Source organism: Elaeis guineensis, chromosome 11 (genome assembly GCF_000442705.2).
Source record: "Elaeis guineensis isolate ETL-2024a chromosome 11, EG11, whole genome shotgun sequence".
NCBI classification, from domain to species: Eukaryota; Viridiplantae; Streptophyta; class Magnoliopsida; order Arecales; family Arecaceae; genus Elaeis; species Elaeis guineensis.
The window spans coordinates 93,373,910-93,512,755 of record NC_026003.2 but is presented as its reverse complement, the minus strand read 5'-3'; the positions used below and the strand labels follow the sequence as shown (position 1 = coordinate 93,512,755).

The window sequence follows — 138,846 nt, the reverse complement described above, 5'->3', positions numbered from 1 at the left end:
TTTTAATGTTGTATTACTATTGAGTATTTTAACCCCTTAAGCTTTCTGTTTGATCCATGTAGCGAGTTTTCAGTCAATGACTCCCAAACCAGATGGCTTTAGGGCACTAGGTATAAAATACCCCTCGAACCTACTTGCTCGAATCAAACAGACTACGAGATAAAACTAGCTTTACAATAAAGCTTCTTTGCCCTACATACCTTTTGATGCGAAACTCAATGCTTGCTTAGACAAAGAGGTCCGGTTACTCAGCATGAAGTACTTGAAAATTTTTTTTTATTTTTTTTAAATATATGAAGAAATGTATAGTTACCTTACACAAGCCCATAAGAAGTAAGCTCTTCTTTGATGCTGGTAGAAAGATTTAAAAATGCTCAAAAAAATTATTTAAGTTCTAAACTTAACTCTTTATTGAATTTTCTTAATACTTGATCCCTCAATATCTCACAAACTCTCTGATCTGTGCATCAATTTTCTTTTAAAAATGCTTGGTTTAACTTGATTCTTAAGTATAATCAAATGCTTAAATATCAAATAATAACTTACTTGAGGACTTAAAAAAAAAATTTTTATTCTCCCCCCAACTTAATCAACATTGTCCTCAATGGAGTAGGAAAAATGAACGGTGCATATAAAGAGAAAGAAAATGAGAGATATCACATGATCCATAAGTCTTTTCAAAACTGATTCTCCCCCCAACTTAGTCAAGATTATTTTTAGATCTCTACAAAAGACACAAAGCAAGACTCGATTATCCTAAACAAAATGCAAAAGAAAGCAAAGGTAAAAGCAAAAATTGAAAACTTGAAAACTGGATTACCTCCCAGGAAGCGCTAAGTTTACCGTCTTCAGCCAAACCATGCATCGAATATTAGATTGATAAATTTCAATGATTTTGGATTGTCAATCTCAAGAAGATGGCCTTTGATAATTTTTAATATTTTATTATCAATCTTCAAAAAGTATTTCACATCTCCATTTTTAATTGTAGTAAGATAATTCACAAACTCATTCACAGACCTTTGTTTACCAAGAATTTCTCCTATTTGTTCATCAAGAATTTCTCCTATTTGTTCTTCTAAAATACTTATGAATTGAGTTTTTGGGTTAGGAGTTAAGTTCGACGTAATGGATACTGGAAGAGTGTCACTTAATTTTAAACATATATATTCAGATGTGATCAAGGGCAATTTCAATTCTGGAGGGGATGGTGATTCTAAAGAAGAAGAACCGATTTCTAAAGCTGAAGCAAATGAAACTTTTGGTGAATATATTTCAGGTAACTCATCTGCTATCTTCTTAGTATCAATTTTGAGCTAAGGTTCTTCTATCGGATTAGTCTCAATACTAACATGTTCTTTCAAATTTACATTTCGGCTAGCATCAGTACTAGCCTCACTCATCTGGTCTTGGTATGAGTCCTTAAGAATTTTATCTCTTATAAGCTCAGAGATTACTATATCAATTTCAAATTGAGGATTCTTAAGTGGAACATTGGATTGATGACTTGGTCCAGGTAGTTGGTGGATGGGTGGGTCATTTTCAAAATTCGATATTGGTTTGTTTGGCAATTGACCTAGTTCTCTCCTCATGGTAGACTCAGTTAATTGATCTATTTGTGCTTCTAACCTGACGAGAGATTGCTGTTAGGTCATGATCATTTGTTGAAGTTGGCTAAATCTATCGTTGGCTAGATTGGTCTATTGAGGAGATGGGTATAACGGCTGATTGTAATAAGATGACTGAGTAGGCTGACTAGGCTAACCACTATTATAAGCATAGTTTTGATATTGGGGCCTACTTTGAAAGTTTTACAAAGGAAGAATTTGGGTCTGAGCCTAAGTCTATTGGGGTCTCCAAAAAAAATTAAGATGGTACCTCCAGCCTGAATTATATGTATTAGAGAATGGATCATTGACAGGTTTGAAGTAACCTTGAGTAGCTTGAACTTGTTCTTGAGTGAAAGGTGAAAACTGTGCAGCCGTTGGACATTCGCTCACATGATGGGCCGGACTAGCACAGATAGAACAAATCTCCTGATAATTAGGTGGTAGTGTGTATTGTGCAGAAAATTATTGATCTAATGCTAGGAACTGATCAAATTTCTGGACAAGAAGGTCGATTTTATCTAATCTTTGGGCTATTAGGTTCAAATCGGCCTTAGGACTAGAGTCTGTTTGCTTGATCTCAAAAATTCCTATCTGCTTTTGGTGAGGGATTGATCTTTCGTAGGAGAATAATGAAGCATGATTGATTGAATTTTTACTCAAAGTTTCAAATAAAGTGTAGGCTTCATCCTCACTTTTACTCATGAATGCACCCCCACAAGATGCATCTACCATCTATCTGTATTGGTCACCTAAACCCTCATAAAAAGCTTGAATAATTTGCCACTTAGATAGACCATGGTGTAGGCATTTTCTAAGAAGTTCCTTAAGTCTCTCCCATGATTCATGAATTTATTCTCCTGAAAGTTGAGCAAATTCAGTGATGGCTCGCCTCATGATATTGGTTCGACCTATGGGATAGAATTTCTTAAGAAACTCGTGCTGCATTTCAGCCCAAGTTTAGATTGATCTCCCTATTGTGCCTAGCCAGTACTTGGCTTTGTCTTTAAGTGAGAAGAGAAATAAGGTCAATCTAAGTACATCATCAGTAAAATTTTAAATTTTTACCGTGGAATAAATTTCTAAGAACTCATCCAGATACTTGTAAGGATCTTCATTAGTATTCCCATAGAAAGACGGAAGCATCTGGATTGTGGTCGACTTGATCTCATAGTGGCTTGCAGGGATATCAAGTAAGTGGATATAAATCGATGGGTTATAGGTGGAAGGAATAAAATATTCTTTCATCTGCCTAGGTGGTTCTCTAGGATCTCCAGCCATCTGATTTTCAGGTTTAATATGAATCAATCGTTCAATCTCAGGATTGGGTTCAACTAGGTCAGAATAGAGAGATCTTCTACCTTGCATATACCAGTGTAAACCCTAATGTATGATTCAAGTTTTGTTTTTGTTTCATTTTTTTTTAAGAGAAAAAGGAGAGAGAAGAAAGAAAGAGCCCTAGACCTAGATACATAAGGTGGGAAGAATTAGTTGTGGTTTAGTATTAATTACAATCAAGTTAGCAAACAATTAAACCTAGACACCTATGGATTTTTTAGACCTAACAGTTTGATGTAGAGTGGCTTAGTCTAGATACAAATTGGGTTTGTTCTCACTTCTTTCAACTAGCTAGGTAAGAGGAGATCGTGGGGGTCCCCCCGTTGCTTGCCTTAGACATCAATTGAATTGGTCAGATAAGCTAACGAAACTAATTAAATAACCATAAATCCACTTAGGCTGAGTCTTTATAACCTCTAGCCTTAGACACCAGTTTCAGGAGTGAGTTCAGACTTACTTTGCGCTTGACTTGACCACAATACTCAAAACTGAACTCGATTAATACTACGGGCCAATATCTACTTGATTTTAGTTAGGCAAGGGTTAATGTGGGATGCTGATTGGTTGTTTTTGGGCCAAGGGAGGGTGATGAAATCTCTATCTTATCTTGTTATGGGTGTTTCTCTTAAATAGATTTGAGATGAATATACACAACCAATTTCAAACAAGGAGTTCTAAGCAACTAAATTAGATGCATGAAACTAATAAAACTTAAAAGCTTACCTTGTCTCCAGCGATCACCAAAAATAAATCTACAATGATGAATGCTTCTAAAAATTAAGTTTCTACTCTTGTCATACAATTTTTATTAGGTTTATGTGGATGAATTTTAGGTTAATTAAAAAAAATAGTAATTGATACTAAAAAAAATAGTTAAGGCTAGGGTTATGATTGATCTCACCAATTTGGAAGCTTTCTATCTTCCTTTTTTTTTAAATTTCTGAAATTTTTTCTGCAAAAAGATAAAAAAAATTAGTAAGCAATAGTCACAAAAAAATCAAAGAAATCAAATATTAAAATTGATGTCTTCTCCAGCAACGGTGCCAAAAATTGATACGATCGCGATGCTGTCGTTAGGATACCATAATTATCAATCAAATTTCAACTTCAATAAAAATTAAAAACATGTAGAAAGTAGTAAATCGGGTCGAATCCATAGAGAAGACCGGATTTTGATTTGAAATCTTTGATTTTACAAAAACAAAATTAGAGAAAGCAATTTAGGTCAAAAAATAAAAATTAAAAGTGTAAAAAATAAATCGGGTACTAAGATCTACTAACTAGATCTTAGCATCTACTTGTAATAAAAATAAATAATAAAAATTTAAAAAATATAAAAATAAATTGATACTAAGATCTACTAATTAGATCCTAGCATCTATGTGTAAAAAAAAAAAGATAAAAATTTAAAGCGCAGAAAAATAAATTTTGCATTAATTGAAATTAAAATTTAAGTACAAAAAATTTAAAAAAAATAATAAAATAAAATAAAATTAAAATTATAACAAGGATCTGAAGTTGATCAGCCAAGCCTCATTGAGAAGATGGTTGATGATCTCTCCATCTTCTGTCGTACTCCGTAGAGCGAACCGACTTCTCTCTTTCTTTTCTTTGGGTCCCTAAAGTTATTTTATTATTTTTATTTTTTTATATTTTTTACTCAATTTTTCTTCTTTCAAAGCTTATTCCTGGATCTCCTATTTATAGATAAATTTTTTATAATTTTTTGATAGAAAAAGGAGTCCTAAAACCCTTAGAAATCATATTAATCTCCCTAAAAATATTTTTGATCGTCGGATCAGCTTCGGACCACCCAGATCTGATCAAAATCAATAGTTTTAATCCTTATCAAAGTCGGATCGAATGTTAGTCGTTGGATCTGGGTTCTGATGAAGTTCTGACTATCGGATCGCATAATTTAAATTCTTAACACAGTCGGGAGTATTCTCAGCCGTTCGATCGCATGATGGATCACTTCTAGGCCATCGGATCGCGCAAAAACTCCTCTTTATAAACTGACAATGGATGTTGACCGTCGAATCTGGATCGGGATGAATTTCAATCATTGGATCGCATCCAGAATCTTTCTCTCATTGTGAGCCACGCCTGTAGACCATGTGAAATTTTTTGTGGACCGCGCCCTGGCTCTGTGGACCGACCGACCGGTCCATCGTACACTGAAGGCTATTTTCTTTATTTTTTAGAGTATTTTAGCTCTATTTTTGCTCCAATTTTTATCTGAAAAATTGAAAAAAAAATATGTATTAAATTATTCAAAAAATTTTCTTCATTTTGGTGCTTAAATTATTCAATTAAATTAATATCTATTTTTTTATAAATATATCTAATTTTATATTTTTTTAAATTATTTTTTAAGAAAATTCAATAAATTCATGAAATTAAGATTTTTAAGAAGATGTTAACACCATAAATTATCAAAAATACCTTCAATAAATATAAAAATATACCACTTATCAACTGCCGACTTGGCCATATCAATGAGTCAAGGATTAACAAGTTATTCAAAGATAATTTTTTTGATCTTTATGATTATGAATCATATAAAACTTGTGAATCTTGTCTCATAAAAAAAATGACTTAGACTCCATTTACTGGATATGGAGAAAAGGCAAGTGACATTTTGGACCTTGTACATACTAATATATGTCGCCTAATGTCGACTCAAGCCAGAGGTGGATACTCATACTTCATCACATTTACTGATGATAGGTTTAGATTTAGATATGTGTATTTGATAAAATATAAATTTGAAGCCTTAGACAAATTTAAAGAGTATCAAAAATTGATCGAAAAATAAACTAGTAAAAGTATTAAAACTCTTCGATCGGATCGAGGAGGAAAATATTTGTCTAGTGAGTTTCTCGATTATTTGAAACAAAATAGAATACTCTCTCAATAGATACCTCCTTATACTCCACAATTAAATGGAATTATGAAAAAAAAAAGAATCATATCTTATTAAATATGGTGCGATCCATGATGTGTTTCACGGATCTTTCGATATCCTTTTGGAGATATGCCCTCAAGGCTGCAACGTATATCTTAAATAAGGTACCTTCCAAATCTGTTTCTAACACTCTATATGAAATATGGAAAGAAAAAAGATCAAATCTTTAGCATCTTAAGATTTAGGGTTGCCCAGCTTGTATGAAAAATGTTGATGGACATAAGCTGGATGCTAGATCAAAAAAATACAGGTTTGTAAGTTATCCCAAGGAGAGTATAGGATACTACTTTTATAATCCTACTCAACAAAAGGTGTTTGTTGGTAAGCACGTCATTTTTTTGGAGAAAGAGTTTATCCAAGAAGGAAGCAGTGGGAGATCTGTTGAACTTGAGGAAGTTCAAAACCTACAACCCATTCAGGATTCACCAAATAATTTTCAACCAGTTGTGTCCATTGTTGAGACAGTCACTTCACACATCTCCTCTCCGAAGGTCAAGTAGAGTGCATAGTGTACCACTCAGGTATAGATTTGTCATTGATAATGACAATACAATCCACATCATTGAGAATGACGATCCCACGATCTATTCGAAAACTGTTATGAGTAGTGACTCTAACAAGTGGCTAAATACTATGAAATCTGAAATGGACTCCATGTATGTCAACCAAGTATGAACTTTGGTGGATGTGCCTGAGGGTGTGACCCCAATAGGCTACAAATGGATCTTCAAAAAGAAGATTGGAGCAGATGATTAGGTAGAAACCTATAAGGCCAGGCTGGTGGCAAAAGGTTTCAGACAAAAATAAGGTGTTGATTATGAAGAAACTTTTTCGTCGGTAGCGATGCTCAAATCTATTCAGATAATGCTTGCTATTGCAGCATACCATGACTATGAAATCTGACAGATGGACGTCAAGACTGCCTTCTTTAATGGAAACCTTGAGGAAGAAGTCTATATGACTCAGTCAGAGGGATTTGAATCTAGTGGGAGAGCAAATCAGGTATGCAAGCTAAATAGATCTATTTATAGATTGAAGCAAGCATCGAGGAGCTGGAACATCCATTTTGATGAGACAGTCAAATCATTTGGCTTTATCAAAAATATGGATGAACCTTGTATGTATAAGAAGACTAGTGAGAGTGTTATTATTTTTCTAGTCTTGTATGTGGATGACATACTGCTCATTGAGAATAATATCCCGATGTTGCAATCGATCAAGACTTAGCTATCACAAAAGTTTTTCATAAAAAACTTGGGTGAGGTGTCCTATATACTTGGTATTAAGATCTATAGGGATGGATCGAATAGGATGCTAGGCTTGTCTCAGTCTAGGTACATTGACCTTGTGTTGAAGAGGTTCTACATGAAGAAAAGTAAAAGAGGTTACTTGCCCATAGGTCATGGCATACAACTCTCTAAGAAGATGTCTCCTAAGACATCTGAAGAGAGAAATAGAATAAGTTCTATTCCTTATGCTTCGACAGTAGGAGCAATAATGTATGCTGTGTTATGTACCAGACCTGATGTTGCTTATACCTTGGGCATTATAAGTAGATTTCAGACTTATCTCGAGAAGAATCATTGTAAAGCTATGAAAAACATACTCAAGTACTTAAGAAGGACAAGAGATATTTTTCTGATATATGATGGATCTGATTTAAAATTGAAAAGTTATACTGATTCTAGTTTTTAATCTGATCTGGATGATAGCAAATCTATATTTGGATATGTGTTCACCTTATATGGTGGCATAGTAAGTTGAAAAAGCTCCAAATAGCAAACTATTGTTGACTCGGTCACTGAGGCTGAGTATATTACTGCAAGTGAGGCTGCTAAGGAGGTCGTCTAGATGAAAAAATTCATCACAGAGTTGGGTGTTGTTTCAGATATTGAACAATCAGTACCTCTTTATTGTGATAATACTGGGATAGTTGCTCAAGCCAAAGAACTAAGGTCTCACCATAAATTCAAGCACATCCTAAGATAGTTCAACCTCATTCGAAAGATTGTCAAAAGATGCGATGTGATTATGGAGCGAGTTGACACCAAAAATAATATAGCAGACCTGTTCACTAAGACCTTGTCAATGCAACAGTTTGACTGTCATCTTGATAGAATGGGTATCAAGTATAGGGACGATTGACTTTCAGTATAAATGGAAGATTGAAAGAATAATACTCTACAAGCTAATCGTATATGGGATGCGATAGGACATTTATTATAATTTATCTTTTAAATTTATATAAATTGATATTTATATTAATAAAATAGATATTTTTGATTCATTATATGCTGCATCTTATTAGTTTTAAAATTATAATGAACCCCATAGGTCTGGACAATGATTTTAGGATCGTGATGTGATCACACTAGTGAGATTTAATTCATCAATAGTTTTGATCTAAAATATTTCTAATCATTGGTATATTGAGTTAGGGATCAATGATATTGGTAAGACTGGCATGTCCTATGTATGCTCAGAAATGAGAGTAGTTGATCTCACAATCACTTGTGTGGTGACATTATTACAAGGATATAGATCCTCATTAGAGAATGAGTTCATTGAATTAACCTATGAGAGAATATCAGATAGAGTCTTGTTTACATATCAACTGATGATTCTCTAGTGGGAGTCGTGTAAGTGATCCTAAGATCTGAGGTCACAATGGTACCTTATGTATATGGATCCATATTTTGGTTCACTACCTAACTTGATTCTTTGATCCTTGTGTGGGATGTTCTAGATATGGTGAAGTGTGCATAGAGGTTGTGAGTGATCAATAAGAGATCAGTCACTCCTAATAAGGAGATCGAACATCTTATGTGATCTCATAAGATGGTGATTCTAAAAGTCTTTGGCCAAAGCAGGGTGATAATTAGAAAAAAATTTCTAATGTATCATCAACTGAATCATTACCTTCAGATCGAGATACATAATGATAAGTGATTAGGTTTGATATATTTTTATACTCACAGCTCATCTGGGATGTTATTTGACTGAAGGATTGAATTACACGAAAACTTTACCACTGAAAGATATTTTGATAATTTTTTATCAAAATTTTAAATCCTTCGGATAGTCATGACACGTTGCTAGAGTCAATCTTGACTTATGGATTTATCAAAATTAAAAGAGTTTAATTCTAGAGTCAATTTGGAAGAGTTCAAGTTGATTGGGACTCTTCGGGTGACCTAATTTCATTGGATTAGGATTACGTCGAAAGTCTTGGTCTACTCCTGGCTAGATTTAGAATCCAATAGATCACACACTTTAGGATTTGGTCTTGGTCTAATATAATTAGAGTTTAACATAAATTCTATGGATTAATTTGACATGCTAGTACATTGTATTAACCCAAGTTCCCAAATTGATTTAGATCAAAGTGTTTGAGCTAACCTAGACCAGTTGGCTTTGACCTAATGGAATTGGGTCAATTTAATTTGGAACCTTATCCAACTTGACCTAGTTTTAAATGGAGAAGGACTCCTCTGTGCCTACTAAAAGTTATGATAAAAAATAAATGCCACCCACCACTTTATGGCATGTGAAGTGGAGAGTCCTTCTTAATGAAGGCTCTTAACTAATATGTGTTGCCTTAAATTCTCGATCAAAAATCCTATGTTTTGATGTCAAGATTTATTAATTTTTTTATGACATATAGAAGACTAAGAGTCCTTCTAGTCTAACTATTTGGATTATCAAAAATTTATTCGATAAATTTATTTGGCACGTGAAAAGTTGGAGCGCCAAAGGTTGGCGCCCCTTCATCCCATGTGACGTCCCCTGGTCCTCTATTTATAAAAGATGCCTCAAATGATTTCTTACTATGATCTTTTGGTGAAATTAGAGAGAAGGGATGTGATAAATATAAAAAAAATTAGAAAAATTTTGAGGAAAAAAAAAGAATTTTGAGTGGCAAAAGTTGCTACAAGGGTAGTGAGATTTTCAGCAAGTGTTGCTTGAGTGCCCTAGGATTTGATTTTTTATATGTTGGAGCTAAAAATCAAATTCTAAGTTATGTGACATCTGAAGAGTATCTTTCTGGTATTGTTCTGGTGATAAGATCAAAAGCAACTGAACTTTGATGCGATCGTGATACAAGTTCGAAGCTGGTAGTATTTTTGAAAAGACAAGGCTATAGCAGCGCATCGATTGGGAAGGATCTTGGCCAACTTTCGTGTGGATCATCATTGGAGGACTTCTACCTTGGGGTCTTATGGAGAACACCAACATACCACTTTTTTATTTTGATGAAAGTATAAAATTCTATTCCTATGCATGCTTGTTTTTGCTTTGATCGATATCGGCAAGGTGATTCTAGGGTTTGGATTCCGACTTGATAGTTTTATATGATAGAACTACTGATTTGTTTGATTTTAAAATTTTTGAAAATCACTTTCTGCTGCATGGCTGAAACCCAATAAAAGGCACCATAGCCCTTGCTAAGGAGCTTAGGTCTCACCAGATATCCAAACACATAGAGCAGCAGAACACGCGACTACCTCAAGTAGAAATACATAGAGGTGCAGAGAACAATCTCTACATGAGATGTGGATGACCCACTGATAAGTCACTTAGCTAACCTAAGACTAAAACCTGTTTTGTAAAGATAGGACTTGATATATGTTAGATTGACTTTAGTGCAAGCGGAAGATTATTGGATGTATGCCCTAGAAGCCAACCTTGACTGATGCATATCATATCTTTAGGATATGATTTTATACTTTATGGATATTTATATTACTATTTATGTTTATGCATCCATGAATCATCCAAGGGATTAATAGGATGATGACACATATTCTCAAAGAGTTGAGAATTTGAAACATGTGTCATTGATGGTTAACTCCTAAATTGCTCCTGATCATAGGATCATCATGGAGATGGTGATTGATCCAAATAGATCAGTACATGGATCACTTCTTTCGGACAGATGGATCTCAAATTTTTAGTGTAAAGATATTGGAGCGAGAGTGCAGGTGGTTGTTAGTGTTGGATTTGTGCCTTAGAAGTCAATTATTGGTTGACACATTGTGTAATTCTTAAGCCTATACTTGTACTTATAATTTTTATTATCAATAAAGAACTTTTTCAATCCAATCATGTTTATGTATCCATGGTTTGTCCTAGAAATTAACAAAGATAATTTTTTGATATTCTTAAAGAGTTAAGAATTTGAGACATACATTAATTAGTAGTTAATTTCTAAATACTTCCGATCAAAGGATCATCACGGAGGACAGTGATCAATCCATTTGAGATCGGTGCACAGTTCACCTTCTTTGTAGATAGATAAGTCTCAGGTCTGCGGTGTAGAGATATTGGGGTGAAGGTGCAGGTGATTGTTAGAGAATAACTTGCACTAAACGTAACCAACATGAGAACCACATGGATGTCTACTCACTCGTCAATGATCTTCTCGATACTACAGTGGTGTAAGTGGTTCTTTGACCTATGATGTCATTGGCTATTCGTAGCGAGGCTACTGGGTTTGACAGCATATTCCTTTGATCCCTAGCCATTTGGGTCTTTGCTGTGTATGTTGGCTTCAGTAGGTTCAGATTTGCTGTTTGAAGTAGGATGCACCTAGATGAGATCTATCGATCTTGATAGAAAAAGAGAAGTCCTATGCGATTTGTGAGATTGAGTTCAGAAAGTCTTTGACCAAAGTAAGTGTGAATATTGAAAAAATATTTCTATGAAATTCATAAATGAACTTGAGTAGAGCCAATCTAGCATATGACTGATGATTAGATCTGACGAGCTCTCCATGACCTCCATCAAGTCAGGACTCACAATAGAAGGACTGAATTATACGATAACTGCACCTAAAGGTTTATACTTTTATTTTACTAGGTTATCACTATATACTACTAGGTGTCACTGGTGGATTGTGAAATTCATCGGACATTATCTTGATGATCGATGGCCCTCAAAGGGTAGAATTGAAAATATTCTAATCCATCGAAAAGAGTTTCAATGATATTGTGATAGAGATCATAATATATCTCACTACCAGATAGAATGAAACCTATGAGGTCACACATTAAGGGATTTAATCTCGAATTTATCAATTGGGCTTATGAAGTTTTAATTGGGTTAGAATTTATTGAAATCCTATTAGGTTTATGAGAACCATGCTAGTACATGATTAAACCTAATTCTTCTCGAAACTTCGATTTGATCAAATCCATAGCCTTGAACCTAATCTAAATTTATTTAGATTTAATTAGACTCTTAATTGTGAGCCCAAGAAGATTTGATTAAGTCAATTAGTTGCATAATTATCCTAACATTATCTCTTCTTTATCTCCTGATTATCTCTAAGTGTGCATGTGGAATAGATGAAAGATTGGGTGGCGCATCCTTTTCTTTTTGAAATTTTTTGAATGCCAAATCCTTAAGGGGTCACCCCCTCTTATGTGTCATGGTGTGGAGGAAAGAGAGTGGGGTCTATGCCCTACCTCTTTTTGGCTAGAGATCCCTTTGTGGGGCACCAAATCTACCTGACATATATTTTCATAATGCTACTTGTACATGCTTAAAGGGGCTGATTAATTATCATTTATATCTAATTTTATTTGACATAAATCAGATTAAAAAAGTAGAAGATTCTTATGAGATAAGAATCTATCTTTTTAAGATAATTGGGTTCCTAATATGTGTCAGAGCAGTGTCTATATATAAAAGGTGGTCTCTAGGGTTTCACAGAATAAATTTTTGATCAACAAAACTATCTCTCTCTCTCCATCTCTATGCCTCCTCTCATCATTTTCTTCCTTTTCATTCCCAAAAGTTGGGTGTTCTCTCTTCCACATGCCAAGAAGAAGTATTGGTGACTTAGAGATCAAGGATCGAGAAGAAGAAGAAGAAGGCTGCAGATCAAGGAGTTGATCTCGCAGTTAAGATCAAAGGAGTTGATCAGAGTTTTCAAGATCAAAGTTTTTTTTGAGAAGAAGAATCTTCTATGAGAAAAAAAAATTCGAGATAGATCTCGATGGATATCCATAGAGATCGGACACGTGTGTGGCTCAATCTTCTACGAATCCGAGATCATCAGAAGTGGTGAATATCTACCCATACCAAGGTAATGAGTCTGATCTCATAAATTTTTTTAAATTTTAGATTGATGATATGTGCTTTCTCTTGGGCTTGAGTAGGTTTAGATTTGATCTCTAGCATGTGGGATTAAAGAGTTTAACCCATTTTATTTTTTGCTGTCTATTTTTAAAGTTTTGAAATCTATACATGCTGCCTATCCGATTTTCTAACAGTGGTATCAGAGCCATAGATTTTGAAAACATATATGATCTAATTTTTAGATTAGATTTGAAAGTTTTAATGATTTAAAATCAATTTTATGCTAATATAAGGTTATCCTGGTATAGGGTTTACCCTTTATATTGCAAAGGTTATCCTAGCACAAGATTGATCGATTTTAAAAACTATTTTTAAAATAATTAAATCAAATCTTTTAGATCTAAAAATTATAATATATGATATTTTTAATTTATATTTAGATCTGAAATTAGAATGATTAAAAATTCACATCAAACTGATATAAGGTTATCCTGATATAGGGTTTATCCCCTATATTATAAAGATTGTTTTAGTTTGATGTGAATCAGTTTTTGAAATGATATTTTTGAAATAGTTTGATCATTATTTTAGATTTTGTTTTATACATATTTGATATATATAAATTTAGTTTTAGATCTGAAATTAATGTATATGTGATGCATATTTGATTTAAATCAGAAACTACATATATTCGATATATGAAACTAGGTTTAGATCTAAAATAGTTTCAAGATCATAAGTCATTAATTGTATGCAATGAAACATAATCTAAAAATTATTTTTAGATCTGAAATTATATTGTTGCATGTAAAAATGGGTTGAACAAATTAGGTCTAAGTGAACAAACTACAATTAGAGTCTAATTGATTAGATCAGGCTGGAATCCATCTTCGATTTTGAGTAGTTGATTGAACCTAATCGATAGATGATTAGAATTAGATCAAAAGGGCTCAAAGTCGACTTTAGTTGTAGTTGGTCTCATCGATTCATATTTTGATGTGAGTTGATTGATTTAAGATTGAATTTAGCTCAATGGTTCGGACCCATCTCAATAGGTTAATCTAATCGATTTTAATCGATCAATTTGGTGTCTAAGATAAGTATTTAGATGGTGGTTATTTAATTGATTCGGTTGTTTGATCTGATCAATTTTGATTGGTGTTTAAGGAAAGCAACGGGGGGACCCCCACGCATCTTAACTTACTTGACCATTTTGGGAGATTCAATTTTGTATTCGGTTACTTGTTAACTCGAGTTCACCCATGCCAACTAGGATGGTTAGACATATTGATGTGCTGACCTGATTTAATCAATCGGATATTAGATCAGCTAATTTAGAAGAGATCTAAACTCAAATCTTCTCATTAAATATTAAGTCTAGAGGTCTTCCATCGTTGTAGAGATACGGGTGTCTTTCTGGCGTTGATCGTTCTCAACTGGTTACAGTGGTTCGGTTGTATCGAAAAGGTACAACTACTCTATTGACATTTGATGTCCTGACTAGAGATGGAGTTGAGCCTAATAACTGTTAGGTGAGGATCCCAATGATGACTTTACGCCTGCTGGTGAACGATAGGTCTGACTTAACTAAAGAATGTGTCAATAACTGTTAGGTGAGGCCACAGGACTTAGAGACCAAGCCCACTGCATCTTACTTAGTAAAGTAATAGATAAAGTGTTGTCCGCTCATCGATCTGTACTCACCAATAACTGTTAGGTGAGATGTGTATAGATTAATGAGACTGCAGTATCTACTTAAAATCGATCACGTATAGGTTTTCGTTTCTCCACCCAAAGAGTGTGGGAGATTCGAGGAAATAGTGAGAGCCTTTATTTATTTTTAAAGTCTCTAAAATAAATATTTTTATAAATATAAAATCTAATTAGAAACTATTCTCTCTGTAGATAATCATGTGTCGAGTTTAAATCCTTTAACCTGAATTTTTGATATAAATAGGCTAACCGATACCAATTACAAAGACTGGCTCCAAAATTTGAGAATTATTCTCAATTCTAAAAAATTCATCCATGTCTTCGACCAAAAAGTGCCTGCGTTACCTGCTCGCCCATCCACTGAACAACGAGCTGCACTTAAGAAATGGATGGATAAAGATAACAAGGCAAAGTGTTATATCTTAGCGTCCATGTCCAATGATCTTCAGCAATAGCATGAAGATATGAGGACTGTCAGGGAGATGCTGGTTCACCTGTAAGAGTTATATGGTGAATAGAGTCACACGGCTCGCTTTGAGGTCTCTAGGAGACTTTTCAGAGTGAAGATGCATGATGGGCAGGCCGTCAATAATCATTGTTTAACAATGGTGAAGGACATACAGGAGCTTCAAAAGCTCGGGATGAATATGGACAAGAAATTATAGGTGGATCTGATCCTTCAGTCTCTTTCTGATTCATATGGACAGTTCATCAAGAACTACCATATAAATAAGATTGATGCTACTTTACCAGAGTTATTGAATATGCTGGTGACTGTAGAGGGCACCTTGAAAAGTTCAAGGGCACAGTTCTAGCTGTGGAGCAGGCTTCCTCCAAAATGAAGTCTTCTTTCAAGAAGAAAAAGCTCGCAAAGAAGTAGAAGAATGAGGTCAAGCCTAAGAAACAGGTTTCGAAGAAGGCTGACGATAAAGAAAAATATTTTCATTATAATGTTGAAGGCCACTGGAGAAGGAACTGTTCGGCCTACCTGATGATTGTCAAAAGCAAGAAGAAGGATAGGCCTTTTAAAGGTACGTCTGAGTTGCTCGTTATTGAAACTAATCTAATGGTTTTCTCTTCTTCTAATTGGATTCTTGATTCTAATTCAAGTGCTCATTTATGCACTTCAATGCAGGGTCTTGAAGAAGTTAGGGGGCTGAGGAAAGGTGAAATCACTCTTCGGGTTGGCAATGAAGCAAGGGTTACTATTGGGGCCATTGAGACCTATCCTCTGCGACTATCGTTAGGATTTAGTTTGCTTTTGAAAGACTGTTTCTATATTCCTGTAGCTAGTAGAAATTTGATTTCTATCTCTGTGCTGGCACAGGATAATTACAATTTTCATTTCAATAAAAACATATATTCTATTTATTTTGAAAATAAACTTGTGGCACATGCTTTCTTGATTGACGGTCTTTACCATTTGCATACGGATGCAACTGTAAACATCAACAAGCAAATAGTAAATGCCATAGGATCTAAGAGATCTAGAAATAGGATCAGTCAAAAGTATCTATGGCACCTTAGGCTAGACAATATTGGAGAAGACAGACTCATCAAATTAGAGAAAGATGGTCTTCTTGGACTATTGACTTTCGAGTCTTATCCAGTTTGTAAATCATGTCTTCAAAAAAAAATGACCAAGCTATCCTTTGTGGGATAAGGAGAAAGGGCTACTGAGATATTAGCCCTGATACACACTGACGTGTGCGATCCATTTGATGTACAAGCCAGGGGTGGCTATATCTACTTCATAACCTTTACTGATGATTATTCATGGTATGGGTTCATGTATCTGATACACCAAAAGTCTGAAGCTTTTAAAAGATTCATAGAATTCAGACATGAAGTAGAAAAATAGATCGAAAAACCCATAAAGATTCTTCGATCAGATCGAGGAGGAGAATACTTTAGTGGAGAATTTTGGGCTTATCTCAAAGATAATGGCATAATCTCACAGTGGACACCTCCAGAGACATCTCAGCTCAACGGGATATCTGAAAGGAGGAATCGGATCCTATTAGATAATGTCTGATCCATGATGAGCTTCACAGACCTTTCTGATTTTCTCTGGGGACATGCTTTACTTTCTGTGACTCATCTCTTGAATTGGATTCCTTTTAAATCTGTTCCTATCACATCATATGAATTATGGTATGGTAAGAAGTCAACTCTTGGATATCTCAAGATTTGAGGATGTCTGGCCTATATCAAGCGACAGCAGGCAGACAAGTTAGAAGTTAGATCCTTTAGGACTCGTTTTATAAGGTATCCTAAGAAAATCATGAGATACTACTTCTATCTTCTTGAGGATCACAATGTGATTGTGAGTTGTCACACCGTCTTTTTGAAAAAAAAATTTATCCAAGATGAAGGCAGTGGGAGGAAGATTGAGCTCAAAGAGAAAATCTCTGGAGAGCATCAAGTTCAAGGATCTGAACCCAATAATAAGCTAGTAGATATAATACCTCTTCCATCTCGTAAATCAAGTAGGGTCTCCCATCCTCCTAAAAAATACTTAGGTATTCTTACAGAAAATTTAGAAGAAACGTTCCTTGTGGGAGATAGGGACATTAAGAATGATCCTAAAACCTATGATGAGGCAATGATAGATGTAGACTCTGATAAATGGATGGATGCGATGAAGTCAAAAATTGACTCCATACATTCCAACCAAGTTTGGTCCTTAGTAGATCCATCTGAAGGTATTGTATCTATTGGGTGTAAATGGATTTACAAAAGGAAGATTGGGTCAGATGGTAAGGTAGAGACCTATAAGGCAAGGCTAGTTGCGAAAGGTTATAGTCAATGCGAAGGCATCGACTATCATGAAATCTTTTTGTCCGTAGCCATACTGAAATCCATCCGTACTCTTCTTGCCAGAGCAGCATTTCATGATTATAAAATCTGACAGATGGATGTGAAGACTGCCTTCCTAAATGGATATCTTGAAGAAGATATCTATATGGAGCAGTCTTTGGGTTTCATATCTAGTGATAATGATCACAATGTCTGCAAGCTGCAAAGGTCTATATATGGACTCAAGCAAGCATCTCGAAGTTGGAACACTCACTTCAATGATGTAATCAAATTATTTGATTTTATCAAAAATGAGGAGGAGCCGTGTGTGTAACAAAAAGTCAGTGGGAGTGCTATCACATTCCTCATATTGTACGTGGATGATATTTTTTTGATTGAGAATGATATTTTTATACTGACATCGGTCAAAGTATGATTGTCGAAAGAGTTCACCATGAAAGACCTAGGAGAAGCTACCTATATTTTTGATATAAAGATCTATAGAGATAGATCCAAGAGAATGATAGGACTCTCACAGCATATGTACATAGAGGAGGTGCTGAAGAGGTTCAGCATAGAAAACTCCAAGAGAAATCTTTTATCCCTTAGACATGGCATTCATCTCTCCAAGAAGATGTGCCCTGACACACCTGAGAAGATCCAGTGCATGAGCAAGATCCCTTATGCTTCAGCAATAGGGAGTCTCATATATGCCATGTTATGTACATGCCCTGATATAATACTTTTCATGAGTGTCATGAGGAGAAATCAGGCAAATCTAGATGAAGAATACTGGATTGCTATTAAAAACATCCTTAAATACTTGAGAAGGACTAAGAATTTGATGTTGATCTTTGATGGAGGATCGGAGCTGAAAGTTGATAGATACATCGATTCAGACTTTATGGCTGATGTCGATGATAGAAAGTCTACATCAGGATGTATCTTCTTATGTAATGGTGATACGATTAGCTGAAAGAGTTTCAAGTATCCAATCATTGTAGATTCAACTATGAAAGTCGAGTACATCGCCACCTCTGAAGCTGCTAAGGAAGCCTTTTGGTTCAAAAAGTTCATTGCGGAGCTGGATGTGATGCCATTGCACTGCACTATGACAACAACGGTGCCATAGCTCTCGCTAAGGAGCTCAGGTCTCATCAGAAGTTCAAGAATATAGAGTGACAATTTCACATCATACACGAATACTTCGAGAAGAAGTTCATCGAGGTACAAAGAGTCGACTCCACGTTGAATATGATGGACTTGCTGACCAAGCCTCTCAGCCAGCAGAAGATCAAAGCTCACTTTGAGAAGATGGATCTTAGGTATATGGCCAATTGACTTTAGGTCAAGTGGGAGTTTGTTGGATTTGTGCCCTAGAAGCCAATTGTTGGCTGACACATTATGTAATTCTTGGGCCTATACTTATACTTGTAATTTTTATTATCAATAAATGGCTTTTTCATTCCAATCATGTTTATGTGTCCATAATTTGTTCTAAAAATTAACAAAGATGATTTTTTGTATATCCTTAAAGAGTTAAGAATTTGAGACATATATTAATTAATGATTAATTTCTAAATACTCTCTATCAAAAGATCATCATGGAGGATATTGATCAATCCATTTGAGATTGGTGTACGGTTCACCTCTCTTGTGGGCAGATGAGTCTCAGATCTGTGATGTAGAGACACTGAGGTGAAGGTGCAGGTGGTTGTTAGAGAACAACTTGCACTGAGCATGATCAATATGAGAACCACATAGATATCTACTCACTCATTAGTGATCTTCTCGATGCTGCAGTGGTGTAAGTGGTCCTTTGACTTGCAGTATCATTGGCTATTCACAGCGAGGCTACTGGATTTGACTGCATATTCTCTTGATCCCTAGCCATTCGGATCTTTGCTGTGTATGTTGGCTTCAGTAGGTTCAAGTTCGTTGTTTGGAGTAGGATGCACCTAGATGGGATCTATCGACCTCGATAGAAAAGGAGAAGTCCTATGCGATTTATGAGACTGAGTTCAGAAAGTCTTTGATCAAAATAAGTGTGAATACTGAAAAAAAAAATTTTATGAAATTCATAAATAAATTTGAATCGAGCTAATCTAGCATATGACTAACGATGGGGTCTGACGAGCTCTCCATGACCTCTGTCAAATCAGAACTCACGATAAAAGAACTAAATCATACGATAACTGCACCTAAGAATTTGTACTTTCATTCTACTAGATTGCCACTATATACTGCTCGATATCACTGGTGGATTGTGAGACTCATCGATCGTCATCTTGACGATCGATGGCCCTCGAAGGGTAGAATTAAAAATATTTCAATCCATCAAAAAGAGTTTCGATGATATTGTGATAGAAATCACAATATATCTTACTACCAGATAGAATGAAACCTATGGGATCACATATTAAGTGATTTAATCTCGAATTTGCTAATTGGGCTTATGAAGTTCTAATTGGGTTAGGATTTATTGAAATCCTTTTAGGTTTATGAGAACCATGCTAGCACACGGTTAAACCTAATTCTTCTCGAAACTTCGATTTGATCAAGTCTATAGTCTTGAACCTTATCTAAATCCATTTCGATTTAATTAGATTCTTAATTATGAGCTCAAGAGGATTTGATTAAGTCAATTAGTTGGCATAATTATCCTAACATTATCTCTTCTTTATCTCCTAATTATCTCTAAGTGTGCATGTGGAATAGATGGAAGATTGAGTGGCACATCATTTTCTTTTTGAAATTTTTTGGGTGCCAAATCCTTGAGGGGCTCACCCCCTCTTATGTCTCATGACGTGGAGGAGAGAGAGTGGGGTCCATGCCCCATCTCTTTTTGGCTAGAGATCCCTTTGTGGGGCGCCAAGAGTTGGCTCCCCAACTATCTGACATATATTCTCATGATGCCTCTTGTACATGCTTAAAGGGACTAATTAATTATCATTTATATCTGATTTTATTTGGCATAAATCAGATTAAAAAGATAGAAGATTCTTATGAGATAAGAATTTATCTTTTTAAGATAATTAGGTTCCTAATATGTGTCAGGGCAGTGTCTATATATAAAAGATGGTCTCTAGGATTTCATAGAATGAATTTTTGATCAACAAAACTCTCTCTCTCTCCATCTTTATGCCTCCTCTCATCATTTTCTTTCTTTTCACATCCAAAAGTTGGGTGTTCTCTCTTCTACATGCCAAGAAGAAGTATTAGTGATTTAGAGATCAAGAAACGAGGAGAAGAAGAAGAAGGCTGCAGATCAAGGAGTTGATCTCACAGTTAAGATCAAAGGAGCTGATTAAAGTCTTCAAAGCCAAAGTTTTTCTTGAGAAAAAGAATCTTCTATGAGAAGAAAGAAGTTCAAGATAGATTCTGGTGGATATCCGTAGAGGTCGGACACGTGTGGCGCTCAACCTTCTACGAATCTGAGATCATCAAAAGCGATGAATATCTACCCACGCCAAGATAATGAGATCTAATCTCATAAATTTTTCTAAATTCTAGATTGATGATATGTGCTTTTTTCTGAGTTTGGGTAGGTTTACATTTGATCTCTAGTATGTGGGGTTAAAGAGTTTAATCTATTTTATTTTTCGCTGTCTGTTTTTAAAGTTTTAAAATCTACACATGCTGCCTATCCGATTTTCTAATAGTTAGAGAATAACTAGCACTGAGTATGATCAATACGAGAAGTCACATGGATGTCTGCTCACTCGTTAGTGACTTTCTCGATGCTGCAGTTATATAACTGGTCCTTTGACCTGAGATAGCACTACTACTCACAGTGAGGCTGCTGGAGTTTGACTGACACATCAACATGGGTCTCAATGAGCTCTTGTAGTGGATGTTGGCAACAATTGGTCCACTGTAGGAGTGGGGTGTGCATCAAGATGGGATCTAGCGATCCTAGCAGAAGGGAGTAGTCCTATGAGATTTAAGAGGCTGAGTCCTTAAGTCTATGGCCATAGCAGTGTGATTAATGAAAAAAAAAATTTATAGAATCACATATGGACTCGAGCTGATTAAATCTATCATATGACCGATGATGAGGTTTGATGATTCATCCATGACCTGCCATCCGATCGGGACTCACAATAGAGGGATTGTATCATGTGTTAACTGTACCTAGAGGTTTATCATCTTTTATTCTGCTTGATAGGTACTACATACTGTTAGGTATCACTGATGGATTGTGAGATCCATGAGCATCATCTTAATAATCGATGATCTTTGGTAGGCAGAGTTAAAATTGTTCCAATCCATTAAAAAGAGTTTCAATGATATTGTGATAGGGATCATAATATATCTCACTACCAGACAGAATAGAACCTATGGGGTCATACACAAAAGAGATTTTTGACTGATCAGATGGTTGAATTACGATTATGAATCATAATAGGATTTGATTATCAATTTGATTGATGATTAATCCAATGCAAATATTACATTATGTAACTCGCTAAAGTGTTAGAAAGTTAAAGGAGGATTAATTGACAATTGGATTGCTAAGTGGCTCAATTTGATTGAGCTATGAGATTTGTATCAAGTCTAATTAAATTAAATTTTATTTGACTTGACATGGGTTTGATTTGATCAAATCTGATTGGGTTATAGGATAGCCTAAATTGTATGAAAAAATGATTCCTATTTGAATTAGGATTTGGGTTTGACTCAATTCTTAATTAGACTAGGATGAATGAGTTTCTATTTGGATTAGAAATTCTCATTTTCGTAAGTGCATCAAATCCTAATTGGATTAGGATTAAATTGAGTTTGACTCAAGTACCAAGCAAGAGTCCAAAAAGACTAGGACTCCTTCTCCAATTAAGTGACATCTAATCTAAATAGTTTTAGCTCCAAATCAAATTTAATTTTTTATCTATTTGGGTCTAATCTAATCCTAATATGATTAGGATTGATTGAAGTTTTTATTTGATTTAAAACAGCCACCTAATCTAAGAGTCCCATGAAATTGAAAGACCTCCTTTCTATGCACCATATAAGCACCATGTTGAAACCAGATTGGACGCCACATCCCATCAGATTTTTAATGCCAAATTTTCTCCTCTTCTTAATGTGTAAGAAAGAAATGAAACCCCCTTTCTCCCATGTAAAACCTGGGCGCAAATTTATTTTGGGTGGGCGGCACAAAAAAGATAGAGTCCAAGGCTCTTTGGACTCTTATCTCCTAATCAATTTCTAACTCCTCTTCACCTATTTAAAGAGCACCATATGAGATGGTTTGAGACCAGAGAAGGGATCAGGTTTAACACCCAAAAAGGAGGAGTGTGTGCGTGAAAAATCAAGGGAGAAAAAGGAGGGACGGCGTGAAGATGTGGGCGTGAGGTAATGTAGTCCATATCTCTTCTTTTTTATAACAACCAAGAGTTGGTTGTTAGGACAATCTCCTCTCTCCCTTTTGTCCATGTTTGGACATATATGTCTCCTCTTCTCTTTGTCCAAAAATTAGATAAAATTTTTATATCTCTATTGTAGAAATTTGATGCATGAATTTTAGGAAGAAAAGAGAAGAAAAGATTCTTCTCATGATCTTTAGCATAGAGATCAAGATCCTCCTATGTTCTTCTTCTTCTCTAAGAGTGTCTTGAGAGAAAAAAAGATTTTCAACCATTAAGATGTAATCTCTGCAAGAAAACTAGCATCCCAGTGAAATCAAAAGACTTCTGATCAGATCAAAGTCTCGTGTGGATATCTGTAGAGGTCGAACCTTGTACGACTACAAGAAACCTTTGGAAGACATCCATATTCATCAGTTCGTGATAAAGATTGATCCATACTAAGGTATATTCTTAATTTATTTTTTTCTATTTGATTTCTGTATCTGAATCTTATCTTACATATGATGATCCTGTTTATGATTTTAAGATTTGATCTTATGCATGTTTAGATTAAATTAGATTTAATCTGAAAAATTTTAAAATTTCGCTGCATACTTATTTTAAAAAATTATGCATGTATGAAACCATAAAAATCCAATAGCTCTATGGAAAAAGAGTCCCGATTGGACTTTGATACCTCCTCTAACTCTATTGGAAGGAGTTCTGAGGCTCACCAGACTCTGGTGAGAGCCCTAGGAATCAGCTCATAAAAGGCCTCCAACTCTTCCTTCTATATATTGTCTTAGTCTTCTTCCAGTCCCTTAGCCATTGCTGATGACCAAGTGATCATCAATAAGTCGTCGTATTCAGTTGAAACATAATTTCTCCTTTTTCATTTTTTTTCTTTATTTTATCATGAGTTCAAGTCGAGGCCCTTACTGAAGTTCTAGATGAGTTCCTGATGGGCTCTGCTAGCATAGTTGAGCTTCAGCCATCAGTTAGTATGCCAAAATACATGAAATTCCTTGTTTGGTTGATGACTTAAGGATCCTTATACTTTTCCTTGCTGCCATCCACCATAGTTGATGATGCTGCCATTGGGATATTTGCCAAAGGTCATGCCTAGGTAGATGTCTGCCATTGTTATTGGCCGTCAACCTTGGCCTCTCTGTTGTTGTGTTTGGGAAGAAGAGAAGGGAGTTCTCTTGTTCAAAGAAGAGAAGGAAGTTCTCTCTTCTCTCTCCCTTCTCTCTCCTCTCTCTTTTCTCTCTCTGTTCTCATTCTTGCTCTCTCTCTCTCTTATTTTTTTCTCTCTTTATCTAATTTGGGGGACCTAGTAGTGGGTCATGGATTTGATCTTTGCATATCCTAAGTTAACTCCTAATAGAAGGTTCTAAACTAGGCCCCTTGTGATCAATGTACATATGAGTTCCATCTGATCAGTGCCAAACATCCATGAACCTCATCATTAATGACCACATCTTACCCTTCTTGCTTTGATCTAACTCATTTCATGATCCATTGATTATTCAGATTGAAACCACTTTGGTTATTGGATATTATTGCCTAGTTTACTATGTCCTTGATTTACTTTATAATTAATTCTAATTATTATAAATTCTTGGATCATAATTTGATGTTATAGAAATATGATCAATTGACAAGAGAACCTTGAGAACCTTGAGCAAGGAGATTTATGTTCTAATCTCTAAGTCAAGATAAATTTCTAAATATTTATTTACTAATTAGTCAAGTATTAGATAGGATAGAGAAATTTGAGATTAAAAATAATTCGGATATTAGAGCTTTGAAAATAGAAATTTAATAATAATTTATTATTTTTTGTACTAATAATTGATTGAGGATAAGTTGAATTTATATGGATGGATATGCTAGTCATAAACTAATAGACACTATATTTGGATTTGACTGACTATATAAACAAAAATTTCTAAACATTGATCACCTATTTATATAGAACTTATTTTTATACATCAATAATTTTGCTCTATTTGATTTTTGATAGCTATATATTATATACTTATTTGTTAAGTATATATAGAGGTTATGTATCATATATTAGTGAACCTGATTTAGATAGATACTCATGCATATCAAATGTTTCAAAAGAGTAATATCGAATTATAACTACTCAACAAGCATAAATTTGAATTATGTTACTGAATGATAAGTTGTGGTGCTCAGGACTAGCTATATTGTTGATATCTCATATAGAGCAGAAATATAATTGTGATAGTTCACGGGACTAACCATTTGTATTGATGCCCCACCATGGATTGGAAACATGATTTTGATAGTTTAGGTTGAGCATTTGTAGTCCTCCAAACTAGTCACTTTATTGGTGCTTTATCATAGTTGAAAACATGATCGTGGTATTAGAGTTGAGCACTTATGGTCCTCTAAACTCTACCACGGGCTAAAATATGGTTATGATAGTCTATAAGATTAGCCACTATATTGTTGCCATGCTATGAGTCAGAATGTGATTGTGGTAGTCTAAAGCCAAGCACCTAAATATTATTGGATCCAATATATAATAATTTGAGATAATTATTTGATGTAATTTATTATATAAAAAGATATATTTGCTATGCATACTTTGTGATTATGATATCTTGTGGCATGGGATTCATATGAGTAGCAATTGTTATCGAATATTGGATTCGAGGTATGATACGATTCTTTTTTAAGGATCCTTTCTTTCTTTCTTTTTTTTCCCTTTTTTTTTTTTTTTCTTGTGGGTAGAGACTTGGACTAATTAGTGATGGACTGATTCAATAGACTGGGCCATCATATATATATATATATATATATGTGTGTGTGTGTACATGCGCGCATGTAAAAAAAGTAAATATATAGAATAATTAATATAATCATTCATGTCGATCTTACGTCACAACATAAAATCTTAAAAAACTAGCTGAAAGATATTATTTGAATTCTGTCTAAATACATAAAATTTATTTACTGCATAATCCATATAACATACATCCATATGGGTCATGACATATTTTCCTCAGTTAAAGCTATGACATTTTTACATTACTAGGATCTAAACTCATTCAAATCCAATTACAATTATAGATATAATGGATTGGATTCACTCTAATATTATTTGTCACAATATAAGATCTTATCTAAAATGATTAATCAAAAGATATTATTAAAGATATTTGATCAAATAAAAATATTAAAAATTTATTTATTATATAATCGATATAAAATTAAATATCTATCTATATAAATTCTCGTATATGGTTATCACGCATTGGAGACTCCTAAGCCTCATTAATCCAGTCTCCCATGATGCTGCCCATGCCAGTTAGTTTTTTCAAAGTGGGAACCACTTAGCCAGCATTACTCTTGTGCTCCGGGCGGCTAGTTTCTTCAAAGGGGGAATCACTTAGCCAGCATTACTCTTGTGACCCGGATGGCTCCGGGCGGCTTGGAGGCGGGACAGATGCACATGCTGACGCTCCATTGCAGACCGACTCAGTCATCTGATCCGTGTCAGTCCTCCCAATCTTATCACAACACAAAACGCTAAAAAAAAAAAAAAAAAAAAAAAAAAAAAAAAAAAAAAGAAAAAGAAAAAACATCAGATTTTCCCATTCGCTATGCCCAACGCTCATGGCTATTTTCCTAACATCACTCTATTAACAGCCAACGCGCCTTCCTTCCCGAGATATATAAACCCGGCGTCTTTCTTCTCCCCTGCAGCCCTGCTTCTCTTTGCTAACATAACCCGGTATCGATTCCCCGAGCCAGCGAGAAGAGAGAGGGAGAATCCATCCATGGCAGCCTCGCGATTGAAGGGATTCCGGACCGTTTTGGCCCTCTCAGGGGTGTCGATCGCTGCGGCGGTGACCGTCGTCGGTCCGGCGGCCGCCGCCAACGACCACGGGCCCGCCGGGCTGGAGACTGCGCGGCGGCGGATCGCTGACCCGGCTGCCGCCGTGCCGCCGAGGGAGGTGCAGGAGTCGGCGCTGATGGGCACCAGCCCGATCAGCCCCCTCGACGTCCTAGTGATCGGCGGCGGGGCCACCGGTTGCGGGGTGGCGCTCGACGCCGCGTCCCGTGGGCTTCGGGTAGGGCTTGTCGAGAGGGAGGACTTCTCGTCCGGGACCTCGTCCCGATCCACCAAGTTGATCCATGGAGGTGAGGAAAGTTCTTTTTTGGTTGGGATGGCAAAATTTTTTGTTATCTTTTCCTTAAATGCAATCTTTTTTGGTGGTTTTGTGCTTAAATTCTTGTTTAATATACAAATTCGGTAGTTCGACGTAATGCGGTCTATTTTATGTATGGAGATGCTCATGGATACTCTGTCTTGCCAGTCCATTTTTATTTGGAGTTAGAATTATCTGACATTGTCCAAGTAATTGGATGAGTGGAGCTCTGTATTTTTTGATCTGATCCTTTTGATCTTTCATCTTTCCCATCTTTTATCTCTTGTCTCTAATCAGTATCCCCAGCCCACGGATATCAGATTGCGAACGAATACCCCGAGGATTCTCTGACTGATAGCTTATCCAATCAAACACGTTTTAAGTTTGTAACTTTACCGATGCTTTTGTAATCTTTGGATGCCTTGATATATTATATACAGTGATGGGATACAGTAAGTATATCAGTTATTTAGCTTCAAAGTAACCGTTGCAGAGTTTGGTATGTTTAAGGAGAGGAGATGGAGGATGACTGAAACGGGAATATTGTAGATGGCCGATGATGGAGATTTGTTGTCTCTGAATATTTGGGATATACTAATAGCAATTAAAATCGATTATGTTCTCCTCTATATAAACGGATTTGGAGAGTAAAACTTTAATTGAAAAACTCTGACCCCCTCTTCACCTATTCATCCTTCAACTTGAAAGCAGACACGGTAACATGTTATTGTCCTCAATTCTATTGATTACCTTGATGCATTTGGTTTGTAATGAGTTTCATTATAATGCTAGATAATAGAAGTTACTGACCAAACATCTTAAAAGTTGCTCAACAGTTAAAAAACTCGAGATACATGGCTCTTATATGTACATTGTGTGCCTGCGCACCATAAAATCACTGTGAATGGAGCGTTCATCATCCTTTGACTGAAGTAACCTCCCTACATGCTAAATATTACTTGCCATCTTTTAGACAATGTCTCATGTTGCTTTTTAAATTTGGGAGTCACTTATGCAGTTGGTTCCCTTTTTTTGTCTTAAATAATGGCAGATCTTCATTGATCTGACATTCTGAAGTAGAAAAGATATAGGTTCTTTTGTCCAAGGAGACAAGTAGGAGAGTGAGGTTACTTAGCTTTATAAATTGTTAGAGATATCTTTTATATCTAGTTCATAAATCTTATGCTTCATACATATCCAGCAGTGTATTTTACCTCTAGGACAACAAAGATAATGTATGTAGTATTTTGGACAATGCTCTTATCTGTTATTATGTAGCAATCTCATCTCATGATCCAAGTTCTATAAACAAATTTTATTTCTTGGAATTGAAACCGCCTTGTACTTCACCTACAAAGACTAGCCAAAAGTTGTAATTTGAGATCCTTGACCTTGCTTAAGTATCTATGGTCTCTCTAGTACACAATTGATATGAGACTAAATACATGCCTATGTGGGTCTTTGCACACTCTCCTTGTTTAAGCCTCGGCATCCTTTCAAGAGAGTATGGTCCAATCATAAATCAATCACAAACAACATAACTGGCTCATGATCAGCCCAAAAGGACTTGTTAAGGCCATGCCCCTTAGTTGCCAGCCAATTCCACTTTGATATCATTTTTATAACAACCTATGACCTCACCTAACAAAACCAGTCGAAAAGTTATTAATTAGGCTCCTTGCTCTTGTTTAAGCATCAAAGGTCTTTTGAATGCGTAACTAATGTGGGACTAAAAATATGCTCGCATAGGTCGTCATTATAACAACTTAGAACCTCATCCAAAAAAAGCTTGATAGAAGTTGTAATTTGGGATCCCTAGCCTATTTAAGTCCAAGATCTTCCTTATTTCCTTCTTTTCTTTCCTTTTTTTCTTATTTGGAACCTGAATTTGATGTTAAGCAAAATGCAAGAAAAATAGTATACAACAAAAGCATACATAAGAATAGATGTTCTATTTTTGAGCATGGTGATGAGTACCTTCTATAGTTCATAAATTAAGCTAGCTCTCAAGATTCGCCATCTTAGTATTGGATCTCGTATCCTATACCAGTACCATCATATCACTATGTCGATAAGCCTGGTGCAAGAACCAATTTGGCATACCAAGACTTGGTACGCCCCCCATACCATATACTGGTTCGGCATCAATATAGCCGGTACACATTGGTACTAATTGGTATGACAAATCTTGCTACCACTATTTATAGAGGAAGCGAGAAAATTGAAAAGAGCATGCAGAGGAGTTATGTGCCATGAATTATAAAAATCTAAAATATATAAAAATACATCATTCCCACAATATTTTTTTCTCTATTTTCTGAAAATCATCATTAGTCTCTTGAATCACCATAATCAGCCTTGTTCCAAATATTTGAGTTTTTCTTTCGGAGGTCTTGTTTTTCGAACACTCTTTTCAATCCTTACAAGCCTCCTCTAGTGTTATTGCAACCTTTTCCTAATCTTTTCTCACAACTTGCATCTATGCTAAATTAAGTCTTCCCCTTCCTTTTCCTTTATTGTTTTGCACATATTGGAGCACCTCTTCTTACAAGGGCTTCTTCAATTTCTTATGTGAATACCATTTTTAGTGCCCTTTCATCTCTTCTCCTGTGCCTCTTCTAATATACTAATTCCTCACCTTATCTTTCCTTGTTTTACTACTCATTGATCTAAATATTTTCATCTTTAACACATTTATCTTGCTTGGTTGGGTTCTTTTTATCATTAAACATTGTAGAATCTAAACCATACATATTGCCTTTTAATATCAATTTTTAATATAGTTTTTACATTAGTTGTTGTCACATGCTAGTCACACGGCATCATAAACAAGTTCTTTTCTTCACTAACCTATCTCTAGTTTTATGTGATATGCCTTTCTGCGTCATTCCATTCTTTGGTATAACAGATTCAAGGAAACTGATCACAAGCTACCATCAGCATAAGAGTCTGTTTGCGTTTGCATGTACGAAGAGAGGCTTATCTTCTAAACTTGAGACATGTGCCCATTGAATGCAGTTTTGTTTGAAATAGACGATGCCACCTAGGCCTTCAACTTGCATGTTATCAATAATAAAGAAATCTTTTGTTCATTCACTCATTTTTACCATTTACAACCTAGAAGACCAAAGTTCTGTCCCAACACATAACACAGCAAAAGCATTGGTACAGAATTATCAACAGTGACCTCTCCAATATGACTTTCTGTGACAAACATTATATTCCTTATCTATGGCAGGAACAACACTTTGGTAAGAGGTTATACATGGTCTCATTGACAGAAATCTTCATTCACCATTCACATAAATCTATTTGTCAATTAATTGACTTTGATGCTTGATGGTCATCTAAACATGAATTGTATAAACTATGTTTCGAAATGAACAAGGAGATCAACGGGACACAATCTGCAACATGAATGATATCAGAAGGAAGTTAGTTTGCTACTCCCTTTACAAACTCTATGTTCAGTGATAAAAGCCAGAAAGCAGATCTAAAGAAAGGCACAAACATATGAATTATCCAGTATGGATATATAATAAATTTGCTATCTCTTACCACAAAAAAGAAAAAAAAAGGAACACCTGGTTAATAGGGCCTTCAAGAAAGAAGAATTTTTCTAAATAACTTCAGGTTAATAGGGCCTTCAAGCTTCCATATCCTGTACAAGTATCAACAACTAAGCACACCTGGTTGTTACTAAAGGGCCTTCTTGAGTGTAGGCGAATGAAAGGAAGCGGAATTTTCTCTGCCTTGAACAATTTTACTCGCAACCAAGTTTTCAAACAATCATAGCAGTTTCTCTAATCATTTAATTGGAGATGCAGGAGAACAAGAAAGGAAGAAAAAGGAAACAGAGAAGTGTGAGAGGAGGACATGCCAAACAAGAGAAAACAAAGGAAATAGATGCCTTTTGGTTTTACCATCCTGTCATTCTCTGTTTTCATTTATTAACTAGAAAAATGATTTTTACATGGTCAAAAAATGAAGACACTACCATTATTGACTGACCACTCCATGTGCTCAGTTATAGGTTTTTATTACAATAAGTCCACAACTGATATAGGGCTTGTAAGAACTTAACAAATATGGGAGTAAAATACGAAACATGGCACCACGAACACATTTTGCACTCATAACTATTATCAAATGTAACCACATTTTACTAAGCCCTAACAAGCTTAGAATATTCTCTTCTCTATGTCTTTCTATCATGGCTAATAAGGAAGCCTTCTTGTTCCTCTATAACAAGCTCCTGATCATCTAGTTGATTAACATACATCCAACTTATTCAAGCAAAACTAATCCCCAGTCCTTTTGTGCACCTTTGATCACTAGAAAAATTCAATCATCTATAATAAGTTAATATCAGTTACAACTCCATTGACAATTCTTGATGAAATAATTCATCTTTTCTGAAAGTTATAGGTAGGACAAAACTTGGAATCTTAGGGCAGTCTGCGACATTAAAGTTCGTGTAACCTACTTTTTGTATAATTCTTGTCAGGCAAGCTGTTTCAATGTCTAATAGTTATTTCGCTCTAATTATGTTGAACTGTTTTTTCAGGGGTCAGGTACTTGGAGAAGGCAGTGTTTAATCTTGATTATGGGCAGTTGAAACTTGTTTTCCATGCACTTAGGGAGCGTAAACAAGTTATTGAGAATGCACCACACTTATGCCATTCTTTGCCATGCATGACACCATGTTTTGATTGGTTTGAGGTTGTGTATTACTGGATGGGACTAAAGTTATATGATCTTGTTGCTGGCCGAAGGATGCTACATTTGTCACGTTATTATTCTGCGAATGAGTCAGTCGAACTTTTTCCTACTCTTGCCAAAAAGGGTCATAAGAGAACCTTGAAAGGAACAGTGGTTTATTATGATGGGCAAATGAATGATTCTCGGCTGAATGTAGGATTGGCTTGCACTGCTTCATTACTAGGTGCAGCAGTGCTTAACCATGCAGAAGTAATCTCCTTCATTAAGGATGAGTTTGGTGAGCGGATAATTGGCACACGCATCCGTGATAACTTATCAGGTAGACACAAGCAAGTTTATACTTTCTTTTCCCAGAAACCAAGTAATTTAGTTGTATAAGCTTTGCATACATGGCATCATGCTTAGTTAATTTCTTGATGGTGTCTCTTCTCTACTGACTAGGTTTGCAAATGAATATTGCCTGTATAAATAATCATCTCATGTATAACACTTCTTTTATTATGTAAGCTTAGCTTGATGACAATCTCCACTTATTATTGTTACATTGCTTCAGAAGAATTTGTGGCAATTTGTGGCTTCTAACATGACCCTTTAATGTTGGTTACACATTACAGGGCAAACACTTAATGGCTTGACATGACAAACACAATTGCTAATACATGAAATCGGGACTATCATATCTCTTTTGTGTGCTTGTACATTTTAATATAAAATGTGCAACCATATTTCAAATCCTATGCCATAATTAAAGGAGGCTTAAGTTGCTAGAATTTTTCCTTTCTACAAGATGTATAATTTCAGTTCTTTTGGTTCTATGAACCTCAACTGAGTCTTCCTACTCTACATTTTCGTAGAGCTGCCAACCATGTTAACCATGTCGCTAGGCAAATGTTTATGCTACATCACTTGTTAGCTTTTCTAACCAGTCATAATTTTCTGATCAATGATCAACTAAGTAGTAGTAAACTTTGTCCCACCAAGCCATAATAACAATTATACACCGTACACTTCCCTTCTGTCTTTCATCTTCCAATTTTCTTTCATCTTCATTTTTTGTTGGACAAAGTTGGGCCTTCATTCCTTTCCCAAGTATACTTTAGCATCACAGTTATGTATTTTGCTTCTTACAAGTTTCATAACTAGTGCTTCCTCTTCTTGATTATCTCAAGGCTGACCTTTTATGGTTTTAAGCACCAGAGAATGATTTTCTTGATCTCATCAATGGCAAACATGTGTTACTCTGATTTCTAATGAAGCAACCACTTCTTGTCAGGCAAATTTCAACTATGATAGACAATGAATTTCATCATTCTCTTCCTTGTTTTTGACTGCTAAACATCAAGAGCACACCATGCAACTTGTTATGAAAGATACAACATATGCATCTAACTTGTTCTAACTTCTTTAAATGTTGATTTACAGTTTAGCAGGTCTGTGCCTTAATATGTGATCCAACTTTATTATATTATACAAGTATTTATTATTACATAAAAATATCCTTTCAGGAAGCTATGCTTATTGTTGGTATTTGACACTGCTTCACACAAGAAGCTATCTGAGTGTTGTATGCCGTTATACATGCTAAAAAATTTTACTATTCTTAAGATTAATGCTGCTCCCTGAGGTTTATACTCCTGTTCACTGTAGTGTTACAGTTTGCCATATTTGCTTAGTGAGATAAGCCAACTATGTCATTTTATCCAAAAAGAACCTTGACGCAGTTATTGTTTTAAAGACCATCGATTTTGAAAATCAAATATCAGCCTTATAGTTCTTCACAATTTAATACTCTAGTTTGCCGTGTTTCCAAGCAAAGAAAATTATCTTGATTTGTCTTTCAGTAATAACAAAGCATGTTTTTGGCAGCCCATTATTTAGAGAGTTTTGTCATTGAATTTATTTTCTTGCTTATACATTATTTGTTTTTCAGTGATAACATGAACATGCTTTTGATGTCCGTTATTTAGAGGAATGTGAAATGGAATTTAATTTATTGCCTTGAACACATGTATGATCTAATCAGACCCCCTGGAAAGCTCTATCTTATGAATGATTGCTGTTGTCATAAAATTAATGAGTATTAAGTGTAGTAAGTGGAGTCAACCATTAAGCTGTTGAGGTTTAGTCTGGAGAATTGCACTTGACCTGGAGCTAGGCTTTGATTGTTAGTTTTTTTCTGGTTGGTATACAACTACCTGGATGTGACATCGATTTTTTTCCTTTTCTTAAGCTGCTATGGATGTTTTCTGGAGAATCCATATATTTCTACATTAACTTGTACCAATGGCCCAGTTTTTCTAATTTTACATACGTGCAAGTTATCTTGCTCAGGAAAGACAACCATCTTCTTTTTGATAAGGGGTCTATTCATCATCACCTTAGACAAAAGTAAACATGTGTAATTGTATACAATGTTTTATTTATCATCAATTTGCTACGGATTATTCTGCTTACCTTTTGCATAAAGTAGCAGCAATACATTCTCTTTTGTCTAGTTAGTGCAACTAAACCATTTTATTCTACTTGTTTTGCTCCTTAACACCTGTAAAGTGATTCAGGAAAAGAATTCGATGCATTTGCTAAAGTGTTGTAAATGCGGCTGGACCCTTTTGCGACTCCATAAGAAAAATGGCTAACAAAGATGCACCACCCATGATCTGTCCAAGTAGTGGTGTGCACATAGTTTTACCTGATTATTATTCTCCTGAGGGAATGGGACTGATTGTTCCCAAAACTAAGGATGGGCGTGTAGCGTTCATGTTGCCCTGGCTGGGAAGGACAGTTGCAGGGACTACAGATTCCAACACTGCAATCACAATGCTCCCAGAACCACATGAAGATGAGATACAATTTATATTGGATGCCATCTGTGATTACCTTAACGTTCAGGTTTATACTTTGGCCACATGTTTCTTCACTTTCTGAGTTAATCAGTTTCTGTTTATCTGTCATTGTTTAGAAGTTGGTATACACCTCTTATATTTACATACATACATACAATATATATATATATTATATATATATATATATATATATATAGAGAGAGAGAGAGAGAGAGAGAGAGATGGCAAGTATTTGTATTCACACTTGGAATCCCTTTGGTTCCCCAATTATAGATAATACATATCTGCTCTTGAGTTGTTTTATTGTGCTAAACATGTGAAGCCTTGTTTGCAAATTTCTAGCTCTAATATTACTTGAGAACTGCATTATGAGGATAGCTTCAATTAAGTACCTTTTTAAAAGCAAGCCATTTAAAATTTGCTCAACCACCTTGAATAACCTAGTTTACTTAAGATAGTCTACTGCTCATTTCCATTGATTATCTTGGCCATCTTATTCTAAAGGATGTGACATCTCAATATACGAATCGGACATGGAAGCAATATAAGGTTGTCTACTTTATAGTGGACCAAAGAGAAAATCAAGGTAATTCATAGGATATAAGATTCCCATGTTGCTAATGATATATGAGCATTCCACAGAACTTTCTGTGTACAAGACCAATAACTGATGTAAATAAGAAATGTAGTTCTGTCATGTTTATTGGTGTTGTAGATTACTTGAGATTATGCAATGTACATGTATCATGACAATAAATACAGATTTCTCGGATTGTTTTTGATTGTAGATATTTTTGTATAAGTTGAGAACTATGTTTATCTGTCTAACCATGCTTGTAGACTGGTATAAACAATTGATGTTAGAGGAAAATCAAATATAGTAGCATATCCGAGTTTGCTTGTTCTGAATACATTTACAAACAAGTGTCTTTTCTGTGCCGATGCATGCCCAGGTGTCAGATGATGTGATAAATTTTGGGTTGGGTAAAATTTATGATGCTTTAGTGAGTTAGTCCATAGACTATATATTAGGATGCCCTTGAGTAGGAAAATGAGTAATATCAACTCATTTTATTTCTACTATCTTCACAATGTTTTTTGGTACGATTTTGCAATCACAGCAATCCACTTGTTTCAAAGTTTTTAGTTATGCAATGTCCTTTAATGTCTTAATCTGTTCTGTTGTATATCATCTCCTGGAAATAGTTTAGTTATAACATCTAATTTATATATCTGGTGAAAATCTCAGGTAAGGCGCTCAGATGTTCTTTCTGCCTGGAGTGGTATTCGTCCATTGGCCATTGATCCGTCAGCAAAGAACACTGAGAGTATTTCTAGAGATCATGTTGTATGTGAAGACTCTCCTGGTCTAATTACAATTACAGGTGGAAAGTGGACCACTTACAGAAGGTAAAGTTCATCGATAAGTTTATTTTGTTTGCTAATGATGATTGTTGTGTAAGAGTTATTGCTTTAAAATAGCATATTTTTGTAACTTTAGAAAAGTGCATTATGCCCTTTGTGTTTCTCATAATGCTATAAGCCTGAATTAGAATAATTGGAATAGGTATTATAACAAGGCAACAACAAATTTCATCCTCATCTATTTTAGAGTTGGCTTTATGCATTCTTGGTTGTTAATTTTTATCCAAGGCCAAGCTGTCTAAAATGTTGGTGTGCATTTCCATGCCAGAATATGCTTACGTGCATATTAATGTTAAAGGTACTCCTATTAGTAATGGATGAAAAGAGGGATAAGCTAAGGATGAGAGATGTGAAGTCTACTTTCTGTCAGCCAGAAGTGTTTGACCCTTTGAATTGTTTGAGGGCATTGTACAATTAAATTTTAACTGAACATTAACATTAGAGGTTGAACACACAATCAAGGCTTCTTTAAATAAGAAAACAGCCTGGCATGAAACCTAAAGTGTTAGACAAATTATTAGCTGGATGCCGAAACTGCTTAACACAAGTCCCTATATGTTACAGGCAATTATCAGTAGCATAGATGTATTCATGTTACTAAATTACCTTCTTGTTTTTTGTTTCTGATGGATGACACCAACGATTCAAAAATTGTGGTATAGGCCCATACTGGTCAGTGGACACTGGCTGGGATGGTATGTACCACACTCTGACCCTGCACTGGTTGGTCTAGGCCGTACCAACCAGTTTTTGAATCTTAGGATTTACCATGTAATTCAATGTTTTATTCATTTAAACTGGTGTCGTTGAACTCATGTACATTTTCTTTTGGGGTGTCATATTGACACATGCAAGCATACAGGTATCATGTCCTGGCCTTAACTGGCTAAGGGTCAGCATGATTTGTGTCCTATGTAGATATTTGGTATGCATCATCATAGATAAATATGCAAGTCTAGAAATGTTTATTTTTAATGGCTAACATCTACTATTATATCTCATAGACCAATTTTGACTGCTTTATACTAATACTAGCTTGCAGACCAAACACAAATTAAAATGGTTTTATTGCATACCTGCAAAAATATAGCTGTGTAAGCTTAAAATTCATCTTATAAACTTCAGTGGACATAAAACCATATTTACTCATTAACAAAGCATTTTTTGAGTGAGGGCAGTCCTTGGTGCAATGGTAAGGCTTCTCCATTGTGACGTGCGTGTCATAGATTCAAAGCATGGAAACAACCTTTGCACATGCAGGTTTAAGCCTGCATCCATCCAACCCTCCCAAGACCCTGTGGCAGGAGCTTTGTGCATAGGGACGTCCTTGAAAAAGCATTTTGATTGTTATATACATATGTTACCACTATTAGAGGTACTGCATATTAGTAGTGGTATTCTGGGAAGCTTCTAGACCATATGTTACTGTTATTCTTGACCTTACCTCTGGTGTACAATGATGACTTTTTGTTATTGTGCCCAACCTGTAAATCTAGCTTTCAAATTCTTAGCAGTGGCAAAAAAAAAAAAAATCAAAAGGGTAGGGTCCTAGGCCATCTCAAATAATTACAGAGTCCTTGGGTTGGAATTGGCATAAGTTAGACTGGAAGGCAGGGTATAACCTTGACCCATACTTATCAGTATATATTGTTGCATGTAACTTCGATAGACATCGGAACGGAATGACTGGCAGTAGTATCTGCAGGCATTGGCAGTATAAACCCGTGCACCTTGTATCTTGCTGATAACCTACTGATATGTGATGTGTTTTTGGGCATTTCAGTTCCTAGGCATATGTTTTCGGATGTTGGAAGCTAAGGTTGCATCGCACATTAAAATATTGTCACATCCAGTAGAAAGGGATTTTTCTCCCCACAGTACCTTAGTTTTTGCAGCAAAGATGACCTTACCTAAGTTTTGGAGATGTATGCATGTCCATAACAGCAAAAATAAGAACCTTGAACAATTGAGTTCACAGTACCAGAGTATTATTAGGTCAGCAGTGGAAATGGACACTGCTTTGGTATCTTGAATGAACTGCTAATGCTGCCAATAAAAAGAGTTTGATATGTGAATGTCAAGAAGTCAGGAAACTATGTTTTGCTTTCTCGTCTTTGTCAAAGACCATCCACCTGTATGCTCATGGTTGTTTAGCATGTGCGTTGCATCATTTCAAGCTAATATTTTATGGCTACGTAATGGTATTCCGTACCGGCCGGTACATCTATACCGTACCGATTCAGTACATCCTATACTGTATCGATGGAGAACCGGTGCAGTTCAGATCGATTTTTCGGTACATGGTCCAAACCAGACCGTACCGGTCGGTTCGGTATGGTACGGACTCGAACCGCACGAAACCAGACAGTTCAGTCCGGTTCGGTGCGGTAAGGGTCCGGTTCGGTACAGTTCAGTGCAGTTTTTTTTTTTTTTAGTGGTGGTGGGTGGGGATTGTTTTTGATTTTTTTTTATGTCAATATGGGTCGGTATGGTATGGTACGGTACCATACCGTACCGAGCAAGAACCGGTACGAATCTTGGTACCAATTCCTAAAACCTTGCTACATATACATATTAACAACATAAATAAGCTTAAAATTCATATTATAAATTAGAGTCGGCATAAAACTATGTTTACATGTTAATGAAAGTTATGAAACATTGTTGAGTGTTGTACACATGTTGCCACTAGGTGCATATGGTAATGGTACTGTGGAAAGCTTCCAGATTATAAGTGCGACAAGTAACAACCCAAGACCTAACTAAAAAGACTAGCTTGAACATATTATTTGTTTCCCTTCGCTCTGTACAAGTGTCTAAGATCTTCCCAGCATACAATTGATGTTGAACCAAACACATGCTAGCATAGATCCTCACATACTACCCGTGTTTAAGCCTTGGTGTCCTCACCATGTTAAGGGTTCAAATCTATTCAAATTCAATTACAAATACCATGATGAGCCCATGGTCAAACCAAAAGGGTCCTTGTTGCAGTCTCCCCCAATCCTCATGGACTATGGGTTGGGTCCTCTCTATACCATTTCTATCATGTCCCAACCTAGATGTCTACACTCCACTCATTTTAGGTTAAGCCTTAGGATACATGAACTTAGGCTTTGATATCATTTATAACAATTTAAGATCTCACCTAACAAGGCTAGCCAGAAAGTATTATTTAGGTTTCTTGGCCTATATAAGCACCCAAGATCTCTCCAACATGAAATAAATGTGGGACTAAACACATGCCTACACATGTCCTTCCTATATGTTACTGTTATTTTAATTTTTCCTCCGATGTAGAAATCATTTTGGTTGTTACAATGCCCAATTTGCAAATCTAGCTTTCAAATTCTTAATAGGGAAAAAGATCTAATTGAAACCACTTTAGAATATCTCAAATAATTACAAAGTCATCAGGTTGGTCTTGCCATATGTTAAAAATTGGAAAGGAGGGAACGAGTATGTACCACTACTTATCAATAGATTGGTGCATATGTTTTTGATAGACATTGAAATAGGATGATATGCAACAGTTTGCACAGGCATGAGCAATAGAAACTCATCATCTTGTATCATACTGATAACCTACTAATATCTGATGTATTTTTCATATGATATTAAACCAAGTGAGCGCTTTACTTCTTGGGCTCATATTTTTGCATTTAGGAAGTTGACGAAAGGTTGCATCACACCCACATACACACACTGAAATCCAGCAGAAGGAAATTTTTTTCCCATAGTACCTTAGACTTTGCTGCTATTATGTATTAAAGATGAACTTACCCGAGCTTTATAGACATATGCATGATTATGTCAGGGTAAAAATAAGACTTAAAGAATTGAGCTCATAGTAGAATGTTACTATTAGGTCAACACTGGAAATTGTTTTGGTGTCTTGAATGAAATGCTCATTCTAGCAACAAAGAAAACAATCAAGCGTCATGCAAAAAAAATTACATACTATGATGTTAGTGAACCATGCTTTGCTTTCCATCATCTTTTATAAGTCCATAAAATTCCCTGATATTATTGGCATCTTGATGAAATCATGATATGAAAATGATTATCTTTGTTGCACCTTATAATTCCTTCTAACTGGTGGTTTCTAGGTCCATGTTAAGGTTTATGATCATTATTGGCTTGCTACACTATGGATATGATCTTCTCCTATTTATACATTCATTGTAATCGGCTTACCATCTGCTTTTCCAGCATGGCTGAAGATGCAGTTGATGCAGCTATAAAGTCAGCCAAGTTGAACCCTACGAATGGCTGTGTGACCGACCACCTGCAAATTGTTGGTGGTTATGGATGGGATCCTGCATCATTCACTGTAATCGCACAGCAATATGTACGCATGAAGAAGACACATGGTGGGAAGGTTATTCCTGGGGTAATGGACAGTGCTATTGCCAAGCATCTATCTCATGCGTATGGTACTATGGCTGAACGTGTGGCTACGATTGCTCAGGTCAGACTTCTTCCCTAGAAATCATTGTTGAGAATCTTCAGATTGCAATAGTCAATGCAAATGTAAAATCTACGTATCATTTGTTTTTACCTGTTAATTATTGAGTTGTATAAAAATAAAAAATAACAACTTTGAGCTTTATCCCTAAATATACAGTAGAAAATTTTAAATTATTGAGTGAAGAACACCTAATTTTGCCTTCAATAGACTTTCAAATGGCCAGTTATAAATTTTCTAATGAAAATTCATTCTCCATGTTGTTTCCTTGGATAATATTAAACTTCAGAGAAGATTCATGACCATTTATCATATGATGGGGGGCTTAAACAACCATTGACGTTTGTTCGGACCAAGGAAAAAATCTTTGATATCTTTGCTCACTCATATCTCATCATAATTCTCAATGTCAGCTAATCTTATGATGGTTGCTTTATTTTAGGTGGGCTAAGAATTGTTTTATAATGTTTGAACATTTATTTTCATGACTTAATGTTCTTTTTCTTTATCTAAATCTATTTTCTTTATTTTAAGATAATAAAACAACAATAAACTCAGGATATTAAATTAGCTTTATGTTTGGAAACTAGCCAATGAAGCCTTTAATTTTGTTGGCAACCGTTGGAAGCATGGAATGGTTTCGAAAGAAGAGAATACTGTATTTGCGATGGAAGTCAGAGAAGGCAGGTCTACCAGTGGTGATAGTGAAAAAGTTAAGATCTGTGTAACAAGCATTCAAGGTTGTTGTAGTGAAACAATTGATTGTCAATTGACATCAAAGTCCACATTCAGTCCACTAGAAGAACCTGCCATAGATGGAGGTGCTATAGTTTCTATCATTTGGGGATGATAAAATTTCTGGTTACTATGATGAGAATAAGTAAATATATAATTGCAATAGTGAAGGAAAATTCTGGAGAAATACCATTATGAAACTAATAGTTGTAAAATAGACATACAATCTTATGTGCATATCTATGTGAATGATGAATGTATGGATGGCGAGAGGGTGGGTATTGGTTGGATAGGCCATTACCTGTACCCACCCTGCAATTGGGAACCACGTATCTATACGACCTCCATACCAGCCTTAGGCAGAGCGAGACGGATGAGTTATATGGGATGGATTTGGATAGGTCAGGGTGGGTAAAGTTGTGAGAAATCATTTTCTTGCATACAAATCAAACAAACAAAAATATAATATAAAAGTAAATCTCACTACTTCACATAATATTAAATAAAATAGGAGTTAAGATGTAGAAATAACAAAACAAATTTTCAACAATAATGAAAATAGCAAACAAAGATATTTTCTTGAGGAAGTCGAATGTCATATAAGCTAAGAAAGGTAATTAAGTAAAAAAGTGAACAACTAAGCATATATCTTGTAACTTTCATATGATTAATCTTTCTCATGATCAATCACAATACTTTTTTCTCCATTATTATTATAAATATCATAATCATTAAGGCTTATATATAAATGGGGTCGGGTTCAAGCGGGCACTTCCATTATCTGTACCCACCTCAGATCTACTGCAAGATTTAGAATAATTAAAACCTACAATAATGAAATACAGGCCCATGGTGGTCGGAGGAAGAGAAAGCTTGCTTTCATGGGGATATGGGCTTTCAATACATATTAGTGGTCAAGCAGTATTCATGATGTTAAACCAGATTGGTGGAACCATTAGTTGGTTAAGATCATAGTTTTGGTTATCTGCATATGCTTCCATTTGTGGATAATCCACATGCTTAAGGTGTGTGAAGTCTCAGAGCAAACTTGTTTGGACTAATGATTTCTTCAAGTAATCTCCCTAATTTTTCTGTTTTTGCAGAATGAGAATCTAGGGAAGCGGCTTGCACATGGATATCTATTTCTGGAGGCTGAGGTTGCATACTGTGCTCGGCATGAGTACTGTGCATCTGCTATTGATTTCCTTGCCAGGAGGTCTCGGCTTGCTTTTCTTGACACTGATGCAGCAGGGCGAGCATTGCCGCGTGTTATCAAGATTTTGGCTGATGAACACAGTGGGACAAGGCTAGACAGAAACTAGAGCTGCAGAAGGCTAAAGAATTCTTAGAAACCTTCAAGTCATCAAAAAACGCACAGTTCCATGATGGAAAACATACAGGTATGCACTATTGTATTTTGTAATTCCTTTTCTTCGTATTATTATCATCAGTACCTCATGGAGTACGGTCTTTTCTTTTGGTAGGGTCATGAGCTGAACAATGTTTGACAGCCAGCAATAACTTGTTAAAAGCCTCCCAGCAGAAATTAATTCCTCATGGAAGAAATTGGTATGAGAATAATCACAACTCATTTTGATATTCGAGAAACTAGAATTTGATTTACCTTTTTTGATGATATTTTCTAAGCATCCATCGGAGTTGTTTTGCTCTGGGCCCTCCCAACATGTCAACCAAATAAAAGCTAATATATTATCATTTTTAGGTGCAAAGTTTCCATATTGATTTGAGCTGAACCTATTTGGTATTTTGTCATCTCACATTAGGAAAATATACATCTAGCATGCTCTTGGCAATCCTGTGTATATTCTCTACCAGAATAATCTCCTTCCTTTCGGTGCCACATGGCATGAAAAAATGGAACTTGGCGAATTGGTACAGTTGCTAATGGCATAGCTAATTCGCTTTTCTTCGAGCCAATCATGATGTAGCTCCTCATTCATTGACTTAGATGAAAGGGAACCAAGTTCACCTTCATGAGATTGAGAGAATCGCAGATATGCTAGTGGACAGTTTGCTTACAAGAATTGCCTACTGTAGATTTAGGTCCAAATTTGAGCCCAACTCTTTTAGGCCAATTTGGTAGCTGGACCAGAATGGAGTTGAGCAATACGGTTGCTACTAATAAAATTTTAAAACATAGACTTCTCGTAGTTATGTACTTTTGTCACCTAACTACTAATAAAATTTTAGAAATTTGGTGTAAGAGCATTATTAAATTACGAGTTACCAATTTCGTGTTGTTCCGAAAAAGCTGACCATCGATTTCTGGCAAACTGATTGTATGGTCACCAAATTTTGTTTCTACTTAAAGTGCCCAGATGATGTTGCTGGTACCAAAACATCCTGTTTTAGTTCTTTAATGCATTGCCATTTGGCTTGTTTGTATGTTGAAAAATAGATTGTTATTATGCTTGATGGAAAAACTAGGTGAAGAATTCACATGACAATATTGTAGGCTTAGGGTTGCCTTGTAAATCATCTGTTCTGTATATTTAAAATCCATAGGATCATTGGTGAAGGAAATTTATTCAACATACCTAAATAAATCCTCTTGATAATCCGTCGTAAATTTATCCATGTCATTAGTTTTCACTATATATCCCTTGCTTCTTGGAGCATGGTGGACAGATTGATGTTCATTCTAAATAATTGGTAATGACTCAACCAAGCACAAATGCCTTTTGTTCTAGAGAGATTAAAATATGTAGATTATAGACCATTTGGCTGGAACTCCTGCACCCAGAAGAGCCGTACTCTCGGGTTAGATTATCCACGCCTGATTCCCTTTTTATCATGTATAGAACATTTTCCAACAAGTCTATACTCACAGATGTCTTCTTTTCTAGAATCCAATACGATCGAAACGAAACAAGTCTCCCATATGAACCCAACACATGTTTATATGAGCCTTCTAGAATCCAATATCTTTTCTGGAGCCTTGTTAAAATGAGGCTTTAATTTCCTCTTTGAAGGTATGTAAAACCAAAAAAAAATGATTGTTTTATCTGTTAATGTTTGAACGTCTCGTTCGTTGCCATAAAAAAATTGAAATAAAAACAAATTAGTGAAAAAAAAAAAAGAACAGAAAAGAAAGTAAAAGGGAAAAAAGTATTTTCTCATGTTTGGTGATATGAGAAAATTTTGAAGAAGGATGTTAAGATATAATTTAGTTATCTGGAACCGATTGCTTTCTTGTTCTTTTTCTCTTAATCGCTTCCATTTGGAAAAATTTGATCCTTTATCTTCTCTTGACTTTCTGTCCTTGAATTTTCTTTTACAATCAAACAAACAGAAAAAAGATTCCTCCCTAACAAATCTTTTTTTGCTTCACTTTCTCATCAACCAAAACAGAGCTTTCTTGCTTCTCCTACATCCATGGTTGTTTATAAAAAACTAAACAGCATTTTTTCTTTTTTAAGAGGACAGATAGCATCTTTCTCAATCTCCCCAAGATCATGTGGACTAGAACCATCACTGGTAGTTTGTATTTTGTGTTACATACCAACCTGCCGAGACGACCCATGGCCCTATCTCCTTCATACAGTATTTAACAAGATTTACGCAATCATCATTCGTTCAGCCTCTTTTAAAAAAAAAAAAAGAAAAAGAAAAAAGAGGGCGTAGCCCAACTATATTTTATTGAAGAATGAAAAAAATAAATAAGAATCTTTTAGAGCCGTCAAAACAGGCTCGCGGATGGCCGGCCTTCACTGGCCGGGCCTATTAGGCCGAGCCAAAAAAGTTGTTTTGATAAACAGGCCATCAAATAGCAATCAATCATAGTCCTTATAAATGAAAGACCTAAACGGATCGGCCCCTATAATCACCAAAAAATTAAAATAATTAAAAAAATTAAAAAACTCTCACATATACTTCATCAAATAAATAAATAAAATCAATCCCTACATCAAATTTTAAAACACCAAAAGTAAATATGAAATAACTAAAAAAAATTGTAATAATATCATAATTTCGATTCTCTATAAAAAAAAAACACCACAAACTAATTAAATTCTATAAAATCAAAAAAATCAACAAATAATAAATATTGTTTAAATAATATTAAGTCCAATCATTGAATTTCAATACATATTTTTAATTAAAATATTTTAGATAATTTTTAATTAGAACATTAAGAAAAAAAAAGTTCAGGAGCTTAACAAAAAGTCAATCAAATGACTGACTTTAATATTAAACTTTCTTTTTAACATTTAACAATTTGTATAATTATATTATTTTTTTTAAATAAACGGGCTGACCTGCGGGCTAGACAGCCCGGTCCTTTACACATGGGGCCATAAACGGGCCAGGCTAAAGAGCCTTTTATTGAATGGGCTGCCAAAATATTAGTCCAGTCCTACCATTTAAGAGTCTAAATGGGCCGGCTCGTGGGCCACGGCCCATTTGGACGGCTATGGATCTCCCTCGGCTGAGAAAGGGGAAAGGACATCAGTTACAGCATAACAAGTTCTCCAACTTATCCCAGCTTACCAACTTGCTGGAATTACAGAACTCTCCATTCCTTTACAAAAGTTACAGCATTCTGTTGAGGAGAATGTTCTTAGTGGTGGCCTTCTTTAGGAATATGCGGTTGTTTTTCTCTTGCCATGGGCACCAACAAGTACTTGCAAGTAGTGCAGGAACCGGCATCTTCATTCAATCCACGGTGATCATAATGATGGTACGCGTGCTCTAATTACAGCTCTAAGCTTCAAATATTTCCAATGGCAGCAGAGGCTTTTGACGTTCTCCGGCTAGCAGCTCCTGCAAAGCAGAATCGAAAGAGCTTCAAAGTCCACACTGATTCAAGAATTTGCACAGCAAACTAACTGAAGACTGCTTAGAAGTTGATGTTTGAGGACGGCGTATCCATACTCATTCAAAGAAAAAACCTACAAAATATCCATCATCTCAGTCCACTTCTACTGCTGTTTCAATGTGATCTTCTTAACCGGATTTTTGATCCTCTGCTCCAACAATCAGCTACAGCTGTCTTCCTAGGCTTCATTTGATATGGGGAAGTGGGATGATGTTCCCCAAAGTGGGGTTTATCCTGCCAAATAGCCAAGAGCACTCGGGAATGGGAAAAACTTATCCTCTCCAATAAATACACCAAAAGTGAAAAGGTAATTTTATAAAATCTAAATTATTACAAAAATAGATGCACTCATTGATTTTCTGTACCTATCCCTCCGATCAAATGCCAAAAAAGATTTGTCTAATTGAATAATTTACCACTTTTATAATGCAAGGGATATCTCTTTAAAACTTATCCTCACTATCAAAAGCTGCCTTTGAAATTGCCAATTCATATAAAGCTAAAACTAGAGAGCAGACCATGGCATCACTGACCAAGGTATCTTCTCAGAACCGTCGTAGATCTTCCATTACCAAGTTGACCTTTTCTACAGTACACCGAATAACATTCAAGTCCTTTTACCTCCTTGTATCCTTGACTATCCAATCTAACATGGATGACTTTGATTTATCCATCTAAATCCATCGATGATGACCGGTTGTAGCTGGTTTTATACATGGCTGGTGCGATAAATATGTTGAACATCAAAAGAGTTTTGAAATGAAGTTGCTCTATAATTACATTGAACTTGAGGGGCATTTTGCAAGCCCCTTCTTTCCCCTTAACTGGTTGTAGCCTCAGGAGCTTGTTCTCTCTCATTCCCTTTCACCGCCATGTCAAAGCTCAAGAATTCCACAACCAGAATCCAGTCCGGCTCAAGGGTGGTACCCAAGTGGGCAAACCTCCACTTGGTCTATGACTACATGCCCAATGGTAACCATTTTTGTAATAAAATAACAAAAGAAGAAGGCTGATAACCTATAGATAATCTACCAGTAACTTACTAGCAATAACTTATTGGACGATCCAGATATCTCCTTGTTTTTTAAAAAATAAAAAATAAGCACCATACCAGTCTCAATTCTGAAAAAAAAGTGAACTTTTGTTATGTGAGTATCTTAACTATTGCCGCAAGGCTCCGGTGAGATGCTGACATGGTTGGAGTTGGTCGTCGATCGGATTTGTGACATCAGAGTCTTATGGCAACAGACTAATACTAGAAGAAGGGTCCAAGCTCCTTTGAGAGAAGGAAAAGCATGGTGCGGACGAGAGCATAAAACTCTGCAGTCTCCCATCAACAATCGATCCATCGCAGCTGAAGTAGTGCCGCCCATGGATTCATTGTAGTGCAACCTCTGACCACAATAAATCCATCACCGTTCGAAGCCCTAGCCCATCAGATCTAGCACTGACGATGCTATACAGTGTTTCAACAAGTGATGAAGCAGCAACAGCAACATGAGGAACCAAATCCTCTAACAATTCTCTCTCATCTTAGTCAGTGATCTTGTTGCTAGAGTCCGAGATCCATGCTCCAGTGGCACTCTCACCACTCCACCATTGTTCCAGTTCATTTGCCTTCAGGTCGAATCCTGAGGGAAGGAGCATAATAGAAAAGCTCTTTCTCCATGATGATTCGGTTCTAGTCTACTCTCCTAAGCCCAAGAGGTCCCGATGGGAGGAGAGCTTAAGAAGAGAGTCCAGAACATTGAGCATCTTCTCGGCAAAGTCCAAATTGGGCCTCACAGGAGCTGTGACGGCTTCGACTTCAACTCTAGACCACCATTCACCTAGGCCATCCTGGAGGAATCGATCCGAGTCAGTTTAAAGTATCTCAACTAGAGCTGTATGTGAAGGGAAGCGTGGATTTTGTACATATTTTTAAAATTTTACAGCAGAACATATATAGATTAAATAATTTAATCTACAATGCATGCATAGATCAAATCTAAAACTATCATACAGGATTATGATATGAACTAATATGCATATATGTAAATCTAAAATCTAATATTCAGCAAGTATAAATCATATCTATATATAATTAGATCATATTTAAATATGAATTGAGTTCAAAATCTATATCTAATACGGATAGCAGATTACCGCATCCCAAATTATATAGTTGGTTCTTCATGATGCTCAGTAGTTGCATACATGTCCGGCTTCTACAGATATCCATACAAACCTTTATGCTGATCGATCTTCTTGGAGTGCTAGCTCATGAAGATACCATGCTGATGGCTGATCTAAGAGGAACATAAAAAAAATAAAATAACAAGATCCTCTCTTTTCTTTCTGAATCATGCATCAAATCTCTATGATAGAAATCAAGAGAAAACCCTTTCTTCTCAATTCTTCATGCACAAGAGAGAACCTTTCTCTCTTTCTTTCATACCTTTAAGAAGAATTTTTCTTCTCTATTTTTCATGATAAAATTATATCTAATATGATTTTTTATGCAAAAATAACATGGATTCATGCTCTAAAAAAATCAAAAGAAAGATCCAAGAGAAGAACCATTCTTCTCTCTTCTTCTCCTTTTTCTCCTTGATCTAGAGCCCAAGAAGCCCCAAACATCCAACCAAATTTTTTGGTATCTCTTCTCTAAATTCTCATGTTAAAAATCAATCCAATCTAATTTTTATATTAAAAAAAAAAAAAAAAATCTGAGAAAAGAACTCTTTTTCTTCAAGCTGCGCACAAGAAAAAAGATATTTCTTCTTCCTTCTCTTCCTCTCGTTGGGAAAAATTTTTTCTCCTATTTCTACTATAAAACAGCAGAGGAGCCTCTCTTTGACGCTAAGAACCAGCAAGCAAGTCTCCCAAAATTCCTTCAAGAAGGGAGGAGAAGAAGGGCTTGACGTGTGGAGCTTTTGGGGCATCCAACTCTTGGACACCCCCTCTTTTCTTTTGGTAACATGAAGAGGGGGACGCCCTCTTATTTCACGCAAAAGAGGAGAGGGCATGGCATATATTGGATGGGGCATGAGATTTTACACTGAGAAGAGTGGGGCGTGGGATCTCTTAAATAGATGGTTTTGGGTTGGTTCAATCTTATTCCAAATAGGATTCATGAATCTTGTTCCAACTCTAACTAATTCTTAGACCCAATCCTAATCAATTTAGAAATTAGTTATAACAAACTAACTAATTAGTCCTACCCAATTATGAAATAAATTAGGCCCCAATCCAATTAGAGAATTAGTTAGATTAAGATCTCATCAATTAGGGATAATTCTTCTATCTTAATAGATATCAAGGAAGATTTTGATAATAGGACTTGACTATCAAACCTATTATCTAATAAAGTTTGATCAAATCAAACCTAAATCAAATTAAATTGAATCTATTCAACTCAAAATTTGATTTGCATCCCTAAGATCAATTGGAACGAGCCCTGTTATCCAATAGGACTCATCCAATCAATCCAAAGCAAATCTAACTGAATCTAATTCAATTAGATTTGATCTAATCCCATTGCTCGATCAAATTAAGTCAATAACAATCATATTATTAATTAATTATTTTTTTAATTTAGCAATCATTAGTAAATAATTTATTGTAGCCTTTGCATAGATTAATTATCCATCATATTGATAATTAAATCCTTCAACGATTCATAATCATCGATCAGCCATTTGATCAGACAGGTACTTCTATATGTATGATCCCATATATTTGAACTTAAGTCAGTAGCACAAAATAATTCTTGTACCAATCGATATAACCATCTAGCAATGGATCCAACTCTGGGTAGGCCGAATGTATGCCAGTAACACTCTAGAACCTACGTGGATATAGTTACTATATAATTCATCCCTTTGACCTCGATGCTCCAGGATGACTTAGGATTAAATTGTCAATCCTGGATAAGTAATCCACATTATGTCGCAACGTCAAAAATCCTGTGACTCTTTACTAGAACTACTTTGATCAAAATTTTGCTAAATTGAAATACAGTGGTGCATCATCTCCAATTTTATTTGAAGCGGATAAATTTCATCTTGACTCGTACTTAGACTTCACAAGTACTTGACTGTACTCAGAAACCTTCTGTCACCGAATTAAAAATTTGGATAGTCTGCACCAAAGCACAATGAGTTGCTTGCAAGTCACCGAGGCAGCCTCCGGTCAGATGGATACTTATACCCATATCCCATCAGAGCAACCCTTGACAGCAGAGTGCTCCAGACGTGGTCACGCTTAGTAAAATGTACTCTTACATTTCATCCGTATGCCATATCCCATGTCTCCACATGCTTGGTTAAGAGGACAACCAAGCTCAACGATTTGACCACATCGACTCTGAGTCTGTTGGTTTGTGTCAGAGTCAGTTCCTCTACCTATCAAGCTTTACCAAGTTTACTCTTAACGGCATCAGTTCCTTCACCAAGAATTTTTTTTCAAAAAGAATACCTTAAAATTCACGAACATCTTATGTCCATTAGGAAGGTAGAAGAAATATCTCTAATATAATATTTATCAGATCAAGATCCAAGCTAGTCGATTTGTGAACATTTCACATAAGTCTACATCCCAAATCCTAAGGTAAGAAAATATTGAATTACCCAAGTCCATATCTCATATGGAGTTTTGGTGACCAATTTGCTCAGAACATTCTTAAGCACATATCAAGTAGTCTCTAATGCATAAGCTCAGACAGACCAGCAAACTCATAGTGGATCGAACCATGTCTCACAAAGTTCGATTTCTCCTTTCAATATTCTTTTAAATAGTAGTATCCGAGGAGAGGTCCATTGAGAGAGAATCTAATTCTCTTAAAGACGTATCAAAAAATTTACTGTAAAGATATTTACTTCATCAGTCTGACCGATGAATTCTAATACTCTTTGCAGTTTATTTTTCTATCTCATTACAAATCGTTTGAACATTTCAATCGATTCTGACTTGTGTTTCATAAGCAAGATGCACCCATATCAAGATAGGTCGTCAGATATTTTAATGAAGTAGTAAAGCCCTCTTCTAGCACTTATGTTCATGAGTGCAAATACATCAATATGTATCAAACTCAGAACATCACTAGCTCATTCATCTTTTTCAATAAAAGGTGACTAAGTCAACTATGCCAAAAGTAGGCTTCAGTAACATTATCTAATCTATGGTGCTAGTTAGACTTGTACTTTACACTAACAGATTATGGTATAAGATTTATGTCCATTTCAATTATCCACTCATTATTGCAATATCATTCACAATGATATGCTAATAATCATTCTTATTGACACCATCAATGAGATTGGACAATAGTGACAATCACTTAAAATGATATCTTTAGGATTAAAACAAGTTCAACGATTCTTAATGTTAGGATGGAACAAACTTCCATCTCTTACATTCAGAGTCTCTCACCATTCTTAAATCTTCTACTATCCTGAAGTCTTTTGCAACTATTTAAAATATGACTTGTACTATCGATATTCTATACCCGGTATAGTATTACCATAAAAAATTTAAAGTTATCATATAATATCTTGACTAGCAACCATTTGCTGATTTCTCTTTAAGCCTGTTTGGATTATCCTTAGATTTTTGATCAATTAGCTCAAAAACTATATTAACTTCTGATACTAGCTATCAAAGTTAGGTCTGATAACGTTGTCACTATCTAACAGTGAATAGAGCAAAATATTTTAGCCATTTCTGAAAAGAAAATAATTAACCTATAAGTATATGAACTATTTTAAGTCTAAAATTGACTTTAGTTTAAAGATTCTCTCACTATTTATACGAATTGGTAGCCTCTACTTCCAATTCAAAAAATTATTTTAATTCTTTAGTGGATATAGAATCCACAAATATATTGGGTCGATGTGGCTCGACCAATCCTAGTCATCCATGGATAGTTCTCAACCAATTATTTCTCCAAATAATTTTTAGTAATCAGATTTGCCTAGATATCTCTTCAACAGGCATGTGACTTCTCCATTGAAAAACTGATTAGTCCAATCATTAACATGACTACATCAAGTGCATCCAGTAAATGAATACCCAAACCCAAGTATGGCTCGTCCAATCTGACCATTCATCTGAAGATACAACAAGATGTCATATAATGAATGATAATTCTAATACCCAATGACACCAGTGTGCGTGCCTCCAATACCTATTTAGAATATTAGACGCATTATCATGCACCTTAATGAAGGCTATGATGCAGTTATCCCTATAACTAGCTCATTTTATGGACTAATAATTTAAAAAATTGATTTAATATATTTAAAAGACATCAGTCAATTGCAAGTCATAAATCCTCCCACTGACTTCTCCAAGTCATGAAAAGGGTGGTCCAATCGCAATCATAAATCTTCAACTGACTTTATCAAGTCATGAAAGAACTAGAACAAATCAGTCCAGGACACCTAAATCATCAACTGATTAACTTTAATGATATGGTCAACTCAAATCATTCAATAATCTAATTAGTTAATGACTTGGGCTCAACTATCGAGTCTCAATAAGGTCCATTTGGTTTAATCAAAGATATGAACTCGATCCAACTAATTATTTGTTTGATCTAGAGTATCTTGACCTAATCTAAATCAACTATTAATTAGATTGATCCACACTCTTTTAGTCATTAAGTCTTTGATCTTACCTTAGGTCTAACCAATTAAAGGATCTGATTTGAGCTAAACCATGCCCCATATTTTATACAATATCATTAGATCTTAATCATAATCTAATCTAAAATATATTCTTAATCTTAATTAAGTATAAATTAACATGATAAGGTTATTAATTAACTATTTTAATTTTTAAAATAATTTTAATCATTTATACAAATTTTTATTCTGAAAACTAGGTCAGCTCACTCTGAACTGAGTTGGCTCACTTCAGTGGATCGACTAAGTCAATACTTGATCGACTAACTGATTATAATAGTAACCATTACTATTTGGTCTAAGACAACTGATCGGGTCCATCAACATTGAGTCGATTAAATCAGGGAGACTGGGTGACTCAGTTCAAAACTGAGTCAGCTCAGTTGGCATGCCAACAGTATCATATAGTTTTAGATTAAAAATTCTTTGCATAAACTGAAATAAAATATCATAATAAATTTTAGATCATATCTAAATATTTTATGATTTAAATTTATTTTTATGATAAAATAATTTAATCATACAGATTAGATGTTCTACTTTTCATACACTCAAACTTGTATTAATACAACAAATCCTAAGATTTCAACATCTAAGATTTGCAGAAAAGTAAGTTCTTCTTTTACTTTCTTTTTCATGGATTAAATCACATGGCACCCTACACCTATAAGAGCACCCTATCGAATAGGAAGAGAGGGCCTTTAAATTTTTTTTACTCCTATGATCGAATGGCTTGATTATCAATCCAATCCAAGTATTGCTAATCGGATATCTAATTACTATATATTATGTATGCAAAATTTAGATCTAATCTAAATTATATTAGATCTGATTTTTATATTAAATCATATCTAAATTAGATCATAACACATCCGTATATACTAAATCTAGATTCAACTCTACATAATATATATTCATGCATAACGAACCTTCGCTCTGATACCAGTTGAAGGAAGCTGGTGGATTTGTGCATGCATTTTAAAATTTTAAGTAAAATATATATAAATAAATATAATCTATAATACATACATAATCAAATCTAAAACTACCATACAGATCTATGATATGAATAATATGCATGTATGTAAATCGAAATCTAAAATTCAGAAGTATAGATCATATCTATATGTAATTAAACTATATCTAAATTATATTTAGATCATATCTAAATATGAATTGAGTTTAAAATATTATACCTAATGTGGATAGCAATCACACATTCAAAATTATGATAGTTGGTTCTTCATGATGCTAACAGCCACATACGTATTCAATCTCTACAATATCCATATGAAGCCCTGTGCTGATCATCTCTTGGGAGTACTACTTGCGAAGACACCATGCTGATGACTGATCTAAGAAGAACATGAAGAAGATGAAGAATAAGGAGACCTCTCTTTTCTTCTTAGATCTACGCATCAAATCTCTACAATAGAGATCAAGAGAAGAACCATTTCTTATCATTCTCCACCGCATAAGAGAGAATATTTCTCTCTTTCTTTCACACCTTTAAGAAGAATTTTTTTCTTTAATTTTTATGATAAAAATCTATCTAATCTGATTTCTCATACAGAAAATAATATAATTTTATGCTCTAAAAAAATCAAAAGAAAGACCAAGAGAAAACCGTTCTTTCTTCTTCTCCATTTTTCTCCTTGATCTAGAGCCGAAGGAAGCCCCAAACATCCAACCAATTTTTTTAATATTTTTTCTCTAAATTATATATTAAAAATTAAATTAATCTAATTTTTATATTAGAAAAAAATTTAAAAAAATCTGAGAGGAGAACTCCTTCTCCAAGGCTGCGCATAAGAAAAGAAGACCTTTCTTCTTCCTTCTCTTCCTCTCGTTGAGAAGAACTTTTCTTCTCTAATTTTTTACTATAAAATTAATAGAGGAGCCTCTCTTTGATGCCTAAGAACCAGCAAACAAGTCTCCCAAAATTTTTTCAAGAAGGGAGGAGAAGAGGGGCTTGGCATGTAGAGCTTTTGGGGTGTCCAACTCTTAGACGCCTCCTCTTTTCTTTTGGTGATATGAAGAGGGGGATGCCCTCTTATTTCACATAAGAGAGGAGAGGGGTGCGGCATAAATTGGATGGGGCATGAGATTTCACGTTGGGAAGAGGTGGTGTGTGGGATCTCTTAAATAGATGGGTTTTGGGTTGGTTCAGTCCTATTCCAAATAGGATTCATGAATCTTATTCCAACTCTAACTAATTCTTGAATCCAATCCTAACCAATTTAAAAATTAGTTATAACAAACTAACTAATTAGGTCCTAGCCTAATTATGAAATCAATTAGGCCCCAATCCAATTAGAGAATTAGTTAGATTAAGATCCTATCAATCCAGAGATTAATTCTTCTCATCTTAATGGATATCAGGGAAGCTTTTGATAATAGGGCTTGACTATCAAACCTATTATCCAATAGGGTTTGATCTAATCAAACTTAAATCAAATTAAATTGAATCCTATTCAACTTAAAATTTAATTTACATCCTAAGATCAGTTAGAACAAATCCTATTATCCAATAAGGCTACATCCAATCAATCCAAAACAAACCTAACTGAATCTAATTCAATTAGACTTGATTTAATCTCCATTGCTCAATCAAATTGAGCCAATAACAATCATATTGTTAATTAATTATTCTTCTAATTTATCAACCATTGATAAATAATTTATTGCAACCTTTGCACAGGATTAATTATCAATCATATTGATAATTAAACCCTTCAACGATTCATAATCATCGATCAGCCATTTGTTCAGATAGTACTTCTATGTGTGTGACCCCATCAGTTTGAATTTAAGTTGGTAGCATAAGAATAATTTCTGTACCAATCGATGTAACCATCTAACAATGAGACCTGATATCTAAATAGGCCGAATATATGTCCAGCAACACTTAGAACCTACATGGATATAATTACTCTATAATCATCCCTTTGACACTCGATGCTCAAGGATGACTTAGAATTAAACTGTCAATCCTGAATAAGTGGTCCATATTGTATCTCAATCTCAAAATTCAGTACTCCTCATTATGACTACTTTGGTCAAAGTTTTGCTGAATTAAAATATAGTAATGCATCATCTTCAATTTTACTTGGATGGTCAATCCATCTTGACTTGCACTTAGACTTCAAAGTACTTGACTATATCCAAAATCTTCCATCATCGAATTAGAAATTTGGATAGTCCGGTACCAAAGTATAGTGAGTTGCTTGCAAAGTCATCGAGCAGTCTCAAGTTAGAGGGATTAGACCCTCTTGATCATCTGCAAGGTTATAGACCATTATGATGCTTCAAGATACTTCAAACGCCCTCCTTGTCTTACCTTTCCACCATCTTTAGAAAATCAGTGCGGACATGGTACTCTGGATCCATTCATTCCCTTCATTCATTCGAGAGCTTGGCAAATTGTTTCATTACCTACTTTAGCAATTGTCAAACCCAATCAAAGAACTCAAATGCCTCTTCTCTCTCTAACAAGAAGAGGATGATCACATGCAACTACTCACGTGCTTCATGCTGCCATACTCGAGATATAGATCTCGACCAATCGTGTGATATCAGTGCTTAACCGAGGCTTATGGAATAAACACTCGCCTTTTCTCTCGATAAGTTTTTGAGGGATTTATACTTACCTACTGGTCTAAGCTCAAAGTAGGCCCAAGTAGAGAAGCTTGGGAGCTTCCTAGATAGGTGGAAGGAATAACAATCTCCGACAAGAAGGAGTTGGGAAAGATCCTTAGATTGGCTCAGATCGAGGGGAAATCATTCTGATTGTGAAAAGCTATCACTGATGAGTGCTTCCTAATGATTCAATAGCTACACTCTTCTATTCGTCTCCTGATCTCAGATTCTGATAGAGATCGAAGGTCAGGATATCTATGACAACTTGGGCCGATGAAGTCTCCTTCAGACAAGAGGAGTAGGAGGAAGTCATTTCCATCACGATCAAGCCACGATACCAAGGAGTGCCACCAGCTCAAAGACGAGATCGAAGCCTTGATCCGTAAAAGCTACCTCATCAAATTGTGTGGGAGTTGCATAATCGAGCCCTCGATAAGAAGAACAACAACAACCGACCAATGGTCAATATCATCGATGCCATCTCCACCCACACTGGAGGCATGGGAGGTAGGAGATAAATTAGGGAGATAAAGGGAACGGCACCCCGAAGGGCATCACTCTTCTTCCTAACCTTTAAGGGAAGTCGCTGGCGCCACCGTCACACTACTGACGAAGCCAACCCTGATGTAAATATACTCTCATTTATAACAAAATATATTTGACATTTTATTTTACAATATTATTTGAAGGATGAAATTACCAGCCGATCTAGAAAGGAGAGCTAAAGCAGAAGCCATGTCGAACATGCATGGCCCCAGCAATAGTAAGCAGTCTTAGAAGACTGACGTGGCGCATGGTGAACTAATCAAATGATCGAATCCTCCACTGGTCTCCATGTGTAGATGAAGCCCCAAGCCTCTCAAGGCTCGGCATCCAGAAAAGAGTGAAAAGCACCCTAAGGCTTCTTCTGATGCGAACAACTACCGTCGAGTAACCGAGACGATCCACTATAGCCATTAATATTCTAACTATAGTCACAGATGGCCTATTGTAGATAAGACGATCCACTATAAGCCATCAAGGCTCACTATAGCTATAGCTACATAGCCCCACTGTAGTCGAGATGACCTACTATAGCTATCGATGTGACTCACTGTAGTCATGAATAATCCACTATAGCCACATGACCCTTTGTAGCCAAGATAGCCCACTGTGGCCATCAATGTGGTCCACTATAGCTACAGATGGCCTATTACAGTCAAGACAATTCACTTAACCATCAACATGCACACTGTAGTTGCAGATGGCCCACTATAGCCATGGATAGCCCACTGTAGCCACATAATCTATTGTAGCCAAGATGACCCATTATAGCCATCAATATGATCCACTGTAGTGCGGGTGGCCCATTAGTATCGAGACAATCCACTATAGCCATCAACATAATCTACTATAGCCACGGATGGTCCACTATATTTATACGATCCACTGTAACAAGAGCCTACTGTAACTATCAATATGGTCCATTGTAGCCACGGATGGCCTACTATAATCATATAACCCACTATAGCCATAGATGGCCTATTGTAGCCAATTAGGATCAGTCCTCTAAAAATCTTACATTGCCAGCAGAGGTCGGTGAGGACTACAGGAGAAGAGTCAACTCATCCCAAAGAAATAAGAAGAAATACTAGATAATGCACTAAAAAGAGCATCAGTGAAGAAGTATTTTATTCAAAAGGTTCATCCTAGAGAAACTCGTTACATTTCAATTAAGCAAAGCTCATTATAACAAATAAAAAAGAAGATCAAAAGAGACGACTGACGTCCTTGGAGCATGAGCCAGGCCTTAGGACAATGTGATCCCTATGGAGAGCATGAGACTCCCCGCTTGGTGATGCTCACTGGCCCCTCAAAAGAACATTAGCGACGGCATGGATGCTTCCTTTCAGAATTCCACTTGTCTTCACGATGCATCTCTAAGGAAGGCCAGAAAGCACTCCTGGGAAAAGAAGAAACAAACCTCTAGAAAGGTCCAAGACTTGACTGTGAATGACAAGACATCAAAAAGCCCAAATGGCCGCCTCCACAATTCCTCAACTAGAACAGCAGGATTTTCCATATCTCCCATGCCAAAGTGGGATGCTGGTTGAAGCATTCCCTCATAGCACCTAGCCACTGATCAAAGGGAGGAGAGGTCTCTCAAGCTAAAGAAAAGCGCCAACAACCTTCCAGCACTGGACAAGATAACTCTACCACAATATTAAAGAAGACAACCAAGGCGATACCAACCCTAAGCAGCCGAGGTCCTATTTATAGAATGGGTAGGCCTAGACGAATTTAAACACCCCTCTGGCTATGTGATAGATGTCGCTATCTTAAAGGTCTCAGAAACTATACTTTCTGAAAAGCATGTATCGGCATTAAATGTGAGCCCCCACCAAATCCCTAGATCGTATAGCTTCCAGCCATATAATATCAAGGCAAATCATCTTTTCTGATTCATGAATGCAACATAGCACTAATCAGCATTTGGTGCTTGGCATGGGCGTGAACCTGAGACTTTCAAAAGTCCATTCATCACATGCAGATAAAGCAGAAGCTTCGAATAATGTTGAGGAAGATTTTAGCTCGAGCATGGAATCAATCTAGTTAACTTATTTGAGCCATTCGAGCTCTTGACCGAGGCAAAGAGCTAAACACACCAACATCATAGCGAAGCAAAAGCTTCGAATGAAAGATAAACATAATGAAATATATTTTTCATTCATCAAAAATTTTATTACAGAACTTCACCGTGATAAAGGTACCAAAGACAAATACAAAAAGATGAAGATCTAGTTTTATCCAAAGAAAATGCTCTAACCTCTTCATCACTATACTGGAGCGAAGGTGCCTTAGGTCTAACTTCAAGATCATCTTCTTCACATACATCTTGCAGTCCTCGAAGCCTTGGATGAACCCAACTGAAGATGCCTCAACGAGTTCATCTTCAAAGTCCACCATGCAAGAATTTGTACTCCTCAATACATTGGAGCCTAGCCTCGGCGGGAACGTTCGTCGCACATTAGTAAATCCCTGGCTGCCCCTGGGCAGATGGAACCTTAGGGCAGATGGGAACCTCGGGGCGGACAGGAACCTCGCCAACCCTCCTAAGGAGATGGGCCTAGCTCGATGAAGGGGAAGCTTGGAGTGGCTCGGATGCAGTAATATGTGGCCTCATAGATCGACCAACCTACTCCTCGAGGACTGTTATGAGTTAAAAATCAAAAATTCAAGCTGGGCACTCCTTGCCCTTTTGAATGAGGACTCTCCATGGAAGGAGCTTATCTTCTTTTCACGGTTGACTTAACGACTGATGGTGACGACTTCATGATGACCAGATGAAAAAAAGAGAACCTTTCTCTGACAGCTACATTGATAAGAAAGCAATTGACAGTTAGAGGATAGGAAACCCATCGAACAGGTAGACCATTTACATAAGCCACTGATAGTGCAGATCCAGTCATCGAATCTCCATATTATATCACTGGCTAGTTCTGAAGTGGTGGCCTATGCAGCCCTTCATCACATCCTGATCTGATTGAACCACGTAGAACAACTGAATCGTGCTTCCGAACTTACTACGACTTGCCATGTGAGGAGTCCATGAGTCTAGGAGCATTCTCTAGATTTCTCCTCTTAAGAGTGCTGTTCCACAACTCCGCAAGCTCCATCCCTAAAAAAGGCAGTGTGAACTATGAAACAATGCATTCTTAAATCCTCAAGAATCTTTTCCAAAGGCAGTAACATAGATGTGACCAAGAAAAAATTGGATCGACGGGCCAGCTATCAAGGCAATTACTCCCTTCGCTCGAAACCCAACAGCTGCTTTGAACTCGAGAGTGGAGGGCATTTATTATAGGAGAGATCCACCGACGAGATCAATCCTCCATAGGAGTGCGCACTTAGACACCACCTTCTCAGCCAGCTGTGCAAGTGAAGCCTATACTTGACATACATAACTAACAACCTCGACATAGAAGAGTGGGAGAGATTCCTCCTACGATGAAAGTCAGAACATGGCTAATGTCCTGTAGAATTAGGCCTGATAAACATAGATTTTGGCTAGCGGCCTAGGACTCAACCTCAAGAAAAAAAGATATAAAGGAGACCCTAAGGTAACGAAGTAGAAGCAAAGAAAGGCAAGTAAAAATACTCACAAACACAGAGGAGCTCTCTCTCTCCATCCTTGCCATCTTTTCTCTCTACTATTTTCAAAGCTCTAGCTAACTTAGGCATTAGAGAGTCCCTTGCCAGAATATTTTTGATGAGTGTGGACTTTCTTTTTAGATATCTTTCGTCATCGTAGATCTCGATCGATATCTAGATCCAGCCATATCAACATTCCATCAAAGCCTTGCGGCAACACTAGCTATACTACTCGACTCTAATTTGCAACTCGAGTGACTTTAGTCGAGTTAAGGAGGCTAGAGTCCTACACCAACCCAACATTTATATCTCCTCCTACCAATACAACCCAATCCAACAACAGGTTGGCACTTCTTTAATCTACCCATCATTGGTTGGACTATGAAATTCTTTGTGCACCGCGGGTGGTGCAAAACCGCGTGCATCGCCTGCAGTGATTGGCTCATGCACGGGATCGGAAAATTTTTTTTTTCGTGTGCTGCGCTCTGACCCTGCACGTGAGCCAATCACCGCGAGCGGTGCACACGTTTTGCACCTCCCGCGATGCACAAAGAATTTCTTCTAGTTGGGCTAGCGTCAAGTTAGGCTAGGTTGGGTGGGCTTAGTTATATTATGTTGATCAAATAAACTAATAGGATATTAGGTTGGGGAGAGTTGGGGTTTGAAATTGGAATAGGAATGGTAACTCCCATTTCAACAATTTAGTTGGAAAAAGTCCTATTCCGATTCCGAAATGGAATAAGAATGGTTCAATCTATCTAAAACTCAATCTCTACTCTTTTTAAGGATTCAAATTTTCATTTCAATTTTGATCACGATCACAAACTAAACACTTCGGAGAATTTGGCTATTCCAATCCATTTCAATTTCCATTCCAATTGCGAACCAAACACCCCCTATGAGTGGAGAAAGCTCTTTAATGTTTTTCCATTAATTTATCATTAAGTCACTCAAGACCTTATCTGAGTGCACTTAAATTTTGAATAACTGATAGGACTAATGATCTAATTAAATAAAATATATAAGTATTTTATGTAAAACATAAGTATCAATTGATTTACTTGTCATGTTGGGTCAAATTGAGTTGGTTTCGGATCGGGTTCTGTGCTTTGTTCAAATCAACTCTGATCAACCCCAACTTGAAGTTTAGTTACCATATATGTAGCCTAAGCCCATCTTGCGTTCACAAAACGTCGTATGGACGTGACCCACTGAGCTGTTGGGCTGGCCCATTCAGCTCCAAGAGAACCCATGCTGTACCCTTGGATGGCCCTGGAACACTGCGAGACTGGACAAAACGAGTATGGGTCAGGCAATGGATAAATATATTAGCGCCTCACCCACTGCCATGACTGCCGCTTTGCGCCTCTCGCCCCTTCTTTCCTCCTCTTTCTTCCTCCGTCTCTCTACCAAATTCCCTTCGATCCCAACGACTCCCATCTCCCTTTCGACCCCAATCAAGGTCTCTCTCACACACATGTTTTAGTACGTTGGAGTCTCTATCTTTCTTATTCCGATCTAAGCATCTCGGCATTGTATCAGCAGAGATTTAATCGATTCCGGCCGTTTTCTTCTTCGATGGCCACCGCGTCGGAGCCCAAGGAGTCCCCTTCCAACAACCCAGGCCTCCAATCGGAGCCGGACGAGGCCACCAAAGGATACTTCTTGCAGCAAACCGTGAGCCCATCTCACCTTCTGTGCAGATACGAGTCATTCGAAATTTTCCTCCTTGGTGATAATTCTTGTAAATTTTAATCGTTTTTGGATGGAATAAAGGGCACGGTAGTTTCATGGTTTGGGAATTTGGAATTTTATTTATTTGTTTATTTATTCATCGATTCATTCATTTTTGCTGACAATGAGATTTGATGTTGATTTTGGTTTTGCAGATGTTTCGAGTTAAAGATCCAAAAGTCAGTCTTGACTTCTACTCTCGCGTACTGGGAATGTCGTAAGCTCTTTTTCTTTGTTCCGATTTCTTATGGTCAATGATTTGAAATGTGATATGAAGAGAGCAAGAGTAGCGGGCGATAGATTCTTGCATTTAGATTTTTAGGTAATCAGTGTATTGTTTGATTTCCTTAGCAAAACTAGCTGGCCTACTATTCAAACAAGCTGGACGGTATCCAGTCTATTAGTTAAAAAAGCTCCTTACCTAAAGACAAGAAGCCATGGACGACAGAAAGCCATATCAGATTCCTGCAGTCTATGTTAGACTAGTCGTAGGGATGAGCCGAAGAGTTGTTTTTTCTAGTATGTGAATAATTTAAAGGGGTAATGTTTTTGGTTCATCCATTATTTCATGTGCTGGCTGGTAGACCATCACTAGAGTGTCCGGAACTAGAGTTGATGTTATGAACCACTTATAGTTGGGCCACACTATCATATCCTTCCTGTCTGACATTTTGATATGTGTTGAGTACAATTTGGTGCGACTCTTAGGGATGTCTAAATTGTTGATCTATTGCAAACGTATATTTGTTAGGAGAAGGAAATGCTTTCTGATAACAAAGAAGGTGTACATACAAGGGCGGAAAATGAAAATGCTGATTTGTTCAAAATCATTGTGATGTTGTGGAGCATTTAAATGACTGATTAAAAAGGACCTACTTCCCTTTTAAACATTTAAATCATCTTTTGGGGCTTTAAATGTATAAGAGACAAAAAGGTGTGTTGAATCATGAAAGAGACACACTAATGGTAAGATCGGCTAGATAGGATAGTTAGAATTTTAAGTGGTTAAATTGTTTTTAAAAAAGTCATGATAAAAAGAAATGAATAAAATCAAAATTATAAAATTATTGTTCACATTTGATGTATGAAAAATTTGATAAGCACAGACATGACCATAACCACTTCTCCATGTGATGCAATGCATGAACAGAACGATATTAACACATTTTAGTTTGTAAAAGAAGATAAATTCATTGTTATTTCTAATCTTACCTTATACTAAAATATTGAAATAGATTTACTGAAGGCCTAAATGGAGTTAATTAATCATAGATCATTGTTATTTCTTCCATTGTTACCTCCATGATTTATGTCTTATTTATTTATTAGCATTTGTATTAGCAATTAATTGATTTACATATCCGTCTAAATGCTAAGACACATTACATCTTTTTATTTTTTATTGATGTTAGTATCACTCCTCAAACTAAGAAGAATGTGGCATGATAGATCGTAGGTAGCATTTGATGACCCAAATGAGATCACCATAGTGATCTAAGATCACTGATGATCCGAATCTTATGGTGATCTGATCATCAGTGATCTAAGATTACAATATTTGGTAGGTCATAGTCTAGTGATTAAAGAGTATTCACGAGTAATCTGTTTGGTATTCTATGAAAATCCAAGATCACTGATTATATAATACCAAAACTATCCTTAATATATTTCATAAAAATATATTTATTAATCATATATAGTATATTATAAATAAAAATTACTATATTTATTAATATATTAATAATTAATTCTATAAAAAATATTAATTATTATTATAGAATTAATATTTTATTTATACTTATAATATATTATTTACTGATATGAATATTTATTTTGATTAGAAAAATAAGATAAATTCAAGTAATATATTAAATATTTTATTATACAAATATAAAGTACAATAAGATATTTTTATTTTAATTTAAAATTATCATTAAATCATAATATGCAATTATATGATTAATAATATATTATCATGTAATATATATAATATCAAATATAAAGTCATATTATATATACAATATTGATATAATACATTAATGATATATTGATATATCAATTTTTTTACTAGATGGAGGGGTATATTTGTCCTTATATTTCAATCTAAGATCACTGTTTGGGGGTGATCTTGGATTCCTGACTTCAAGGATGGATATCCCATCACTGGATTAGGGGTGATTTGAGGAGTGGAGGTGATCTGAAATTACTGTCACGTAAGATCACTATAGTGCAACCAAACACGGTGATCTCATTACCTCCACACACATCACTCTTGATCTTGGGTGGATCACCCCATATCAAACGCTCTCGTAGGGGTATGAGAGGATTTCATAGGGTCTGCTTCCAATCCATGTTGACTCAGACCAATGTTAAGTTATTTTGAATCTTGAGACTAGAGTTAGAACTGATTTGTGCACTGAATGTCTTGGCTTCGGTTATGGTAAGTGATGGGTTTTGTTTGAGGCTTGTTCTATTGGATCTGAGCTTCTATTTACACCAAATTCTCAATCATTAACTCATAGCTTAGTGATTCTGGTCAACACTACTGTCTTCACCTCTCAAACCCAAACAATCTTCTAAAGGTAAGGTGCAGAAAAGTCTCACGCAAGACAAAGAGTGCTGTTCAAAAAAGCTGCTCAATATAATGCTGAAGGCGAGTGGGACTTGGATCTGATGGTTGGTACCCGCTTCTTGCAGATTCTGATAGGTGGTGCTTCCCCCATTTTTCTCAAAAGAATATGATGATGAATTTGGGATATGTTTTTTTTCCTTTTTTGGCATCATGGTTCATTACCATTTCTCTGTAGTTAAAAGCAATGTGCATTTCACAACATCTAGGATTTCTAGTGCTGTTTGTTATTGTCATCTATGCTTTTATATTTTGTTATTACCATTGATCTATGTGCCATAATAATCTAGCAACAAACATCAGGTTATTAAAGAGGTTGGATTTCCCAGAAATGAAGTTCAGCTTGTACTTTCTGGTTATGAGGTAAATTTGTTTACTTATCATTTGCTGGAAACAAATATATGATGGATAATCCACCAGATACTCACCTCTCTTCTCTGTGCAGAATCCTGCATCAGCCCCAGCTGATCCAATTCAACGAACTGTGTGGACCTTTGGTCAGAAGGCTACACTGGAGCTTACACAGTGAGAAAAATACCTGCCTCTAACCCATTGACATGTAGATTATCAGAGAAAAGTGTCTGCTGTTTGCTTGTCTGCTGTTGGATATTCTTTTCTTATGCATGTATATATCAAAATGCATCATCTTTCCTGCTAACCTCTTCTTTGTTGCTTTTCAGCAACTGGGGCACCGAGAGCGATCCCGACTTTAAAGGTTATCATAACGGAAATTCAGAACCTCGTGGCTTTGGTATGCACTTTTAAGAACTGGATGTAAATTTTAAATGTGATGTCAATGTCTTGAAGCACGGGCGCTAAACATGCTTCCTAGTTGCTGAAAATAAGTTGCATATAAACTAAGGTACCTGATGCTATAAATGATTTTTGATTGTTATTTACATGTTTACCATTCTTTTGCTGCAAATAGGGCATATAGGCATCACAGTTGATGACACATACAAGGCATGCGAGCGATTCGAACATTTAGGAGTGGAGTTTGTGAAGAAACCTGATGATGGTGAGTCTTTCTTTGCATGAAAAAATTAGAGGTTCTATTACTTTGCCTATTAATATTACAAGTTTACATACATTCATTGAATTGTGATTGCAGTAAATAAATTCATTACAGATATTCAATGACATGAGTGATAAGATTGGTTTCTGGAGCTGAGGCTTGGAGCATATGTATGTTGATAAATAACTAACATCCAACATGATAGATCAAGAAAGAGAGTTGATTTTATTCTTTATTTATTAGTCCATATTTTAGGAATTGATTCTAATTATAATGTTGAGGCTTAGCAATTTGGATTTAATATCACAAGTATCACACTTCTGCTGATTAGGTTATGGGTGAGATTATTCTAGCTATCATAGATGGGTCTGATGCAGTTGGCATTATCTGATGACATCTGACAGTGACCATGACATTACATGCTAGAGTAGCTCCTTTTTTCTTCTGTTTTCTTTTTCCTTTTTTTTTTTTAAATTCAAAGACAGGAAAGGATTGGTTTTTTGATCTTGAAAAGATATCCTTTTCATGATCCTGCCATTTACTTGATGCAATGCTGGCTGAGATTGCTCTGGACTAAGCCTGCCGAGCCTTCTGATGGTTGTTGCACCTTGAACCATAAATCTAACCACAGCCCCCAATCCTGCATTCTAGTATTGTTGAGTAAAGTTGTCTTCTTCTTGAGTCCAATTTATTGGAGTCTGTAAAATATTGGCTAGATATTAACTTAAGCAAGTGTTCTGATCTTTTTGCATTGCAAATCACAGAATTCTCATATCATTTTTGAGTTCTTTATCTGACCATAATTGTAGTAATAATCAGCATATGTCTCCAAACTTTGGAGACTTACGCATCCTCTGCTGTTTGTTCGAACCTGCCTTGTTCATGTCAGCCTTCCTAAAATTATATCTACCATCTATGTTGTTCTGATCTTCTTCTCTGTTCTACACTTCTACTAATACTCCAACATATATCCATGCCCCACTTGTTTTCATGCCTTGTTAGGACTCCAACTTATTCAAGTCTTGATCATGTCATCCCTAGTTATTTGCAATTATTATGCCTTATCATATAATTCTAATATGTATCTTCCTTATCTATGTGACGCTTATTGGATGTACCTGGACGGTCATTTTGCCTAATATTGTATTTGTGAAAACAATATTTGCATTTTATATATCTTACTATATCTTCCTTTAATCTCTGGTGTATATATTTGTTGCATAATTTCTATTAGGGATGGAAATGGGTCGGATATGGGTTGGGTTGGCCAATATCTGTACCCATCCTGTAATTAAAACCCCCATACCCATACCTGCCCTGCAATTAAAAATCCCATATTCATATCCATCCCGTACTCATCTCGAGTCGGGTAAGGTAAAGGGGTGGCTTGGGTAGATAAGAGGGGTCAAGGTAGGTCGGATCGGATAAGAAACTCAGCATGTAAACATTATAAAATAATTATAATTTTGAAAGGAGGGTTTAGATTAAGGTTATGTCGGATCAGATTTGGAGCAGGGCATACCATTATCCGCATCCGATTTGAACCCACTTTAGGTAATATTTCTAGAACCCATATCCATTTGGAGTTTTAATCGGGTTAGGTTAAATCCTTTCCATTTAGGTCGGGTTGGATCAGGTATCCGGTGGATTAGCTAAAATTGTCATCCCTAATTTCTATATGATTCGACTTGAAAGATTAGTATTTTTCTCAGGTACATTCCCTATTCACCTTTTTTTTTTTTTTTCTAAACAGAGCTTTAGATCATCACATCATTGTATTTTATCCAAACTCCATTCTAGTCTCATCAATGAATAATTATTATCTAAATCACCTATAAAATGTCAGCTTTAAACTTGTATCTGCTACTGTTCATATTGAAACTCTGCTTGCTTAAATTTTATCTTTCATTTCATTGCATGATTGAAGAGGTGTTATAGGGATTTACATTCTCCCCTTCAAAGCAATGATAGTTCATCTCATTCTAAACATAAAGCTAATTCTTTCTTTTCTGCACCCAAATAAATTCCTTCTCTTAATAAATTTTTGTCAGTCCGGTATTGCTTGGATTGCTTTTTCAAGCACCAACTTATTTAATTATCAATGTCATCTTGCTGTTGCTTTGTTTCAGTTAAGCTGTTTGTTCTGTGTACGATTGTCTGCATGTCACCTTGTTACTAGCATAACCATGTTCCTAATCCAACTGAATGTATATAAGTTAGCCAACACACTTTATGTGAAATTTTGACAAAGAATATACTAATTTCAAAATCAACAATGGGTCATCTAAATTAAAGATCCAAATAGTTGAAGATGATCTATATTATAAAAAGTATATAGAAATGAAAATTCATATATTTTAGTGGTCTCTAACCTTTGCATCATATAGGCACAAAAATAAATAGTGTGAATTGTACCAATGTTCTAAAATACATGAAAGGGCTCATAAATTGAAAATCCATTTCATCATGATCTTGATCAATACATTTTAAAATACAGGTAATTTTAAATTAACTAGGTTTTGATGATTAGTTATAGTAATACAAAGTATCATGCTGTTAAAACCATTCAATTTGCACCCACTTGGTGCTTAGGTTAGAGATTACCGGAATACATGAATTTGGTTTCTAGGCATTTCTTGTAGTGTAGATCATCTTCAGGTGTTTGGATTTTCAACTTTGATGGTCCATCATTGATTTTGAATTCATAAATCTTTTTTCAAAGATTTAAAATGTATGGTCCAACTCCATGTATGTGCTTGTATATTCAATTTTCAACATTATTAGAAACTAACGTTGTATGATCTGTGTATTCATTTGCTTTGCATCCAGGAAAAATGAAAGGTATTGCTTTCATTAAAGACCCTGATGGCTACTGGATTGAAATTTTCGACCTGAAAACAATTGGAAATGTGGCTGCTGCTGGCTCTTGAGAAAGATCTTATGCAAGTAACCTTTGCTTTTCATAGTTCTTGGCATAGGACAATAACTAATAATAAATGATCATTATCTTCTGGTGTAAACATCAAGTATCTTGACATTTGCTATGGGCTACTGTTATGATTGGCACATTCGTATCCATATTACTATGTTACATGCTTGTGATGCATAAACATCCAAATCCATGATGCAAATGCCTATTCAACTGGTCGGAGATCTCATGCAAATGCCTATTCAATTGGTCATAATAATCAGAGTTATCTAGTAAAGATTACAACTTTAGAAATAGATATATAGAGATAGAATTGATGGAATAATAGCTGTCGGAGATCTCTAGCAACAGTAAATTCCTTTTTCCTCTGAAATATGTTGAGATCAGTCGACTGTTGGTGAAACTAGTTCTGTTCAACGATCTTAGTTAAACTTGCTCATCAGCCCTAGAGAATGGCAGAGGAAGATTTTTGCGATTTTTGAAATCAATAAAAAAATAATAATACTACTTTCTTCATGGTCATTTAGGGTCTGTTCTTCTATGGGTAAATCTATATTTTTTTAGATAAATATCTCTCATAAAGCACTTGAATAGAAAAATAATTTATTCATATTTTTTTATGAATGAAAAAGTGTCTTGAAAATTCGTTATCCATATTTTTTTGTATCACTACTTTTTTTGAGTAAGTAGGAAAATTTTATTCATATTTTTCATAATATCTTTTATGCTTTTTAAGTTTGTAAAAAGTGGACAATTGAGTTTTTGGGTATTGAATGGTAGAAGTATTAAAATGAGGATGGAATATTTTAGAAATAAAATTAAATATTTACTTTACTGGCTAATAAAAAAATAATTTAGTCATATTCTAGGTGGATAATATTTTTCTCCATTTCATGGATAAATGCTATCCATGGAAAATAATTTATCCATCTTTGAAAATATGGGTAAGTTGATCAATGAAGATATTAATCAATTTTTGTATGATATTTATCCATAAAAGAATAGCCTCTTAGGTCATGAACGCTTGGACTTGGACATACTTAGGCCATCATTGTCGTTGTTCTGATAGCTCAGGCCAAACCTAACGCCTGCTAACTGATGAATAGGCAGCTGTTCTCACTCCTGGGTTGTTACCTTTGCCTTTGACAATTTTCCCTTTATTTTATTTTGATCCTTCATGGAATAATGATGAGCTGCCTGGCTTTACTATAAATTAAAAGCCTTCATTAGATGTTTAGAGTAACAATATGTTTCTAAAATGCTTCTATGTGATGTATAATTACTTGCAGATCAAAGCAAGGAATATGACCTTTTTGTTAATATTTGTGTTATCTTGATATGACCTTAATGACACAGTAATAACATTCCAAATCAAAATATGAGAAATCAAACAAAGAATGATAAATTGCATGGTGTTAGGAACTAGAAGTGGCACCCGCAATCAAAGGCAGCAATAGGAGCAGTAGCATGGTTTAAAAATGGTCTGGTGCCAACGCCATCATGCTTCTGAGTTCCTATACTCAAAGCTTCTGTCACGGAAAAAAATAAAAAAGGAAAACATTTTGTTCCAACCCTAGGACAAAAATTGTCAGCATTCCATTTCATTGCTAATGAATGCCAACTGAAGGGAAAACGATAATGCAGAAAAATCAGAGAAAGTATCAGATAGTATGTCAATATCCATAACGGATTTAATTGTTGTACTGCAACATATGGCAACTCTCTAGTACACTTTAAATTAGTAATCATGAGTTTTCGGATAAACATTTAGGAATGCTTTCATGTGAATGTTAAGAACAGAAAAAAGGACAAAGTACGCACTTGAAGATGCTGCAGCTCATCGAAAACAGGCTAAAACAAGCAATAAACATTTCAACTCGCCTTTTGTTTAACGGGGCAAAATTCCAAATTAGTTTGAGCCAAATGTTTTGCTGTAAATGATTTTTAAGGAAATGATGTAACTAGGTCATTTCCTGCATTAGATTAGTTACGTACGAATACATCGTTAAAAAAAAATCTTTGTGAAATTCACTTATAAACTTCTCCATGCATAATATTTTTTTTTATATCAAAATTTTAAATTTTGTAGAACGAAGCTATCTCAATTTTATTAGGGGATGGGATGCGCCACCATTCCGACTTATCTCCATATTTGGGATAATGAATGTCTCGAGACATCTTAATTAGGATACTGACATGGTGAGATGTTCCTATCCTAATATATGGGATGGTATCCAATTTCGATGTCCCATCAAATATTCTATCAAAATCTAAATTTTTATTTATTATAATATTTTTTCATTCATCTATCAAAAATATTTTTATTATTCTAAAAATATGTAGTGTGATAAGCTTTTATATTATCATAATATTTTTTAAATTTATTTTCTCTGCTTCTTATTGTTGTTCTACTAGAAAAACAAAAAATACATCGAACCGCTCCTTTTCTTTTTTTCGAAAGCTCCGTAGTATGTATCTCTGAAGTCTGCAGGCCGATCCCCTATTTTTAACGTTATGCCCTCTCCTTTACATTAGGCTATGAGAGTAGAAACTCCCTTGAACCAGAAACATGGAAATCCTACGCCATCATTGCCATCACTGCAGCGCTGTCACTATCCTTTACACTACTGTCATCGACGGTCGATGACATGGGCACTGTTCATCCCTAGCACGGTCCGGCCCGATCCGGACCACAATCAAAACAGATTGTGCCTGAAATGGCCCATTTTGTAAACGGATCGTGCCTGACACAGCTGGTGGCCCGTCAGACCCACAGATCGGCACGGTCAGACCCAAGCTCATTTCACCACAATCAAAACGGATCATATCTGGAATGGTCCATTTTATAAATAGGTCGTTCCTGGCATGGCTCGTGACCCATCAGGCCCGTGGGCCTGATGAGCGGCTTTTTTTTTCTTTTTGTTAAAAAAAAATTCAGCCTAAACAGATCATGCTATGCACAGCCCGTTTAAACCCGTTACGAGCTGTGCCTGGCACGACTCATTTAGCACCGTTACTGTAACACCCGGCCCAATTGGGCCCAGAATCAGCCCACATCTCATACAAAAAAAAAAAAAAATAGGGGAGGCAAACGAAGAAGAGTCCCGCTAGGAGTCCTCTTCCGCTCAAATACATCAGAAGAGAAGCTGAATTCGAAGGGGATTCGACCTCCCCTCCATGCTATAAAAACCCCCTCTCCTTTACTCTAAGGTTGGCCATGACGAGCACCGGATTTCTCCTTTTGTTTTTCTCAAATTTTTCTGTTGAAGCCGCGGATGTCATCATCATGTTCATCTCAAATACTCGTCGGAGACCTCAACGGAGTCGGAGGTAAGCCCTTCTCCTCTTTCCCCTCTTCCTTCCCCTCCTTTTCATGGCTTCGTGCACCCTCGCCGGCCGTCGGGATCGTCAGAAAATCCATAAAATATCATGATCCTGTTTTGCTCTATTCGAACGAGCCATCTTCCTCTCTTTTTCGGCCACCGGCGTCGCCGTTTGCGGCGTCTCACCCCTAGGATAGGACCCTCATCTCTCTATCCCTCTTCCCTGAAAGTCTTGGCGGCCGGTGACCGGCCAATGATCGAAAATCATGAAGAAAGGGGACGGATCCCCTATTTTTCAAAAAAAAAAAAAACTTCACCGACCGAACCTTGCTGTCGGTCAGCCTTGCTCCGTTGCCGTCGACCAGACACCACCCACCTCGTCGGAGTCCGGGTCACTGGGGGGGGACCTCATCGGTCTTCCCCTGTTTCGACCCAAGAGAGGGCCGTGGGAAGAAGGAAAAAAAAAAAGAAAAAGAAGAAGGAAAAGAAAAGAAAAGAAAAAGAAAAAGAAAAAGAAAAAGAGAAAGAGAAAAAAAAAAAGAGAATTTTCTCTCTCTCCTCTCCCTCCTTTCTCTCTCTTTCCTCTCTCCTCTCTCTACATTCTCTCTACATTTTCTCTCTCTATTTTCTCTCTCTAGATCTTTCTCTCTCTTTATGGATTTTATCTCTCTAGTGTCTTTCTTTCTCTGATTTCATCACGGATCCTAGGATAAAATTGATATGAAAATATGATGATCTGAGATTGCTTCGAAATTCGTGCAGTAGATTAGATCCCGATCCGATCTTTATTCGAAATTGATAACATCAATCATGGTTAATTTATATTGAGTCACCCTGATATGATCTTTGATGATCTCAATCATGATTGCCTCGTCTGAAAGATACAAAAATTTTCTCCCTCTATTTTCTCTCTCCACTTTCTCTTTCTAGAATTTTCTCTCTCTTCATGGATTTTCTCTCTCTAGAAGTCTTATGGATCAGTAGAGGATTCAGATACTTAGACAAATCCTAATTTTGGTTAATCCTGAGAGAGGTCCTAGATTTGTGTTATTAGGATTGATTATCGGATAATTTTCTCCATATATGATTTTTATATTTGATTAGGGTTATGAAGAGATGATTGTCTGCATATGATATCGAGTGGAATATTTTGTTAAAAAAATTCATAAATCAAAGAAGAACATTGATTTCTGTGCTTGGATCAGTCACCGGTAAAGGTAAGAATCTCTGTACATGATCATCATTATATATGTTATTTTACCGTTGGTTTTATCTCATTGATTTTGCATCGTTGGATTTGAGATCGATGAATTTGTTATATCTGAGACACTGTTATTTATTTATGTGATTTTGAGTATGAGTATGTTATATCAATACATATGTATCAGCGATTGATGGCATGATTATATGGGTATGACATATTTATTACACTGCAAAATTTGAATTGATTAATGAAGTCAAATATTATGATTTTATGAAAATAAAAAGAAAAAGATATATGGTTTGCACTGGCCTTGTCATGTGGAATAGCCTGCCAGGAGCTTATACCTGGGACAGACCCCACAAGCTTATGTGTGGAAGAATCTGATCCGAGAAAGATCATGAATGATTTGATCCGAGAAAGATCATGAATATTTCGATCCGAGGAAGATCACAGAAATCGATCCGAATAAAAGATCGTCGCATGATCCTGGTAGTCCAAAGTCAAAGCCAAAAAGAAAAGGATTAAAGACGATGTGATAATAGAAGAAAATAGAAAGATAAGACATGAAACAATCGTTGAATAAAATTGTTTCACTTATTAACATATGATAATGCATCTCTTTTGATAAAACAGATAATCTATAAATGTTTGCAGTATTCTGGACAGTAAACATCGACTTTTATGTGTTATTGCTTATCTTTATTTTCAGATTATATTATTATATTGGTGTGATATAAAAATTCTTACTGGGCTGTAAAGCTCATACCCCTTCATCTTTCTTTTCTTCTCAGAGTTACAAGATGTCCATGGTTGGCTATGGTATGGATTTGTGAGTGAGCGGATGCATAGATAGAGTACCGTTGATACCTGATCAGAGGATTGAAGGAATGTTAATTGTAATTATACAAGTTTTATGAATTATTATTGAAATTAAATATTATAGTTGATTAGGTTGTAATGATTTAATTTGGTCTTGCATATTCTTTAGGGCTTGCTCTAAGGAGTGTGTGGCCATCACGTATCCGATCCAGATGTTGGGTTCGGGACGTGACAAAATGGTATCAGAGCTCAGATTATGATCATTAAGGATTATAATATAAGTGATTTAAATATTACAGAGTAATAACAGAGTTTAAGTCATGATCATTGGGGATTATGATATAAGTGATTAGGATTTGATAAAATGATATTAGAGCTTAAGTTTAAGTCACTAAGGATTATGAAGTGATATCAAAACTTTATGTATGATCAATAAGATGTGACAGAGTGATATTAGAGAATATGATAGAACAGTACTAGAGCTCAGGTTTAAGGTCACTAGGGATTGTCATATAAGTGATATGAAAACTTTGAGATTATAATCAATAGAGTATGATTGATAATATCAGAGTTTAAGATTATGATCATTAAAGGTATGATAGAATGATATTAGAGTTTAGGTTATGATCACTAGAAAATATGATTTAAGTGGTATTTGAGTTTAAGGTTATAATTATTCAGAATTGTAATTTTAGTGATATCTGAACTTAGGTTATGATCATGAGGAATATGATAGATATAAAAGAGAAGATTCAATATTTAGATTTCGAATCAATAGATATTAAGATGAAATTTATGCATAAGTGGCATATGATATCTATAATAGAATTGACGAGTTATATCTAGGATTTCAATTAGTAGGGTGGCCTGAATATAAGAAGAGTTGACCTTGGAAGGAAGCGGGAGGTATTGATATGTTATGTTGAGTATACTCTATGATTTTGGAATGCTAAACTTATATGGAAGGAAATCATGATAACTTTTCTGATTTTGATGTTAATTATCTGAGCATTACAAATTCTAAATTTATCAGAAGGAAGTTAAGCTATGGTCTAAGAAGAAATTTCATCATATGAGAGAGAAATATTTTTGAGCATTGAATCTATAAGAGGATCATATATGAAACTCAATCTTAGATGAAAAAATATACTTGAATTTTATTATGAGAATATGAGATACACATCTTGATGAAATCTTTGGTTATTCAAAATATCATATTCTGAATATGATTCCTAGATCTTTCAAATTGTATTGAATTTCAAGTCAAAAGTTTACTTTTCTAAGTGGATCAAAAGTATTTTGATATTGTTGTTAAATTAAAGAAGAAAATTTATTTTATCAGAGTATGATATACAGATTATGATGAAATCTTTAATAATTCGTATTACTATCTTTGGATTAATTTTTTTTTAATTTTTCTTGTGATTGTTGAAGATGGTGAAGTGTATTAATTATTCAAGTCAAAGTTTAGATTTTTTTAAATTAAACTAAGACATCTTGCTAGTGTTAAATTTTGAATGACTTATACAAGGGACAAGATTTTGTATGAATTTATTGATTAATATTAAGGGTTGTGATGAAGGGAGCTCTATAAGAAATAATCAAGTTGATTCTACTTAAGGATGTTGGCTTGAGTTCTTTTAGTTTGTCAAGTTAGAATTAATTCTTTTAAAAAGGAAGATTGATTTAGAATTATCTAAATGATTGTAAGGTAAATCTAAGGTTAACTCCAATTGATTATAGACATGTTGAATTCTTGAAGAGTGATGAACTTATGCAATGATTTCAAACATAGGAAGTGGATCAAGATTTAATTTTTATATGCTATACCCAAAGGTAGTAAAGATAAAGAAACTTAAAATTTTGCCCTAAGTCTTATATGAAATTTGAAGGTTGGATCTATCCTGAATTGATCTAACATATAAGGATATTTTTATCTTTGATAGACTTATATAATTTGATAAATTAAGATCAGAGTGCGCAGCAAAAGCGTGGTGGATTAAATTGATTAGAAATATTAATCTTTTAAATCAAAAGATATTATGATGAAATACATTAGTTGCAAATAAGGAAAGATTTTATTGATAATGAAAGGATGCTATAAATTTTGATCTAATCTAATCATAGCCGGATAATTTTTGTCAGTAGGTTATTTTATTATAGATGATGTCAAGAAATTCTAAATATCTCAAATTTATTATTAACAGCTTGATAGTTTTATTATTAGTTCAAATCTAAAATGTCCTGACATAGATCTCATATTTTTTTAAAAAATTTAATATTGTTACTTGGACTGATATAGAAGATTGAGATTTTCTTAAGATGAGAGTCTACATATGAAATTTATTGGAAGGTCAAGAGAAGAAAGAAATCGATGATTGTGAAGAGTGTCCGATTTTTGACCTTTATTTATTTTTCTATCAAGGGTAGTCTGAGATAATTATGAATTTCGAGTGGAATGTATTAGACAAATAACGGTGGTATATTAATACAAGTCCAAAATGTTACAGTTCTTCAAAAAGTTGAGAAATCAATAAGAAGGGATGAGTTTGAGATTTCAAATAATTTTTGTTATAATAAGATAATGAAAATAAATAATAATATAAGATATTATCGGAAGCGTGAGAATAACATGAAGAATGGATATTTTGAAATATATACCTCAAACAATATAAGTTAATTTCGAGGACGAAATTATTTGAAGGGGGAGAATGTAACATCCGGCCCAATTGGGCCCAGAATCAGCCCACATCCCATACAAAAAAAAAAAAAAAACAGGGGAAGAAAACGAAGAAGAGTCCCACTGGGAGTCTTCTTCCGCTCAAATACATCGAAAAAGAAGCTGAATCCAAAGGGGATTCGAACTCCCCTCCACCCTATAAAAACCCCATCTACTTTCCTCTAAGGTTGGCCACGACGAGCACCAGATTTCTTCTTTATTTTTCTCGAATTTTTTCATTGAAGCCACAGATGTCATCATCATGTTCATCTCAAATACTCGTCGGAGACCTCACCGGAGTTGGAGGTAAGCCCTTCTCCTCTTTTCCCTCTTCCTTCTCCTCCTTTCCATGGCTTCGTGCACCCTCGCTAGCCATCGGGATCGTCAGAAAATCTACAAAATATCATGATCCTATTTTGCTCTGTTCGAACGAGCCATCTTCCTCTCTTTTCCGACCACCGGCGTCATCGTTTGTGGCGTCTCACCCCTAGGATAGGACCCTCATCCCTCTATCCCTCTTCCCTGAAGGTCTTGGCAGCCGGTGACCGGTCAATGACTGAAAATCATGAAGAAAGGGGACGGATCCTCTGTTTTTCAAAAAAAAAAAACTTCACCGACTGAACCTTGCTGTCGGTCGGCCTTGCTCCGTTGCCGTCGACCAGACACCACCCACCTCGTCGGAGCCCGGGTCACTGGGGGGGCAACCTCATTGGTCTTCCCCTGTTTCGGCCCAAGAGAGGGCCGTGGGAAGAAGGAAAAGAAAAAAAGAAAAAGAAGAAGGAAAAGAAAAAAAAGAAAAGAAAAGAAAAGAAAAAGAAAAAGAGAAAGAGAAAAAGAAAAATAGAAAGAAAAAGAAAGAAAAAATTTTCTCTCTCCCCTCTCCCTCCTTTCTCTCTCTTTCCTCTCTCCTCTCTCTCTACATTCTCTCTATATTTTCTCTCTCTATTTTCTCTCTCTATTTTCTCTCTCTAGATCTTTCTCTCTCTTTATGGATTTTATCTCTCTAGTGTCTTTCTCTCTCTGATTTCATCACGGATCTTAGAATAAATTGATATGAAAATATGATAATCTGAGATTGCTCCGAAATTCATGCAGTAGATTAGATCCCGATCTGATCTTTATTCGAAATTGATAACATCAATCATGGTTAATCCATATTGAGTCATCCTGATATGATCTTTGATGATCTCGATCATGATTGCCTCGTCTGAAAGATACAAAATTTTCTCCCTCTATTTTCTCTCTTCACTTTCTCTCTCCACTTTCTCTCTCTAGAATTTTCTCTCTCTTCATGGATTTTCTCTCTCTAAAAGTCTTATGGATCAATGGAGGATCCAGATACTTAGATAAATCCTAATTTTGATTAATCCTGAGAGAGGTCCTAGATTTGTGTTATTAGGATTGATTATCGGATAATTTTCTCCATATATGATTTTTATATTTGATTAGGGTTATGAAGAGATGATTATCTGTATATGATATCGAGTGGAATATTTTGTTAAAGAAATTCATAAATCAAAGAAGAACATTGATTTCTGTGCTTGGATCAGTCACCGGTAAAGGTAAGAATCTCTGTACATGATCATCATTATATATGTTATTTTATCGTTGGTTTTATCTCATTGATTTTGCATCGTTGGATTTGAGATCGATGAATTTGTTATATCTGAGACACTGTTATTTATTTATGTGATTTTGAGTATGAGTATGTTATATCAATACATATGTATCAGCGATTGATGGCATGATTATATGGGTATGACATATTTATTACACTGCAAAATTTGAATTGATTAATGAAGTCAAATATTATGATTTTATGAAAATAAAAAGAAAGAAAAATATGATTTGGACTGGCCTTGTCATGTGGAATAGCCTGCCAGGAGCTTATGCCTGGGACAGCCCCCACAAGCTTATGTGTGGAAGAATCTGATCCGAGAAAGATTATGAATGATTTGATCTGAGAAAGATCATGGCCACTTTGATCCGAGAAAGATCATGAATATTTCGATCCGAGAAAGATCACAGAAATCGATCCTAATAAAAGATCGTCGCATGATCCTGGTAGTCCAAAGCTAAAGCCAAAAAGAAAAGGATTAAAGACGATGTGATAATAGAAAAAAATAGAAAGATAAGACATGAAACAATCGTTGAATAAAATTGTTTCACTTATTAACATATGATAATGCATCTCTTTTGATAAAACAGATAATCTATAAATGTTTGCAGTATTCTGGATAGTGAACATCGACTTTTATGTGTTATTGCTTATCTTTATTTTCAGATTATATTATTATATTGGTATGATATGAGAATTCTTATTGGGCTGTAAAGCTCATACCCCTTCATCTTTTTTTTCTTCTCAGAGTTACAAGATGTCCATGGTTGGCTATGGTATAGATTTGTGAGTGAGCGGATGCATAGATAGAGTACCATTGATATCTGATCAGAGGATTGAAGGAATATTAATTATAATTATGCAAGTTTTATGAATTATTATTGAAATTAAATATTATAGTTGATAAGGTTGTAATGATTTAATTTAACCTTGCATATTCTTTAGGGCTTGCTCTAAGGAGTGTGCGGTCATCACGTATCCGATCCGGATGTTGGGTTCGAGGTGTGACAGTTACGGACCGTGCCAGGCACGATCTGTTTATTGCTGTAATAGGCCAAGCACGACCCGTAATGGCTAAATTCTTTTTTTTTTATTTTTTTTGGTTATAATGGCTATCTTAGCTGTGCACATGATATCTTAACTGTATCAATATCTACAATAACATCGAAATCTACTTTTAGTACAGATCAACGAGTTTTGGACGAAAAGAGGAGCAGGATGACCGACGAAATACTTGAGATACTGCTCTGCTTTAAAGATTGGTTGGATGCCGAGATGAAACTTTCAGATAAAGGTGGACATAATACAACATCCAATGACAACGATGACATAAACACTACCGACGATGCATGAAGATCAGTAAGATTTTTAATTATCAATTTCTCATATTTGTATCTTTTTAGTTTTATCTTTTAATTATTGAGGTGAGTCACCTCAATTTCTTCTTTCTTCCTCATTGTATTTGGAGGTCAGGCCTAACCCCCTCCCTCCATTATACCATTTTGATTGATATTAATAAATTGGTAGGGATTCACACCAAACCCTTCACCATTACAAGGTAGTTTTTTATTTTTACAAAAAAAATTTACATCTATTTTTACAAAAAAAATCCAAAAAGATCCCCACACGGGTCATGCCTAGATCGGGCCGGGCCGGGCCTAGTTGGACTGTGCCAGCCTAGGCCCTTATGGGCCGTGCCAAGCCTGGGCCATGGGCCGCAAACCCCCAGCCCAACCCGGCTCCTTCTAATAGGCCATGCTAAACATGGCCCATTTCGTGTCGGGCCGGGCCAGGCCATGGGCGGCCCGAGCCATTGCCCATGTATAATCATTGTTTGACCACCCAGGTCGCTAATCCCATCACTCCTTCCACCAAACTATTACGACGACAATTTTACCTAAATAAGTAAATAATATTTATTTAAAAAAAATTATGCAAATAATGCTCTTTTTAAAATATTTATCGAAGTACTGTCCAAAACAAAATCGTCCTATGGAAGGGTCGCCCTATAGAAGGATGACTTTAGGTGCTGACTCACCATAATCCATGCCATGTGAAAGGAGAAGTCAGCAACTAGAGACCTATCCTATGGAAAGGCGACTCATAAAATTGCCCTACCAAAAGATGACTTAACTTAAAATTAAAATACCTCACTAATCCTCCTGACTAAATCCCTCCCTCCCCTCTCTCCATCATTTAAGAAATAAAAAACCTAAACCCCACTCTCCTTTCTCTCCCAAAGTCATCCCTCCCTCTCCTCTCTCCCTCACTAATTCTCGATCCCCGCTGCCCCTCCCTGCACGCCCCCCAACCTCCCTTTCAGTCCCCGGCATGAGAACCACCCTCCCTCTCCCACTCCGTCCCTAGCACGAGAACCCTCACCCCTCTCTCTCTCCCTTTCAGTCCCTGGTGGCCCTCCCTCCTCCTCTCGGCCCGCACCCCCTCCCTCCTCCTCCTTGATGTACCGCCGCCCCTCCCTTCTCCTCTCGATGGTCCCCGGCACCTCCCGCCCCCTTTCCCTCATCTCGACGGTCCCCGCATGATTGCCAATATCATTAGAAGATCAATTAGGGTAGAGACTCATGCATGAGTGGATTGCACCTAGACTCATACCGCACTCATCTATAAAGATGATATGGAAAGAGGTGTCCACAATCGAGGAGGATTCGAAATGATATGGATGCAATGAAGAGCTAAAATATGGTTCGTTGTAGATTATGCAAGCAGATGGGGAACAACCAATGCAGATGCCCCCAACGGTGCTGGTTTATCTTTTTTCTTCCTGTAATATGTAGATTATCTTTATGTATCGCTTGTGTTCTTTTTAAATTATTTTGGTTATGTAATCATGTCGTGTAAACGCTTGAAGAAATTTATGAAATGATCATTTTGTTAATGTTGGGTATTTATCATCTTTAATATTTTTTACCATCTTTGATGTTTCTTACTATCTTTATCGTATGCTCATCTTTACATTTTGTGCCTCTGACATGGCTGGTTCAGACTCCGATGTGCATCCGGGGCCGACTGACCCTATTGCGCTGTATCTCCAAACCCGACACCGTAGTGACTCTATTTATTCTAGGGAGGACATGAGGCCTTATGCTGCAGACACAGAGGCTCCACCACGATGCGTGTCTGGCAGCCATATGAGAAGATTGTAGAGTATCTTCATATGGCTGATTTCTATGAAACTTTTATAGTTTGCGACATGCAGCTTGATTGGGCCCTCATCACAGCCATGGTAGAGCGATGGTGTCAGAAGACTCACAATTTCTACCTCCGCATCTGGAAGGTGATGATCACATTGCAGGACGTTGCTGTTCTCCTTGGATTATGGGTGCATGGGCCTGCCATCGTCGGTACTGCATAGATCATCTGGTCGGACCTCTACGAGGAGTTGTTTGGGATTACACCACCAGAGGCGATATTATCAGAGTCTTCACTGAGATTTCACTGGCTTCGTGACACATTCCACCATTTATCGGATGATGCAGATGACGAGACTGTGTAGAGGCATGCTTGAGCATTCATTCTATGCCTTATCAGTGGCCATTTGTTCACCGATAAGTTCGATTCCCATATGTAGTTATATTTACCCTTGCTACATGATCTCTACACATGTGGGTAGATGAGTTAGGGCAGTGCAACTTTAGCCTTCTTGTATCGCGAGCTCTGCAAGGCCACCAAGCCATATGCACGTGAGATAGTTAGGCCATTAGTGTTGCTGCAGCTTTGGATATGGGAGTATTTACATGTTAGATGGCCAGATAGGGTGCTCGCTAGGGTAAGAACCCACCAACCAGCACCATGAAATAATGCCTAGGCCATGGCCCATTAGATGAGGATGACGCTAGTGTTGAGGGTCCATTTGGCGAGATGTAGCACGACCAGACTGATCCACTTGGATGTAGGTATATAACCAATAGCACTAATGTTTTATAATGAATGATTAAACACTTTCATAAAATAACATATTGACTTTATTTTGGATAGATGGAGGACTCGACTAACTGGTGCATACAATCTGGTGCTACACACAGTCATATACTATAGGGATCAGCTTGATCAGCAGTGCGATGATCATATGGTGTGGGTGCCTTACACACTGAAGATACTAGCTATATTGCTTGAGGTATGTCGATTAGATCAGCATGTATGGAGGATACACGCATCTCTCATTTGCTTCGACATCATGGCTACTGTCTGGAGTGCATGATGCGATAATTTGACATACATCAGGACATCTCCCCATCATGCGGCACTTGAGACAGCCTCCACAATGTAGATCGACGAGGGCGGCATCACCATGATTGGGTTCGAGAGCATTGGGAGCATATTGATGCATGGGAGTAGCAGGAGGATTGGATTGTGGCCGACCACCTATGCTCCCCATGATGGATGCAAGGATCAAGCACTTGTCGATATCATGGATGGCCTTGCCGATACTATGTGACTCATCTCTGAGAATAGACGATGTCATACTGTGCTGTCGATGGATGATCTGAATACCTCATCATATGTCCAGCACACCTCATATCCTGACTTCTCGGATTTTGACCTCCCCATAGTGATGCATCTGTCACAAAGGATTAGTGAGCCGAGAGATATGTCGCACCAACCTGATAAGTAGCACGTCGATCATGTGCATGAGAGGATCAGAGGCAGGGGTAGACTGAGGGTTTCCTAAGGCAGATATCAGGCACCTTCCTCTCCATCAGTCGATGCCGTGTCTGAGCCATCATTTAGATAGCCAGAGGTGACATGCATCTACGAAAGACATATGCGGAGGAGGCCTCAGTACCTTAGTATATACGCCTCTCGATAGTTATATTAGTTGCACATTTTTTTTTGCAAATAAATTTTGTAATAATCAATTATTGATTTACATTAATTTGAAATTAATATTACAATTTTTTTCAATTTGAATGTACATGCTATAATTTTTGTTGTTTGTACAAAAAAATTATTGTCGATCTTGATACAGGTTATATGGTTGAAGTTTGGGATTATCTCACAATTTTTGTCGTTAGCATGATTTTTGTTCTATTTATTATCTTTCAAGAACTCGAATTCAACACAATCTTATATGGGAAGAATAGGTCAAGGAAAGATCCAAAGCAAGAAATTTTCATGGAGAAGTTTGGGCACTTAGCCAATGAGATATAGATACTCCAATGTGAAAAACATAACCTCTTCCTTTAGTCACAAAATAGGTTAAGGCATATTGTAATGTATAAAAGGAAGCTTGATAATGGCCATCTAGTGGCAGTAAAGATCTTGAATAGTTCTAAAGAAAATAGTAAGGAATTCTTCATCGAGGTTATCACCATTTGTTGCACTTACCATGTCAATATTGTGAGCTTACTAGGCTTTTGTTTGAAAATGTTTACACAAATTCATATATATGAAATCATGGTCAGTGGATCATTTGAAAAATTCATTTACATGGAGTAAAAAATAATACCAAATGGATAATGAGCACCTAAGTTGTCAGTTGGTAGGGCGACTTTATGAGTCACCCTATGGTAGGGCAGCTTTATGAGTCGTCCTTCCATAGGGCGGGTCTCTAGTTGCTGACTCCTCTTTCCACATGGCGTGAATTGTGGTGAGTCAGCACCTAAAGTCGTCCTTCCATAGAACGACTTTAGTTTGGACAGTACTCCGATAAATATTTTGAAAAAAATATTATTTTCATAATTTTTTTAAATAAATATTATTTAGATAAAATTGCCCTACTACTACATCGTGGCCTTTGCCATGCTGCCCCTATCATTACTAACACCATCACATTGTTTGTGCTAGCAATATTTTGTTCACATTTCTCGGAGTTTATAGTGTAATATCAGCAAGAAGATTGATGAATGCAAAAATATTAGGAAGGGAAAACAAAGAAACTAAGTTTAACATTAAACAAGAAATCAATAACTCATGTATATAGAGAAGTCAACAGTACATTGAATCGGATGGCATCTTCTGTGACTAATCATATAGAATCAATACTATAGAATTCTAGGACACATCTTCCCGTTTCATTGTTAGATGTTTTGTTTGCTGATTCCCACGGATATTTTTATACTCGTTTCATTTAGTTGATCCAATTTATCCCAAAAAAAAAAAAGAACAAAACAAAAACAAGAAACCAATAGGAATGGCAAGCAGCAAAGGTCTTCAGTCCACTACTTATGTTCGAGCATTCACCTCCATCTTGCTTAGCAAGACCTCATAAGTCCAGAGAGAGAGAACGGGGGGAGAGGAATTCGACAAACTGACAGATTAATGGAAACAAGAGCTAGCATGGCATACATATTCAAGCTTGAACGGAGAATATTGTAGTTATATATAACTTAACAGTTGTATTCAAACACAGCCCTTTGTCTTAAGTTGATCATTTATCAAACCATGTGATGCCACAGTCCCCTACTTATGACTTTGGTATGTCCAATGCCTTCCAGACCGCCAGAGAAGCATCAACAATATTGTGAGGACAAGGTGGTTGGAAGTCGTGGTCAGCATCACAACCATTAACAGAATCACACTCACCGACCGCTTTGGCTAGGACAGACTTCCCGTTAGCATTGATTCTAATGTTTTCCAGGCAACGGCTTCCTCCATTGTACCAACCAATAGATAGTGCTACCACCATTTCATCATCACTATGGTACCTATTGTCACACTCAGATGGGCCTCCATCATTACCACCCTTGGCAAAACTATTGATGGTCATGGTTACATGTGCATTGGAGGGGAGCAATGGTATTGAGTGTACTTCTTCCCAGCCTCACAACAGTCAGAGTTGTTCTCATGTTGCAATGGCCAGTCTGGCCTTGCAAATATCCATTAGCATAGCATGCTCCGATTAATCGGCGCGGGGTTGCGAGACAAAGGTCTAAGAGTACTAGCATTACTAGCACTATGGCAATTGCTTAGCTTGGAATACTTGATTTTGCTTTGGTATGATCCTGAATGTGCATGTACTTATTTACTTGAAAAATAGAATTGGTATGTATTTATAGTTTGGTTATATGTTGGAGTTTTCATAAGGAATGAGAGCGTGCGTTTGCCATTAGCCGTTCGGAGCCGCAACCACACGGCCATTCATCCTGATTGTCCCTATTATAGTTAGGGGTGAGCATAGTCCGATTTAGACCGATTTCACGCTCAAATCTAAGTCAAATCAATTCTAAATAGTTTGATATTTTTAAAAATTAAATCAAACCAATAAAAGATATTAAAATCAAATCAACATGGTTTAAACGGCCTGATTTGATTTAGTTTACCAATATATATATATATATATATATAGTGAATAGTGATTCATGAAGGTTTGTTTTCTTTTTATATAAGAGTATCATCAAAAAAATTTATCAAGTAAAATGATTTAAATTGACATAAGATATTATCACTCAACAAAATAAAATTTTTAAATAAACATCATCATCAAGAATTAAGATAAAGATCTCCAACACATTACAACAAAAATATACAATCCAGTAAGTTACTTGGGATTTAAGGTTAATCAAAACAAAATCAAATTGATAAACAATATCATAAATTTAAAATTATTTTCTAATACATTAATACTCCAATATAAATAACATCCTAATCAAAATAACCTCGTTTTATTAAAATCGGTCCGATTTGATTTGAGAATAATTTTATTTACTGACAAATCAGAACCAATCTAAATTTATTTTTATATTTTAAAAATCAATCAAATTAAATCGAATAAAATTTTAAACCAAATTAAACCAACAGTTTGATTCAGTTTCACCGATTTGATTGGTTCGGATTCAATTTTTGCTCATCCCTAATTATAATTATAATGGCTGCTTGACTGCACCCTCACAACACTTCTTTCTATTTATTTTACCGATGCGATGATGAAAGCACTATGCCTTTAAATAAATATTGTTATTATTTTGGGCAGAAGCTAGCCCACGTGGGTAACGGTTAAGATTTGATCTGTTCAAACTTGAATAGGCATTTCAATGAATGAATTCAAGCATTACACTGCAGATTGCTCATGTTTGGGTTCCATGGATTTGACTTCTCTTTCTCTTTTTCCTTTCTTTTTTTTTTTTTTTGAGATACATTCATTTGATTTTCTTTTAATTTTTGTCTTGGGTTTTCTTGTTCTTGTAGTGTAGTCCAATTTTTTTTTTTTACCTGTGCCGCTACTACGGCATAGGTTCAGCAATTTCACCGATTTTGTTAAAGCTAGATATGATTTGCATTATCTGCCGTCACTATCAGATTTTTTGTTATGCAGGTTTGAGGTGTGAGTCCGAATGCTGCATCTTTGCGATTTGGAAAGACCGTGGACTCGATGGAACTTGAGAAACGGGCCATCGAGGAGCTTGCGGATAAGAGATATAATGCAGCTAAAAATTGGAGGCTTAAAAATAAGGGTTTGTCTACGGAGAGCATCTTCGCATGTGCGAACATTCACCATCAGATCATTCCTGATATTTGGATTTTGATGGAATTCACAGATGATCTGATGGTAAAAAATCCTGTTCGCATATGCGAACGGACTTTCTGAATTCCAACTCTAAAAATAAAAAAAATCTTCATGCAATTGCAAATATCCCTGGGATATTAAAAGACAGGGGACCCAATGGAACTTGGGAAACGGGCCATCGAGAAGGAGCTCAAGGATAAGAGATATAATGCGGCTCCAGAACACATAATATAAATTGGAGGCTTAAAAATTTAAAAAAAAAATCTTCGTGCAATTGCAAATATCCCTCTTATATTTTAAATTATCATAGTGTCAACCTTGTATTTTGCATATTATTACGATACGTCCCCTTACTTTCAATTCGAATAACGGCCACCTGCTTGTCACTGGATTGAGCTTAACTATGTACATATCATATCATGCCGCCCCCCTCCTCTCACTGACTGCCGTGCGCCACCACCGCCATTCGCCACCACAGCATCATCTTTTCTCCCAACGCCACCGTCTCTCATCCTAGCAACGCACGTTGTGGCCGTTCGCCTCCTCTCATAGACTGCCGTTCGCCACCACGGCCGTTCGCAGCTTCTCAGGACCGCCGTTCGCCTCTTCTCACCGCCCTTAGAAAAGACAGAGCCTTCATCTTCTTCCCCCATTGCCGTCGCCGATCTTTCCATTTTCGCTCATTGCTATCGCCATCGCCGGTCTTCCCGTCTTCGCTCGTCGTCATCACCGTCGTCGTCGTCGCCGCCATCATCCCTGATCATTTTCCTCAGGTATTGGTCGTCCGATCCCTGATTTGGCATCCCTATGTGTTTGAATGATTTGGCATCCCTGTTCAGAGATTAGCAGTTGGGAGATTAGCAGTTAGGAGCAGATGGTTACATTCTCTTTAATTTATTGATGAACAGAAACCGTGCAAGGCATTACATTTTATTTTGGAAAAAAAGTGGTCTTTAATTTGAGTTCATTAGGTTTAGAAGCCAATTCCCTTAGGTATCATTCTTTGACAACAAATCTTGAAGCATGTCCCAACTCACAACTATGGCCACTGAAAGTAAGACAAACAAGGCTGATACAGAACGAAAAATATGCCTGATGCTACATCTTTTGTTGACCTATATCTACATGTGACATCCTATTAACAAGCAAATGCATGTATGTATTTCATAACAATCTTCTGCTAAGAATTTGATAAGACATAACAAATTCCACTACAGCAATTTATCCTTTATATATCAAATTGAATGTAACCAGTTTAGATAGTGAAGGAAGAGTATACAAGGTTAAAGCTCATGATGACCATTGCTGTCTGGCAATTCTGAAAAAAATGCTAGTTTCTTTATTGAATATTCTGGCCATGCACAATTAGTAATGGAAAAGGTGCAATTTTGTCATATTTTTTGATGATATCTAACTCCAAAATTATCAGGACATCAACTCCCTACTTTTACATGATTTCTCATTTTTCAATTCCATGTGCAAGTCTGGCGTTAGGGTTGTATATCTTTCTCATGAAAGAAGGATTCACCTTCCTTCATGCAAATCTACAATTGAAAAATCCATTACTCACTTTGAGATCTGTGCAGATAGATGAATGATATAATTCAGTGTGCTTTGAGATCTATGCAATGGGTGATCCAATGGTAGATTCGTGCGAAAGATATAACCCCATTCCAATTGTTACATGCACATTTCTGTGGTGTTTTCACTCAAGTTGCCTAATTGCCTCCCAGGCTCTGCGGGAGAAAACCCAAACTTCTCATGCATCCAAAGTCAGCATACAGGGCTGAAGCAGTAGGTTTACTTTTAGGTCAAAATGCAAGAATTATGGAATACCATCACCTCAATGTGTTTCTTTGCTTTCTTGCAAATAAAATTCTACACGTTGTTATAATATTCTAAGTTTGTCTATGTTAGGCAAATGTAGACTTTATAGGACAATGCTTCAACTACTGTACTATGTAGTTCTTTATGGGTGATATAGTGGAGATGCCATCCCAGGTTTCATAACTAACCCAGGATCCTCTGTGGTGTGACTTCTGCTCTGCAGAGCCCTGTACCAACATCGATGGCTACCAAGTCATCCATCTTAAAAATGGATGGCTCTCCTTCATCACTGTGATGTACTATATATCGCACTAATGGTGCTTTATTGTATTCCAAAATGGAACAAGATCCACCTGTTTGCAAGATAGATGATGTGGCAGCTATCTATGATAGTATGAGAACCTGCGTTACAAAAGTAGCACTGTAGAGGATCCAAACCCTTCAAATCTTGGACCACTTCCAACAGGAGAGCGAAGAGGGATGCCAACCGAGTTAAGGCTAGTTTTCCTGTTTATGATTCTTTTCAACAGTGATAAATAGCTTTCTTATCCTAATCCAAATGATTTATGATTTTTTTCAGCAGTAATAAAGAGCTTTCTTATGCATGCACCCAGTTTATAAAGTAGTTGGGGAAAGTCATGATTTTTTCGCTTCTCTTCACATGATCTTAAAGTTGTAAAGAAGTTCAATTTTTGACAACCAGTATGGCATAGTGTCATTGAAAACAACTTCTTCATGTTCCAATCAGATAAGCATTATAAGAGCTATAACTAAATTCTTCTTTATCCATTGGATTCAACCTAAAGTTGATAATTTCATTTCATAAGTTCTAGTCTTTGTCAACATAATGTGCTATCAAACACATACATTCTAGTGCTACAATGTCAGTCCATATGCCAATAGTGATGCTAAAGTGACCATGTAGGCCAAACAAAGATGACTCCACTTTATTTGTTTCATTTTGAATCTCTGATGAGACTAGAACTCTCTGTCGTTCTAACACCCTTTATTTTACATACATATTATTCTAAAAATCCACCTCATCTGCAGTTTATATCTACTATTTTCTTAAAAAATTCTTGTATTAGTCTCTATCCATGTGACACAATTGACCACTAAAATCATCCGATGCCATGATCATATGACCTTCTTTGGCATGTTTTTGTTTCCCTTTGGCATCAAACAATGCTGAAAAGTTGAATTATGAGTAGTTAAGCCATATGAAAGTATTGGGATAGAATCATGGACTGAAGAGAATGTTCAGAAAGTTTATGCTATTTTCTATGATCAGATAGGATCATCAAATTTAAGCAAAAATGAGATTCTAAGTGCTAATTGATAGGGGTTTCATGCATGCATTTTAAAATTTTCAACGGAAGAACATTAGATTAAACTATTTAATCTATAAATACATGCATAAGATCTGATCTTAAAACTCTTATAAATAGATTTATAACAAGAATTTATATGCATAAAAATCTGAATATAATATTACAAGCGTTTGAACAAGAACAGCAATTAGTGATAGATCTAATCCACCACTTCCAGGGTTCCAAACCCAATACCTGAACGTGGATAGTCGATCTCCATAATTAAGAACAAGATCTGAAAGTTCTCTCTAGTCGCTCGCAGCTGCACAAGCGTCCGACTTCTACGGATGGTCCACACAAAGTTCTCGGACCGATTGGCCCTCTGCGGGAATGCTAGCTCGTGCAGTCAGCTTTTGATGGCAGATCTGATTTGATCTCTTCCTTCGATCGTCTTGGACCTTTTCGATGTCGAAGATGGATCAAAGAGGATGCTGGATGGTGGAGAAAAATCTTATGAAGACTATCTTTTCTTTGATTTTTCTCTCACCCAAAATCTTAGAACAGTTCTAGGTCGCCCACCCGAGAGGGGATCGGTCTCCTTTTTTGTTCACATCAAGAAAGAAGGAAACCCACCCAAACCTCATGCCCTAAAGAAAAATTTTCTACCCTCTTTCTCTCTGATATCTCACGGTGAAAAGCTCTCTTAGTTTGGCATACAAAATTATGACATTTTTATGGTTGTCGCACAAACCAGATAAGACAAGATAAGGGCTAGAGTTTGTTGCAATTAAAATCATTTTGAATTTTAATTTGACTCCAACTTTTTTTTACCCTTATTTGACTTAAAGAGAGACTTATCAGAGAAAATTGGACATGAAAAATCATTGAAAAGACTTCCTTTTCTCGCACACAACGAGCCCCTTCAAAAATAGCCAACGTGTGGAAGGATATGGATAAGGTTTTAAGTTGAAATTTAAACCATTTTGAATTCAAATCAAAACCAACCAATTTCTATCCTTAATGGATGATAAAAGAAAAGTATTTTTTTAATTTTTCATACATAAACTACTTTTATATGATGAGAAAAGGTGTGAGACAATTTGGATGGCGCAAGGGAGAGAGTCCCACTCATTTGGAACTCTAGGATTTAACCAATTGGATTTCTTTCAAACCCGATCCAATTAGACCCAAACAAAACATGATGAACCTAATCTAATTAGGCTCCTACAATATCAATTAAATTTAATCAAATCAATAAATTAATTGAGCCATAGATCTGATCAAATCAGGATCATTTTTTCCTTACTAATTAGGTCATCTCATAACTTAATCAGACTTGACCTGATTGAATCCAATTCAATCAAACTTGATCCAGACTTTAATGCTCAATCGAATTAAACTAATTAGTGATCTAATCACTAATTAATCCTCCATTAATGATAGAGTCCAAGTCTAGTGGGACTCTTCCCTAGAGTCTCCGTCTAGTGGGACTCTTCAGCAGAGTCCCCATCTAGTGGGACTCTTCACTAGAGTCTCCATCTACTGAGACTCTTCAGATTAGCTATGTGATTACAGAAAAACTTCTAATGTGTATGACCCTATGGTTTGAACCTAAGCCGGTAGCACAGGAATTGATTTCTGTACCAATCGGAGTAACCATCTAGCAATGGTGCTCGATGTTCGGATAGGCCGAATGTATGCAAAGCAACACTCAAGAACTTATTTGGATATAGTTACCATATAATTCATCCCTTTGACCCTTGATGCTAGGATGACTTAGAGTTTAAACTGTCAACTCTTAATAGTACATCCATTATGTGTCTTAACCTAATAAATCCTGTGACTCTTCATAAGGATTGCCTTGGTCAAGGTCTTACTAAATTGAAACACAAAGTATTCTCTCCAATCTCTTGGAGTGGTCAATTCTATCTTGACTCACACACCAACTTCACAAGTACTTGACTATGCCCAGAAATCTTTTGATCCTAAATTAGAAATTCAGGTAGTCCGACACCAAATCACAATGAGTTGCTTGCAAGTCTCCATGATGATCTTAGGTCGGAGGGATACTTATACCCATATCCTTTGGAGTGACTCTTGACAGCAGAGTACTTTGGAGTTGGTCATGTTCAGTAAAATGTACTCCTATATTTTTTCTGTATGCTATACCAGCGTCTTCACGCTCTTTGGTTAAGAGGACGACCAATGATATATAGCACACAACGACCTACACTTGATATATCTATCATCCTAGTAATAGCATATTATTTGGTCGCAAACTTATTTAAGGACTAAACGATAAATTCTCTTTTATCGATTTAAAATAGTCCTAAGGACTTTCATCATAACATAGACGTTCGATATAGAAAATGTACAAGCTTATGATGAAAATTATCAAATAAATATTTTATTAATTAATTCATATATAATTATATTAAATGACATAACCGTCAACAAGCTGACGATTGACTTTGAGACATATTTTTCAACAACTCTCACTTGTACTAAAGCCAATCGGTACAGTATCGTATATCCATCTTCATTTTATGATCTTCAAACTCCTTTACCGTAAAGACTTTAGTTAATGGGTCGGTCAGGTTCTCCTTTCCATCGATCTTTTGAAGGTTGATGTCATCTCGATCTATGATTTCTTGGATCAGATGGTAGCAATGTAAAATGTGCTTGGTCTGCTGATATGACTTTGGTTTTTTGCTTGAGCAATGGCGCCAGTGCTGTCACAATACAACAAGATGGGGCCATCAAGGAAGGGTGCCACTCCGAGCTCATTGATAAATTTTTGTAACCACACAACTTTCTTCATAGCATCGAATGTCGTGATATATTCTGCCTCGCAAGTAGAGTCGGCCATAGTGTGCTGCTTAGAACTCTTCCAGCAGATTGCTCCACCGTTCAGGGTATAAATATATTCCGATACGCTCTTGCTGTCATCATGATCTGACTAAAAATTGGAGTCTGTAAACTCCATAAGTTTTAAGTTAGATTCTCCATAGATAAACCACTAATCCTTAGTATTTCTCAAATACTTAAGGATGGTCTTTACAACCTTCCAGTGGTTCTCATTTAGATCGGACTGGTATCTACTCACTACCCCTAATGAGTATGTCACGTCCGATCGCATACATGTCATGGCATACATAATAGATCTCACTATCGAAGCATATAGAATTCTACTCATATGCTCTCTTTCTTGAGGAGTTGTCGGACAATCACTCTTCGAGAAAGAAATTCCTTGACCTATCGGAAGATAGTCTTTCTTGAAATTCTTCATGCTGAACCTTTTCAGTACAGTATCAATGTATGTTGACTGAGATAATTCAAGCAACCTTTTAGATCTATTTCTATAAATCTTCATTTCAAGGATGAAGGATGCTTCTCCCAAGTCCTTCATAGAGAACTGAGATGACAACCAAACTTTTATTCCTTGTAATGCAGGGATGTCATTTTCGATTAAAAGAATATCATCCACATATAAAATAAGAAATACTATTATCGAGTTATTAACCCACTTGTATATACAGAGTTTCTCTCCATTCTTAATGAAGCTATACGTTCTGATCACTTTATCAAAATGCATGTTCTAACTCCGAGATGCCTGCTTAAGTTCATAAATAGATCTCTGAAGCTTACACACTTTTGACTTATCTGTGAATATGAAACCTTCAGGTTGTATCATATATATCTCTTCTTCTAGCTCTCCATTTAGGAAGGCTGTTTTCACATTTATTTGTCAGATTTCATAGTCCAGATGTGCTGTTATCGCAAGCATGATCCGAATGGACTTGAGCATTGTAATAGAAAAAAATATCTCATCATAGTCAATACCATAACACTGACAGTAATCTTTGACAACCAGACGAATTTTATAGGTCTCCACCTTTCCATCTGTGTCCCTCTTCTTTTTGAAGATCCACTTACATCCTATAGATTTTACCCCTTCAAGTGGGTCAACTTGTAGAAACCAGATCTAGGGTTTCAGGGTTAGATCTTGAAACTTTTTCAAGATCATACAGCGGAAGAATAAAATAAATCAAAATTTATTTTCTAAAATCAGAGAATCTCTAGATCTAAGATCCTATTACATGATTATTACATAGCATTAAATCAAAAATTAAAATATATAAATATAGCATGAACTACATGTTGATCATATCAACATGTTTCTATACCACATCTAATGTATGTATTAAACAATAGATCAGATCTATTACCTTGCAGGTTAGACGTTCTGACTTCGCTGATCCGGGCTTGAGGATGATGTTGCAAGCCGCACACGCATCTGGTCTCTAGGAGTCGTCCACACGAGCCCACGAATCTCGATCAGAAGTCCTGCTTCAGAAAATCAGTACAGTATGCTAGTACTGCGCTGATCCTTCTTTGATGGTTGATCAGGTGCCTCCTTCTTCTTGATTTGGACTCTTCCAAAGATAGAAAGTAAAATGAGGAGTTTTAGATCTGAGACGCTCTCAGGAAACTCAAGATGGAGGGAGGAAAGATATGAAAACAAATAACCCTAGAAGAAGACCCTCTTCTTCTTCTCGTTTCTCTCTCTAGACACCCTAACTTGTGTCTTTTATATCTCCACGACCCAAAGGTTTTTCTCTCTGATTTTTGGATGGCTCAAAGGTCTCTCTGATCTCTGTCTTCTTCGAAAATTTCATGAAGAAACTCATTTTATATAGAGAGATATAATAGAGTCCTTGTCTAGGTCAAATACCTAGTCAAGACTTATCCAAACATGGCAAGTTAAGGGGCGCCCAACTCTTGAGCACCTCCTCCATATTTTCATACATGGATCATTAGCAAAGGATGCACAATGTATACCCTAAAAGCCACAAAAATTCCAAAAAAAATTTGGATAAATTCGGTGCAAAATTGAAAGAGTTTTGGATTTCTAAAACTCTATCTCATAGAATTCGAAATCCAAACTTATTCCTTTTTGATTTGATCCAAACCACCTTCCATGTAAGAAAGAAGAGAGGAAACCTTTTGTGAACGTGGGAGAGACTTGGGAGAGGGCTTTTGTCGCACAAAATAAGTGGAGATTGGCGTTGAATAAGAGAGAGGGCGTGGGGAAGGCTTATGTGGCGCAAGGTGGAATCCCAGTCTTACTAGGATTCTATCTTATGACTTGTTTTAATTTGGTTTCTCAAAACAAATCAAACCAAAATTAGATCAACCTAATTAAAATAGGTCTTAACCCAATTAAGAACCTAATTTAATCAGATTAAATTAAATTTAAATCTGATTTAATTTTCTAATCAAATTAGAAATTAGATTGACCCAAGTCCTAGTTGAACTAGGACTAGTTTTTTCTTGCACTTGGCTTATCCAATAAACCAATTGGACTTGATCCAATCAAGCCCAAAATAAATCTAATTAAATTATATTTAATTAAACTTAATCTCAGCCCATTGGCTTAATCAAATTAAGCCAATTAGCAATCGAATTGCTAATCGATCCTCCTGCAATACTTGCACTGGGTTAAATGTCAATCGTATTGATCATTTAACCCTAGAATGATTCTTAATCATTGATCAACCATTCGATCGGATTATGAACTCTAATATGTGTGACCTTATAGATCCGAACCTAAGCCGATAGCACAGGAATAAATTTTTATACCAATCAAAGTGACCATCTAGCAATGGTATCCGACGATCGGATAGGTCGAATGTATAGAACAACATCCTTAGAATCCATGCGGATATAGTTTTCATATAATTCATCTCCTTGACCAAAATGATCATAGGACACCTCAGAGTTCAACTGTCAACTCTGATCAGGTTGTCCACATTGTATTTCAAAATATCAAATCCATCTGATGGATTATCCTGGCCAAGGTTTTGCTAAATTGAAATACAGCGACTCATTCTTCTCCAACTCTTGGAGTGGTCAATCCCATCTCGATCACACTCTGACTTCGCAAGTACTTGACTGTGCCCAGAAGCCTTCCGTCCCTGAATTAGAAATTCAGTTAGTCCAGTACCAAAGCACAGTGAGTTGCTTGCAAGTCACTGAGGCGATCTCAAGTCTAAGGGACACTTATACCTATATCCCATCAGAGACATTCTCGACAGCAGAATACTCTGGAGTTGGTCACGTTCAATGATGATGTACCTTTACATCTCACCTGTATGCCATACCAGTGTCTCCACACTCTTTGGTTAAGAGGACAACCAACCCATATGGCCTACAGCGACCTATGCTCGATAGAAGCTGTCGTCCTTATTAACAGCCTATCATTTGGTCGTGAACAGTTTTAAGGACTAATCGATAAATCTTCTCTTTATCGAATCTAAATAGTCCTAAGGACTTCATCATAACAACGGAGTTCATTAGAAGATAAAAGCTAATGATGAAAATACCAAATATATTTTATTTATTAACAAATCAATTACAATACTTGGTTGCTCAACCGTCAACAACTTGACGATTGACTTTTTGGGACACATTTTCCAACAACTTCCACTTGTCCTAAAGCCACTCGGCACAGTATCTAATACCCATCTTCGACTTGTGGTTGTCGAACTCCTTTATCGCCAGGGCTTTAGTGAAGGGGTCGGCCAGGTTCTTCTTTCCGTCGATCTTCTGAAGGTCGATGTCACCTCGATCCACGATCTCCCGGATCAGGTGGAAGCGACGCAAGATGTGCTTCGTCCGCTGATGTGCTTTGGGTTCCTTCGCCTGAGCTTTGGCACCAGTGCTGTCGCAGTAGAGCAGGACCGGACCATCGAGGGAGGGTGCTACTCCGAGCTCGTTGATGAATTTCCTTAGCCACACAGCTTCCTTCGCGGTATCCGATGCTGCGATGTACTCCACTTCACAAATAAAGTCTGCCACAGTATACTGCTTGGAACTCTTCCAGCAGATGGCTCCACCATTCAGAGAAAAGATATAACCCGACACACTACTGCTGTCATCATGGTTAGATTGGAAGCTGGAGTCTGTGAACCCCACAAGTTTCAGATCTGACTCGCCATAAACCAACCATTGGTCCTTAGTATTTCTCAAATACTTAAGGATGGCTTTAACCACTTTTCAGTAATTTTCTCCAGGATCAGATTGGTATCTACTCACTACTCCTAGTGAGTATGCCACATCTGATCTTGTACATGTCATGGCGTACATGATAGATCCCACGGCTGAAGCATATGAGACTCTACTCATACTTCTCTCTCTTCAGGAGTTATCGGACAATCCTTCTTAGAGAGAGAAATTCCATGACCTATCGGTAGATAGCCCTTCTTGAAATTCTCCATGCTAAACCTCTTCAGCACAGTGTCTATGTACATGGACTGGGATAACCCAAGCATCCTTTTAGATCTATCCCTATAGATCTTCATCCCTAGGATGTAGGATGCTTCACCCAAGTCCTTCATAGAGAACTGTGATGACAACCAAACTTTTATTCCCTGTAGTGCGGGGATGTCATTCCCAATTAAGAGAATGTCATCCACATACAAGACAAGGAATACCACAACTGGACCATTTGCCCATTTATAGATGCAGGGCTCTTCTCCATTCTTAATGAAGCCATACGTTTTGATCACCTTATCAAAACGCATGTTCCAACTCCGAGAAGCTTGCTTCAGTCCATAAATGGATCTCTGAAGCTTGGACACCTTGGACTCATCTGTGGATGTAAACCCCTCAGGTTGTATCATATACACCTCTTCAGTCAGCTCTCCATTCAGAAAAGCTGTCTTTACATCCATCTGCCAGATTTCATAATCCAGATGGGCAGCTATTGCAAGCATTATCCGAATGGATTTGAGCATTGCCACAGGGAAAAAATATCTCGTCATAGTCAATACCATAACGTTGACGATACCCCTTGGCAACCAGACGGACTTTATAGGTCTCCACCTTTCCGTCTGCACCCCTCTTCCTTTTGAAGACCCATTTACACTCAATGGATTTAACCCCTTCAGGTGGGTCAACCAATGTCCATACATCGTTGACCTTCATGGACTCCATTTCGAATTTCATGGCTTCAAGCCATTTCTCGAAATCAGATCTCTGCATTGCATCCATATAGGTGATCGGATCCTCATTATTCTCATCAAGTTCGATGGGATCACTGTCCCGGATCAAGAAACCGTAGTATCTATCCGACTGATGCGGTACTCTACCGGATCGCCTTAATGGTGCAGGTATATTGGGCTCCGGATCTGATCTAATCATATCCGACTCAGGTTCAGCTATTGGTGTCGGTCCTTCTACCTGTTGAACTTCATCAAGTTCAACCTTAGAGGCAACGGTTCCTTCACCAAGGAACTCTTTTTCTAAAAAGATTGCCTTAAGGCTGACGAACACCTTTTGTTCATCAGCATGGTAGAAAAAATATCTTTTTGTCTCTTTGGGGTACCCTATGAATGAGCATTTGTCAGACCTAGGTCCAAGTTTGTCTGTGACTAATCGTTTGACATAGGCCGGGCACCCCCAGACCCTAAGGTGTGAAAGTACTGGCTTACGTCCTGTCCATATCTCATATGGAGTCTTAATTACAGACTTACTTGGAACCCTATTTAACAGATAACAGGCCGATTCGAGTGCATATCCCCAGAAGGATATCGGCAAGCTAGCAAAACCCATCATGGATCGGACCATGTCTAACAGAGTTCGATTCCTCCTTTCAGACACACCATTATGCTGTGGTGTTCCTGGAGGAGTCCATTGGGAGAGAATCACATTCTCTCCTAGATATGTGAGAAATTCACTAGAAAGGTGTTCTCCTCCTCGATCAGATCGAAGAGTTTTAATACTCTTCCCAGTTTGTTTTTCTACTTCACTTCGGAATCGTTTGAACATTTCAAATGAATCCGACTTATGTTTCATCAGATAGACATATCCATATCGGGATAGGTCATCCATGAAAGTTATGAAGTAGAAATATCCACCTCTAGCACTGGTGCTCATGGGCCCGCATACATCAGTATGTACTAGGCCCAAGAGCTCAGTAGCTCTCTCACCTTTTCCAGTAAAAGGTGACTTGGTCATTTTACCAAGAAGACAGGACTCACAGGTTGGAAGTGATTCACAATCACTAACTTCGAAGATTCCCTCTTGAGTTAACCTGTTTATTCTGTTCTTGTTTATATGACCTAGCCTACAGTGCCATAAGTAGATATCTGACACACTATCTAATCTAGGGTGCTTGCCAGTTGAATAGACTACACTAACAGGTTGTGATAGCATATACACACCATTGTTCAAATGTCCACAAAAAATAGTAACACCATTCTCAATGATATTACAAATTTGTTTCTCTATTGAAATTTCATAATCATTTTTGGCCAGAAGGCCTACAGAAATGACATTTAAAAAGAAACTGGGACAGAAATGACAATCATTAAGAACAACGATATGGGATTCAAATACAAGTTTCAAGATTCCTAATGCTAGAACTGGAACTGGTCTTCCATCTCCAACATTCAGGAACCTCTCGCCTTGCTCGAATCTCCTACTGACCTGCAACCCCTGCATCGAATTGCAAATATAGTAAGGGCTACCGGTATCCAATACCCAGTCAGTTATATCACAAATAGAGAAATTACAAGAGTTATCATATAAATACCTTGCCCAGCAACAACTTGCTGCTTTCTCTGCCTGTTCGAGTCTAGGGAGGCAATGTACTGGGGACAGTTCCTCTTCCAGTGCCCCTGCTTCTTGCAAAAGAAGCATTCAGCTTGACTCTTATCGGGTTTGATCTTTTTGGTCTGACACTGCACAGATGTCCCAGCCTGAACTTGCACCTTCTTCACTTTCTTCTTCTTGTTCTTCTTTCATTTCTTAAAGGGTCGAGAACCAGAAGACGAACCTCCCACTAAGTTCACCGACTCCTTATGGAGTTGGTGATCTTTCTCAAAGTTCTGAAGCAACCCCAGTAATCCGTGGTAGTTTACTTCAGGCTTTGTCATTCTATAATGAGTGAGGAATGGGAGATAAGACTTGGGCAGCGAGTTCAGTATTGCATCATTCTCAAGCTGCTCATGCAAGAGAAAGCCGAGCTTGCTCAATCGTTCCATCAGCTCGATCATGTACAATACATGATCAGTGACAGAGGCACCATCCCGCATTTTGGCGTTGAAGATGGCACAACTAGTCTTGTGCCTCTCCACGTCATCGGGTGTGCCAAAAGCATCCTCCAACACTTGAAGCATGTCCTTTGGCTGAGCCGTCTTGAATCTGCGACTGAACTCGTCGCTCATAGCAGCCAGCATGATACAGCGCACCGTGGTCCGGTCACTGAGCCACTTCTAATAAGTGTCTCTGACTATTCCACGTGCATTGATAGCTGGCTCCTTAGGTGCAGGATCCATTATCACATATAGGATCCGTTCATGCTCCAGGACTATCTTCAACTTTCGGTACCAGCTACCGAAGTTGGATCCCACCAACTTATCATTGTCCAACAATGATCGGAGCGATAGGAAAGTGGCCATATCTGCACAAAAGAAAACCATAACCTAATTAGTAATTGATTCATTAAACCTAAGGATTTGGACTTTAATCAAAAGGTTTCTCCCACTATTTTATTCAAATTGGTAGCCTCTACCTCCAATTCGAGGAATTACCCTAATTCCTTAATGGGTACTAGAATCCACTTAGACTGCACACAAGCCCAACTTTGGTTGGCCAACCCATGTACATCTAAGGGTAGGTTCATAACCAATTGTTTCTCTAAACAATTTCTAGTAATTTTAATTTTGCCCCAGAAACCTAATCAGTAGGCTTTGACCTCCACTGTAAGGATCCGGTTAGGTCCAACCATTAACATGATCATACTTGGTGTATCTAACCAACGAATGATTAAGCCCATCTTTGGTTGGCTCACCTAACCACCATTAGAGAGACACTTCCAAGTCGTCATATGATGAGTGATAATTTCATTAGTCAACAAGCACCAGGCCTTTGGGTCTGTAATGATTATTGAGTTAATGGACTCATTATCAAACACCTTAATGGGAGGCTATGACTCAGTTATCTCCATAACTTTATCATTTTAAGGACCTAATAATTTTAGAAGATTTAAATAATATAGAGGATGAGGTCAGATGAACCAGCTTATCATGATCCTCCCACTGGTTCACCAAGTCAGCTTAAGGGAGACCAGGGCTGGTCTAGGAGCACCTAAATCAGTCACACTGATTTACCTAGCTGACATGGGTCAGCTCAAATAGTCAAGTGATCCGATCAAAACATAATTTCACCAAGAGGTCAGGTAAGTTCGATCAGTGGGAGGGTCTGCCAAAGCTTGCCTTAGACACCATCAGAAATGGCCAGGTAAGCAAGCTCCCAATTAAAAATCACCGGGCTGGTTTACCTTAGACACCAACTGGTTTAATTAGTTTCGATTAGATCAATCTAACAGTTCGTGCTAGACCGCTTAGCCAAGAATCAAGTCCATTTGGTTCTCGTTAAAGACATGGACTTGACTAACTACAACTATTGTAATTGATCTAGAGAATCCTTGACCTAATCTAAGACAATAATTGATTAGATTTAGTCAATTCTCTAATTAAGTCCATCTTTAATCTAACCATAGGTCTAACCCAATTAATGGACCTAATTCCCACTAACCCATTAACCCAATGTGTTATGATTTGTGTCTTAGGTTCTTCAATTCACAATCCTAGAATCTAATCAAACAACTTCTTAATTCTTAATTAAGTTTTGGGCTGAGGGTTGGGTTCGATTTTTTAAAAAAATAATTTTTATATTTATAAAATAATTTTACAATATGATTCTACCAACCATATTGCATGTTTGATTCATAATCAAGATACAAGTGAAATAAACATGAAACTACTTTAGATCTAATCTAAACAGGTTCATGTAATTGAAACAGTTTCAACTTTAAATAATTTCTTTGCATAAAAATTATTTAACAAAGAGATTTTATTTCAGATTTAAACACCTTTTAAATCTAATAAATCATAAATTTAATCTAGATCATATCTAACAAATTTATGATTAAAGATAGATCTACACAAACTAGGACAACCTTTGCACTGTAAGGGGTAAACCTTACAGCAGGACAACCTTGCAGTTCGTGATTGATCTAAAATTTTAATTTTAGATTTAATAATAGATTATAAATTAGATCTAATCTAAGAAATAATCTAAACATGTATAAATAATCATGTAATAAAGAACCTTGCTCTGATACCAATTGTAGAACCAGATCTAGGGTTTCAGGGTTAGATCTTGAAACTTTTTCAAGATCATACAGCGGAAGACTAAAATAAATCAAAATTTATTTTTTAAAATCAGAGAATCCCTAGATCTAAGATCTTATTACATGATTATTACATAGCATTAAATCAGAAATTAAAATATATAAATATAGCATGAACTACATGTTGATCATATCAACATGTTTCTATACCACATCTAATGTATGTATTAAATAATAGATCAGATCTATTACCTTGCAGGTTAGACGTTCTGACCTCACTGATCCGGGCTTGAGGATGATGTTGCAAGCCGCACATGCATCCGGCCTCTAGGAGTCGTCCACACGAGCCCACGAATCTCGATCAGAAGTCCTGCTTCAGGAAATCAGCACAGTATGCTAGTACTGCGCTGATCCTTCTTTGATGGTTGATCAGGTGCCTCTTCTTCTTGATTTGGACTCTTCCAAAGATGGAAAGTAAAAGGAGGAGTTTCAGATCTGAGACGCTCTCAGAAACTCAAGATGGAGGGAGGAAAGATATGAAAACAAATAACCCTAGAAGAAGACCCTCTTCTTCTTCTCGTTTCTCTCTCTAGACACCCTAACTTGTGTCTTTTATATCTCCACGACCCAAAGGTCTTTCTCTCTGATTTTTGGATGGCTCAAAGGTCTCTCTGATCTCTGTCTTCTTCGAAAATTTTATGAAGAAACTCATTTTATACAGAGAGATATGATAGAGTCTTTGTCTAGGTCAAATACCTAGTCAAGGCTTATCCAAACATGGCAATTAAGGGGTGCCCAACTCTTGAGCACCTCCTCCATATTTTCATGCATGGATCACTAGCAAAGGGTGCACAATGTATACCCTAAAAGCCACAAAAATTCCAAAAAAAATTTGGATAAATTCGGTGCAAAATTGAAAGAGTTTTGGATTTCTAAAACTCTATCTCATAGAATTCGAAATCCAAACTTATTTTTTTAGATTTGATCCAAACCACCTTCCATGTAAGAAAGAAGAGAGGAAACCTTTTGTGAACATGGGAGAGACCTGGGAGAGGGCTTTTGTCGCACAAAATAAGTAGAGATTGGCATTGAATAAGAGAGAGGGCGTGGGGAAGGCTTATGTGGCGCAAGGTAGAATCCCAGTCTTACTATGATTCTATCTTATGACTTGTTTTAATTTGGTTTCCCAAACCAAATCAAACCAAAATTAGATCAACCTAATTAAAATAGATCTTAACCTAATTAAGAACCTAATTTAATCAGATTAAATTAGATTTAAATCTGATTTAATTTTCTAATCAAATTAGAAATTAGATTGACCCAAGTCCTAGTTGAACTAGGACTAGTTTTTTCTTGCACTTGGCTTATCCAATAAACCAATTGGACTTGATCCAATCAAGTCCAAAATAAATCTAATTAAATTATATTTAATTAGACTTAATCTCAGCCCATTGGCTTAATCAAATTAAGCCAATTAGCAATCGAATTGCTAATCGATCCTCCTGCAATACTTGCACTGGGTTAAATGTCAATCGTATTGATCATTTAACCCTAGAATGATTCTTAATCGTTGATCAACCATCCGATTAGATTATGAACTCTAATGTGTGTGACCTCATAGGTCCGAACCTAAGCTGGTAGCACAGGAATAAATTTCTGTACTAATCGAAGTGACCATCTAGCAATGGTACCCGACGACCGGATAGGTCGAATGTATAGAACAACATCCTTAGAATCCATGCAGATATAGTTTTCATATAATTCATCTCCTTGACCAAAATGATCATAGGACACCCCAGAGTTCAACTGTCAACTCTGATCAGGTTGTCCACATTGTATTTCAAAATATCAAATCCATCTGATGGATTATCCTGGCCAAGTTTTGCTAAATTGAAATACAGCGACTCATTCTTCTCCAACTCTTGGAGTGGTCAATCCCATCTCGATCACACTCTGACTTCGCAAGTACTTGACTATGCCCAGAAGCCTTCCATCCCTAAATTAGAAATTCAATTAGTCCAGTATCAAAGCACAGTGAGTTGCTTGCAAGTCACTGAGGCGATCTCAAGTCTAAGGGACACTTATACCTATATCCCATCAGAGACATTCTCGACAGCAGAATACTCTGGAGTTGGTCACGTTCAATGACGATGTACCCTTATATCTCACCTGTATGCCATACCAGTGTCTCCACACTCTTTGATTAAGAGGACAACCAACCCATATGGCCTACAGCGACCTATGCTCGATAGAAGCTGTCGTCCTTATTAACAGCCTATCATTTGGTCGTGAACAGTTTTAAGGACTAATCGATAAATTCTCTCTTTATCGAATCTAAATAGTCCTAAGGACTTCATCATAACAACGGAGTTCATTAGAAGATGAAAGCTTATAATGAAAATACTAAATATATTTTATTTATTAACAAATCAATTACAATACTTGGTTGCTCAACCGTCAACAACTTGACGATTGACTTTTTGGGACACATTTTCTAACACAACTAATATCCATATATTGTTGATTTCATGGACTCCATTTCGAATTTTATAGCTTTCAGTCACTTATCAGAGTTAGATCTCTACATCGTATCCATATGAGTAATCGGATCCTCATTGTTCTCATCGAGTTCAATTGGATTACCGTCCTGGATAAAAAAATCATAGTATCTATCCAATTGATGCGGTACTCTACTGGATCTTCTTAAAGATGTTTCTACAACAGGTTTCGAATTTGATCTAATCAAATTCAACTCAATGGGTTTACTGGATTGTGTCGGTTCTTTTATCGATCGAACTTCATCAAGTTCAATCTTTGAGGCATTAGTTTCTTCTCCAAGAAAGTTCTTTTCTAGAAAGACTGTCCTATTGCTGACGAACACCTTCTGTTTGTCAGCAAGGTAGAAGTCATACCCCTTAGTCTCTTTTGGGTACCCTACAAATAGATACTTGTCAGATCTAGGTCCAAGCTTGTCAGTTTTCAGACATTTGACATAAGCCGGACATCCCCAAATCCTAAGATGAGAGAGTGCTAGCTTACATTCTGTCTACATCTCATGTGATGTTTTACTTACAGACTTACTCAAAACTTTATTTAAAATATAACAAGCTGACTCGAGTACATATCCCCAAAAAGAGATTGGTAGACTTGCAAAGTCCATGGGTCGAACCATATCTAATAGAGTTCAATTCTTCCTTTTCGATACGCTATTATGCTGTGGTGTTTCAGGAGAGATCCATTACGAGAGAATCCCATTCTCTTCTAAGTATGTCAGAAACTCACTAGAGAGATATTCTTCTTCTCGATCAGATCGAAGAGTTTTAATACTCTTCTCAGTTTATTTTTCTACTTCATTACGAAATCATTTAAATATTTCAAACAATTCTGACTTATGCATCATTAAGTAGATATGCCCATACCTCGATAGGTCATCTGTAAAAGTAATATCTACCTCTGGCACTGGTGTTCATCGATCCACATATATCAGTATGTATGAGACTTAGAACTTCACTAACTCGCTCATCTTTTTCAATAAAAGGTGACTTGATCATTTTTTCAAGAAGACAGGACTCACAGGTTGGAAGTGATTCACAATCACTGACTTTGAGAATTTCCTCTTATGTCAACCTATTTATTCTGTTTTTGTTAACATGACCTAACCTATAGTACCAAAGATAGATATCGGAGACATCACTAATTCTAGAGCGTTTGCTGGACATGTACATTATACTAACAGGTTGTAACAATATGTAAATACCATTATTCAGCTGTCCATTCATCACATTAACACCATTCATAATGATATTAAAATTATTTTTTTTTATTAAAATTTTATAACCGTTCGTGGCCAAAAGGCCTACAGAAATAATATTCAATAAAAAAAGAAGGACAAAAGTGACATTCACTAAAAATAATTATATTCGACTTGAATACAAGCTTAATAATTTCTAACGCTAAAACTGGAACTGGTCTTCCATCTACAATATTGAGAAATTTTTCACCTTCTTCAAATCTCCTACTGACCTGCAGATCCTGCAACGAATTACAAATATTAAAAGGGCTTCCAGTATCTAATACCCAAGTAGTAGAATTACAAATTAAGAAATTACAAGGTGTTATCATATAATTACCTTGTGCAGCAACAACTTGCTTCTTTCTTGACCTGTTTGGATCCAAGGAGGCAATGTACTGAGGATAATTTCTCTTTCAGTACCCCTTCTTCTTGCAATAGAAGCATTCTGCCTAACTCTGATCGGACTTGGGTTTCTTGGTCTGATTGGATTTGGGTGCCCCAGCACTTTGCACTCTTTTCTTGTTCTTCTTATTCTTCTTTTCTTTCTTAAAGGATCGACATCTAGAAGAAGACCCTCCTACTACATTCACCGACTCCTTTTGGAGCTGGTGATCGTTCTCAAAGTTCTGCAGTAATTCCAGCAAACCGTGGTAATTGACCGCCGGCTTTATCATTCGAAAATGAGTAAGAAAAGGGAGGTAGGACTTGGGCAGAGAGTTCAGAATGCCATCTTTTTCCAACTGCTCATGCAGGAGAAAGTCAAGCTTGCTTAAATGCTCAATCATTTCGATCATGTATAGTACATAATCGGTGACTGACGCTCCTTTCCTCATTCGAGCGTTGAAAATAGCACAACTAGTCTTGTGCCTCTCAATATCGTTGGGTGTGCCAAAAGACTCATTCAACATTTGTAACATATCCTGTGGCTGAGTATTCTCGAAACGACGGTTGATCTCATCATTCATTGCCGCTAGCATAATGCAATGAACTGTAGTTCAGTCATTGAGCCATTTCTAATAAGTATCTCTGACTGTGCTACGCGTATTTGGAGCTGGCTTCTCGGATGCCGGATCTGTCAATACATACAAGATCCATTCGTGCTCTAGGACTATTTTGAGCTTTCGATACCAGCTATCAAAATTTGATCCCATCAATTTATCACTATCTAATAATGATCGGAGCGACAAAGAAGTAGCCATAATTACAAAAAAAAATTAAAATCTAATTAGTATATGAATTGATTAAGCCTAAAGATATGATTTTTAGTCTAAAGGTTCTTTCACTATTTTATTCGAATTGATAGCCTCTACCTTCAATTCGAGGAATTACACTAATTCCTTAATTAGTACTAGAATCCACATGAACTGCACATGGGTTCGAGTGTGGCTCGACCAACCTTTGTGCACCTATGGGTAGGTTCTTAATCAATTATTTTATCAAACAATTTATAGCATTCAATTTTGCCCCAGACACCTCTTCAGCAGGCGTGTGGCACCTCCACTGAAAATTTTGATTAGATCCAACCATTAACATGCCAGAATTTAGTGCATTTGACAAACGAATAATCATGCCTGAGTGTGGCTCAGCCAACCTGACCATAATCAGAAAGACACAACTAAATCTACATATTATGAATGATAATTTCGACAACAAAATGAGAACCAGACATGTGGTGTCTCCAATGATCATCTAAACTGTTGGACTCATTATCATCCAACTTAATGGGAGGCTATGATCTAGTTATCATCATAACTATTTCATTTTAGGGATCTAATAATTTTAGAAAATTTAATTGATTGAATTGAGAGATGAGAAGAAACTTGACCAGTTAATCTTAATCCTCCCACTGACTTCACCAAGTCAGATTAAAGAAGATCAGACATAAGTTGGTCCAGCCAACTAGTCATGAATTCTCCCACTGACTTCATCAAGTCATAAAGAAGACTTAAGACAAGTTGAATTGGGACACCTAAATCAGTCATACTGATTTTCTAGTTAGCATGGGTAAACCCCAATCATTAAGTGATCTAATCAAAATATGATTCACCATGTTGGTCAGATAAGTGAGATCGGTGGGAGGGATATGCCATTAACTTTACATAGATTCAATCTATGCGAATAGCTCCCAATTAATGATCATCGATCAAAGCTACCATACTTATCTTAGACATCAACTGGTTAGTCATTTTTAATTTGATCAACTTATAAACTTGGGTTCGACCATGGAGCCACGATCAAAGTCCATATTGGTCTAATCAAAGACATGGACTTGACTAACTATAACTATTAAAATTGATCAAGAAAAGAAATTGACCCAATCAAAATTATTTTTTAATTAGATTTGATCAATTACTAACATGGTCTATTATCAATGATTTCTAACCCTAGGTCTAATCCAGTTAAATGGACTTGACTCAAGCTAACCCATGAACCCATGAATTATGAAATTACTGCCTTAGATCTTTTATTCTCAAATCTAGATCGCTTAATTCTTAATTAAGTTTTGGACTGACATGGATTCGGATTCGGTATTTAAAAATAGTTTTTAATTTTATAAAATATTTTCACAATCAATCATCTAATGATCAAAATACTAATTTTAGATCTAATATATATTATTTTAAATTTAAAATAAAATTTTAATTTTTTTTAATTATTCATCATCATGAAAAAGATTGTGCAGTACCCCTATGCGCCATAGGAGATCCCGTCGAATGAAAAATAAAGTTGTGATACCCTGATTTCTCTTATGACCGGACGGCTATGAAGATCTATCCAATCAGATTACTACATTACTCAGATATTAAATTAATTATTTAAATCTAATCTAAATAATTAAAATCAGATTATATAAAAATTAACACAAACTAGGACACCTTTGCACTATAAGGAGTAAACCTTACAGTAGGAGAACCTTATATCAGTTTGTGCGATCAGATCTATAATTAATTTCAGATCTAAATATCATATATCAGATCTAATTTAAATTAAATTATAGATCTAAATGCATGTAATATCAGATTATATGCAAGAATAAATTCATGTTATAAGCAACCTGGCTCTGATACCACTGTGGGATCACGTAGGAGTTTCATGCATGCATTTCAAAATTTTTAGCGAAAAATATTAGATTAAACTATTTAATTTATAAATACATGTATAAGATCTGATCTTAAAACTCTTACAAATAGATTTATAATATAAATTTATATGTATAAAAATTTGAATTTAATATTACATGCGTTTGAACAAGAACAGCAATTAGTGATAGATCTAATCCACCACTTCTAGGATTTCAAACCCAATATCTGAGCGTGGATAGTCAATCTCTATAATTGAGAACATAGATCTAAAAGTTCTCTCTAATGCTCACAGCCGCACAAGTGTCCGGCCTCTACGGATGGTCCACACGAAGTCCTCAGACCGATCAGCCCTCCACGTGAGTGCTAGCTCGTGTAGTTAGTTTTTGATGGCAGATCTGACTTGATCTCTTCTTTAGATCACCTCGAACCTTTTCAATATCAAAGATGGATCAGAGGAGATGTTAGATGGTGAAGAAAAATCTGATGAAGACTCTCTTCTCTTTGATTTTTCTCTCACCCAAAATCTTAGAACAGTTCTAAGTCGCTCACCCGAGAGGAGATCGGTCTCCTCTTTTGTTCATGTCAAGGAAGAAGGAAACCCACCCAAACCTCACACTCTAAAAAAGTATTTTGACTCTCTTTCTCTTTGGTATCTCACTGTGAAAAGCTCTCTTAGTTTGGCACACAAAATTATGGTCTTTTTATGGTTGTTGCACAAACCAGATAAGACAGATAAAGGCTGGAGTTTGTTGCAATTAAAATCATTTTGAATTTTAATTTGACTCTAATTTTTTCTCACCCTTATCTAACTTAAAGAGAGACTTGCAACAAAAAATTGGATGTGAAAAACCATCCGAAAGACTTCCTTTTCTCGCACACAATGAGCCCCTTCAAAAATAGCCAACGTGTGGAAGGATATGGATAATGTTTTAAGTTGAAATTCAAACCATTTTGAATTCAAATCAAAACCAACCAATTCCTATCTTTAATGGGTGACAAAAGAAGGATAATTTTTTGATTTTCTTATGCACAAACTGATTTTGTACGGTGAGAAAATGTGTGAGATAATTTGGGTGGCCCAAGGGAGAGAGTCTCACTCATTTGAGACTTTAGGATTTAACCAATTAGATTTCTTTCAAACTCAATCAATTAGACCCAAATAAAATATGATGAACCTAATCTAATTAAGCTCCTACAATCTCAATTAAATTTGATCAAATCAATAAATTAATTGAGCCATAGATCTGATCAAATCAGGATCATTTCTCCCTTATCGATTAGGTCATCTCATGACCTAATCAGACTTGACCTGATTGAATCTGATTCAATCAAACTTGATCCACACTTTAATGCTCAATCAAATTGAGCTAATTAGTGATCTAATCACTAATTAATCTTTCATTAATGATAGAGTCCAAGTCTAGTGGGACTCTTCTCTAGAGTCTCCGTCCAGTAGGACTCTTCAGCAGAGTCCCTATCCAGTGGGACTCTTCAGCAGAGTCTCCATCCAGTGGGACTCTTCAGATTAGCCATGTAATCAGAGAGAAACTTCTAATATGTGTGACCCCATAGGTTCGAACCAAAGCCGATAGCACAGGAACTGATTCCTGTACCAATCAAAGTAACCATCTAGCAATGGTGCCCGACGTCCGGATAAGCCGAATGTATGTAAAGCAACACTCAAAAATCTATTTAGATATAGTTACCATATAATTCATCCCTTTGACCCTTGATGCTAGGATGACTTAGAGTTTAAACTGTCAACTCTTAATAGTACATCCATTATGCGTCTCAACTTAATAAATCCTGTGACTCATCACAAGGATTGCTCTGGCCAAAATCTTACTAAATTGAAATATAAAGCATTCTCTCCAATCTTTTGGAGTGGTCAATTCCATCTTGACTCACGCACCGACTTCACAAGTACTTGACTATGTCCAAAATCTTCCGATCCTGAATTAGAAATTCAGGTAATCCGGTACTAAAACACAGTGAGTTGCTTGCAAGTCACCGTGGTGATCTCAGGTCGGAGGGACACTTATACCCATATCCCTTCGGAGTGACTCTTGACAGCAGAGTGCCTCGGAGTTAGTCACATTCAGTGAAATATTCTTTACATTTCACCTGTATACCATACCAATGTCTCCACGTTCCTTGGTTAAGAGGACGACCAACGATATATGGCACACAACGACCTACACTTGATATGTCTATCGTCCTAGTAATAGCATATTATTTGGTCGCGAACTCACTTAAGGACTAAACGATAAATTATTCTTTATCGATTTAAAATAATCCTAAGGACTTTCATCATAACACAGACGTTCGATATAGAAGATGTACAAGCTTATAATGAAAATTATCAAATAAATATTTTATTAATTAATTTATATATAATTACATCAAATGGTATAACCGTCAACAGGCTGACGATTGATTTTGAGACATATTTTTCAACACTAATCGAGCAACTGTACGTGAAAAAGGAACTCAAAACAAACACAAGATTTTCAGAGTCTCAGAAATAAAATATTCTGAAATTTTAATAAGTGCAGTAATGTGTAACTGGACAATGATCAAACATGGCATCAGATGCATCATAATCTTTAATGTGAAAATTATCTCCCATATGCATCCCAGCCCTCACTGACATGAGTACTCTCCTTTGATCTTCTACCAGAAAACCTCTCTTTCTTGTGAATCACGGTCTTCCTTCCATTTCCCTCATGTGTATCACAAGTACTAAACACTGGTATAAACAATAATGAAGAAATTGTAATAATTAAGTTGCATGGTCAATAACTAGTAGCAAGTCAATAAATTGTAAGTTAGAATGACCAATATAAAGACAAAAATATCTCAAAAGCATATGCATCACACAAATTCTAGCTGAGTAGCACCAAAGAAATAAATGCTACACAAAAAAATATAGTCCACAATAAAATTTAGGGGTCCTCAAGGATGCATATCATCATTATAAAGATGGAGAATAACAAATCACTGTCATTCCTGTCATATTCTTTGGGACCAAAGCATTCGATACCAAGGCAGCTAGTATACAAGGAGAAGTAAGTAGCTGCAACTTCTACTTAAGGTTCAAAGTTAATGCGTGCAACACATAATATCAGGCTTGAAACAGAATTTCTAAAAGTTTGACATGCAGTTTGCCCATAGAAGCACTTCTGAAGAATATTGTGTACTCAAAGGAGCTAAGACTTTTGTTCTATACAACACAAAGTGGAGGCTGGTCCTTGTTTATGTAAGAAAACACATATCATAAGAAGACTAACCTAAGAAGTTCTTATTTCTTCATAAAGAGCACTCTAGAATAGTAAGAGTGGACACAGAACCACAAAATGAAAAGAAGGCAGCAGCCTACACATCAAAATGAAATTATTTCATTATTTAGAAACATTAGCACGTACATATCTATTTGTATGAAGAGATTTTTTCACCTAAAAACAGAGGGTTGAGTTCTCTGTCAACAAAGTTTTACTTGGATGCTCAGATACTGCCTCAAACCTTCTGTTAATGTTTTCATGAGTTTCTTTCATTTTTCTTATCCTTCAACAAAGGGAGCAACCTCTTCTTAACAGAGCCAGCCCTAAGGCCATTGCTTCAAATAACTAAACCATCCTGAATCAACCAGTTCTGTGTCAAGTCCTCGAATATACATACATCTTAAACTCTCGTCTCAGCCACCTAGCATTTCCGATATGAAAAACTACTCTGATTTCCAGGAACTCCAAAAAAGCATCCTCGTTCCATCAATATTTACAAGAAGGTTTGGGCCTTTGAGCTTCGAAGTACAGCAAAGACACTTGACCACCTACTTTTCATGGAGTTCATTTTCTTTTCTTTTTTCAAACAGATTGCCTTACCAATACTGAGGTTAGATTTTTCTTATCCTAGCTACTCAGGAAAGGAGCTTCGAAATCTCTGGAGTCACAACATTCCCTTGTGATTAGTTGGATATCCGAAGAACTTAAAATTAATTTGTTTCAAAAAAAAAAACTTAAAATTAATTTAAGGTGCAAGTCTTGATTAATAACAGCAACTGTCTTGTGAAATGATGCAGGTAAGCTTAATTTGTTAGAATTACTATTTTAAGTTATGATTACTATTTTAAGTGAGCTTAATTTTTATTCTGAAATTAATCTTCTTTGAATTTTGTTAGAATGAAATGATGCAGGTGCTAGAGCAGTCCATATCCGATGGTCATCCTATGACAGCAGACCAGATATATGATAAAGTTTTGGAGACCAGACTAGATTATATCTATGGTTTGGGAGTTGGACCTCATCCAGAAAGGAAAAGTTCCTCTTTTATGTCCAAGAAGAGACTTCAAAAGGAGTTGGAGCAGTCACAAAAGCATAATCAAGAGATGAAGAATGAGATTGTAGATATTAAGGTGGAGATAAAGCATCAACAAAAGATTTTAGAAGTTTTATGTGCATTACAGAATATCTCTTTATCAGATTTATGATGTAAGTTACTTAAGCTATTTTTTTAATATATCCCTAGATCTTTTTTATAAGCATAATAGAATAATATATATATTTTGTTACTGTAATATATAGGCAATTAATTGATTATATATTTTTTTTTGACAAGGATCCCATGACTCAAGAACTTGTGAGGATATGGTTTTGAGGACGTGCATGGTAAAGGGGCCTTTTGTGCTTTGGATTGTCGACTTATGAACTCATTTGTTTTGTTATAGACAATTGGATAATGAGTTTGTTTGCTTTTGATTAGAAGTGAATTATTTGCTTTTGGTAGAGACATGGTCTCTTGGTGCTTTTAGTTGGAAATACCATCTCTTTGGATGCCAAGGCAATTTAATTTTTGGATTATAAACTTTGTGTATGGATTCATCTTGATTATGAATTGCATGTAAGTTCATACTTTAGTTATTGAATGATTTGTTGACTGAAAAAGAATGATTTACTTGATATTTGAATATATATCATGCAATATAATATTTTATACATGTTATAATTGAACTATTAATGAAGCAAAATTTGACCATCGCAAAACATCTTTGTCGCAAAACATTCTTGTTTTGCAATGTTAACAAAATCGTTCTGTGACATTTGAGAAACGTCGCCAAAGATCCTCATTCATTCTGCGATATTGGCAAAATATCGTACAATCAGTCATGTTCCGCCACGTTTGTTAGACGTCGTGAAAGATATTTGTTCCACGACGTTAGTGAAACTCGCTCAATCAACCTACGTTTTACGATGTTTGAAAAATATCATAAAAGATTTTTGTTCCACGATGTTGGTGAAACATCGCTCAATCAAACTACGTTTTGCGATGTTTAGGCATACGTCGCACTTTTGACGTCCTTTCCATGATGTTTTATGACGAACGTCGTGATTGGCCATTAGCGATGCGGCTAGCGCGATAATCTTGGTGACGTTTTGCCAAACATCGTGAAAAGATTTCAGTGATGTTTTGGAGAACTTTTGGTGATGTTTTAAACGTCACAGAAAACTTTTTTTGTTGTAGAATGGCTTAGATTTGGGATGTGCACCAGAATCCTAGCCATTGGTCAAATGGATCTGAGGTCCTATCCTTAATATAGATCCTTTTTCTTATATAATTAATTTTGAGTAGGTCCTACAATTCTAAGGACTCTTTAGATGCTCAAGTTTTAAGTAATAATTTATGTGCCTCAGATGTTAACTTAATCTTTAATTGCAATTATGTAGATCGTGCATAATATATCTTAGTGATAAGTCTATCTTGCGAGCTATAATAAGTTCCCCTATCTAGTATTTGATTATATGCATACATGAACTGGTTCTCTTTGCATAACTTGGTAAAAAGATGTTAATTTAACTTAATAATAAACAAGATCTATATATATTTTGAATTATATTATATATGCTCTATATAAGTAGATGTTAAATAACTGGATTAAGAAGGAACCAAAATTTCATAAGCATGAATTATCCTCTTTTACTATTTTAAAATGTTGTAAAATTTATTGATTGTGATTTATTCTCTTTAGTCTGACCATGATCATATGGTTTAGGATCTAGTTTTTTTTGGACCTCCAATAGGGTGATCACTAGCATATGTTGGTTGATAGCATATTGTATTTAGGAGCTGGTTTCCTTTTGGGCTACGCTAGTGGAGCGATCACTGGTATATGCTATTGCAGATATATTTTCTGTGTAATTTCAAAGTTAGTTCCTTTTGAACCTCCAATGGGGCGATCACTAGTGCATGCCGATGAGCGACATGTTGTAGTTAGGATTTAGACTTTTTTAGGACTTGCCATGGGCCAATCATGGCCATAGTCAAAAGACTAAGAAAGAGAGCTAAATAATGATTCGAAGTTATATTTCCTTCTTCTATTATTTAAATATGTTGATGATTTTGAATACATATATACTTTATATTGCTTAGCATACTTTAAATTATTGGGCACATAATGATTTATACTTTAAATATGTTGATGATTTATGCATATAATACCTAATCGAATAGTGATAGAGATGACTTACTAGGCTTTTAGCTCACTCATATTTTTTTTTTTTTTTTTCGGATGCCAACATCTAGTATGGATAAGATTGTAGGCTATAAGCGGAAGGATTAGGATATTAAAGTATTTTTTTATTTGAAAATAAATATTATGTAATTAAACTAAATTGGATTTGAAAATAATGTCAGATTTGTTTATTTGGTCAAAAATTTCAAATATTTTAGTTTATTTGTGCTAATACAATGTAAATTTTAGATTTGCTTGTTTTATAAATAAAATCCTGCAGCTGTCTATCACGTACTCATTGTGAGAGTGTGACGGGGTGTAACACTGCCCCACCCATACCACCCATAGAACTCCAGCACCACCAATTCAAGCTCCAAACATCCGTCGTGCATCATTTACAGTCCTCCCCACCCCGCATCGAACAACTCCGAGCTCTCACATATGTGCACATCCCCACGTAGGACATGCACAGGTCCCATGATTGCCGGAGGGTCCTACCAACTCTGATGCACCTAACGAAAAAAATTGATATATATAGATAAGTAAATTTCTTATGAGTCCCAAAATATTTTTTTTGAGAGAATTCATTATTTGAGGAGAAGTAGACTGTTCAAAAATTTTATATTTTAATTTTGTCATAAATAATTCAAATGAGGCAGTTGGAGGGCTTGAGGTCGCGGTGGACGATCTTCTTGTAGTGGAGGTAGACAAGGTCGTGGAGTGCCTGGCGACCGATATCAACTAGGGTGGGCTCCAAGAAGGGATGGCTTCTGAGGCAGTGGGGGAGGGAGTTGAGGGAGCCAGTGTCCGCGTGCTCAATTAAAGGATGACTAGGTCACTAGAGGGTAAAGAAGAAAATATCTTTATTGAGGATAATTTTTGATTCTTGCCTTTTCATTGTTCTCCAATAGGAGTATATATAGATTACAAGGTCTAGCTATTGTAGCAATTACAAGAAGAAGGAATATCTCGATTACATATTAAGTAAAGAGAAACCAAATGTAGAATAGCTAAACAAGGAGAAAGACCAAATAGGAGTGCCAGCCAAATATGAATATGTGTTGACTTGCTAAACATAGAAAAGAGCCAAATAAGAGTGCAAGCCAAAATAGAATGTTGGGTTGGAATGAGTGTGTGCTGATACACCCCCTCAAGATGAAGAATCGGGAGCACGAATCTTCAGCTTGTCCTTTAGGAACCTAAAACAGGAGGTACCCAAGGGCTTAGTGAGAATATCGGCAAGCTGATCTTGGGTGGAGATGAACTGAACAGATAATTGATGTCTTGCAACACGTTCACGAACGAAATGAAAATCAATTTCGACATGCTTCGTGCGAGCATGGAAAACAGGATTGGCCGACAGATAAGTGGCCTCAATATTGTCACCCATAGAATCGGGGGACCATGTAAGGGATGACCAAGTTCCTGAAACAATGACTCAAGCCAGATAAGTTCAGCTGATGCATCTGGTAAGGCTTTATATTCAGACTCTGTGGACGAGCGGGCAACTATTTTCTGTTTACGAGATACCCAAGAAATGAGGTTGGGGCCGAGAAAGATTGCATAGCCTCCAGTGGAACGCCTATCAGTCCCACTACCCGCCCAATCTGCATCCGAGAAAGCTTGGAGAGAGCAAAGGTGGATCGACGAATGTGTAACCCATGATCAGCTGTAGCTTGAAGGTACCGTAAGATGCGTTTGACCATAATCTAGTGACCAGTATTAGGAGACTGCATAAACTGACATACTTTATTCACTGCAAAGAAAATATTTGGACGTGTCAATGTAACATACTGAAGAGCCCCAACAATGGAGCGATACTGTGTGGGGTCCGGATGGGGAGCACCCCCTGAATCAGAATCCTTTGTCATGGTCATTGGGGTCTGAACATGTTTACAATCAACCATGCCTGCCTTTAAAAGAAGATCTTTAATGTAGCGATTTTGAGATAATAATAATCCAGTAGAGTTCCGAACAACCTCAATTCCTAAGAAAAATGGAGATCACCAAGATCCTTAATAGAAAATTCCTTAGCAAGCTGTTGAAGGAGAAGAGAGATCTGACTGGAGTCATTGCTGGTTATCAAAATATCATCAACATAGATGAGCACATAGAGGACATGAGACCTCATCCTTAAAATAAATAATGAAGGATCAGTTTTGCTGGCAACAAACCCTAGTCAAATAAGAAACTGGGAGAGACGGTGAAACCAGGCACGGGGTGCTTGTTTTAACCCATATAAAGATTTGTGGAGATGACAGACATAATCTGAATGGTCACGGTCCTCAAACCCTGGCGGTTGGGACATGTAGACTTCTTCTGTTAGGTTACCATGTAAAAAGGCATTATGAACATCTAATTGCCGGATGGACCAACCTTGAGAGATTGCAATACTTAGAATAGACCGAATAGTGGTAGGTTTGATAACCGGACTGAATGTCTCGTTGTAGTCGAGGCCAAGTTGCTGATGGGACCCTTTAGCAACTAGACGCACTTTGTAACGCTCGAGAGATCCATCAGCTTTTCTCTTGATCCTGTACACCCATTTACACCTGACCAAATTTTTTGATGAGATGAACGTGGAACAAGAGACCACGTACCATTACGAATTAAGGCATTAAATTCTTCAGTCATTGCAGCACGCCACTCAGAGTGTTTAGAGGCTTGAGTAAAGCAAGTAGGTTCTATGGTGAGGATAGTGGTGGTGAGGGCGGATGGCTGGTTGGAACGGGGTCGAAGTACCATGGAATGTGTACGGGTGGGTTGGGCAGGTGGGTCAGGAGAGGTTTTGTCTTGCTGGGAGCTAGTTGTAGGGGAAGGCGTAGGAAGGGAAGGTTTTGCTGATGAGGAATTACAATAGAGGTCAGTAAGTAATCTGGTCCGAATAGGTGCAGAGTCGTTAATGCTAAAAAGACTTGGAGTGGGATCGGTCATAGGAGAAGGTGTTGAGGCAGACCGAGAAAAGGGGGATGCAGTCGATGATGAGTTAGACAGACGATGCAAAGGAGAATGTGGAATCGGTGGAGGAACGGATGGTAGTGGGGTGGCCTCTTGTAGAGGTTGAAGTAATGTAACGCCCCAAGGTGAGGAAGAGGGAGATGATGGTGGTGGACAAGTTAATGAAGACTGAGATTGAAAAGGAAAGATAGATTCGTCGAAGCGAACGTGCCTACGATATATGTACGATTTTTTTTAAATCAAGACATCGATAAGCACTATGAGAGGGACTATAGCCGAGAAACACACACGGTTGAGACCGATACTCTATTTTATGCCGAGTGTAAGGACGAAGAAGAGGATAGCAAAGACACCCAAAAATTCATAGGAAGGCATAGGATGGTGGTTTGTTGTGAATGAGTTCGAAGGGGGATACATCACTAGAGACTTTAGATGGCATCCTATTAATGAGAAAAACAGCCGTTTCAAAGGCATAGTGCCAGTATGACTTGGGCACAGATCCATGAGCAAGAAGGGATAGGCTGGTTTCGTAATATGACGGTGACGACGTTCGACAGCCCCTTGTTGCTCGTGGGTGTGAGGAGCAGCAACACGATGGGTAATGCCAATTTTATGAAAAAATTGAGGAAGAGAGCGAAATTCTCCTCCCCAGTCAGCTTGGATTGATTTAATAGTACGAGAGAAATACCGTTCAACCAAGTCTTGAAATTGTAAGAAAGTAGAGAATACATCAGATTTGCGCATTAATGGATAAAACCAAATATATTTACTTTGATCATCAACAAAAATTATGTAGTAGCGATGTCCTAACAAAGATGGAGTAGGGGAAGGATCCCAAACATCACTATAAATAAGATCTAATGGAAACTGACTGCGACGATGGGACGGAGGTAAATGCAACTTACTAGACTTGCCTAATTGACATGAGGGACAAAGGGGACGAAGATGTGCAGACTTGCAGGGTAGATTATTGATCTTCACCATGGAGCGAAGCAAGCGACAATGGGGATGGCCCAAACGGTTGTGCCAGCCATCGAGAGTGGTGCTCTCGGCTACGTGAACAGATGCAGACAACGGAGAAGGGCTGGAATGGAGAGTGTATAATCCTCCTTTACTCAGACCGGATAACACTATGGTCTTGGTAGTTCGATCCTTCACAAGAAAATGAGAGGGGTGAAATTCAAAAAAGATATTGTTGTCTTTTGCAAACTGTTGTACGGAAAGTAAATTTTTAGAAATAGAAGGAACGTGTAAGATGTTAGATAACTGAAAAGAAAGAGAAGAGTAGGGAGAGGAAAAAGAACATGACCAATATGTGATATATGTAATCCCTTACCATTGCCTACATGCACCTGATCAGGACCAGTGTACTCATCATAAGAGGACATAGAATGAATATCAGGAGTGATATGGTGAGATGCTCCTGTATCTGGGTACCAAGTGAGGGCAGTGGAGGGGTGAGGGGTAGGGAGAAGTGGTGGATTAGGGTGACGTTGAGATGGATTTGGATTTGGATATGGTGAATATGAGAAATTGGCATTGGGTTGTGGAGAGGAAAAGTATGGAAATGGTTGCTGAGGGCGATAGAACAAGTGGCATTAGAGTGGTTGTTACGATTGCAAAACGAACACCATTGAGAACCACGGCCACCAGGTGGACCAAAACGACCACGACCTCGACCAAACTTGCCACGTCCTCCACGACCTCAAGTAAAGCCACGGCCAATAGAGGGCCTAGGGTCATTAGAAGAATGGACGAACCGTTGAGCAGTATTGACGGTGGGATTGGTAGGAGTGGCATCAGCAACAGTTAATTTTCTAAATGCCCACATGCTTTCATGGCTAAGTAACAGCCCATGAAGTTCAGTGTATGTCGGAGGGGTGTGTCGGTTGAGAATGCCAGGGATCGCATCTTGTAGATCATCACATAGAGCACGCAATACATGAAGATTAAATTCGGTTGGCTTGAGGATATTACCAGAGGCAGCAAGTTCATCAGCCACAGCTTTGGCACGTCGGAGCAGGAGGTGACGGTCTCATCTAGTTTTTGACGTAGATTCTGCAACTCTAGATACAGAGACATGAGCTTGGTAGGAGATGCTGAACCAAAGGCTTCATGAAGAGTGGTCCAGCACTCAAAACTAGTCTCTTTGTCAAGAAGAAGAGGAACCAAATCTTCAGATAATGAAGCAACAAGAAGGCTTACGATTGGGCATCTTGTTGTTGCCAAGCAGTAGCGGCAATCGGATCGGTGGGCTATGGGTGAGAGCCATCAAGGAACCCAAACAGGCCTTGACCCTTTAAGAAGGGAGTAATTTGCTTTCTCCAGATCAAAAAATTGGATGCATTTAATTTGATAGATAGAAAATGCTGTGCCGATGGAAAGGTGATAGGGGTCGTTGTGTTGGGTGGAGGAGGAGAAGAGGGATTGGAGGAGGTGGAGATAGATGAACTGGTGGCCATGAGAGAGCACAGAAGGAGGAAGAAGAAGAGATGCTCGTTGGAGCTTCAATGCTCTGATACCATAAAGAAGGAAATATCTTTATTGAGGATAATTTCTTATTCTTGCTTTTTCATTGTTCTCCAATAGGAGTATATATAGATTACAAGGTCTAGCTATTGTAGCAATTACAAGAAGAAGGAATATCTCGATTACATACTAAGTAAAGAGAAACCAAATGTAGAATAGCTAAACAAGGAGAAAGACCAAATAGGAGTGCCAGCCAAATATGAATATGTGTTGACTTGCTAAATATAGAAAAGAGCCAAATAAGAGTGCAAGCCAAAATAGAATGTTGGGTTGGAATGAGTGTGTGCTGATAGAGGGGATGCGAAGACATCGTGGCTACTGACAATTAATGAAGGGGGAGTCGGTGTGCTGGAGGATCTCGACCTTGCGGGAGACCTGGCTGTAGAGGAAGGCGCCAGTGTCGATGTGGAGGTCCTTCAAGGCATAGACCGCCGCAATGCAACGACGGCGGACCATGTAGATGATGCAACCATTTCCGTGGCCGAGTACCTGGAGCTTCTCAAAGTCAAAGAGATGATGCAAGAAGGTAGAGGTGGTGGAGGCGGCGGCCGCTAGCAGTCAACAGTGGCAACAGAGGAGGTCAGGAGGGGGAGCTCGAGGTTTAGGTTAAGCCTTCTCTGGCGAACAAATGACCGGATAGAGAGAGGTAGAGAGAGACGGAGTTGAGACCAGGTTTGGCTTTCTTTCATGAGAATTTTGGAGTTTGAACTCAAATGAATCTACGTCTAGCTCCATCTCCCTTAGAAAAAAAAAAAATTCACATGGCTTCACTACCTTCATGTCAAAACGAGTAGGAAACTCCGGCAGGTCTTGATCCAAATTGAGCCACATTACAGCAATGTACAAAATGCAGGATAGACAATGCAGTAACTCAAAATATGGGAAAGTATTTGCAAAGGCTTTTTTTAGCCTAGATTTTAGGCCTAATATTTATTAAGCGTTATTTAGCCCAAGCTTCTTAAGTCTATTCCAGCAATGAGGTAACTGGTTATGAGCCTCATATTAGTCAGAGAGAAAGAAAGAGAAGCTAATTTTCGTTCTGGACATGCCTGTGTAGACATGGTTCAACTTCCAAATATTGCAGGTCGATGTCAATAACGTTAATAGGTTCCAAGTCAGAATGACCACAGACAACACAATGGTGAAAAAAATACCACCAATCTCTTTCTATCCAACATGTGATACTTTCTTGCGCAACATGTGACCACATGATAAATAATGAGAAAATAATTTTACAAATCATGAATTTGCAAGGACAACTTGCATGTGTGTCTACTCCGTAATGCTTGATATTGTTTTGATGAATAAGCGCTCTTAGCTCATATTCAGATGTTCATAGAACTTAGAAAAAAGTACCAATTGCCTGAGATGTTTAAACCTTCAAAAGCTTAGAAATTGTTCAGCCAATGTGTTTAAAATGCTTGTGTGGACGTATACAGAACATCACACAGATGATCCTTTTTATTTGCCCCAAAGGAACAGATGATCCTTGTGCACCGATCGTTTTGATAAAACAGGCTTATGACAGCCCAGATGGCTGTGACATTACTTTTGCACCATAGAGCTCAAACTCACGGTTTGCCCAAACAGTCAGATTAGTAGAAAGAGAAAGTGGCATCGTTACACAGTAACAACACTCTTTCTGAAAAGGAATCCATATTAGAGCACGTCGCGTCTGTGTTCAATAGAGATCTAACACACCATGCATCAAGTGATCGATCATAGCTTAATAGAAAGAGATCCATATATCGTTGCTATTTAAACTTTTAATAGAGGACTAGTAGTTACGTAGTACTGGTAGTTCTTCACTCCAAAAGCAGTGTGTCCTAACTCGTATCACTCATCAGACCATGAGATGCCATAGTCTCCAATTGTGACTCAAGGATCTCCAGTGCCTTCCACACCGCTGGAGAAGCATCGACAATGTTGTTAGGACAAGATGACTGGAAGTCATGCCTAGCATCACAGCCATGAATGAAATCACACTCATCAACTACTTTGGCTAAGACAGACTTTCCCTTAGCATTGATCTTGATGTTCTCCAGGCAACGACTTCCTCCATCATACCAACCATTTCAATAATTCTGTTCCAGCTAAAATTTTAGAAACATTATGTGAAGCCATTTCAAATGGTTTGGTGCCCTTCTCATGGAGTAGGCTTGCATCCATAGTATTCTGAATTACTGTAAATCCCCTAAAACACTCCACCATAAAAAAAAGTAAAATAAATAAATAAATAAATAAAAGCAAGAAGAAGAAATGGTATCCCCTAAAACATTAGACTGAGCCACAGACAAGCTGAGCTGTAGGGACTTGGTTAATGGAACTACTTCATGGAAAGAGGAGATGTAGTAGAGCTTGCAAAAGCTAAATTTGTAGGTATGGTAGGCTTATCACTTAATTGAAATTTTTTTTTTTCTGATCATATTTTTAGGTTTTTGCTATGGTACTCTTTTATATAAATAAGGAAGACATTGATCCGATAAGTGAGGGCATTTCACCAACTTTGCCCTAAGTAGATTATCAGCCATTTAAAAATAGATTACCAACTTCCCTTCTTTTACTGATTTCTTAAAAATATTATTTTAGTAATTTATGTTTCGGCTTGGTTGAACCAAATCAAAACTAACGTGGCACGCTAGTTTTAAAGCTGGCCTAGTCCAACCTTTTTGCTTAACATTTTTCAAAAAAATAAAATTTTATATTTTTTCCATCCCCCTCTGTTGTTCTCCATCCCAACTGAAATCCTATTCACCTACCTCTTCCTGTTCTTCATCCACCTCTCTACCATCTACCTCCCCATGTGTCATGCCATTGATCCAAAATCCAAGCCAGGCATCACGGCAACCACCGCATACTTGTGGAGTACACTTTCTACAAGCACACAAGGCATCTCATCATAATATCAAATGCATCCTAGTGAGGATAATTTACATAACTAGATGTCAAAATTTGATTAACAAATTCAACTAATAAATATATTTGAAAGTCTTTACATCAAATAAATTACGACTAATAAATCTCAACTAATAATAATAAATCTAAATCTAAACTATATTGTCACTATCAAATCTCACTTCTAATCTCACTCCCAAAACAGTATCCACAACTACAACTAAACATCTGAATCTAAAAAAAAAGAAAAAATAATGAGTTTGACAATTCAATAGCAATGAATATCTTGGCTAGATAACATTACAAAAAAATAGCTTATTAGTGACCGCTAATTAACCATCGCTAATAAGAGCATTTACCGACAGCTTATTATGACGGAATATTGAATCATCGTAATAAGTTTAAATAGTTATTAGTGATGGTGAGCTGTCGCTAACAAATAAATTATTATTAGCAAAGATTTTAGCGACAAAATCTTACCGTCACTCATAATAAACCCTAAATAACCTCCTCAGGTCTCCGATGGGCTCACAAAAACCCCCGCTGCTCCCTCGCCGGCTCCCTTTCTTCGGTTGCCATTCTCCCCTACCACACCGTCAGAGCCCTCGACCTCCTCTCCCCAGCCTCACGCCATCGTCCCCACCTCAGATTCGATGTCCCCATGCCAGATCGAAGCTTCTCGAGCCTCCATCCCTTTCTTCCCCGGTGTTGCCAGTCATCTCCCTGAGCCGGCATCCCGCCGTCCGGCCTCCCCGCTTCCTTCCCCGACATCGTGACCCATCGGATCACGCTTCCCCTTGTCAGATTGGCCATGCCCCGCGTCCCCCTTCTCCCCCCGCCATGCCGTCGGACTCGCACCCCTACCTCCCCCCTTCAGAGTGCTCAGCCATTGGAGCACCGCACCGTCGGACCCGCACCATCGTTGAACTGCACGGGTGAGTATTAGCAACGATGATGGCAATCACTATATCCCATTCTAATCTTTTTAAATTTTAAATATTTAAAATTAGATTTATCTGATTAATTTAAATTAATAATATTTAAATTAATAATATTATTAATTTAAATAATACTATTTAAATTAATATTATTCTCGAGAGGTGGAATCACTTTGGGAAGCTCTCCGACGAGAGTAGCCCTACTACCTTTGACGGCAGGAATTTGAGGCTGGGCCACTGCCGGACCGACTCTGGCCCACTCATCTACTCCGATGACGGTCGAAGCAACTCAGCAATTGAATTTTAGGACCTAGGCCCAGCCCAAAGTCCAAAAAAATTTTGGGTCAGACTCAAGGAAAGGTGTGGCTTGGCCCACCCTGGCCCATTTTCAATCTTATTTGCAATGCCACTCGATACTTTAAAATTTCTAGGATGGAATTTGCCTGGATTCGTTGCTGGTGTGCTTGCGTGTCTAGTCGTTCGGCATGTTCCACATCTGCATATGTGGGATGCACATCCCGACCGTCTCTATTTGTAATGATGCTCTGTACTTTGAAACTCACTAATTTAAAATTTTAAAAATATTGCATTGTATATAACCATAGAACCATCTTTTGATTAATGTACATATTTTATAGTATCTATACATTTATATATTTTTATACGAATAGAAGAATTATATATATTGATCAATTGATTATCCAGTATGGATAGTTTAAAAAATATAATTAATTTTATAGATCATTATAATAATCAAACGGTATGGTGAGGATTCAAAAAAATTTTGACAGTATTTTTCTTTAATTCTCCTCACACATCTTATGCCATATGGGGGAGAACTAAAAGGAGATACTGTCAAAATTTTTTTCAACCCCTATTGCATATCATTTGACTCTTATAGAATTAATACAATTTCTAAATGGGATAGACCTTTTATACCTATTAGTTAATGATAGGATATAATTATTATATAAGCCATTCAAAATATTAAAATAATTATTTAGTAATTATCTTTTATTTGTATATGCAGAATCCTTAGATAGTGCACCATAGACCGTAGTTCGATGGACCATCGAGTAGTCGATGGAACAATTTCTACTGAATACAAGGAGGATGTAGAGTACTTCTGTGAGTATGCTTTTGAGAATGCGGCACTCTTACATCAAAGGCGGGCTCGTTGCCCTTGTAAGAGATATGGCAATAGAGAAATACTTAACAGAGATATAATGACTGTCCATTTATACAAGAGTAGATTTATACCCAACTATAAGTATTGGTACCTGCATGGGGAGATATGGGAGATAGTTGCAAAGGTTAGAAATGAGCAAAATATGGACATAGATAAAATGGTAGACATAGTTATGGATGTTACTGGTCCTAAATCTAATTATGCTGTGGAAAAAGATCTAGAAGCTGGTAATAGTGATTTCTATGCTGAGAGATACTGATAAATCACTATGGTCAGAATGTGAAACATATACTATATTATCGGCTGTATCAGAGTTATTGAACTTGAAGATCAAGTTTAATATGACGATCAACAGTTATGATAGAATGGTAGCAATCATAAAGAGAATGCTACCGAAGGATGAGAAGCTTGTTGAAAGTTTCTATACTTCAAAAAAAATGATGAAAGGATTAGGCATGGGATATGAGAAGATATATACATGTCGTAATGATTACATACTTTTCTATAAGAAGGACCAATCGAAAAGCTCACGTGATGTACGCTGCAAAAGTCGATTTAAGCCAAGACAAGAGGGTAGGAATCAAAAAGAAATACCATATAAGGTTCTTTGATATCTACCCCTTACTCTAAGCTTCGAAGGCTCTACTTGTTCAAGAGTACTGTCGGACAAATGAGATGGTACAAAGAATAGATTCGCAAGCACTCTGATATAATGACTCATCCGTCGAACAAAAGGCATGGAAGAAATTTGATATTTACCATCTTTTATTTGCTCAGAAAACATGCAATGTCAGACTGGATCTATCTACCAATGGGTTTACACCATTCAGTCATGCAGTGACTCCTTATTCATATTGGTCAGTCTTTATTACTCCATACAATCTAGTACCTGGGATGTGTGCATTAAAGAACATAACATCTTTCTTACATTAGTCATTTTTGGACCACGACACCCTGGTCGGAGCATTGATATATATCTATGGTCTCTTATTGATGAGCTAAAATTTTTATGATTTGATGGCATACGTATTTTTGATGTATTGAAGAAGTAGAATTTTATGATGGAGGCTGTATTAATGTGGACCATTAGTGATTTTTCTGCTTATGGGATACTGTCAGGTTGGAGCACTCATGGGAAGCTAGCACGTCTCTATTCATGGAGAATACCAAAGTATTTCAACTTGAGCATGATTGTGAGCCTTATGGTTTGATTATCATAGTCAATTTCTTCCCAAACATCATTTTTTTTTGAAAACAGCAGGATAGTTTCAGAAGGAATAAAATAGAGAAGGATGAGGCACCCCCACAGCTCAATGGCATAGAAGTGTTTCAGAGGATATCTCAAGTGGATGAACTATCTGCTGACCACATCTTCAATCTTGAGGCTAGCAATGTAGAGACTATATGCAAAATAGAAAAGATATTCCCTCCTAGTTTCTTCAACTCCATGGAGCACCTCATGATTCATTTGGCGTACAAAGCTAGGGTCGGAGGACCAGTGCAGTATAGATGAATGTATCCATTTGAAAGATACATGCACAGTCTCAAGAAGAAAGTCAAAAATAAGGTCAGAGTTAAAAGTTCTATTGTAGAGGCTTACATAATTAAAAAAAAAATTAATTCCAACTGACACTACTTTAACCCTAGTATGCAGACAAAGTTGACTCAAATGAGTCGAAATGATGATGGTGGTGATAAGGGCTAGCCATCACAGTATCACAGCCATCATAGCAGATAAGTCAAGCAGTATTATTAATTTTTTTTACTTACTTTAAATTTTTATATTTAGAAGCTTCACATAGTTAGGCTTGAGTTGGAGGAAGAAGATCTAGGGGTCAAAAGTCAATCTTCCTATCCGATGGATGGGATAGAGGTGTAAATACATCTGTATCATTGAATGGGACATATAGGAATAATCCATTCAAGAATCAAAGAAATATATCGAAATATATCCCTCCATGTTGATTTAGGCTTGAGGCGGAAGGGAGGGATACCGGGGTTAAAATTCAATCTAATCATCCAATGGATGGACTGAAAGTGTCTATAGCTTTATATCATCAAATGAAATATGTAAGAATAATCCATTTGAGAATTGGAGTATATCGAAATATATCCATCTATGCCAGTTTAGGCTTCAAATGGGAGGAAGTATCTAGAGGGTTAAAATTTAACTTAACCATCTGATGAAGTACTAGTTAGGGATATTTATAGCTCCGTATCATCGAATGAAATATTTAAGAATAATCCGTTCGAAAATCAAAGCAGAATATTAAAATATATCCCTCCATAAAGGTTTAGACTTGAGGCGTATCAATTATAATAATTTTATAGTTTCAATTAATTTAATTCTAAAATTATTAATAATATTTTATTTTACTTCATTATAGGATGCTGGGACATCGGGCTCTTATCTACTTGTTGCTATAGATGACGTACAGGAGTAGGAGCAGGAGGAGGATGAGGATGGTCTCCATTAATTTTTTTTTTAGTTTTGATATATTATATTTAAAATTTGAACAGCATTATTTATACAATTTAATTTTGATTGAATATATAATATTAGTTTTTTATTCATGATGGTAATAGTTAATTGTTAGTTGGTATTGTTGTGTTCGATGAGCATAACGAAAGCAAAATAAATTTTAAAATTTTACATAATAAAACTCCAAACAATCAAATCCTAATCTCAAGAATCCTTTGATGATAAACAATCATATGTATATATATGCATAATATTATAGTAGGTATAGAAGAATACTTGTCACGCTAAATTCAAAATTCTGACAGAGTTTTCACTAGATGCCCAAATGTTCACCCTCCAATGTTGATCCACATGGGAGTTAATTCAAGACTCTTGTTTCCTAATTTGGTTCCTCTTACTGAATTCTTTCTCAAAAAATTTCTTGGGACAGCACAACACTTGGCCTTCCTTCCTCCTCTCTTGCCAGCCTTTTCTCTATCTTTCTTTTCTCTTGCCTTTCCTAATTCTCTTCCAAGCCCTTGTCCTAAAATCAGACTTGTCTTTACTATTTTGAACTTGTCTTAATAAGAAAATAAAGAGAGTTATTGGGACAATAGGGAGAGTGTGTAAGAAAGAAGAGATCGAACAAGTGAATAAGAAACCCGGCACACCACCCTATTTATAGTTGGAGAGCGGACGCCTTCCGGATTATCTCGTGCCTTTCTCATGGAATATCTCACAACCATCCACATGATCTCACACCCATCCTTATGATCTCACACCCCATTGAAAAGTCCATGACAGATGGCAAACATTGAAAATTAAATGAAGAGACGCTTCACACAGAAAGACTCTTCGGAGAAATAATTTTTGTTGTTTTTTCAAAGTGTCACGAGGATTCGTAGGAGCGCCCACTCTATCCAACAGATAGAGTTCCATCTAATGGCCATCCAATGGCCAAGAAATGTGCTGCCTACTTCAGATTTGACATGGGGAGTGATGTGGCACGCAAGAGATTTAAGACTCCATACCCACTTGGACTCTCAGTCCAAGTGGCGCATGGATTAAGGTGGGCGGCATGGGTTGATCAAATTCAAATTTGATCTCAACCTTATCAACTTAATCCAAAACCCCTCATGGCAGACCAGAAGTCCACACCCAAAAGGGAAATAGTGTGGAATTAACCAGATAAGAACAACGAAGGAGTGCCACATCCCAAGGGGCGCCATTCCAATGTGCGCAAGAGAGAAAACACCCATACGACAGAGAGAGACTCTCTGGCACATGAGAAGCCTGATTGTTGGCGCCAAATCTTTAGCACAACTAGCCAAGGGTCAACCCAAACTAGATCCGATCCAAACATGAGTCTAATTGGATTTAATTAGCTCAATTTGAAATCAAATTCGAATCTGATTCGAACATAGGAGCTAGGATTTACAACACATGGTAGCATGTTCATCCTGTAAATATAATTTAATCCAATTAGATCCTTGATCAATTCTCTTTGTGTATGATCTATTGGGTTTCACATCTAGCCAGCAGTAGGTCTGAGTATAAGTTGACCTGATTTGATTAGAATCTTATCTAACCAATTTAGGCCCAATCAAACTAACTCAATTTTACTAATTAGAATCCTTTCTAATTGATGATCGAATTAAAATTTTTAATTCGATCAAAATTTTTTTAATTTAGTCAATTCTACAAGACAAGATCGACGTCTAGCAACGTATCATATCTATCCAGAAGATATAAAATTTTGATAGAAAGATTAAAAAAATTATTAAAATATAAATTTCAATTGACTTTTAGGGTATTATTCTTTCAATAATATCTATAAATATTATTGCTTGTTAATTAAATTATAATAAATTTAATAAATATAATTATTAAAATATTATTAAAATATATATATATATATATTTATTAGCGACAACTATAGCGATGGAAGTTCCATCGCTGAAACTATTAGCGGCGGCTTATTAGCGATGGAAAGTCATCGCTATTATATTTTTTAAATTTACTAATTTCAAATCTGGCAAAAATTATTAGCGATGGATGTCGTCACTAATAATGTTATTAGCGATGGCTTCTTTGTCATCGTTAATAAGCTGCTTTAGTGCCAGAGTTTTTTTTGATGACTTATTAGCGACGGCATTGCATCGCTAATAGTATTAGTGATGGAAATTTGCTTATTAGTGATGGTAATTGGCCATCACTAATAATGAGTTTTCTTGTAGTGTAATTGATATATTAATATAAGATGTGATAATCAAAATATAATTTATCATTAATCAGTGTCCTAATATAATCAAATTCATTTTCAAAACATAAGTCTATTAATCTCAATATCTTCCTAATATTTTTATATATATAATCATAATTCTTTTTAAAAAATTAATCATATTCAATAATCTAATTCAAAATAAATTCTGTCCAACTCATTAGTCTTTAATTATGACCATACTTATAACCTATTGTAGAATCAGAATATTATACTATACCTTATAGTCGGATCGAAATATACACTTATACCTCATGGTAGGACTGAAATACCATACTTATATTCTATGACTGGACCATAATACCACACTTATATCCTATGGCTAAACTAAAATATCACACTTATACCTTGTGATCAAGCCAAAAATAGAATCATAAGCTCAGTAATAGTCAGAATGCTAATATATAATCTCTAATTAATGAGGTTCAAGGCATAGTTAGATTGAGAGCCTAAATTCGATTTATATCAAATTTTTTTTTACAGAATAACACATATCATAAGCAAATCAAAATATGGATATATGATTTCTTATCAGTAAATAGTTATAGAATAGTACAAAAAATTCTATATCAATTTCTACTCAAAATATATTTTCATAAGATTCATAAATCACATATAAATCAATTAACAATTTATTTGATGTTAAAAATAATATTATATAAATAAAAGATCTAGATGTGGATATCCCTACTTCATACATACTCCCATCAATCCAAATAATTTTAAAAATTTCTTGTCAAAATCTTCAATTTATAGATCATATCGTAATATCCAACTTTAGACATCTTCTTATCGAGACTACTCCCCTATATAGAATCAAATTCAATAATCAAAAAGCATATAGATAATTAAGAAAGATGATATTGATGGTAATCACATCTAACGGTCTGAAATCATCCGGTTACCTAACTTTATCCGATCAAGATCCAACTAGGATATAGGTGGTTCAATAAAGATCGAGCATGATCAAATTAATAGTATCCGATAAGAGTCAAGATAAAGGTCAGTATATCCATCTAATAATCAGAGATTAGTTTGATCAAATAACTTCATTTGACTAAGATCACCTAAGATATAAGGATTTGATAGAGGCCGATAAAATTAGATCCTTTGTAGCTTAACAAAAGTCCAAATAGTGTGGACATGCTACTTGATCAATAGGATAGTTCAAAGTTTCTCTACAAGATCATCTCGGATTCAAAGGAATAAGGCTCAGATCCTTCACTGGATTTATAAATCAAATAGAGAGAGAATGATGGGGGAGAAAGGAGAAAAATTAAGAGGGTGAAACAAAGATGACTAGATGATATTATCTGGCATCCTAATCAATCTGATTAAGATAATTTAGTCAAATCATGATTGAACTAATATAAAGATTGTTCAATAAACATAGATGATCATATTTAGTAGATCCAATTTTGGGTAGGATGGGTGCTGACATATTGCTTGACGACTATAGATTAGAACCTTTCACTAAGCATAATCAAAATCATTAAAAGGAAGTCCTTTACTAAATCAATCTTAGAAAGAGAAACTAAATAGAGAAAAAAACAATTCTTAGGAAAAAGTTATAGAAAGAAATTTATAGAGAGAAAATGGTGAGAGAAACTAGGGAAGAGAGAGAACGAGAAGAGAGAGAAGCTCTCTCTTCTTTTTTTTTCTTTTTTTTTTCTTTTCTTTATTCTTTCTTTCTTTTCTCTTTTTTGTTTTTCTTTTCTTGGTCTTTGGTGCAACAAGGGCCCTTCTTTCCCCAAAATGGTGGGCCTCCCACTAGCCGTAGCTGTGGCCAATGGTGGCTAGGGCCACGGTGGCCCCAACTAATGACGGGGGGCGACAACTGTGTCGAAAAATCAAGCAAGAAAGGTGAAAAAACTAGGGAAAAGTAGAGACTCGAGTTTTTCAATAAAAACTCTGGCAATTGCTGGTTTGAAGGAGAGCTCTAAGCCTAAGGAAGAAAAGGAAGAGGATTAGTCAACAATTGCCAACTTCGTAGGTGGTTTTCTAATGATTGTTGGGCTGAATTTTGGAAAACTCAGTGAAGAATACTCGAAAGAAGTAGATCTTCTCCGACGATGGTAGGCAGCCAATCGTTGATGGATTCAAAGAGGGAGCTTAACCTCAGCTTTGGTTTTTGTCGAGAATTGGAAGGAAGAAGACTCCAAATCATGCAATTTTGTTTTTCTATTTGTTCATCCCTTTAAAAATCATGCGATCTATTTTTGGGTCGTTTCTCTTGGTGGGTTAATAGGTGGTCGTATCACACCATGTTCCCCTTTTCATCCACATCCATGCTAATTTGCCTTGTCTTGCCCTTACTCCAGGCACGACAAGATGGGATCATGGAGCGACTCTGTGTGGCTTGGCCAAAATGGCTGGCTCCCAGCACGACGATTGAGCAAGAGGAGGCTGACAGCCTGTCGATAAGGAGCATTAAGGAGGGGAATAGGAGCTCTGCAGCCAGGAAGTGGGTGGTGACGCAATTGATAGATGGACCGAAGAAAGGAGAAGAGGAGTGAGAGGGAGAAGACTATGACCTTCGAGATGATTGATGTGAGGGAAAGAGCTCGTTGGTAGCTTTCTCCTGCATCAGGCTAAAAGAGGGAGAAGCCCGTTAAAAAAAAAAGACTTTGAATTATTTACCTAACCTACCAATTGTTTTGATTTTAAATCACTCATGCGGTTCGGCTTATTTATGCACCAACCACACACTTTATTGGTTAAAATTTACTGCTTGTGGGTAAATCAATGTCATCCACCTTGAATCGAACAACTATGAGAAATCTAATGATGAAATGATAAAATTGCCCTTAAAAGTATCGTAGCAAACCTAAGAGGTTAGAAACGTTCATTTTCTATCAAAAAGACTAGCCACCCAATTCATAAAAAACATTCAAGATCCTCAATGGGTAGCTACCTATAGCCAATTGCAATCATGGTTAATATGCATAATTATTTCAAAATTGAGGACCATTCTATATGTTAGAAAGTTGGGTAGGGTGCATGTGTAGATTTCAAAACTCTTTTTGATTACAGCAGAAAAACAAATGGGTTAAACCCTTTAACCGCACATGTATTAAATCTTATCTAATCCTACCCAAGCCCAAGAGAAAAGACATACATGTGATCTGAAAATTAAAATAAGTATGAGATTAAATCTCAATACCTTAGCACGGATAGAAATTCATCACTACCGATGACCTTACGTTCGAAATTTCTCGAGCCGCACATATATCCGACCTCTACGAGTATCTATCGGGATCAAATCTCGAATCAATTTTTTTGTAGTAGATTCTTCTTCTCCAAGTAGAATCTCAATCTTTAGAATCTCGATCAACTCTTTGATCTAGACCACAGAATCAACTCTTTGATCTGTAGTCTTCTTCTCCTCGCTCTTCGCTCTTGAAGAAGATCACCTCCACCTTTGGCATGTGGAAGAGTGGGACGCCCAACCCTTAGGCATGGGAAAGAGAAGAGGGAGGAGGGGAGGCAAGGAGAAGGGAGAGAGAGAGTTTTTGTTTCATAAAATTTTACTAACTAAAAATTCTAAGAGATCTTCTCTTTAAATAGACTCTACCTTGACTCAAAAGAGGAATCTAATTAACTTAAAAAGGTACATTCTTATCTCATAAAAAATTTTATTCTTTTAATCTGATTTTTTCTAAATAAAATTAGACTTAATTGGTATGTAATCAGCCCCTTTAAACAAGTATATGGGGAGTCCCAATCAGATATGAAAATCTAATTGGGCGCCTCATATCATGAAGAGCAGGTAGATGGGGCACCAACATTTAGCACCCCTTAGGGTTTCTTGGCACATAAGAGGGGGCGTCGCCCCTCCCTCTCTCTCCCGTCCATGCAATACCACAAGAGAGGGCGGCCCCTCTTGCATTATCCATGGGATTGGTGCCCCATGGTCCTACCAAAAATGAAGGTAGGCATCACCCTTCTTTCCATCTATTCCACACACCACTTAGAGATAATTAGGAGATAATGTAGAGATAATGAGGAGATAATTTATGCCAACTAATTGACTTAATCAAAATCTCTTAGGCTCATAATTAAGAGCTCAATTAAACTCAAATAGATTTAGGTTAGGTTCAAGACTATGGACTTGATCCAATCGAAGTCTTGAGAAGAATTAGATTTAACCATGTGCTAGCATGGTTCTATTAAATCTAATTGGATTTCAATAAATTCTAACCCAATTAGAACTTCATAATCCCAATTAGCAAATTCAAAATTAAATCCCTTAATGTGTGACCCCATAGGTTCCATTCTATCTGGTAGTAAGATATATTGTGATCTCTATCATAATATCATCAAAACTCTTTTCGATGGATTGAAATATTTTTAATTCTATCTTTCGAGGGTCATCGATCATCAAGATGATGTCCGATGAGTCTCACAATCCACCAGTGACATCTAACAGTATGTAGTGACAATCTAATAGAATGAAAGTATGAATCCCTAGGTGCAGTTATCGTATGATTCAGTCATTCTATCGTAAGTTCCAACTTGACGGAGGTCATGAAGAACTCATCAGACTCTATTGTCAGTCATATGCTAGGTTGGCTTGACTTGAGTTTATTTGTGAATCACGTAGAAACTCTTTTTCAGTATTCATACTTGCTTTAGCTAAAGATTTTTTGAACTCAGTCTCGCAAATCGCATAGGACTTCTCCTTTTCTACCAAGATAGATAAATTTTTTCTAGGTGTATCTTACTCCAAATAGCGAACCTAAACCTATAGAACCAACATATACGGCAAGGATCCGAATGACTAGGGATCAAGGGCATGTGCAGTCACACTCAGTAGTCTCGCTGCGAATAGCCAATGACACCGTAGATCAAAGGACCACTCGCACTACTGCAGCATCGAGAAGATCACTGACGAGTGAGTAGACATCCATATGATTTTTTGTGTTGGTCACATCCAGTGCAAGTTGTTCTCTAACAACCACCCGCACCCTCATCCCAGTGTTCCTACACTACAGATCCTAGATTCATCTGCCCACAAGGGAGATGAACTGTGCACCAATCTCGAATGGATTGATCACCATCTTCCGTGATAATTCTTTGATCGAAAGTATTTAAAAATTAACCACTAATTAATATATGTCTCAAATTATAACACTTTAAGAATATACAAAAATTATTTTTGTTAAATTCTAAGATAAATCATGGACACATTAACATGATTGAAATGAAAAAGACCCTTTATTGATAATAAAAGATTACAAGCACAAGTTTAAGTCCTGAAATTATAAAATATATCAGCCAACAATTGGCTTCTAAGGTACAAATCTAACAAACTCTCATTTGATCTAAAGCTAATTAACCATATATCTAAGATCCATCTTCTCAAGGTGAGCTTCAATCTTCTGCTAGCTGAGAGGCTTGGTCAGCAGATCTATCACATTTAGCATGGAGTCGACTCTCTACACCTCGACGAACTTTTTCTTGAGATATTCATGTATGATGTAAAACTGCCGCTCTATATGCTTGAACTTCTGGTGTGACCTGGACTCCTTAGCGAGGGCTATGGTGCTATTGTTGTCACAGTATAGTACAATAGCATCTGATGGCATCACACCCAGCTCCAAAATGAACTTTTTGAACCAAAAGACTTCCTTAGTAGCTTCAGAGGCGGTGATGTACTCAGCTTCCATGCTCGAATCTGTAATGATCGGCTGCTTGAAACTCTTCCACTTAACTGCATCACTATTATACGAGAAGATACATCCTGATGTAGATTTTCTATCATCGACATCAGTCATAAAATTTGAATCAATGTATCCCTCTACTTTTAAATCCAATCCTCCACCAAAGACTAACAATAAATTCTTAGTCCTTCTTAAATACTTAAGGATGTTTTTAACAGCAATCCAGTGTTCTTCACTTGGATTCACCTGATATCTGCTCGTAATACTCACAGCAAGGGCTATATCAGGTCGTATCATAACATGACATACATGTAGCTCTCTATTATCGAAGCAAAAGAATTTTACTCATGCGCTGGATCTCCTCAGATATGTCAGGACACATCTTCTTGGAGAGATGAATGCCATGTCTAAGGGGCAAAAAGCTCCTCTTGGAGTTTTTCATGTTGAACCTCTTCAACACCTCCTTTATATACATTTGCTATGAGAGTACTATCATCCTCTTAGATCTATCTCTATAGATCTTTATATCAAGAATGTAGGAAGCTTCTCATAGGTCTTTCATGATGAACTTTTTTGACAACCATACTTTGATCGATGTCAGCATAGGAATATCATTTCCAATCAGGAGGATGTCATCTACGTACAATATGAGAAATGTAACATCGCTTCCACTGATCTTTTTGTACACACATGGCTTCTTTTTATTTTTGATGAAATCAAATATTTTAATCACATCATTAAAGTGAGTGTTCCAACTCCGAGATGCTTGCTTGAGTCCATATATAGACCTTTGTAGCTTGCAGACCTTATGATCACTATCATTGGATGTAAAATTTAAAGGCTACTCCATATAAATATCTTCCTCAAGATATCCATTTAGAAAGATAGTTTTCACATACATCTGTCAAATTTCATAATCATGAAAGGCTGCTATCGCAAGCAGAGTATGGATGGATTTCAGCATGGCCATGGACGGAAAGATTCATGATAGTCAATGCCTTCGTATTAACTATAACTTTTCGTGATTAGCCTTACCTTATAAGTCTCTACCTTACCATCCTACCCAATTTTTCTTTTGTAAATTTATTTACACCCAATAAGTATAATATCTTCAGGTAGATCTACTAAGGACCAAACCTGGTTGGAATACATGGAGTCAATTTCTGACTTCATTGCTTCCATCTATTTCTCAGAGTCTATATCTAACATTACCTCATCGTAGGTCTTGAGATCATTCCTAATGTTCCTATCTCCTACAAGGAATGCTTTCTCTAAATCTTTTGTAAGAATACCTAAGTACCTTTCAGGAGGATGGGAGATCCTACTTGATTACGATGTGGAAGAAGTATCACATCTACTGGCTCATTATTGTATTCAGATTCTTGGATTCGATGCTCATCAGAGATTTTTTCTTCGAGCTCAATTTTTCTCCCACTGCCTTTATCTTGGATAAACTCCTTTTCTAGGAAGATGGCATGACGGTTCACAATCATATTATGATCCTCAGGAAGATAGAAGCAGTATCTCATAGTTTTCTTAGGATATCTTATAAAGTAAGTCCTAAAGGATCTAGCCTCTAACTTGTCCGCCTGCTATTGCTTGACATAGATCGGATATCTCCAAATCTTGAGGTACCCAAGAGTTGGCTTCTTACCATACTATAACTCATATGGTGTGGTAGGAACAGATTTAGAGAGAATCTAATTCAAAAGATGAATCACAGAAAGCAATGCATGTCTCCAAAAAAAAATAGAAAGATCAGTGAAGCTCATCATGAATCGGACCATATCTAATAGGTCCGATTCCTCCTTTCTGATACCCTATTGAGCTGAGATGTCCCTGAAGGTATCCACTATGAGACTATGCCATTGTCCTTGAGATAGATCTAAAATTTTTCACTGAGGTATTCTCCTCCTCGATCTGATTGAAGAATCTTTATAGATTTTTCAGTCTATTTTTCTACTTCATGTCTGAACTTTATGAACTTTTCAAAAGCTTCAAACTTTTGGTGCATCAAATGCATAAACCCATATCGTGAATAATCATCGGTAAAAGTTATGAAGCAGACATAGCCACCCCTGGCTTGTACATCGAATAGATCATACTATCAGTATGTACCACCAGGACTAATATCTCAGTGGCCCTTTCCTCTTATCCCACAAAGGGTAATTTGATCATTTTTTCTTGAAGACACAATTCACATACTGGATAAGATTCGAAAGTCAATAGTATGAGAAGATCATCTTT

The 138,846-nt window shown here is 36.5% G+C and overlaps 2 protein-coding genes and 1 pseudogene across 2 annotated transcripts; 2 read left to right on the top strand and 1 right to left on the bottom strand.

The window, feature by feature from the left end:
• The first annotated feature begins 26,473 nt into the window (after positions 1-26,473).
• LOC105061136 (glycerol-3-phosphate dehydrogenase SDP6, mitochondrial) lies at positions 26,474-45,838 on the top strand. Its single transcript, XM_073245324.1, is given in 9 exon segments — positions 26,474-27,035; positions 31,611-32,084; positions 34,324-34,347; positions 34,350-34,654; positions 35,858-36,018; positions 40,246-40,504; positions 42,340-42,529; positions 42,532-42,636; positions 45,744-45,838. Coding segments are annotated over 9 exon segments (2,154 nt in total). The 5' UTR covers positions 26,474-26,494.
• A 15,953-nt stretch (positions 45,839-61,791) lies between these two features.
• Positions 61,792-68,999, top strand: LOC140852592 (lactoylglutathione lyase-like). The gene is made up of 8 exons (XM_073245998.1): positions 61,792-61,973; positions 62,057-62,188; positions 62,401-62,462; positions 65,178-65,229; positions 65,320-65,399; positions 65,555-65,625; positions 65,803-65,892; positions 68,719-68,999. Exons 1-8 carry the CDS (start codon positions 61,815-61,817, stop codon positions 68,817-68,819), a joined length of 747 nt encoding a protein of 248 aa, XP_073102099.1. The 5' UTR covers positions 61,792-61,814; the 3' UTR covers positions 68,820-68,999.
• A 15,890-nt stretch (positions 69,000-84,889) lies between these two features.
• LOC140852391 (putative ripening-related protein 4) lies at positions 84,890-85,406 on the bottom strand (annotated as a pseudogene).
• Positions 85,407-138,846: the final 53,440 nt, after the last annotated feature.

Coding starts and splice junctions, on each gene's coding strand:
- LOC140852592 (XM_073245998.1), top strand. CDS start 61,815: ATGGGTCAGGCAATGGATAAATATATTAGCGCCTCACCCACTGCCATG. Junction 61,974..62,056: donor CCCTTTCGACCCCAATCAAG/GTCTCTCTCACA, acceptor TTGTATCAGCAG/AGATTTAATCGATTCCGGCC. Junction 65,230..65,319: donor AGTTCAGCTTGTACTTTCTG/GTTATGAGGTAA, acceptor TTCTCTGTGCAG/AATCCTGCATCAGCCCCAGC.